The 144179-nt window shown below is 41.0% G+C and overlaps 4 protein-coding genes across 5 annotated transcripts; 2 read left to right on the plus strand and 2 right to left on the minus strand.

The window, feature by feature from the left end:
• The first annotated feature begins 17139 nt into the window (after nucleotides 1–17139).
• On the plus strand, nucleotides 17140–86704 carry LOC111229761 (cGMP-inhibited 3',5'-cyclic phosphodiesterase A-like). Its single transcript, XM_022756231.1, has 14 exons — nucleotides 17140–18069; nucleotides 55486–55536; nucleotides 64860–65120; nucleotides 67563–67720; nucleotides 75698–75771; nucleotides 76558–76709; nucleotides 76850–76987; nucleotides 77269–77380; nucleotides 77626–77739; nucleotides 78376–78575; nucleotides 79508–79711; nucleotides 80968–81129; nucleotides 84595–84853; nucleotides 85658–86704. The coding sequence occupies exons 1-14, from the start codon at nucleotides 17140–17142 to the stop codon at nucleotides 85969–85971; spliced, it is 3129 nt and encodes a 1042-aa protein (XP_022611952.1). The 3' UTR covers nucleotides 85972–86704.
• A 10906-nt stretch (nucleotides 86705–97610) lies between these two features.
• Nucleotides 97611–108021, plus strand: LOC111229711 (solute carrier organic anion transporter family member 1C1-like). The gene is made up of 13 exons (XM_022756158.1): nucleotides 97611–97706; nucleotides 101754–101895; nucleotides 102588–102720; nucleotides 102947–103068; nucleotides 103219–103365; nucleotides 104209–104307; nucleotides 104886–105134; nucleotides 105577–105741; nucleotides 106375–106570; nucleotides 106792–106957; nucleotides 107151–107335; nucleotides 107682–107746; nucleotides 107900–108021. Exons 1-13 carry the CDS (start codon nucleotides 97611–97613, stop codon nucleotides 108019–108021), a joined length of 1887 nt encoding a protein of 628 aa, XP_022611879.1.
• Nucleotides 108022–110408: 2387 nt separating this feature from the next.
• LOC111229873 (B-cell receptor-associated protein 29-like) lies at nucleotides 110409–112260 on the minus strand. Its single transcript, XM_022756371.1, has 7 exons — nucleotides 112169–112260; nucleotides 111827–111927; nucleotides 111571–111718; nucleotides 111229–111364; nucleotides 110888–110984; nucleotides 110577–110677; nucleotides 110409–110450 (listed from the first exon to the last, which is right to left on the minus strand). Exons 1-7 carry the CDS (start codon nucleotides 112258–112260, stop codon nucleotides 110415–110417), a joined length of 711 nt encoding a protein of 236 aa, XP_022612092.1. The 3' UTR covers nucleotides 110409–110414.
• Nucleotides 112261–122541: 10281 nt separating this feature from the next.
• LOC111229713 (probable G-protein coupled receptor 22) lies at nucleotides 122542–128098 on the minus strand. 2 transcript variants are annotated; one of them, XM_022756162.1, is made up of 4 exons: nucleotides 127869–128098; nucleotides 127687–127763; nucleotides 125375–126539; nucleotides 122542–124404 (listed from the first exon to the last, which is right to left on the minus strand). In XM_022756162.1, the coding sequence occupies exon 4, from the start codon at nucleotides 124398–124400 to the stop codon at nucleotides 123084–123086; it is 1317 nt and encodes a 438-aa protein (XP_022611883.1). In that variant the 5' UTR covers nucleotides 124401–124404; nucleotides 125375–126539; nucleotides 127687–127763; nucleotides 127869–128098; the 3' UTR covers nucleotides 122542–123083. The 2 variants fall into 2 exon arrangements, with proteins under 2 accessions (XP_022611883.1, XP_022611882.1); XM_022756161.1 differs by having other exon boundaries at nucleotides 127687–128098.
• Nucleotides 128099–144179: the final 16081 nt, after the last annotated feature.

A 144179-nucleotide genomic window follows, 5' to 3' on the forward strand; every position in this document is an offset into this window, starting at 1 on the left:
GGACAGATGGTTGGACAAAACTGATTGATCAATAATGAAAATAATTGTTAGTTGCAGACCTAATTTTGTCATATTTGTACGTGACCAATGTTGTTTAAGTTAAAACTAGCGAATGTCCAAGGTGTTTGCAGCACAGTATCTGTTTTCATGCTCTGTGGCCAGTGAGACACGCTCCTCTTTCCCTTAACAAATGAATTGCACTTGAGTATTTAATGGATTTTCAAACAAAGCCACACTGGCATTTCCTGACATCACTGACTGGCCACTAACAAAGCCTCTCTTCAGGCCCGTTGTTTTTAATGTGAAGTGGTTTGTTTTCACACAGTTAAAAGTATGGGGAAGAAAAATAACAGTTTTATACAGAAGTATATTTCATAATGTTCAAAGAGATTATCCTCCCATATTAATCGTCATCCATCAGTTGCTTTCATCTTCACTTTTCATCATTGCCTTATGCACTGTAGTATTGTTTCCTCTTAAGGCACTGGTTTGTCACATTCGTCCAGCCGCTCTGCTGATGATGGGGGTGACACTGGGTGCCAAGACTCTGGTAGCTCCATCCAAGTCCCTCACTGGATAAAACTTGGACTCCCTGTTTGTTTCATGTCTGAGCTCTGTTATCTGGACCAAGAACAGACACTTTGATGAAGTGGACTCTTGAAAAACGGTGGAGGTTGACCAAAACACATCTGTCTCTCTTGTCATGAAAATAAACCAAACAAGTATATAATTAACACACAGTCGAGGGTGATCCTTGCTGAACTGGGCTGAGCAGTAAACACTGTTGGTTTTGTTTAATTCTGAGTAAAGTTACAATAAAGGAAAAAAAAAATTTTTATAAGATACCACATCCCTTACCAGTAATTCAGAGCCATGTCCTTCATGCGTAGATAACCAAGTTTCTTGATTTGATTAGTGATATTTTTTCAACTCAAGCTTCATCTGCAGCTGTTGTGATTGGGTTTTTTTCAACAGATTTTTGGCCACTTTGGGACAGAGGCAGAGGAAACAATTTGTCAACTATTGAAGTTAATATTGAATTTGTTAACAAACAGTTGCTTATTTACACTCAAACAGCAGTTGCAGAGCAACTGTAGACATAAATATATATAAAGAAATATCTATCTCTTAAGCTGCTAAATCCTCCACTGTGTTCACCAGTCAGCCTCTAACTGTGTCAGTTTGCTGTTAGGTGCTGTGCAGGTAGTCTACTGTGGGTTTTATTTAGAACTTTTTTGCTAAAAACAGAGGCCTGCTGTGCTGCTACCTCCATAAACAACACTGTGAGGGTGGCAAGCATGTCAGTCAGTAAAGTTGTGGGGCAAACAACTAAAACAATGAGCTGAAACTTGCTATAAAGATCTGTAAAGCTGAGGGGAGCTATGAGGACGAGGTTTAGCTTGTCCAAGCTGACAAGCTAAACCTTGTCTGAGCTGACAGTTTAAAGCTCTGACAAGGTTTAGGGGAGTTGTTGTGTGAATATTATATTTTTTGATGTCATCATCCACCAACAGCTAAGAGCTCAGTTGTAATCAGTTATGTGATCTTTGGAAACTGAACTGGTCCTTTTCATCCCTGGACTTTATCTTCTCCGCTTTCAATGTTAGGCATTTTCCCAGTCATAAATCCAGTCTCTTACAAAATGCTCTGAAAACCATCTAATTGTACATTTCTAACCAAACAGATTCCTCCGTTGATTACAGCACAGACACACAGCCCAGCTGGAAAGTTTCCCTTGTAGATTTGGTCCTGAGGACAGAAGAATCATTGGTGTGATGGCAGGGTGGCAGGGTGGCAGGGTAGCTTAGTGTTCAGAGATATCCTTCCCAAACTGAAGGGTGAAGGATTTCATCTCCACTCCAGCAAAAGCAGGAGCATGTAAAACGTTCTTTACAAAAGTAAGAATAATTTTAAATTTTTTTAATTCTCCTTTTGGATCCTGATGATAACCATGGAGATATTAGGCCGCATGGAGACACCTACAAAGTGCTAATAGGCAGATAGAATAGTGGTCTTATATTGGTCAGGCTAACACATTTGTGTATTATTTCTCTTATCTTTTATAGATTATTCCTACACAAATTTTTCTTTTCTGCTGTACGTGTATCACACTGTGGGTATCCTGCAGTGTTAGTATGACTATATCTCTCAGATTCTTCCTTGTCAGATAGACTGTCTTCTAGTGTGGTCTGAAAGGTAAACAAGACCCAGGGGGGTCTGGGAGCTCCAGTCTGCATTCACTGCTCAGTGTCAGAGTCAAGTGTTGGCTAATGGAGCCTGTCAAAATCCCTGTAGCCTAAAACCACCTGCCTTGAGAGGCCCTGTGTGTGGATGTCAACTCACTATAGTAATACCCACCAGCCATGCAGCTAGACTCAATACTGTGCTGTCACACTTGATTTATACAGCAAGTGGAGAGAAATAAATGCTACAATTAATCTTAATTAAGCCTTAGTAATCCTGACAGAACTCTATTAGCTGTGACTTGTGTGACCTCTAAATTGAAAATGCCTCTGTGTGGACTCGGTCAATATGCTAACAGGGCTGCCATAATGTGAGAGGCAACTGTGTTGTAGTATTTTCCTGTTTTTTGTAAATGTTTTTTTCAAAATATTTGATATTTGATTTCCTGTCGTGTGCAGGGCTGTACTTGTGTCTCAGTGGATGGGAGAAAGAGAATGGGAGGGAGCAACTGAGTAGACTAATTACAGTGTTTACTGTGCCAGCCAACATCACTCTAGTGTAGCACCACTCTATAGCAGTGTGTACTGTAAATCAGTGTATGTCATTTGTATATATTGTATTTGTTCTAACTTTCTTTGTGGAATTAGCTTATGAGACTAGAGCTATTTACCATACTCCTCAAGATAAAGAACCACAGTTCTCTGCTCCTGGTTTGCACTAAGCACTGTTCATTCATGCTGCAGACACTGCCGGTGGATTGACTGAACCAGGCTCTCTCAACTTGCATTACCACCAGCTATTAGCTTGTATGAGCTGGAGAACCACAGCACATGTAGGAAAGTAGATTCTGCCTGCACAAAAAGTCTTGTATTTGTCCCTGCAGAGTTTACCATTTCCTGTATTGTATTTTCTTTTGTTTCTCTTTTATTTCTACAGACAAGGTTAGCTGAGCATACATTCTCTTTTACAGCAGTGATCTGAATGATAGATAAAACAATGTCAAAAGCACAGTCACAAACAGAATTCATAAACAATCAGAATGCAGGCTTTGTTGTATAGTTAACTACGGAGAGATTATTTCACAGCCTAAAAGTTAGATCTTAGTGTGTTTTGATATTTATGTGGTTTTGCAGATTATTCCATGAGATCAGTTTGCTTACAGTAAAGCACTCTTTTGGAGCGAGTTAAGTATGGACCAGAGTTCCAAAAATGAGATATAAGATTGCAATTTTCCAACGGGAGCTTTGTAGATAAATAAATTCCAGTGTTTATTACGTCTCTTAGTCAGGAAAGACCAACCAACCTTATCATATAAAATGCAGTGGTGAGTGTTGCAATTATGTCCAGTAATGAACCTGAGAGCAGAATGTTAGACCGGATCTCAGGGCCTGAATGTGGAGGCAGCATCGTCTCTATAAAATTAGATCCCCTGATACAGAGAGGAAAACTTCAGTAATCTTCTTCCTACAGCTTAGGCTGCTTCTATTTCTTTAAAAGAAGTCTTTTGTTTATCGAGTTTATCCACAAAGTTGTCTATATGGTATCTAAATGTAAAATTCTCATTCTCATTAACACAGGGTATTTTGTGAGACCATCTCAGTATAGACACAAGAAAAAGCAGATATAATAACAAGACGGAGCAGTATGAAAATTACTGTATTCTGTATTTCTGGATGTGGTTAACTGAACAAATTTGGTCTTATTTGAAATTATTACCAATTAGAAATTTAAACATGCATCTTTGGTTGCATTAAACAACAACTGTAGTTACTCACTGGCTAACTAAACAGAATAGCAGCACAGTAATAAATAGTATCATCTGCATAAAGATGGATTTTCATAGATATTTTATGTTGGCTGTGAACAAGACAGGACTGAGTACTTTTAAATTTACAAGCCACATCCCAGTTGACAGGTTGTGACAGTGTGTGCTTAGCAGTGATTGGTGGATTTAAGGAAAGAGGCAGTGCTTGGGAAGTTTGTTAGGTATTTGTTAGTCAAAGCCTCGTGGGATCTGTAGTTATTGAATGTTGAAATCTTTACCAAAATTTACACAAAATGTTCCTTGACACTGCCTGGTGTGAATATTTATGCAGCATGCGGCCAAACGTATCACTAAAAAATCCTGGCACACAACGGTATCCTCTTGGCATCATTGTGACTACACACTACTTGTCTGACAATTGTTCTTTCTGATAAAAATTGCAATACATAAAGGGATGTTCTAGTTCTAGTTCTCATGATTGGACAAATATGAAATCACGTCTCTCCGAGTTAAATCAAATGGATTGCTCAATGTATTTGCCAATGTGTTGCTCAATCAAGCACGCACAATGAAGAGCTGGAAAGCAACATCATTTCATCGGCCTTAGTCAAACTTTCCTTTGATTAATGGACACTGACATTGACCTCTGGCTATTTTTTGGTGTGTGTAATAAATTAAGGGTGAATATATGCTAACTCTCTGTGTATATGCTTTGTACACCAGGGACTGTGTATTCTTTTTAAAAGCTTACCTTGGGTCATCCTAAGGTTTCTGAAAGAAATCACATGATGTCAATGTCTCCTACAGAGCACACTACACAGCAAGTGTTTCTCCTTCTTAGTGCAATGGAAACTCCATACAGCTTCTTTGCCAGTCATCATGGATCAGCAAAATATCCAGCCAAGGAAACTTGAAAATACTGAGTATGTTCTTCCCAGATGGTGTGCCTGCTGTATCAGCCAAACATGATGTGCATGTGTCCTCAGCTGCACGCACAAACAAATATGAAATGCTCTCGTACACATGCAAATGTAGCCACAGGCTCGGTTTGTCACACACACTCAGCCATGGTTACATGCTCATACATCTATCCATGGGCATACGTTCCCTCAACAGACTTTATCTTTGGATTGCTGAGTGGAAGGCTTATCTGGCCACTGAGACCAAAATCAGAGTGCACGTGTAGAGGAAGGAGCACTTTCCTTGTGCACTAGAGGAATAACAAGCCCTGCTGGGTTTTCTTGCCCAGCACAGATTAGATCAGAGCCAGGGCCTGATGGTTTGTTCTGTCTGAGAGCTCCAAGTCTTTGGCTTTTACCACTTGGACTACGTGGAGGCCCATCCCCAGGGAACAGTCCAGTTGAGGCCAAGCGGAGTGGAGTGCTGCAGGGAAAGTCCAAGTCCAACACACATTGGTCTGAGCACCAGGAAGTACAGACAGGAAATGACCTGGGCCTTTGGAAGTCATTAAACCCTTAATCTGATACCACAGGGATAGGACACACTTCAGCAGCTCCCATCGCCGCTCCTGTGGATGTTTTATTCAGTTTTTCCAGTGAATTTTTCAGTTTGTAATTGTAGTGTTTTTGCTGCTGGAGGCCATATTTGCTTGATTTGATTTCTGATGATGGCTTAGCTAAATTATTAAATGCATTAAAGTGTTTTATTGTAAATATTTTAAAATCAAACATATTATCACAAAATCTGATAAAAAGTATTTTGTCACCAAAATACCTCCAACAGAGATATCATTATAGATTATTATACAGTCAAATAATGATCAAGTACAAATTTTGAAATTTAGATTTGATTGGGGTTAGGGTTAGGGTTAGGGTTTTATTGTCCTGTTGTGATGTTTTCCATTTCTTTATCTTTTCTTTTCACCTCTTTTTGGTTGTTCTGTGTAACAGCAGTGTTATTAGTGTCCTCTTTAAGTTGCTGTATGACACATCCCCCATGAACATCAAACTGGTGGGATAGTGATAGGAACAGTGCAATGCACAAGTCCGGCAAAAGGGGGTGTTTAAATTTTTTAACATATGCCATTTTAGTGCTTTAATTATTGAACGTTGCCAGTGAGCCGTGAATAACTTGTGCATAATGCAGAGCCAGTGAAATGTTTCAGCACCATATATTCTGAAAAATTTGGCTCATGCTTGTACTCAGTGTAGTACTCATTACAGTTTTCTGAAAGAGGAAAAAGGAAATAGTCAGGGGTTTGTTGCATCACAGCACTCAACAGTCAGCAAAATGTATTGTCAACATGAAAACAAATTTATAGAGAAAATGGCCTGGACTTAAAACTTACTGACTTATTCATTAGGGCTCCTGTAGTCGGGTGAACCTTTGTAAATGTATCGGCGCTGACACAAAAACATGGTAGCACAGATTATAGATGACACAGGGGAGAATCCAGATGCCATTAATGTCCTTTGCCTCACCCTGGACCTACAGATGCAAGCAAAATACTAACTGACTGTGATGTTTAGAGCTATAACGTTTTCTTGTTCACAATGTTTTACTTCAAATATGGTTACAACATTGGTGCAGGTTAGGGCAACTCAGATCACATCTCAAAACATCTGTACCTCTCATTCTCAATCATTATTTCAGCAATAACATTTATCTCCACTGGCTTTGCCTTTAAAGGATAACAGGGATCTGCTGGTACAGAGTGTCTGTGCATGCACCAGGCTCTTATAAACACTCCTGACACGGGGTAATGTTCAGTGTATCCTGGGGCACACACACCTTCTGTAAATTGAACCAAATCTCTTTTGCTCTAAACAAAAGAGGAGTTAGACAAAGCTTAACATCCTGTAACAAAGGAAGACAAATATTACAGCTTTCAATTTAATTTTTGCTTTTTTATGCCTTAAATTACAATGATGAAATCTAGGGTTTCATGGTAAATTAAACACACGCTCTCTCCCTGTGCCAACACTGAATCTCTGTTTAAACAACGTCACTCAGTGAAATCTCTATTACCAACAAAGCTCTGCATGTACAGATTAATCCAGTCAAATACTTTTGCTGAGCCGCTGTTAACTGACGGCGTTATATTTGTGTCAATTTCCATGACAATCTAGTAAACATATTTAGGAGGTGAGTGCTTGACCAGCTGAGGGAAAGGGACTTGACACGTGAACATTAAGAAAACAAATGTAGGAAAACGTGGGGAGGATAACGTGCTTCGACAAACACGAGAAGTGTTTGCGTTGTCACCGCCATCAGTTTGGCATTTTGGCAACGTTCAGCACCTTGTGGGTGTTGGGCCTGGTAAGGCTTAGACTGCAGAAAATATGAATATGGGATAAATGAATTATCAAAAGAAGCAAGTTTGCTGTTTTTCTCTTGGAAGCAGTATGAACTAAAACTACAAAAGTATACAGGCCCTAGCTCTTTGTCCTCCTTCAGTCCAGTTCTATGGCACACCTGGAGGTTTTTCACTGCTGGGGTTAGGCTTTCACTTATCAATGTTGTGATATTTTTTGTCATGCTAGATACAGTATATCTGCTTGGATCTCTGTGACTGTAACACTGTGTTAGGGTATTTTTTCATTCCAGTCTTACGAGGAAAATAACTCATAGCATTTGAAACTCTGCTTAACTTATAGTACATATTGTACTTGGCAGAAGCTCGTGAGCGGCAAGGATCATGCACGATTTTTCCCTGATGTTTACAATGCTCAGGCTTAACCAAATGACAAGTGTAAGCTGTTAGAGAGGTTTCTCATTTTTGTCAGTTTACTTAAGACAGACTTTCCTCCATTAAATGACGTCAAACAGCCACTGGGAAGACAAAATAGGGCTTTTTAAAGTCTGTTGCCGTCTACACAACTGTCCTCACACTGTTCTTAATGGGAGATTTTAAGTCCCTCCTACTCAGCTGATGAAGGGGGAAAAGTGAAGGGGTGGAGATGCTTGATATTCTCAAATTAAGAGCTAAAAACGTTGCCTTAAAAGTCTCTGTTTAGGCTATCAACTGTGTAGGTGTTTCTCATAAAATGTTATTGATAGAGGAGGGATTGAGAGTGGAGAGTTTGGAAATAGAGTCCTGAATCTGCCTGTTTCCTCTTGAGGGACCACACACTTTATGGATAACTTCCTCCTGGTCTCTGGTCCAAGAACGGCCTGACGTGTGCCGGCGCCATGCTCTGTGATGGCAACCAGGATAAACGGTGCAAACGGCAGGGGATACATGGCAGCTTAAAAGCCTCTGTCCCAAATAAAAGTTACAAAGAAACAGAAAGGGAGAGGGGCTGTCACAATCTAAAGATGAAGACCAGCCATGTGAGATGGAAGCTCTTTGGACAAAGCCGGGATGAGGCTGAGCCTGCTGCTGCTGCTTTGTTGGGGACAGGAAGTCTGCTGTGTCCTGTCTTCTCTCTGCCTCTCCTTCTGTATAGGTGCCAGTTTGGCTGCTTGCTGTCTTTGTCTGTCCGCTGTCTTGAGCGCCAAAGCTCCATAGGTCAGCCAACATCAAGCTGAATTCTCATTCTTCCCCTTTCATCACAGAGCAGAGTCATGTTTTACAGTAAATCACCTGACAAGTTATTCAGAAAAACTGACTTTTATGAAGCTCTGCTAATGTTTGAAGGATTTGGCCTGGGGAGAGGAAAGTTGACTTGCATGCTTCACTGAAAGCCCACAGCTGTTGGCTGATTCTGAGTGGTACCCTAAATTGTTCCGTAGGTTTTCATCCTTGATGATTGTTTGTGTCTGGCATTTGAAAGACCAATAGCATGTACTTCAGATTCCTCTGTGTATGAAGCCCTCCCTAAGCAGCCAGACACATTCTCCAATAGCATATTTACACACCAGGAGAATTAAGTGGCCAGCCAGCCTAGGCAATGTCACTAAATTATTACTTACAGCTTGGAATCTGACCTTTTCTCCTCTGATACTGATTCGGATACATAAACTCAGGGTATCTGCCAATGCAGAGTGCCAATACCAGTGCTCTCTTTTTCCCAGCTTTAAAATATGTAAACCTCATTGCCTGGAATTTATGAGCATAAGTCATATGTAAGGTAACATGAGGCTGTAACATCAAAAGACATCACTTCTCAACTAGAAAGAGAGACATTCATACACCATACATTGTCCTTTTAGCCTGGTGAAAAAATTTAACTTGCATTAACTAATTTCTTTTTGGCCTGTTGGGCGCAGCAGAAATAGGCAGAATCATAGAGTCATAGATTGTATATAAAGATGGACGTAGCCACTGTAACGTCACTCGTAGGTTTCTGAAGCCAGAGTGGGCTGTCCTGCTGTCACCATCTTGGCAGTGTCTGACTCCGTCTAACTGCCAGCTAATACAAAAATGTTCAAAGAGGTGGCACATGTGTGGAGCCGAGACCTTGATGCATGTTTACTTGTGGCAAGCATACGCTCGCCCACCTGTCACTCAAAGCAGCACGCCTTCAATTATGCATAATGTTAAGATTTAATAAAATTTAAATGAGTGAGTAATATAAAATTCATGCTCCCTTACAGTTGTCATGAATAGAACAGTTTTTTGTACTTGCCTGTAAACATGTTTATTTCTGCTGTTAAGTTTAAGTTGGGCATTTTAACATGGTAGTCTATGGGGATTGACTTGCTTTTGGAGGCAGCCTCAAGTGGCCATTCGAAGAGCTGCAGTTTTTGGCACTTGCACGTTGGCTTCATTTTTCAGCCCCAAAGGATGCTGCTTGCTGAGAATACAACACGTGATGATATGTGATGATAAATTGATATGGCAAAGTCTTTGTCTCCTGATGAGAGCAGTGAGAGTGAACCAAAGCAGTAGCTGTTGTGCGGTCCATTGTTAATGTAGAATTATTGATTAAAAGTAAGCTTTCTTAGGGTAGAAAACATGTTCATCTTTCTCCTTCTTTCTTTCTCTTCCATCAAGCATTTTGTTAATGAAATGAAATGTCCGTCCTCGTTGTCTTCTGTGCTATTCTTCTGCATGGAGCTTGTTAAACATACAGTAAAACAGATTTGTCCATGCAGTGCGTCATAATGACCTCTGGACAAAGAGGTTTTTGGTAACATTAGCTAACCCTGAATGGCATTGTCAGCATGTCTGGTGTCACAGTAAAGGCCGACTAAGCCCTCATATAATGCCTTTATTGTGACGCACAAGCAGAAAGGAATGATTAGAAGCAGCTTTACTACTTTACTGAGTCGGCTGCCAGCCAGAGCTACATGAATGCAAGTGGCAGTAGAAACACTGAATTTTATGTTGACTTATATATGGATCATGATATACATGTATGGTCGATGCTCAATCTGCTCAGTATGGAGAGTTTCAGATTGGTGCCCACTTTTATTACCACATGTCCATCCACAGAGCTTTGAGAATATTATTGATTGATCAAATAGAGATGCTACCGCAAAGCATCAATAAAGGTCATATTTCCTAACTTCAACTGGGAACTGGGAAAAATTCATTTAGAAATTTACATTTGTGTGTTCAACACGTTTCAGATAATCTATCAATCGCATTTTGTTGCTGCAAAGTGAAAATGCCGGTCTCCAAAATGTCAGTTGCTCAAGGGCTGACAAAGCAGGCTTGTTTTTAGCTTGACAGTCGTGCATTTTTGAGTTCATCCAGTTGGCTTGGAAAGAGTTTCATCAGCACAAGTGTTATGGGATTTTGTCATCCCATAAAGGTCCTTGTGATCCTTCAGCTGAAGAAAATCAACAAAACTGGAGTTGTACACTTTCTCCCAGCAGTGATGAATCCTTCTGAGGGTTGTTCCAGGTAATTAGTTATTTAAATACACAGAACAAGGCAGAAGTATGTTGCAGTCAATAAGAATTTGTTTGATTGTGTTTGTGATTACGCTTTTGGAAAAGGTTGTCCATTACCCTCATCCTTTTTCCCGACTGGAAAGATGCCGTGAAGCACTTTACCCATGACCCCCTGTTTCCCTGACAAGTGAATAGAGCCTAAGGATCTGTTTCTGGGCCTGAGCTCCCAACAGCATTCCTCATGTTTAGGAAAACATGTAAACTGACGTCAAAAAAATAAAAGTGAGCAGTCAGCTCCCTTGGCCTTTCTCGCATGGCCCAGATGCCCATATGAAAGCTGACTTTTGTGTGCTGGACAACTCTCATACAAGGTGGACGGCCGGTGTTTTTCCTGGCATGTCTTGAACAAACACAGACCAATTACACTGGGCTGCCTGGTGTGTCAAACCATGATCTACGGTTTTATTTTGCATTATTTGAGAAGGCTTAGGAAGTAAATCTGTACTCTGCAGAACAAGAGAGACGGAGATATAGTATAATACAAGTTCCTGCAGTTTCCCTGGGTTAGCATAAATCTCAGGTTCAAGCAGATATCTAGTGTTGAAGACAAGCACCACGTCCCACGCCAGCTAACTGCCACATGGTCTGAGCGAGCTGCGGTGGCAGAACAGCTCTGAAAACTTTGATCTGAAATGTTCAAAACTCATACATGCAACTTTCCTAACTTCTCTGAATATATATGCAATAAAATGTGTGACTCCTTCCCCACTCAAACCTTGGAATTGCATTATTCATCTGAGGCAGTGTTTCAACTTTCTCTCCTTCTCTGCCCGCAGCGCTCCCACCCACACCAGTGAATTAAGTACCCGTCTTCTAATTCGATTCCAATATTCTTCCCCATCGTTCTCCAAAAACTGAGCCCCCTTAGTGCGTTCATATTCTGTGTATAGGTGCATGATGGAGACAAAAAAAACAATTTTACCTCAACATTATACCAGAGGGTTTAAGCAGATGAAGGTTATATGATGAATTTTCCCATAACTACTGTATAATTGTGTATTATACATAGTGTTTGAGGAAATATTCAGATCCATTACTTCACTAAAAGTAGAAATATCACACTGAAAACTGCTGCTGTACAAGTAAAAGCCCTGCATCCCTGTTGTATATTATATTATTGGATTAGTATTACCAATGCATTAATATGTAAACGCATTTTACTGCTTGAGTTGGTAAACGTGGAGCTAATTTTAAATATTTTGTAAACTGTTGGGTGGTTAAACTGTGAAAATCATATTTAATGAGCATTTCATGGGTTTTCGTATGTAAAATTCAAATTTTTAAAATAACTAGTTAATATAGCTTTCAAATAATTGTAGTGGAGTAAAATATTCCCCACTGCAATGTAATGTATAAGTCTAAAATAGGTTGAAATGGAAATACTCAGGTAAAGTTTGAGTACTGCACTGACATACAGCACCTGAGTAAATTGGTTAAATTCCACCACTGACTATTTGCATATGCTATGATTAGACTTGCAGCCAATTTGACCTTTTATATGATATAATATAGTATCTAGCATCAATATTATAGATATTTGCCTGAAGCAGTTTTGTGCATATTTCATTGATTTGTTTGGTTGTTCAATATTGTTTTCTATAAATATAAATTTAATTTAAAGTCAGTAAAAATGTAGTCTATGTTACATTTTACAAAGTAAACTGCCCCACTGGTTAAATTTAATTTCAGAGGAAATCTTAAGGTGATGACACAAGGCTATGACATTTGGCGAAAATCCACATGATATCAGAACAAAAATAGCTATTGGAATTGTGAGTACAAACTTATTTTTACTGGCATCAGCTTTCAAAAACTATCATCTACTTTATATGAGCATATATGTTTGCATATGTTTGTATATGTGTCGTATATATGGACTCCTGTATTGGTGTGACATTTTATAACCCTTATTCTGGATACAGTATGTTACCGTCTGATATGAGTGGAGACTCAGCAGTGCTATTTACCAACAAGTACAGAACGAAGGTGGCAGTCAGAGCCTGTCCTCATATACAGCAAACTGTGGAGAACTGTAAGCAGTGGATTATTTTCATCATTTGTTAATCTGCAGATTATTTTCTCTATTAATCAAGCCACTGTTTGGTCTATAAAACATTAGAAAAGTGTGAAAAATGCCTGTTACACTTTCCTCAAGCCCAAGGTAATGATTTCCAGTGGTCTTGTTTGGTACGACCAACAAGCCAAAGATATTCAGTTTCCTGTAAAGTAAAACAAGGAGAAGTAAATCCTGTCTGTTTGAGAAGCTGGGACTAACAAATGTTTGGCAGGTTTGCTTGAAAAATTGATTATCTAAATTGCTGCCAACTAGTCTTCAGTCGATTTATGCTTCAACTGTTGCCCCTGTAGATCACATATTTTTGTAATTCTCTATTACAGTATGCATTGATAGTATTGTCTCATCAGCTTTGACCTAAGCATGTATGTCAGTATATATATAGGCTTTTTTTAAATTGTATCTAGACATTTAAATCCTATAGCTCTCTCCTGCCTGTGAATCCCTCGGTTGTACACGATTTCAAGTGGAATATTGAGGAAGAGTTTGGCAGATGTTAAAATCATTGACCCAGACTCATACATAATGCAGTTGGCTCTGCTGTAGGTTCCTGCTCCATTTTGGCTCTGATTGTATATACAGCATAGTACAACGTCATGTCAGATGCATGTTTCTACAGAAAGAGGAAGCTTTTGATTCCTCGGGTGCCCAGCCAAGGAGATCCCTGTTCTGTGGGCACTGTGTGTACACACACATGGGCAGATAAATGACTGTGTCAGGAAGTGTGTGCACATCCAATTTTGTGTATATGATGGCGGTGGCATTTGTATGTATGTGTGTGTGTTCGTGTGTGTGTATGTGTGGAGACGGGTGTCCACAGCACCTCAGTGGAAACTTGGCCATGAGCCGACCGTTGCCCATGAGGGCTGGTAAACACGCTGCAGTGGATCTCACTCTGTGAACACAAGTGCCAAACACAATGTAAACTTGTTTCCATCACTCCATTCAGCTGCTTGCTCCTCTTTTTTCCTTCTGTCCCTTAGTCTTTCAAATCTGAATTACACTGTATTCGATGTATAAACTATAATAACAATCTTGAAGAAGTCTAGCACTTGATAGCTCAATCTGCTTTTTGTGTCTTATTACACTTCTTGTCAGTGTGATCAAACAGACAGCTGCTCTTGATTTGAAAGGTTTTTGAAAGGTATTTAAAACCAGACTTCCATGTGTAAATCAAGCGAGAGGTATATCATCAGTTCGTTTCATATTGATATGAGCAGGGTATAGGGGGCTGTAGGGTGACAGGGTCTAATAGTAAACAGCTCTGTAGGAAACCAGCCTTTGGACATTCACACTTCCTGGGTATACATCAGATCAGTCATCTGCAGCCCCAGAGGCCAGCACAGGTCTAAGCGAGGTTACAACAGATGACCGCCCCCCATGCAACATCCAAACCAGATGTCTGATGAATTGCTTCTCATAAAAGATTCCTCTTTTACAATGGACCATGGCATTGCCAAATAGGGTAAGTCTGTTACGTGTGCATTCCCGAGTCATTAAAATTCTTCCGGGTAATTCAGAATGGCCTGTAGACATGTTTGTAGAGACAACTGAAAGAAAATATTGCAATGGTCTTGTCTTTAGATGCTGGGTGTAGTAGTTGCTGTGGACTGAAGTGGTTTATCTTCATCTGCCACAAACTACAAATGAAGCAGGAAGTGATGCTTTCCATAGGGGAAGGATGCAGGTTATGACAAGTATCATTCTTCCTGGCAATTGACAGTTTGCAGGAAAACAAGGCCAGCTGCTGGCTTCCACTTTTGATAGCACAGGAGTTCTTCCAGCTATTTCACATCTGTCATAACTATAGTTTTTCTCATGTTCTCCAGCCTATAATCTGAGTCATTTTATATTTTTTATGTAACATATATTTGGACAACCTTTTGCTCCTTGCATGATGGATTTGCCCCTGAAATGTAAAAGAGGACCAACAATGTCACAACATGAGTGCGGCAACATATCCCACAAGTAAAATGGATCCTTGTATATTCCTGTTTTCTGGCCAATGTCAACTCCTCTCTCTTTTGTCTTGCTCTTATCTACAGTTTGTGAGGAGGAAATGTTTCTGTTCCTGTCAACCATGAAATAAACCATTCGGATGAAGCTGTATTGTTTCAACTCTCCCAAAGAGAAAGTTACCTATGGGCACTGATAAGGTGAAAAAACAGATGTTGTTGAAGAAATCTGCACACACTTGGAGCCAGCAGCTGTCCTGTGTGATGCACCGCATTGAAAGGACTGTCTGGCACTCAGTGAGCATGTGCTGAGAGATGATGGACAGGACCTGGCCTCCTCCTGCTCCTATCGCTCCCTGTTAGCTCGTCTTCTCCCTTGCTTTCCGCTAATCACAGCTGACAAGGGATACACAGGACTCTGTCTACACCGATGGATGGAAAAAAGTTGTGCCAACCTGTGTGGGAATGAGCACAGGTAGAGAAAGGATTGAGGGGATCAAACAAAGAAGCCAAAATTTCAAGAACATCAGCATCACAGCCATGAGTCCTGCTCAATGGCTGCAGGATTCCCATGAATTAATGAAGGACATGGGGCTGCAAAAACAAGAGCATGGCATGACAGAGCCTTTTAAAAGACAACACTTTGTCTTCATTTAGATGCTGTGAGAAGACCAGATGTTGAAAAGCTTCAGGGTTAAATGTAGAGGATAAAGGTGTGTGTGTGTGTGTGTGTGTGTGTGTGTGTGTGTGTGTGTGTGTGTGTGTGTGTGTGTGTGTGTGTGATAGAGAGAGAGAGAGAAGAAAGAGCGAAAGCAAAGTTGCAGAGTTAAGAAGGAGGCAGAGACTGGCTACATGCAGTTTGTGCGTCAGCTTCTTTGTATGTGCATCAGCAAACGTGGGCGAGATACCATGTGTTTGCTTAGCTGTGGATGTCTATATATTTGCATATGGTGCACATATCCAACCTTATGTGAGAGGGTGAGATCCCATGAGAGCATTACATGCACATCTAAGGGAACACACGTGTGCCTCCTGAACTGTGAACACATGTACTCATGCACACAGAAGGTCTCCTGTGCTGAAACATTGATGGAGAGCTTCCACTGTGACGCAACACATCATCAGTGACACTTAAAGTAGGATGAATATTTCAATGACCTGGTGGAGTGGGGACAGGGAGTCAAGCTGTAGGGCAACCACAGGACTATTCTGGGAATTTCACTGCAAAACAGTTTGCCTGCAGAGCTCCCATTTGTCTCGTCAGCATCTAGACACTTCTCCTCAATTAAAAATGAATTCATTTGAAGGCATTTTGAAGCCCTCAACTTGGCTTGGTAACCTTAGAGAAATGTTACACCAAAACCACAAATCAGAATGCACCAACTGAGATAAAACATGGCCTGAAATGTTTGTTCCTAAATACACCATGTTTATTCCATTCAGAAACTCACTAGGAAAATATAGGTCAGCCTCAATATATACAAAAGGAATTGTTACAGCTTAAATAAGATTTTTATATTTTTTTTAAAAAAGCATTAGAATAAATTCATATTTAAAAATTTTAATGAGAGAAAAGATCTAAACACAAGTCAGATCTGGAGAGGACAACGCCTGCTGGGCTGGCTGAGGAAGGATTTGGGGGTTTCACTGCTGCTGCAATATCTTGCTCCCTGTGTGGAGTCGGAACTCGGGGGTGTGAATGAGCGGAGGACTCACGGCTGGTTGGAGAGCTGGTGACAAACACTCTGGATTTGTCCCTCCAACAAGCCGATCAATAACCTGCCGGACACTCACTCCAACATCTTAACATTCCTCAGCAGCGTTTATCCTCGAAAGTAACGGGATCCGCTGCCGTTTCAGGAGAGATCGGGAAGTGGCCGGACAAAGGACACAGAGAGCACGGTTCATCGCTGAATGTTCACGGAACGGGGCTGGTGTTTTGCGAACACTGCTGTTGCTGCTGCACGGACCGGGCCGTGGAGCCACAAAGCGAAGAGGATGACAGCACAAGTCAAAGAGTCCGCGCGCCACAAAGGAGGGCAAAGCAGGACGCGTGTGTGCAGAGAAGCAAATGCCCTAGATCTGTATGATATCTGAGTTACTCTGTCACTCAGGCTCTTTTCACGCTGTTTCGGGTAACAGTGTCTGAACCCACACCTGGAAAAACAAAGAGAATGCGTTCAGTGGCAGCACATCTCCATGCGTAAATGGAGACGCATCTGTGCGTATTCACTGTGCTTTTTCATTATGCCTACAATAAATGATGTTTGTTTTGTCACTAACTCATGTCCTGTCCCATGACCACACTGGTATAGATGCATTATAGACTTCCTCATACTTCATATCTGCCATGAGTGATGGCGATGACTGCAGAATCTGACAGTACCTGTGCGCAGAGCAGCACTCGTGAAAAAAGCCTCGGCGCACTGGATCGCAATGGTTATGTGAAAACATGTGTCATCCCACTGTGCCGTGACCGAGACTACGAGTCGTGGGTGAGGCTAATGTTCACAAAAATATGGAGTTCCCAGAGACTCCGGAGTGCGGTGTGTGTGGGGTCGCTTTCGGTTTTTCTCGCTCTGTTGGTCAAATGTGCAGACTGGAGAGCTGAAGCCAGCAGCAGCAGCAGCAGCAGCAGCGCTGACAACACACTCTCGCATTCATCGTCTCCCTTTCACTTCGTTACAGGCTGCGCGGCGGAGCTGTTACAAACTTGCTGGAGTGTGGTTTCGCCATTGTTCACCCTCCTATGTGCCTTCTTTTGGGTCGGTGTGTACTTAATCCGCTGTGGGGTTCTAATCCAGACCGCCCTATCCCTCCTAACCGTGTGCCACCTGGGCGAAGCAGCGGCGTGGTCTCTCCTGGACGGGACAGATGAGCAGCTGTTTTCATTCACGACAGCGGCAGTGGTCGTGCTCGTATGCGTGGCCACCGGCGCACTCATGGTAGCACGGCTGAATCAGGGCATATCTGTGATCGTTTTCATCAGCATAATCAGGACTATTTCACTCTTCTCACTACACAAAGTCAGGGCCACTTGGAGACCGTACGTAGCGTACCTGGTTGGAGTGCTGGGCATCCTGCTGGCGAGGTATGCTGACAAGCTCCTTCCCAACCAAGGGAGACACAAGGAGGGCTGCACCCCCGTGACTGGAGCCAGGGAAGAGATCCCTGTATTTAAAAGGCGCAGGAGGTCCAGTTCTGTGATAGCGTCAGACATGGCACACAGTCAGTCCAACAGTAAGTCACATCGCCGGACCTCTCTGCCATGCATCCAGAGGGACCAGGTAAGAAGTTTCTGTCCCATTCAACTTTTCTATTTCTGGCTTGTTTTCTTCTTCCAATGACGAGTTTTATGTTTGAGACGAGAAAGGAGGGCGCAGTGCAATGTCAATGAAGTGAGGACCGTTGGACTCTTATTAGAATAGAGTATTATTTTAGTATTATTATTAAGCTATTATTATTATTATTACTGTTTAGATATGCTATTAATATTGCAGGCTACATAGCTTTTAGAAATGTCCTGTAAGTGATATGTATAGTGAGTCACCTACACATTATTGTTATTATTGTTATTATTGTTATTATTAGGTCTATTGTTATTATTATTATTATTATTACGTCTATTATTATTATTATTATTATTATTGTTATTATTATGTCTATTATTATTATTATGTGTTTACTTGTGGTGATTGTGTTTTAGGTTGCAGTGTGTGTATTACACTTTGCTTGGTTGTGTTTTGATCTTGATCAGTTGTTATTGCTCTGATCTGCACAGATCATTTTTGGACTCATATCTGGAGCCATTTGTAGCTATTGGCTGGAAAATATGCAATTATAACAATTTACAATATTTTTTTCTAATTTATCGTCACAGTGACATTGTTTATATAATGCCTCAAGATTTCTTTTTTCTTAAATAAAATTGATACCCATTCAAGTGAATGGGAAAGTGGTTTTGGACCCCACTCTATGTTATCCTCGTCTAAAATGATCAGTTTCACCACATTTTCCCTTGAAGACCTTGCATCCATCAGATCAAGGTGATGCTTTATTATACAGTATAGATGCAGTTGTAACTGTCTTTTGTCATTTGAAAATGAAGAACCAGATTTGGTATTTTGGTGCTAAACGGATGCTATTTCAGAAACAGTGCTTTCAAGTGCTGATGAGAAAGGGAAGCTGAGGATACAATGACAGTGATTCATCTCATCACTAGTTATTTATGTCAAACATTTTCCCCTAGATGATCTCTGAGCCTGTGCCACAAAACTGACAAATGCATTTTATCTTTCTGTTCTGGGCTTTAATGCCACTTGTTTCACATTGCTCATCGGGGCTTGTTGTCCTTAAACCCCGGGAATGTAGCAGCCCTGGCTGTTAAACCTCCTCTGATAGTGCAACACATGCATACCTGTGTTAAGAGGAGATGGGAGGCTTCACTCAACCAAAGTCATCTCAGCTCCTCAGCCCTCCTTATGGAAAATCAATGAGCATGCTGAGCATGTGAATGGGAAACAGATTTTTGCAGTGATCAAAGCTCTCGTTGTGACCTGTGAGTGCGGTTAGGTTGGGAGATGAGAGGCTGCACTGTCGGCCCAGCCACTTGAAAGATGCCCTGAGCTCTCAGGGCTAGTTAGCGTTGTCGTGTGCTTGTTTGTTTTTCTTTGTGGTCACACACACACCTACACACACACACACACACACACACACACACACACACACACACACACACACACACACACACACACACACACACACACACAGTTATGCACATGCACAAATTGGATATGAAAAGACTCTTATATTTTACAGTTTACACTGATTTAGGTTTGATGTCTCAGCTGAAGCTTATTCAAGTGTCAATCTTTATTAATTTGATATTCAGCCATTGCTTTGCTGCAGTAATGGAGTGAGAATGTATCTGTGTTTTTGAATGAGTGATGAGCTGGAAAATGACTGGCTCTATAGTTTACACTTAATAATAACTGTATGGCTACAAACAAGCATGTGTACATGTAATTTCACACTTCTGTGTCTTAAAGAGAAATGTTGTAATCATGGAAAGAAAAAGATACTTTTTCAGTCATACAAATATATATATATATATATATATATATAAAGAAAACAGTACATTCAGTATACATTGTTGTTTATATATATTTTTGCATTAAATAATGAAGTTATACCTTCCATCTATGATCTCACACTATGATCAAGCATTAAAAACAAGAGGGAAACAGTATATTGGTGAAAGTAAAAAAACAAACAAAAACAAATTCTGATATTTTTCCCACTTCACACAGTCGTATTTTCATTATAGTAAGAGTGAACATAGGCATTACACAACCAAGCTGTAATAAAATCACTTCTTTTCAGCAAAAGCAGTTCACTATTTCAAAGACAGCAAATGTGTAAAAGACAGAAGAGGGCGGACACCATTACATTTAGATTCAGACTCCATTACTATACGAGATTCAAGATGGAGTTAGTTAGAGAACAATAAAAACAGCCCTAAAATCAAGACATTAGTCGTTAACAGCTTGATGGAACTATGGCAATAAACACGTCGTGGTCTGCTTCAGAAATTTTTTTCTTGCACTGATGTCCCAATAAAAGCCGAGCTGAATGGAAGGACCAGACCAAACAGACAATATCATGCAAAGATGCAAACATTTCCCACATCTCTGACTCTCCTGTGCCCTCACACCTCGACCAGGCTGGAGCCCTCTGCTGAGAGATGATCTCTATTACATGTTTTTGTTGTGGTATATTAAGACAGCAGTGCTCACACTGTCCTGATAGTGTATGAAAGTAACATTGAACATATAATAGATTTTTTGCAACAAAGCCTGAGTCTATCTTTCCCGCACGGCTGGTGGCTGTGCTAAGCAGTTGACCAGTCACGGCTTGCCTGTAATTGAGACACACATGGCGTACATATGCTGTCTTAACCGTGTCTTGTCTGTGTGGTCTGTAATGTGTAAACAAGCCCATGCTGACCCACACTAGTCATCACCTCGCTCACAAGGGGCTCTGGTCTCCCTAAGGGGGGTCAAACACTCGTTTGGGAGGGGCCACAATGAAACCATCACACGGTGACAGGAACAGGGGAGATGCCAGACAGCATGAAGTGTCCAACTGACTCTGCCTGGAGGAGCAAACATAGGTTTCTTGCACGGAAGCGTCGAGGGCCACAATTTTCCAGGTAGCGCTTCTTAACTAGATGACCTGAAGAGTCAGAGTGATGTTTTAACAATCCTGTGTAATAGAGTTACGACATTTGAAAGAAGCAGTAAGAGAGGCGTGACAAAGAGTAGATCTGCACTTTGTTGACCTGATGATGTTTGCATTAGTGCTGTGCGTCTGAAGTGTTTGATGGATAGTGTCAGGTTGGATGGAGGATTACAGTTGATGCTGAACTTAGAGTCTTATATAAAGGACCTTCAGAATGATAGTCACTGTGTAAAAACTGTTTATTCGGAAAATAAATAGAGCAAAGAGAAATCCCTCCGTCTCTTTGTCCTCACAAGCTTTAAAGCTGCCATGTTGCCCCTTGCCGCTCTGCCAAAGCCACGCTCCTAGGCTATGCTTCAGTCTGCACAACTGTAGATTTAATAAACAGCCATTTGCCCTCCTTTTGATTACAAATTGGCTGCCAGCATCTATCAGTTCACTAAGTAGGTGGATTTCGCAACGCTGGGGTCATCCTCCCCATCATGGGCGTAATAAAAGAAAGTCATTATCAGCTGATCTGATAGCGGTTAGCAGGGGCCTCTGTGGGATAGCTCTGCTTCTCGGGTTAATACAAAATGACAGGCCGGTCTTCTGTATTTCAGCTGGGATATTGAACTGGAGGAAGAGGTGTGGACTTGTGGTGTGGATCGCTTTTCACAGCGTGTAAGGAAATTTGAGTCCAAGGCTCTCCTGCTGCAGACATCAGCACTGTCATGGAACTTTCTCTCCTCACAAGAAGAGGAAAGCAGTCTGCCATGTTGCCACCAGACATGGAGTCTTTTCAACTAAACCTCTACCTGAGCTGCAAAGTTTGACCGGAAGCCGATTGCTGATTGGGCAGGGAGGGGAGTGGACATTAGCGAGTCGCTTCTGCTTTTCAGACGATTCTCTTTGCGAGGTGTTGGAAGCACCTCCCTCTTCTGTCGGTGACTCCACCCCTCTCCACAGCGCTCTGCTCTCTGTCCTTTCACTGACACCAACACAAATATTATCCCAACCAGAGGAGGAAATTCTTTCTTAACTTGGATGATAAAGATATTCTTGAAATCTATGATAATGACTTCCTGTGGAATGGGATCCAAACACAATTACTGTTGCTGTTGTAAATGTTTCCTGGTACTCTATTTTTGCTACACCGTCCATAATTGAATTGTGTTTTGCATGGTGGAGGTTGTTGATAGCCTGTAGGGCAGTGATTTACCAGTGGGCCACTGCGCACTCTCATCCCAAACAGCTTGTTTGTATTCTAAACACATAGCCTCGTGGGATATGATGTTTTTTTTTTTTTTTGCTGTTGTTTTTTTTTTTTTACTTTTATTTTTTTACTTTTTTTTTTCTTTTGACTGGACTGGCCTCTGGGTTAGAAACGGTCTGATTGAAAGCCTCCCGCTGCATTTGGAAAGGAAGCTGATATCAGCATGGGGTTGTGTGTCTTGTGATTGGGTGATCCACTTCACACTTTCAATCCTCATTCAGTCCCAGTGTATTAGCTGCGCTGTTCGTGTGTGAGGAGGCGAGGGGTGGAGGAATTGGGGTAGGAATGAAAGTAGGTCATTCGAGGTTTTGTTTAGTAGCCAGGCAAAACAGCAGGCTTACTCTTACCCCCCTGAACGGTGGAAGAGTCTTGCATTTGACTGATGCAGTGTAGCAACGTTTAGCGTCCTTGTGCTCCAGATTTGTATGTGTTACCTCTGCCATGTTGGCTACCCAGCGTGAAGCCACATTACACCGAGTTTTGTCCTGTGGCGGCATAAACAGGAGTTCCTTGCCCACATTTTTTTTTGTCTCACCAAACTGACAAGTTCTGCACTGTTCTGCGATAACCAGCTACCAGCTGTGTACAGCATAATTTGGGTTCATTACAACCTGGGTTTTATTTTCATAGTTTTGGCAATGGTTTCAATCTGTTATGATAACATTGTACTCGCCAAAATAATTGTTAAGATTTTGAAACAGCAACAACGCTACACAAAGTCTGAGGGAGGAGGCAAGAAATCAGACAGTTCGAGACATTGTAAACAAACCGACAGTTTAGCCAAATTCTGTAAAACCACTTCATTTAGGGTTAAAACCAAAAGTGTGAGCTGCTAATAATCCTTCATTGAAAAATGTAATGCCTTTACATTGACTCCAAGAGCCACAAAGATTATTCAAAAAGATGTTTTGATCCCAGTTGCATCTTTATCAGGTGTTTTTTTTTTTTCTTTGACCTGTTGAAGAGCCGACTGGGATCTAAATGTAAACCCTGATGCGTGTGTATAATTACACCTCTTCATTAATCCCTCGTTGCACAGTATGTCAAAGTTGAACCAAAAAGTCATCTATAAACTGTGATTGTTTACAACAGACAATATGGGTCATAATTTTACCATTTACCTTTGTGACTAACTAAAGGAAGAGTTCAACATTTTGGGAAATGCATTTATTGATATTCTGATTGATTAGCTTAGTTTATCATAAAGACTGGCTACAGCCTGACTCTGCTCTGATTTCTGCCCCTGCTGGTTGGTAGATTTTTTTGGACAGGACCTGGTTAGGTCTTTCCCACAGCTTTCAGTCCTTATGCTAAGCTAAGCTACTTGGCTGCTGGCCGTAGCCTTATATTCAGCATCCAGTCATGAGAATGGTATCAAACTGAAACTGAAAAGGCGCAATTCCCAAAAAGTACTACAACTGTTCCTCTTAAACCTTTATGACCACTTGCTGCTTATTGCCGCACCTATGCTCTTTCTGGTGATGTTACCGTTTTCTCAGAAATTCATTGGGTGAGAACAATGTTACTATTACCAACAGCAATGATAGCCAAACTAAGAAAATAAGACCCCAGTTGTAATAAAGTGGAATTATCCTTTAAACTCTACATTACATGGCTCATGCATCTGTGTCCAATTCTCTCATTACCTTCAGTTACAGCAACAAGAGTAGCTCATATCCTGATTCTTGCCCCGCGTCTCTGATCACCTAAGCCAACCAAACCAGAGGTCCAGGACTAAGTGTAGTACCCCTCATCCTCCTCTTCCCTTCCCCTGGCACGACCACGATCTGGCTCCCTACTGATTACCATGGAAATTATGGAAGGACGTCTGTGTGAGCATGTGTGTGCATGTAAGCGAGTGTGTGTGTGTGTTGCCAGCAGCTTGATGGCTGCCAGCTGCTGCAGGCTGAGAGGTTGAATCCGCTCGGAGAAACACGGAGGGGCCTCAAACCACAGACACAACCCAACGCAGCTGGAACTGCTAGACAGGCACAGGCCTTCAGTCCTGACACACAGCACACATATTAACACCTCAGGATCCTAATAACGGCCTCTTATTTGAATAGAATGGTAGAATCTGAAGTGAATTATGGATTTTTTATTTTTTTTGTGCGTGTTGAAGGGTAGATTACACGCTGTACTTTCTTCTGCTGTCTGTTCTAGACTAAGGCAATTATGTCACTCAAGTTTTCTGTGTTACCATAAGAGACCGACTATTTCAGTGATGGAGGTGAACAGAATGTTCCTGGCACAAATGTGTGTATGCGTACAGTATGTGTGCGTGTGCACGAGTGTGTTTGTGTGTGTGAGGAAAAGATAGAGAAAGAGAGCGAGACAGGAGTGTGTGTGTGTGTGTGTGTGTGTGTGTGTGTGTGTGTGTGTGTGTGTGTGTGTGTGTGTGTGTGTGTGTGAAGAACTGGATGCTCTTGCATATGCGCATATGTTAGGTGTATGTAGGTGTATGTTAGGTGTATGGGTGAATCGGGCTGGGTACTGTTTGAAATGTATGTAGCCAATATGATACCTGAGTTTATGGACTGTTATTATAGGAATACATTTGTTGATAATCTCTGTTTTTCTACAGAACCCTTTTTTTGTTTTGCAGAAGCCAAACTTCTGAAGTTGTCAAAACACAATCGGCTATATAGGCAGTGTCAGAGATGGTTTTTTTTGTTGGGGCAGGTTGGGGGGGCTTCATTAGGGGCTATAGGTGCAGATGTGTGGCATTTTAAGGTCAATTTCAAGTATCTTATGTGTACTACAAACAATTCTGACTACTATTAACACTTGTAACGTATTATTTATTAATGATAACAATCGCAGTTTTATCAAAGAACATTTGTAAATCAATAATAATACTCAGCACTCCGATAGGGATAGACAGAATAACACAGAAACATCATCTCAACAACCAAACAACACAAACAGTAAATGGCTACAAAACGTTGCAACTTTAGTGGCCTTGAGTGCTTATTCCAGCTCCAAATGATGTCTGTGCTGGTTGTGAAATTCTTACAGTGGATACTTCTTCTGGACTGATCACTAAGGTCCTCCCCTTGGCTGCTGAAATCACTAACAGTGACTGTTTCCAGGAGCGAGCAGCACCAGAAGAAGTACTGTAGCCTGTCACAGGCAGTACCAGCATCCAAATAAAGTGTATGTCAAACTCCACCTCCTCATTAGTGCTAGCTGCTGTTAGTGCTTCCTATTAGCAGTAATTGAGATTTGACTAAATGAAATATCTGATTGAAGAATTCAGTCTGAAGAAAACAGTCACATCACCTTTGGTTTTGGCTTTCATTTCTATTTAACCTCTTGAAGGGCGTTTTCAATCACACGACAACCCCACCTTTTATAAGAGAGTTCTAGTACTGATACCAATATACTTTTGTTGATAATTTACTTACTTTACTAGAAATATGAACTTTGTTTTCTGCCAAACCCTTTTTTTTAATTTGCAAAAGAAGCCAAACCCCCCAATGTCTAAATACAAGTAATCATACAAGAGATTCCCCTGAATATAATACAGTCTAAATTTGGTAAAATTAAAAAAATCATTTGAATCAGAAATATATGATCAAAGAAAAAAGAATTTTGCCAAGTATCCATTGCTAACTTTCAGTACACGACAGTTTTTGATATCTACGGTAACAACACATTTCGGTCAGTACCAAAAAGGACTGAAGTTCGATTCCCAGCTCTATGCACGAAACAAGCACTTATGTGTGTGCACTGCTGAAGCAATGTTTTCTCTCTTTAAAGGATGGGCAGGTTGATAGGTACCAGTTACATATCCGGTACGGCAGCACATCACTTTGGGGAACTGAACGCAACACGTTTGGCTTTCATCTCTATTTATCCTCTTAAAGGCCCTTTTCAATCACACGAGGAGCCCACATTTAAGACAGTGATCCCTTACATGAGGGGACATTCCTGCTCTTGCCCCGCTGCTGAATGAACTGGAATGTGCAGGTTGAGCAGACCCTGAAGGACAGGCCTGTGGGTTCATTCACCCAGCCCTCCCCTTCCTGGCCCTCCTCTCCCCGTACACCCTGACCTGAGCCAACACCACCATCCTGGGCTGTCACCAGGTGTGCAGCTGGCCTCTGCCGAATGAATAGACACTCTCACATCGCCCCGGGAAGTGTGTGCTAGAGTGTGTATGTGTGCATGTTTGTGAGAGAGAGAGGTAGAAGCGGAGAGTTGGGGGGAGTGTGGCCCTAGATGTAAATAGCTGCAGTCAGTAGAATGTGTGAAAAACAAATGGAAGAAACAACTGTTAATTTCCCCCCTCAGAGTGTGCATGTGCACATTTGGGACAGCGGGGTCCCAAAAATTGATCTCATGGCTTTTGATGGGTGTCCGGGTTCAGAGAGGAAGTGCAGCTAATCCCTCAGGTCCAGTCTGGCCATGTTAGAAACAGAGCAGGCCACAGTCGCTGCTGCTGCTGCCATGATTCATTTAACAAGCAGGAACATTTTGAACCCTTCTGACTGAGGCTGTCCTATAAATCCAAACATAGTCAGCTATTAATTGATTATACATTTCAGGAGCATGACAAAGGAGGCTGTTTTTACTGATGGTTTACTTATTGTTTATAGTAATCCTCTGCCTGGTTGGACACATATGGCTACAACTGGACAGGCTACTGCATATTTTTTATTTGATTCAATATGTTCATGCAGTACAAATTTTCTCCGAAACATCACAACCTCATAATTTCACCACAGGACTGTTGCACATTATTTCCTTCACTTAAGAAACAGAAGTAATGTAAAAATACTCCATTAAAGGTCATGCATTCAAAATATTATTAAAGTGAAAGTACAGATGTTTTGTCGGCGAACTATACTTGTTACGTAGCATAATGGCCCCTGTCAGAGTTTTATAGTATATACAATATACTATATTATATTATACAATAATTATAACTAATTCATAAACATTTAAGAAGCATTTTTATGTTATATCTTGTCAAGGTTGAGCTCATTTTACAATTTATTATTTACTCTAAGGCAGTTTAATCTGTCACAACACGTTATACTTTATAAACTGATCCCATTTTTTTGTATGCAAATCTTTATCAGCAAAGTAACTATAAGGCTTTCAATTAAATGCAGTGGAGTGAAAAGTATAATAATCCCCTCTGAAATGTAAAATGGAAGGACTCAAGTACAGTAAGTACAGTATTTGAGTGTATTTAGTTATGTTCCACCGCTGCAAAGTACAAGCAGTTATATTCTTTTAACCGTTTTAGAAGACAATCCTTCTGAGCCCAGATTTCCTTGTATTTCCTTGTCACATCTTATCCATAAACTTTGCTTTACTGATCGAATTCCTGGCATAAACGTAGGTATCACGGGTAGAGATCTAACTTTGGAATAATATCCTTTGCACTTTAATGTTATGAGGTTCAGTCAGTGAGCTGCATGTCTGTCTAGCTCCATGGCGTGGTGCGAGGAAATGTGTTATTGTAACCTCTGCCTGGTGAGCCCTCCCCGTCCGTCCAGCCCGCTGCCTCACTGGCTCGCCATGAGCCTGTCTGTCCCTGCAGCCAACAAGGCCTCTGCTGTTCCCTGCTCAATGCTATGTTTTACTCTCTAAATATGTTAGAGAAAAAAAAAAATCTGTCTGTACATCTGTCTGTCAGTCGGGTTATTTCACCCCTTTCAGGGGCGAGAGTCTTAGGGTTTGGGTTAAGGGCTGTTTTCACACAGTCACTTTCAATTAGTCAAATATTAAAAGCGCAATGTATAGGTGTAGTCCTGTGCTGAATTTGCATGATGGTATACAGTGTCTATATGATTTACATTTTTATTGACACACCGTATATGAACAAATACCAATGCTGGAATTCTGGTAATGACGCTGAGTTTAACAGCGTGGATCCATTTTTGCACCACTTTGGTCACATTTCTGAATCCACTCTGCAAACAGAAACCGCTAATGGTCAGCTCAAGGAAATGAGTTATTTTTATCAATTAAAAATAGCAATAACTGGGAAAAGAAGTCAACAAGCAGCCAGCCGTTTTTATTTTTTAAAGACTTTTTTGCTCTGTGATTCTAGTGTTTACCATTTATCTGGATTTGTCAGCCTTATTCCTGGTATACAGATTAGAATTTTGTTGAAGTTTGTGCCTGATTACTTATTAATGTAGGACATTAGAAAAAGTTTAGAGGAACTTTTTTCCTTTCAGTGTGTTAGTGTGCGTGGTAAATATTTAATTTTATTTTTAAAGTGAATGTCGTCTGAAGTTGACAGTCATTTGTTAGGTACATTGTGAGGACAAGACATTCAAAAGACCCAGAGATATGCAGCTAGAGTTCAGCTAGATGCTATATTTCAGTCTGAAAGAGTGACTCTCTGCTCAGTTGTTAGATGAAGGCAGCAGCTACGGTTTGCCCTCAGTCCATTCTCCCAAATCTCTGCTAAGGCCCTTGGCTTTTTGTCCATGAGGCGGTTCATAAAATGGTGATCCCTTCCACTGCTACACTACTACTTCTCCATACACTGTAACCACCTGCTAACACACACACACACACACACACGCACTGTTCAGCAAACTGGCTAAGCAAGGTCTCATTGATTTGTTGCTGCTATGCTCTGCATTGCCTGGAGACACTAAACGATGTCAGGGTTGACGTGTTTGTGTGTAGGTGACTTCCGTTTATACTAGGCCACAATCGATGGCTATGAACAGCAGGCTCTTCCGTGTGTGCGTGTGTGTGTGTGTGTTTGTGGTCAGACAAGTCCTTTGTCGTGGAAATAGTGCGCTGTTGGGTCCAAGCACCCCTTCCTGCCCACGATAGCCTAGCTAACGGGCTAATTGCTTTATGGAGCACAAGCCAACCCTGATCCATGGACGCTGGTTCACGTCATGTCTTTGCCTGGAAAACAAGAAGTGAGAAAGGACACGCCATGACAACATGTGAGCCACGTTGATAAGACGCATGGCATTGTTCCAGAAAACTTCAAATGAATCCCCATCCGCAGCCCTTCATCTGCACAGATAACACATAGCCACATGCCATGTGTATTTCTGGGAAGTCTCTCTGTGTAGTAAAGTGAAAATGGGACTCACAACAATGTGATCAGGGCTAGAACAGGCATACTGGGCCTTTATTTTAACGGTTATGTGCCTGGGGCTGCCTCAGGTTTCTCTCTCCACACTCTCTCTCTCCATAATGTTTTCCATTAGCCGCTGTTCCATTCATAGTCTCGCTGATCCCTGTGTTGTCTCCTTCGGGACTGGACAGCTTAAATGAAATCTCCATATCTACTGTAGCAGACACCTCCTCTCTTCTCTTCTCTTCTCTTCTCTTCTCTTCTCTTCTCTTCTCTTCTCTTCTCTTCTCTTCTCACTTTTGACACTTGAAAGAGTCTAGTCAGATCCTCAGACTTGAGGCAGTTCAGCCTCAGATCCTGGATCACAATGATGACTCTTAGACCACATTGCAGGTCCGTTCCTTTATAAAGCAGAACTACTGACATTGTCTGTAATACTATTCCTTACTGGTCTCCTGTTTGAGCTAATATGAAAACGCGTGTTGACATTTTTTATTGTGTGTTTTTTCCTCCGAGGATAATCAACCCTTCACCTTGTGTCTTGCTGTCATGGTCAGGCCCACTTCAGTGTTGAGATTTAAGAATTGTGAGAGGTTTGGCAGGTGATTCATCAAGGCTTTGGAGAGAGCGTTTCCATTGTAAGGACGAGGAATGGCATGTGGTGGTTTTGGCAAAACTCCACAAACTGGAGAGGCAGAAGGACTTTTGACGTCATCGGGAAACGTGACCCACTTCTCAAGAGGCGAGGAGCCTTGGGCTGGTTGAGCAGATGTTCCACAGATGAGCCTGTGTGCAGGCACACACACACACACACACGCACACACATACGAACCATTTCTGTACACTTTCTACTCTGCCTTTATTTTCCAATAAAATACCCGCAGAAAAAGATTTGACGGCAGAGGAACTTTAGCCGGATCTCATTTGGGTTTGTGGTTGCGCACAGGCGTGAACTGATGTGGTTGCCAGCTCGTGCGCCGGCAGGAGAGGTAAAGCATGACAAAAGGGAGGGTGTCAGCGGGTCATTCAGGTCATACACCCACCAAGCACTTTATTAGGAACACCTGTGCACCTGCTTATTCATGCAGTTATCCAATCAGCCAGTCATGCAGCAGCAGTGAAATGCATAAAATCATTCAGACACAGGTCAGGAGCTTCAGTTAATGTTCACATCAAACATCAGAGTGAGGAAAAAAATGTGATCTCAGTGACTATGGCATGATTGTTGGTGCCAGACGGGCTGAGATTTGAGTATTTCTGAAACTGCTGATCTCCTGGGATTTTCAAAAACAACAGTCTTTATAGTTTACCCAGTTTACCCGGAATGGTGCAAAAAACAAAACAACATTCAGTGAGCAGCAGTTCCGTTGATGAGAGAGGTCAGAGGAGAACAGCCAGACTTGTTGGAGCTGAGAGAAAGACTATGGTAACTCAGATAACCACTCTTTACAACTGTGGTGAGCAGAAAAGCATGTCAGAATGCACAACACGTCGAGGCTTGAGCTACAGCAGCAGAAGACCACGTTGGGTTTCCAGGCCAAGGACAGAAATCTGAGGCTGCAGTGGGCACAGGCTCAACAGAACTGGACAGTTGAAGACTGGAAAAATGTAGCCTGGTCTGATGAATCTGGATTTCTGCTGAGACAAGCAGATGGTAGGGTCAGAATTGGATATCAAGAGCATGAATCCACGGATCCATCCTGCCTTGTGTCAACAGCCCAGGCTCGTGTTGGAGGTGTAATGGTGTGGGGAATCTTTTTTTTTAATGCTTTGAATGCCACTGTCTAAGTATTGTTGGTGTTCCTAATAAAGTGCTTCATGAGTTTTCTCTAAGCCGGTCTGAAAAGTGTCGAGAGCAGCTTCTACAGTATGTCTGTCAGCTACATTGCTTCTGTTATGTAAGGCAGATGTAGGGAAGACAAGGTGATGTTAGGCCTAAGAGAACCGCTAGTTCAGTTCTCCATCCTGCCCATCAGCCAGAGGCAATCTCCTCTTCCTCCTCTCTGCCATCACTCTGGCACTTTCAGACATTACATAAAAGCGTTTCTTTCTGCTCTGTCAGTTCGTTAGACGTGTTACAGTGCAATAGGCTCTCTTTATCCCTCTGCTATTTGTGATTTTAAAGCGGCTATATATAATCACTATTCAATTATAGGATGAAAGATGTTGCTCATAGTTACAGTATGAACGCAGAATTATCACTTGGTCTACAGAGCATTTAGCATCTTTCAGTTTATCGTTTTGGTTTCTAGTCACAGCAGACAGCTGCTCAGCATAAAGCTCTGATAAACCCCCTTTACACTGTCCAGCACCAAACAGCAGACTTTTGGGTCATTTAAAGACCCCCTCCGATTAATCAAGTGTTTTTTTTAATAATACAAGACATATCGTGAGCGAAATAAGCAGTCAACGCCATAACTGAGTATTTCCACCTTGGAACTGCAGTGAACCAATGACAGTGTCATAAAAACTGATTCAGACAGCCAGAGTTTCATATGTCATATAACCTAAGGAACTGACAGCTTGGAGGGACGGGGGGTTGGCAAAACAAACCCAAAACCTTGTTAGTACCAGAGCTGGAGTTCGTATTAGCACAACCACTGACACTGCGTCAGCCACTGCCAGTTACATGCTAAGAAACAACATAAAAAATTAAAGATACTAACTGTGCTAACCATTCTGATACATCTGCTAATCATGAATTTTGGTCACAACACACTCTTCTGAGTCTGGGTGTGATTGAGACTCAGACATGTGGCTCAGACTCTCTGATGTTTCCTCCGCTAACTATCTTGATAGGCATTGCTCCTTCACTGCTCAACCTAGCGCAAGCAGCGATGGTGGGCGGGGCACAAGGCCTGATCCAGAATTTCTCAATGAGGAAGTAAGCGGAGGTGTGTTTCCAGTCCCAGTTTTCTTTTTTTCTTTTTTCACTTTTTATGCAGGAAAACCACATTAAACAAAAACATTCATCATAAGCAGAGTATTTTTTACATACTTCAAAACATGTCTGGAGAGGAACTTTAATTGCCAAAGAGCCAGATATGTTTCCCAGTTGAGGGAGAGCAAAACAGAGGTAAAAGGAGAGTGAATATTGAAATTATAATTGTAACATAAATATGACTCCAATTGAACAATAACGTTACTCTGTGTCTGATTGATGTGTAAATGCCATTTGCTAGCAAGTTTGCCATATCAATATAACGTTGATGTCACTATTGTATTCATTCATTCATCTTATTTTTGCAGCCACCAAGTGGCCAAAAACTCTGCTGCTACAGCTATTTAGCAGCTATTTATTCTTCTGCTTTCTTATCACTTTTTCAGTCAGTCCATCAGTTTGTCATATGCCACCATGTGAATCTGAACTCAGTCCGCTATGTGATTTGATAATGTTTCACTTAATCTGATTTCAGCCTCTAAATCTCATACACACATCACGATTTGTGGTGTAACTGATCTTCTACGTAATTTGTGGTAATGAGGGAAAAAAACTCAGGCATTTCACAATTTCATACTGATTAAATCAAATCCTGTCCGAGCTGCAATCTGAGAGTATTTGTGATTTATGTTTTAACATCACAGGTCTGACTCATTCTCCATATAGATACCTAATTCCAGGGCATTTTCCCTGGAATATTTCTTTGTGATTATTTGGATAACTTTCAAGAGACATTTTTGGATTTCATCTATGTTGCATTTAAGTATATCTGTTCATAATGGGGTCAGAGTATTTCTCCATTTCAAAAAATTGCATTGCTTCACCACCTGCCAAAGCCGCAGCTGGCAGTCAGTTTCCAATTTTTGACAAAAATCTGCCAAACATCCCAGATCTATGGGAAACATCAGCTCATATTGATCTCAGTCATAAGCTTGGGTCTGTGCTATTGATATGTCGATATTGTTTAGTTTATAATCTAGCTCTGTTTTGGCAGCAGCATCCCCTTCATTTGTTGTTTTCCCCTCAGGGAAAAGTCAGAGTCTAATATAGTTTCAGGCAGATGTTGGGGGTCAGGCCTCTTTGTCTCTGTGTTCAGAATTCAGACAAAGTCCAGAAAACAAAATGGTGGCCCCTGCAGTGAGAAGCTTCTCGCACTGTCTATGATGAGCTCATTATTTCTGAAATGTCAGTGGTAATGAAGATTGGTCACCTTCAAGAAGCAACTCAATTTACTGTGATTGAGGTCTTAACGTTTCTCGTCACGCCCAGATCCTTGTGGTTGTGTACTCTGTAGCTGAGGGGCAGTGAGCTGAGAGCAGACCTGACAACATTACATGCTTATAAAGATTATCTCTGCTTCGTTTCACATGCGCCCATATTGTTGTTTGACAGAATGAATGCACTTGGATGTCGAAGAAAATACAAACAGACAACACTTGCACGCACAGCACAGCACAGCACACACACACAAACGCACAGCACACACACACACACACACACACACACACACACACACACACACACACACACCTGTGTAAAGGGGGCCAGAGCCTGTGATGTGATGTTGCCACAGATGTAATAAGCACTCATTCATTTCCACGTTGGCAGAATGTTAAGACTGATTCAGGGGCCGGTAGATGAAAAGGTCAGTGGGCTTGTTTTGAGTGAGTGTAAGATTTCCATCATCACGCCGCACGTTCTACCAGGCCCAGTCCAAACTACACAAACAGTGTCTCTGAAGCCCTTGACAGCCTCCATTCTGCCATTAAGTCAATAATCTGCCCTCTCTCCTCCTCTCTCCTCCCCTCACGACTGACCTGCTGTTAGTTTACGTACTTCCCTTTTTACTTACCCTCAACAACGCTTGTCCAAACAGCAGCATAACTTTCCCCCTTATGTGTTTCCCTTTCTCCCGCCGTGCCATTTTCCACAATTCTTCCACTTTTTCTCAGCTCCCCACTTCCCACCCAGCACCTTTCATTGTTTCCAGACAGTGGTGAAACATATTGAGGGAAATGTGTGGAACGTTAGAGTCTGTTTGCATGGAGCAAGACAGACAGACACACACACACACATACACACACACAGGCACACGCACACTGGCACGCACGCACACACACACACCTGCGCGCGCACACGCACACACACACACACACGCAGTAGGAATTGTTCCAGGAAAGTGGCATCTGTGCAGCCCATTAGACAGGGATTCAGTGGACCTGTGCGGGCCTTTTACATATGGTGGTCAGCTGCTGGAAAGGAACTGGAACGAGAGGTCACTTTTGAGAGAAAACATTAGGGGAGATGATGCATGTTGGACACACACACACACACACACACACAGACGCACACACGCTTTTTCTCTCTTCAAAGTCCTGTAGTGCCCTTCACTGCTGTCCTGGTAGCGTTGCACTGGCCAAGTCGATCATATCCACAGGGCCTGGCTGCAGGTTGCAGCACTACTCTGTGGGCTGCAAATAAACCCCCACTCTCTCTCATATTTGGAGGCTCAACACATTCTTACACTCGTCTCCTCCTGGGTCACTCCTTGAATCATAGGCCCTAAAAAGTTTTACATTTGTTCCAAAGAAGTCTGAGGATCATAAGTAAAGGTTTGTGGGCGTGAGTGAACTCTGAAAGGCCTCTCATCAGTAGCAACACGGTTATTATTGCAGGAAAAAAGTCCAACCTACTGTAGTGATGGCTGAAATGGTTCTCTTGAGTGCAGATCTACCCCCTTGACTTCAGTGAGAGGAGAGGAGCAAGTGAGGAAGGAGAGGGGTGGTAGAGTGAGGGAGTGTTTTGCAAAGGGTTTTGGGAAGTCAAGTATATGGGGGGGGGGGGGGGGGCTTCTCTTCAGACCATGCAGCTGTGATTCATTAGTATATTTGTGTTGCTAGGTCTGAGTTGACTGGACTAAGAATGGACCTAGTCCAGGCCAGGCCAGGCCAGGATACTTCCTACTGGGCCAACCACATATCTTTGAACTTTTCTCACTGTTTTTATTCCAGTGCGCACAGAGACATTCCTATTACATGTGTAAGGCATAAAACATGCTTGTATTGTAATGTATTTATAGCATTTTTTTTTGTTAGAGTCTAGAGAAAAAAACAAATTTTTCTCAATATTCATTTTGAATATTAAAATATGAAGGAAAAAGTACACAAAGCAAAGGAAAACAATCAGGGTTAATTATAAGGACGGCATTTTTAGCATTGAGATTCTGCAGTTTTGGGGCTTTTTCCTTTTCGTTCTACAGTATAATCATCTGTTTGTATATGTTTTCTCAGTCTTTTCTTCAGTCCTCGAACACTGCAGCAGGGATCCAAACAGCTTTATGATGATTCCTCACAAATATTATATGTATGTCTTTATTATTTATTAGATTAGAATAGACATTTTAATTCAACTAGTGAAAATGAGGAAGTTTTTACCACTGTGTGGCTCAGTCTTGTTGAGGCGATCTGGTGTAGTGTCATTGTTTTTATTGTGAGGCAGTGAGTTACTGACAATGGTGATATTACAGTATTTACCTGCACTTCCTCGATTTCTTACACCGGTTAATCAGGGTAGTGATATTATCATCATCATCATATCGCTGACTGATGTAGTTCAGGGAGTAACTTTTTTTTCAACTGTAGTTGATCATGTTCTGCACATGTCCTGTTATTTTTTATGAAAGACATTTGTGCATTATTGTTGAGGAGAAAACTGACTGTTAAATAATCTTAAAAAAGCGAGCGCTCAGAACATGTATTCAAACGTAAAGGCACGGATTAAAACACACAACATTTAACATAACGTCACAGTTTGTAAAGTAAGGTTAGTAGAAGTAGTTCAAGTACCATACATCATTTTACTTCCATGAAATGGGAGTGGATTGCCAATTTAAAACAATATACTACATTCATACATGCAGTAGAAAGCAACATGATTATGTGTAGTGTAATTGTATTTTTCAGAAGTTAGTCAGTAATGAATTACATTTGGAAAGTAACTCAATCACACTATTTCAGATCATGTTCAGAGAGTCTCCCCCGCATTTAAAAGTTAGTCAGAGTCAGGTAATGTTATTAGGGAGAAGTTTTAAAGGAAAATGTTCCTTCTGGGTGGTATGTTGTTGGTCACGGTGATGTTACGAGAGGCTCGGCCCTCTGGGAGGATCCTGCTCGAGCTCTTTTGAATATGTGTTGTGTCAGAGCACCTGGTCAGAGCCTCAGGCAGCGGATATGGCTGCACATGCTGCATGAATATGAGTCTCATTAAGCTCACTGGCCTGCCAGGTGGACTGCAGCTTACTTCAGCACACACACACACACACACACACACACACACACACACACACACACACACACACACACACACACACGGCGCACACACTCACACTGTGATGCATGAATGTATGCATGTGCGCTTGCTAATAAGTGCACAAGTAAGACCCTTTCACACCCTTCACAGGGACGGGCAGAAGGAGGGAGAGCTGTTGGGCTTGTAAGCCTCTAATCACATCAACTCAGATATAGTATCATTGTAACCACATTAGTGATGATGTTGCGTATTGTATATCAGGTTTTGGCCAGAGCTCAGTCACATTTGTGGCAGAGAAGTGACATGGAGCACTTGTCCCAAATGCAATAACTGAACTTGCGTCATGCACATTAAGGACAGTTGAAAACACAGACACTGCAGAGGAAGATGGACTGACGCTGGATAAGGCTTGCGCATGTAATGTTTTCTATGAACAGAGGGAGTGACGGATACATCTGACTGGAGCCCTGCTGCAGTTACAATGTGTCTTCTCTTCAGTGCTCATCTGGCTAAAGTAAAAAAAAAATGTACTTTAAAGATGGGTGAAATAAATTTAAAAAATAATGTGACAATCTGATGGTAAAAATCCCATGTGAGGGGCAACATGAGTGTTTAACCTTTTTTTATTTAATCATTATTACTATTATTTTTACTCACTTAATTAGAGGGAATCTGGTGAATAATTAACAGCTTATTTGCTATTTCTTCCTGTTTTCCTCTTCACTTCCTTTGACCGGAAAATATTCTTAGCTGTGCTCATTGAAAGAAGCTGTCATTCACTGTCTGTAGTGATCAGTGCCTTTTTGTGGCAGTGTGTGGAAACATGAAATTTCAGTGAAAATTTAACCTATTTTCTGCCTTTTTCAGACATGAACCTTGTTATATAAATGTGATGGTAGAGCTCGTGTTACTTTTACATACAAGTTGTGACAGCGGTCTTACAGCACAAGTCTGAATTTAAGGCCTTCACATTAACATGAAGGACACAGCAGTGAAATGTTAAATACACATCTTGTTCGCCTTATTAAGAGCTCTGTGATGCATTGATAACTTCCTGTGTCAGAAATATCAGTTTAGTAACCCCCCCCCCCCCTTTAAAAGTAAGTTTTAAAATCCATCCAGCCACGTGAGGAAACAGCAGTGGCACTGCTCCACTCCCTCCTGCTCACATGAATACTGTGGCTCTTTCCGTAAAGATCCTGTATGAATAAACGTGAACATAAAGGGCTCCCATGTCTGAATGACAAAAACATAGATGTTTATCAAAATAGCATATGTTACAGCTGTCTTATTTGTTTTAATTTTGTGCTCTGTGTATCAGAGAACATTAATTTTCTTGACACCAGAGATTCACAGTTGATGTTATAGGTGAAAACACAGTTAATATGATCACAGCTGAAACTACTGGAGCCAGTCTGGGCTTTTGGGGTTCTGGTGACTCTCACCGTCTGTCTGGACTCACCTAATGGTCTTTGTGATGGGAATGCATACGGCCTTAGTAATGGAGTCTGGATCACATGTTTGTCTCGGCATACTCTTCTCTGATAGGCCAGTGGTTCTTAATTACCAGAGTGACTGTTTATCCACACTGTTTGCCTGGATCCTTATCAGCCCTAACAGTGTTTTAACTCCCAGTGGAGAATGTGTGGGAGACGGCGAGAGGAAGTGTGCGTGTGTATGTGTGTGTGTGTGTGTGTGTGTGTGTGTGTGTGTGTGTGTGTGTGTGTGTGTGTGTGTGTGATGTGACGCACAATAGTGTACATGTCAGTGTGCATGTTTGATGTACTTTGTCAGACATGGGTCAGAGTGTGTGGAATGCAGAACACGCAGATTATGCCAGTGATATCCTGGCCCCTCGTTGTGACGACGTAGAGCTGGACTTGTGGGCTGCAGTCACCGAGGCGACGCTCATGTTGAGGTTTTAGTGCTGAGCGATGAGTGTTCAAGTAATTGCCTCATTCCTCAGCACCGAGGTTATCTAGCAAACGTTGAGTTTGCACGTTTTATATTCCAAATCAGGAGCCCTTGTAAAATTGTGCTGATTTTACTGAGTCTGGATTGTAAAAATGTTCGTACAGTGTATCATCAGTCTGCATTTTATTTAAGGTGGCGCTACTCGAATGAGTTGGCACTGTGTGTGTATATACAAGTGTGTATCCATATGCTTTTGTTTGTACATCTAGTGAGTATGTGTGTGTGTGAGTGCGCGTGCATATGCAAGCATGTGTGTAACCTGAGCTCTGGCCATCTCCCTGCATGTGAGTAATGGTCCCTGTTTTATTGGCCCGCTCCTCAACAGACTCTATGAGTAATCACATAATGCCTGCTCTGACGTCAGAGCTGTTACCATGGTAACACAGTGCTCCCCACTCTGGGGAGGTGCATTCATTTTTTTTCCTTTCCCCCACATCTTGTCCTATGTGCGCTCAAAGCTCTGGCTCCGGATGGAGACATTACTCCTCGAGCTAAAATCTCCTCCCCCTAATCTATAGTTTCACAATGGGCTCGTATGATTAGAGCCCCGGACTTTGCTCTCTTTTACCTTCCACTTCTTTTTTTTTCATTACATCCCCATCTCTCTACGTCTCACTCTGAGCCTCTCTCTCTCTTACTTCACTGTCCCTATTTTAGTCATCCTCTGCCTCTTCTTGCCCCCTGGCTCCATCTCTTTCATGATTAGCCCCCATTTTATTCTCTGTCCTCTCCCTTCCCCTCTCCTTTCTTCTCATCTCCAAACTCTGTAATGCCCGAAAAACCACCTCTCCTATTTCCATGCCAGATGTATTCATTTTTCTCCCTGCCTTTCATGCACTGTTGAATTCCACTGAACAGCCGACCCCTCTCTTCTCTACAGGTTCTCCCTCTGTACCGTTTTGCCTTTTCCTCTCTGTTTCCTTGCTCTGTTGAGAGGACAGGCATGGATGAAACGGAAACATACTCTCTTCTGTATCTGCGTCTACATAAGATTCATACAGCTCCAGCCTTCCCGAGGGAGCCAGAGGAAGCTCAGGTTTAGTTTCTAACTAAATTGATAAAGAAATATCATGAAAAATGACCTTTTTTTTTACTGTTGCACAAGTGTACAGATAGTGAGCTTCACTTTAAGTCAGTTACATTTGGATGTGCCTCTGCAATAACCAGTGTACTGTATGTGTAATTCAGAATAACACAAAAGCTTTTTAAGCACGATATCCAAAATCTATCAGAGTTCCGCAAAGTCTGACTTTTTCCAAGCCTGAAAACCATCAAAATGTCAATAATCAGGCCAGCCTCAGTCTCTAGCTAGCAGCGGCCAGTCTGTCTGGCTAGCCAAACACTCACATAGTGAAGCTCACATAATGGCTCTGTGTTATGTCTGTTGTCATTGCTCAGAGAGGCCGGGGCTGAAAGCATTACACTGCCTATTTCCAACCCATTTCCTCCCCCTATTCAAAGTGGTGTATCGCTGCTAAGGGAAGGGGTATTGCTGTTTCCCAAACCGAGCAGTGATCCACCACCGCCCCTCCATCACTCACCCAGTCACGAGTGTGATTGGTGGGTAGCAATGAAGACTGACTGCTTGTCTGGGTGACGTGTTTGGGTCGGGAGCAGGACCGCTGTAATAGACTCTGTGTCTCTGGCTAATCAACAGGGCTCGGCTCGCACAGGCGTCCGTCTTCATTTTCCAATCAATTAGACCCCAGTGGAAAACAGGCCGTGTGACACAGGTGCATGTGTGTGTGTGTGTGTGTGTGTGTGTGTGTGTGTGTGTGTGTGTGTGTGTGTGTGTGTGTGTGTGTGTTTGTGTGTGTGTTTCTCTGTAGATGTGGGGCCGTGTGTGTGAGAGAGGAAAAAGAGGCAGACAGAGGAAGCATGAGGGGTTGTTCATGAGTGTGTGTGATTCTGTGCGGTTTGCCAGAACTGCAGCCCTACCAGATGATGGCCATAAAAAAAACAAAAAAAAAATGCCGCCTTACAGCTCAGCCTCGAGTTACGGCTGGGTTTCTGGCTGACTTGGCCTTGCCTTTCAGAGGCCCAGGGACAGACACAGCCATGCACATTAGTGCGTTGTTGCATGTGACTGGAGTTTTGACCCGAGACCCTGGGAGCATTATCGAACCATAACCCAATGAGCCACAGTTGAGGGCGTAATTGCCTGAGGCCTGGCCCATCCTGCCAACACAGGTCCCCTGGTTGCTCACATTTTAGCGTGGCACTGCCAGCTCAGCAGAGGGATCGAACCTAGTCAAGGACAAGGACAAGGTGAGCGCTGGAGCCAAAGGGGCTGGATTTACACTCACCCTTGCTTTGCAAAGAGGATGTTCAAAATACGACTTCAAGCAAGAACGTTTGGAAACATTCGGCACAGGGGGAAACTGCTGGCCCGACTCTGTCTGCCCAGCAGCTTCTCTAAACTCACTAATTAACACATTACATCTCATTTGTTTAATCCATACAAAAACCAGACTGGGGGCTAGTTCCAGTCTGTATGCTAAGCTAAGCTAGCCTTCCCTTGGCTGTAGCTTTAACAGCCATTTACAGTACGAGAGCGGTATTGATCAACTACTTTATCCCTCAGAAAGAAAGCAAATAAAGTATTTATCCCAAAATATCAAACTGAATCCTGTAGGTGAATCCCTCTCATCAGCAGTGCTGACATGCTACAGTCCATCAGTGTTAATCCACCAGTTGGTATCACAGAGAATAAAAGACGGGAATGAAATGTGACACATGGAAAATGCACTGTTCCACAAAAACAATCTTCCTTCGACCTGACAGGCGTCATTTAGCCATTGGCTTCCAACTTCTGACAGCTCATTATTGTTGCTGTGATTAGTTCTGTTATGTCGTAATAATCACTGACAGTGAATGTTTTGGATGTGGATGCAGGTTGGGTGAGGTCTGTCTGCGGATTCTTGCTCCACTATTGTCTTCAGGGTTTTTACAGTGTGACAGATCTGTGAGCTATCCATTCACACCCCTCTTCTTTTTTTTTCACCCCTGCTAGTCGTCTGCACCAAATCCATTTGGTCCAGGCTGGTGCATCTGTGCTAATCAGGTTATATAGGGAGAACTAATTTGTCTTGGGGTCTGTTTTCCATTAGATTAATGCGCACATGTAGAGAATAAATGTGCAGATTTTTCGGATGGAAAAAAATTACTATTTGCCCAAATTTCCACAGTTTCTAACTCCAGGGTGGCCATTTTGTATTTACAAGTCTTACATAGTACAGCCTTATCAATGGTGCAGTTGAAGCTGTTTATAGCTCAGTTTTATGATACCTCTCTTCTGCTCTACCTCCCTAATTAATTGAACTACTTCCCATTATACTGGATTATCCTTTCCAATTGGGCATTTTTCGAGCCAGGGTTGTTTTCACAATCCTGGCTGATGGTCGTCATTTATTCAGAGCTGCAGCAGACGTTATTTGTTTCTGCTTTTACATGGTCTACGGAAAGTGCAATTACAGCAATTACAGATGAGAAGTCACACTAGCTTCAGGGTACAGACCCACTTTGTCGGACATATATACGGGACGTGAACCCCTGCTGAACACGATCTTAAAACCATGATAAATCTTTCTTTTCATTGTTTGATGAATTATCCTGCCATCGTTACTGATTAGCCAATTAAGAGAATAATAAATGAGGGTTTGGACAGTGCAATGACTGAGCGTGGTTGAACATGTTCTCTCCTCTCATATGGTAGCAAGATGAGCCTGCTGTTCTGTGGTGTCTTTGGAGCGTGGCGTGGGGAGCAGAATGTTAAAGGCAAAGGTCTCAGCAAACTGTTTCGTCAGCTGTGCTGCACAGAGGACTGGTCAGGATGGGCTAAGAGTTTAGAAGCCCCTTTGTTTTGTTGTCTTGCATTTTCCTTGTTGTGAGAGTTTTGCTTTTTTTTTTTGGTTTTCAGGAAGAGAATGCAAAGTATGAAGCCACCATTTTGTCAAGGGGAAAATGTGGACAGTTAATCTGTCAACAAATCAAAGAAGCCCTTATATGTTACTTATTTGTTATCCCATTAATGTTTTGAAGGAGATGTAATTGCCGCCTGGATTATGTTCACTTGCGAAGTTTTTCAAAGTTTAGGAATGGAAGACCACAGACTGGGGTTTGCATCCTGAGTCAGCTCTTGGCAAAGACAGCTCTTTGGTTAAGGTTAGGTGTGGTCAGCAAATAGATTTTCTATTGTGCTTCAACTCACTGTTGTGACTTTGTCAGTGTTAAACAAAGACCACAATCTTTCTCTTATTCCTTAAACAAGTGCTATGAATGCCTAACACAGTTTAACCAAGCAGTAGGTGCCACAAGCAGATACTGTACTGCAAGAGCAGATATTGTAAGAGAACAAACAAAATACAATGTAGGGGGGCATCTTGCTAATATGTTGAGTGTCAACATTTTGTGACTTGCCAGGTTGAAAATCGGTCCTGTCAGCAAATTTGTTGTATGTACATTTTTAGGCGACGGGGTTGTTACAAATGCATGGAGCAAAGCCGGCACAGTGTCACATTCTTTGACTAATAAATGCTGTTCTGTGACTACAAAATTATTCACATTAGGCCTACATACCACATGCTCTGAACAACAGTGTTTTTGGCTTCAGATAGAAAATACTGTAGTCCAGCAGCAGCAGCCTCCCTGTCATGTAAACCATGTTGTCTGGTCAGTGAAAAGCTGCAACTTCAACTGTTGGTTTAATGTCCTGCTTGCTTAGGTAGTTGGTACCTTCAGTCCGTGCCTTTTCAGACCAGATTACATTCAAACACACGGCCAATACACTGTTCTTCTTTCACATCATAACTTCTCACACCATAAATTAATCTAGTGTGAGTAATAACTTTGTGCTGCAACACTAGTACAGATTCAGATGATTCATCCAGTCACTGTACATTATCTTATGTGCATTATACTGTAGGATCCTTGTTGCTGCTCTTGTCCTCCATAATATAAGAGAGAAAATGCACTAATTTAACAATAACCTCCCAACACGATGAGCGAAAGCACCAAACAAAACATAAAACATAGTTTAAAACTGAAGTATTCATGCATATTTATGGAGTGAGTTGTTTGTTCCCTGTATCCATCTCTTGACAGCAGTTTTGCAATTATTTATGGATTCCATGTTTCAAGTGGAACAGGAAGACTATTTCAGGCAATAGCTGTTCATGAGCACACAACTGTTTATGAAAACAGATGGCAAATACAAAGTAGAGCTTATATAACAAACGCAGTCCCAGTGAATGATTGATGCTTTTATAATGTATGATCTCTGCTCCCTGTGTTCCTCAGCATCTGAGACAGTATCAGTGAGAACTGAGACTGATGAATGTGAGGAATGCAAGCTGACGTCACTGGACGTACTGTAGCTTCAGTCACATGGCTAGGTAAACACAAGTAGCTGTTTGGCCTGGTGTGTGTGGGAGGGACCAGTGGCTCTGATCAAGAGGATTCAGGAGCAAAATGTTCCTTCAAGGGAGCTTTACTTCATGTTGTCGAGTGTGAAAAAAGAAACAAATATTTCATGTATTTTTTACTAGGATTCCTTCATGTTTAAACAGTAGCTAACAAAGTTTTTAAAAAATGTTTCCCCTGGCTTGTGGTCAGCCTTAATGCTGTTCCAGATCCTAAGCATACATACGTGCACACTATTACACAACTATGTATACACAGACATGAAAACGGAGCCATGCACAAGCATATACTGTATGCCGTATGGGAATATACTAAACACCTACCCATGGAAAAACTCAGATATATGTTGTATACACACAAACAAACTTCTTATATATACAGACGTGTGTGTTTACACCAGTTGTGGGATGTAACTAAGTACATTTACTTGAGTGTTTCCATTTTATGCTAATTGATACTTCTACTCCATCACATTTCACAGAGAGGCACTTTTTACTCCACCTGACACCAACTATGAAGATCAAGATTTTACGTACAAAACCTGTAGTGAAATAATAAAGTATGATACAAATAATAATCCAATAAGATTACGTATACTGACAGGAGGTACTGTGCTCACTAATAAGTAAATTTACCTTTGGTACTTCGAGGGGACATTCAGACTGAAGACAGCGCTGCGTTAAAAACAGCGTAAGGGTCATTGAGAGTGAGTTGCTTCAGCCACACATGAGACATGATATATTATCCAGGAAGTCCAGTTGGATTGACAGCCTTCCATATACTGGACTTCTTCTAATGTTGCTCTGTATCTGCTGAATGTATAAATTAGCTTGAACAGCTTGATGATAAAGTTCAAAATATCAATTTATAAGGTGATAATATGTCAGTGATGGGTATTTCAACAAAACAAATAATGCTGCTTTAAGCAAAACTTTGAGTGCAGGACTTTTTTAAATACTCTTACACTGTGGCGTTACTACTTTTACTTATGTAAAGGATCTCAATACTTGTTCCTCCACCACTGGCTTACACACATATAAACACATAGAAAGAACGTATGTGCTCAGCAATTCACAGTTTAAAATAAACGTGTGTCTCTGCGATGGGCCTGTGAACAATCACTGTGGGTGGTCCGGTCATAGAGCTGTTGTCACTTTCCAGCAGAGCTCTTCTAAAACCATACATCATGATATACCTTTGCCAAAGGCATACCCACTGCACGACACAGTGACAGCATATTATTACTACTCTATCTTGGTTATTATCACATCATATATCATTTAGGTGAATGGGGCAGGGCGCTTTGTGAATGTATATATTGTTTATTGCATGCGTAACCCCAGTGAGCCCAAGTGAGGATGTGATAGAAGACGATGGCTTTCTGTCACTCATGGAGCCTGCAGCCTATTTCCCCAGAGGACGCCCAGCATCACCTGTATCTTATCCCCCTGTTTGCTTTGCTTTAAGCCAGGTTTCCAAGATGGCTATCAGCATGATGGCTGTATCTTAATGGCGCTGTCCGTTTCCTCATTGAGAGAAGCCCACCAGAGTGTGTCAGGGAGGGCCGTCTCTTGTTCCTCTGTACCTCCATGGTCCCTGCAGACCCCTGCATTCCTTCTGCATGGGGAACCAGAGCCCTCTGGGAATTTCACTGACAAAGCAAGCATTTTACAAGCTAATGGTGGAAAACCTGCCCATGGGGCTGACCTGAGCCTCTTCTAAGGGAACAAGCTCTGTAATGCAAATCCTTCCACCTGCAAAAAGAGGAAGCAGAGATTTATGCCCCCACACAGGTACACATGCTGTTTATTAGAGGCTAGCATTCACACACTTTCGTGCACGCACACGCGCTTTGAGTGCATCAGTCAGAACATACTGTCGGTGCTGTCCTGACTTTACGTGTATGCTTCTACATCAGTGATTTATAAAGGACGGAGGGATGTGATTTAAAGGCATATGCTTGAGCGGAGAGTCGCTGTCTGTTTGTTTACTGGAGTCCTGTGGGAATCTTGATGGGACTGTAAATGTTCTATGTGCAGCTGAAATAGTGGGGGAGATGTGTGTGTGTGGTCCTCTCTCTGATGAGCACAGACAAAACACAGAACACAGACCTTGCTGAGTCAGGCCTGTGAATAAAAGGTGAAATAATGTATGCAACGGAGGCAGCATGCATGCGCAAATTCCCATGCTGCTTTCGTAACGTTGCCTTTGACTGAACTCTGCGTTCTCAGCTTTTCATTCCCTATTCACTGAATTATCTTATAGCAGCGCCTAAGATGGATACTCAAGCTGAATCAGTGTACTCTCCAAAAGTATCTTTCCCCACGTCATTATTTAGTCAAAATTAGCACAAATCAAAAGTTGAGTGCATTTGCTTCAGTTCCCATGTCAAGCTCAGGTCCAAATTGTTTTGTTATTCAACCAGTCATTAACTTTGAAAACCTCTCTTGACGTAGATCACCTCCTCCAAAAGAAATATTGCCTTCTGTCCCAGTCAGACTTATGGCTTCATAAAAACATTTTATAGTGGAACTGTAACACCCAGCCCTGTTGTCTGAGACCTGGGACTGTGCACGCAACCAGCACAAATCCATCCATTTTTTTGTAGCTTAAATAAGAGCTACAAGCAGCAAAATAGGGAAACTGTACCTTAACCCCTTTTTTTTTTTTTTTATCAGCCTACACTCCTAATCCTCTGCGCTTTCATAATGTTATTCATAAACGCTACAGAAAGTCTTTAAGAAGACACATAAATCAATATTACCATTTCCATTTTGTAATGAAAGCTCAGCTGGAAAATACCCAAGTGGCTGAAGGGCTGAATCACCGCGTTGATGGATGATGGGGAAATGCACTCTTTATCTCACTGCTGTCCATCCTTTTTGATGAACATGAAACCGGGCCAATAACACATGAAAAGCACGTAAGAGGGAGTTGACCCTTGATGTGTATCTAATTAGCCGAGCAGGTGCAGTCACCTTTGGGAACTGTATCGACCTCCGAGTGAGTGACAGCCACGGCTTAATCTCTCTGTGTTTCAGAAGAGGAAAAGTTTGCTTAGCTTTATTAAATGAATTGCACTGTCACAACCAATTTGTTCGGACATAACTCTTCCAAACAAGTGTCCTGCGGCCAGAGAGTATCCACTGGCCTATTGTTGACACACTGTACGCTGTTTGAATCAACTGTGAATTAAACCACACAAAGCCCACTGGCACCTTGCAGACTGAACAGGGCAGAGGCTTGTAAAACAAACAAACAAGTGAGTGCTGTGTTCCCTTCTCAGCTCTCTAGGCCCCAGCAGTAATCCTGACTGGACCATTATACACTAATGGCTTTGGCATGCTGTTTTGAGGTGGGATGCCAGGTCTGTCCAGCCAGATCCCCTCTTTTTCACCCAGCTAAAAGTGCAGAGCTGGGAACCTAGCTGCTTGAGAAGGAGCCAGCCAGGACGCATGAGCAAAGAAAAACAGTATGTACACAAAAATAAAAGAGGATCCTTTCTATTCATGATACCACATGGATGTGGTTTTAAAATATATTTTCATGCTATCCATATCAGCTTTCATGAGGAGGTTTTCGCTTTGTCAGTGACTTATTTTATGCCACCGTGTTAGCTTTTGAGGTCAGAATGTGGGGTACTCCCATTGAGGTTTTTTCTCTAGGCCACGGCATCCTTGTGGCCCAGGCTTTCACCCTGGGAGACTGACAGCTCTATCTCTGGTAGAGACTCATACACTGGGTTTCTTCTAGGATCAGGCTAAGTCTCTCCCAGGAAACGTAAAGACGATAAATCCCATTAGTCACACTTCAGAAATTAGAAGAGTCTGAGTAAGAAAGTGTGAAGAGCAAGGGAGGGATAAACAGAAGCCTCAGTGCAAACACAGCGCTGGTGTGAGAAATATATCATGGGCTCATATTTGTGCATGTGAGTGTTTTTATTGCACGTGCGTGTGTGGTTTTGTTCATGAAGTCATTGTGTGTGCCTCACAGGCCGCCGCATGAGACAGAAAATGTGAAAGGGTGCAGATGCCAAACAGCTTGTAGGTGTGTGTGTGCTAATCTTTGCGTACACACAAGTGTTCCTCATTCTCTTCACCCCCCCACCCCCCCACATCCCACACCCCCCTCCCTCTTTGGCAGCCCACCTCAATAGTTCCCTTCCCTCCAGCGATGACGCAAATGACCCACGATGACTGACCCCCACGGTAAAACCTGTAAAACATTAGCCAGCATGAATAGGAATGACTCTCCGTCCTCTCCCCTCAGCGACAGGCAGGGAAGGATTTATAGGTGTCTCCCCCAGCGGAGAGCGGCTGCTGTGCTCGGGGGGGTGGATGTGGCAGAGGAGAAGGTGGGGGTGAAGCTTTCGAAGTCACCTGGACAAAGAGCCAGACAGTTTGGGTCAGAAATTTGTGTCTGCCTGGACCCAAGCCTTTCCACACTCTATTCCTGCAGTTTTACTGTACACCCTGTTAATTCTTAGCATTTTAATAGGCTATCTGTTTTCCTCTGCCTTCTCGTAGTACTGTTGCCCAGTGTCCAATTAACTCTACTTTATGAAGAGATTTTCCAAGGAGGATGGTGTTTATTTAATGAAAATGTAAGAGAGTTGAAAACAGTGAGAAAGTAAACACATTATGGATAGAAGAAATAGAAACACTCACACCTCTGTACTTCTCATTTCCATCTGTTATATCTGTTTTTTAATCATGTGAAGATCTACCCCCTTTAGTTTTTTTAGCCTTTCATAATGTTAGTGATGATGTTAATTTACATAGCCGGTATGGGCTCATTCTGCAGTCCAATGCTAAATTTAGAAATCTCTTAGGCTGACAGTTATAAAGTAACACAAGCTAATCTCTCTTGCGTGGGTGGCCTGTATCTGTCTACACTTCAGAGTGAGAAAGAGATAAAGAGCACCAGGTAGACCAGGGTGCTCATTTATCAAAGCTCCCTGCGCTCAAAGCTTAGGTAGCAATTAATGAAGATGTTCAAATTTATGCTAAGAATTACAGTTTTCTTCAAAATATGTATTTCATTCCAACTGGTGCAACAAAATCCTCCCATTATCCGAGCAGCGAATACTGTAAATAAATATCGTCATGATTCCTTAAAAAACTATCACAAATCAAAAGGCACAATTTCACAAAGAAGGTCCCAGGAGAAAACGGTTCTGTGACACTAATCATGAGAATACCTCCATCTGCAGGTGCAAAACAAGATTACACCTCATTTTCAAAGCCATGACGAGCGATACAGAGTTTACTGTGTCTGTGACACCCATGAAAGTGAGAACAAGGATATTTGATTGTTGCCTCGACGGCGTCCTTACGGCTAAGCCGCTGTCATTTCTGAAGCCTACATATAGTGAGACTTAGTAGAATCTGACCTACTTTCTTTCTGTGAGCTGAAGTGAAAGTGAGTGCAGGGATGTCTGAGTCAAGCTCTGCAGACGTCAGAGTATCTTTGACAGAGAGCAGTGATGAAAGAACAAAGGAGGAATAAGCAAGAAAATATTCGGAGACCCTGAGGCAGTGGGTGTGAGACTGAGTGCATGTGTATGTGTGTGTGTGTGTGCCTTTATGTAAGGAAGCATATGTGAATTCATGACTTTGCAGACCTTACTGTAAGTGAGAGCATAGTGAGTTTAATTGGACAGAGAGGTGGTGCATAAAACCCTTGGGTCAAGCTGATTGGAAATCCTGCAGACTGATCTCGTGGCTCTTCAATAGCGCTTTAATGAACCCAACCATGCTGAAAGATCAGCACTCTCTCTTTTCTGCCTCTCTCCTCTCCAACCAGGAGATCTCTATAGTCGGCACTTCCTGCAACTGTGACCTCAATGGACACTGAATGCTGGTCCCAGTAAATCCAGTGCACTAACAAGCTAACACAGCCACTAAAGATCCAAGTAGACACACATCAACTCCTCTCATATCAAGCCAGTAATGAGGGACAAAATAGGACGCGGGAGGCAGCGGAAGAAAAAGAATGAAGGTCTGATCATGAATGAATGATTAAGAAACACTGCTCGCAGTTATCTTGCACTGAGCTATATTAGGACAAGGCTGTTTCCGGTTCCTTTTCCAGACAGATTTAGAAAAGTGATCTGTAGTAAGTCGATGACAGTGGGGTCGAGGCTCATTGCAAGGCTTCAGGTCGATCCGTGTGAAAGTGGAGCGTCACTATGGGTGCTGCTGTTGTAGCTCCCACCACTTCACACCCGCAGGGAAGTGGTTCTCAACTGGTTATTGGCTGGAGCAAGTTAAACAACAAGCATATTCCAGTAGTTTGTTTGTGCTTTGACACCATGGTGTTTACCCAGCACCTCAGAGGCATGGCAGCTTGCTGTGGGCTGTGGCTCGGAGCCACGGTGGTGGACAGGGCATGGCTGCATACTGGCATCCACACTGCTGCCCTCTTAACACTCTGGGTGAGAGGAAGGCTGGGAGTTTACTTGGCTGGCACTATTTTGAGTCATGAGAGAGCAGTTCATTTACAGAGGGCGGCGGGCATATTATGTCTGACATTTTCATATCATCTACTTATGAGTATTCTTCCCAGTATTTACCTTTATGACTATAAATGTTTCTAAGCAAACTCTCACTGAGCTGGACAGGTCTACAGACACTGACTTAGGACTTCTTGTACCGACACACAAATCTAAATCTGTAAACATCCCTGTTCTCCATATTGGCTCTGAAGCGATTCCTTCTTCGAGTGACTACACTGCAAGAAATGTGGGACAAGATCCACGTTTCCTGGTTTTGGGCAAAAAGACAAAACTGCTGTTCAGCCGAAGCTAATTTGAAGTTTTATCAGTTTGAGTTAACTGTATCAAGTCAGTATCTTGGTAGTCGTGTGAAGGTTAATAGCCTGTGTTTTGATCCGGCAACACCTACAGTAAATGCAACTACTAGGAATTATCACCAAGGAAACATAAAGAGGGAATTTTATACTAAAAAGACTGTAACATCTGACTCTAACACTTGGCTAACTAAGACTGGAGCCTCCTTCAAAGGGTCACATGATCCACGTTACTAAAAAAAAGGCATTCTCTCACTTATTTCGAGTGATATCTAGCTATACAGATCAGTCTGGTTTGTTCAAGTTTTATTGACAGCGAAAGGAATTTTGTTTTCAGCGCTCACAGCATTGAAGAGCAGCATCTCTTTCCAGGAACAATGTCTCGCTTTCTCTTGATATTCCAGACTGCACTGTGACCTCACCGTGCACAGGCTTCATAGGTAGAAAATGGTTCCAGAGAAAACTGTTGACAGTGAGGTCTGTGGGTTATCCACAGCAACCGGGACATTGTTCCTGGAAAGACACATCGCTGTTGAAGATTTTAAATAAAGTTCCTCATTGCTGCGAGCACCGCAAACTAAATTCCATTCGTGGCAGCAGAAATCAAACGGATGCCTAAAAACCTGGATAAATTAAACCACAATCCCAGGGTGTACCTCATCAGCTGCCATGGGATCTGTGGAAAGCTTTTGTAATTTGAAAAAATAAAACTAATGATATGGCAAAAGTAAAACTAATTCAGGTCAGGATGATCTTTTATATTAATTTCATAACATCTGATAAACTATGACAACTCCACCCTGCCTGAGTCAGTTGTACCACCACATGCTGTGATTGACACTGTGCAAAAACTAGATAGCAAGTAGAAAGCGTAATGGAAAAATAGTTCAGACTTCCAGCCTCAGCTTCAGCCTCTCCAAGTGATAGTAGCACGATTGCAAAAAAAAAAAAAAAGATACAGACCAAGTCTAAACATTGACAATGCCAGAATCATCATGTCTTATATAAAAAAGAATAAATGATCAGGGCTCAAAAGCATCCAGTGTAAAAAAAAAAAAAAAAAATGAAAGTGACACATTTGGAACATGAAGAGTTGTGTAGATTTATTTTGTGGAAAGATCCCTTTGCTTGTCTGCGTCTTCTCTTGTCACGCAGCTGCCACACTGACGACTGCCACTGCCAACTACGCTCTTACCACTCCTTTCTCTTCTTGTTTGTTTCTTGACAGCATCACTCTGGATCATGGAAGTACAGTAAATCTCCAGAATGCATTCACAATGGAGCCAAAGTCCCATAAAAATGCCTCAGACCTCATTGAGTGTATCGTGTTACTCTGGTAGATAGAGCGCCGTGATTGAAAGACATACTTCCATTTTCAAAGACACAAAGCATTTTTTTTTTCCCGAGGACTGGTTTCAGTCTCTTATAAATCACGAGTATTGCTCTAAGTGATGGAAAGCCACTGCTCAACCTGGCTTATTCTGAGTTATGGGGCGACATAATGAATCTAGCAGAGGGTGAAACAAAGGGCATAACTTCTACAAAGTTGTTATTTTTCCCGGTAGGTGCACTGCAGCTTCAGGACAAAAACAAATCCATTTGGAAATTTTACTGCTTTGACTGTGTTATAGTGCTTGGAGGGTGTCCATGAAAAACCAGGAGATATCTAAGAAATCATTCACGTGTGGTTTTACCTCTTCAGACATAATATTGGCAGTGAGCTGTCACGTGTTTTAAGTATAATCTTCGACCGCTCTTCTCTTTCCTGCTGGAGCAAAAACAAGGTAATAAAGATTGAACAAGACGTTTTGTTTTTGTTTTTCTTGTTTTTTGTCATCATCGTTTGTGCTTTTGTGTCTCTGAAAAACAGATGATGTTTGTGTTACAGTCATTTCTTGTTTATTCTAACACATGGCGGTTTGAAGTTTGAAAGCACTGAAACCAAACTTTGAAATTTTGTTTACTGATTTTCCAACACTGGTTAAAAAAAACATTTGAACACAGTGGCACCAGACTGTATCCACTGTTTGACTTAGTAAGTGAGCAGTACATCATCTACATGTATTTGTTGATCACATTTTTGAGCCAGTCTCAGAGGAAATGAACTCCTCTGTGGCCTGTAAAGTCACTCTGTGCGAGAGGCTATCTGCGCCTGAGCTCAAATGTTCTGCTCAGCTTTGATTTTGTGTGGATTTTTTTTTTTTTTTGTTTTGGCACATCAAAGGGCCCATGTAGACTTCTGTGTAGTCTGGGTCTGTCACTCAGAGCAAAGAGATGAAAGGTTGGGTTACATAAGACCGTAAGACCGAGAGGCTGTTTATGTGTGTGTGCGCCTGGAGAACCTCACTGATTCTAGGACCTTCTAATGGAGCAGGACTGCGCTGCGACCACGGAGGAGTCCGCTGCCAGGTCCTATACTGTAAAAGCAAAAACCCCGTCATCGGAGCCGTGAAGGATAAGACAAACAGCTCACTGGCTGGCTAATACTATCATTTACAGTGATTTACATCCCGTACGTGAGCATTTTACACAGCTGATTGCTTGTTGACTTCCTTTTCCATCTTGTATGGTTATTTTAATGCTTGAGGAGGTACGTGCACGCTTGACGGGGCTTTAAAGTGACCAGATATTATCATGCTGACGGTTGGAGCGTGCAGGCTTCTCATAGCTGTGGTGCTCGGGCTAGAAAATGGAGGATGAGAGAATGAAGCTGTTTGTTGAGAAAGGGCAAACCCCTCACATTGCATTTTTTTTTACAACCTCCTAAATGTCAAACTATGGAAAGGCCGTTGTATTTTATGAATGGGTGTGCACCGCATTGTGTGTGATTGTTCCGTTAGTGAACTTGTTTGCTCACTGTCAAGGTTACCATTTTCTGTGGAGCAGTACCCATTGTTGCCAGAACCTTGACCAAAGGATGAGGTGTACAATAACTGTCTCACAAAGTAGCCAACACATCAGACCTTGTGTCTTGCCCTGCTAAATATGTCGAAGACACACTTGGTGATCAAAATGTAAACTAACAAGCGCTCACCAAAATTCAAAACACAGGATTTAAACCTGCTATAAATCCCAGCTCGATTTACAGTAGAGGACTTTACAGGCCTCTCAGTCGAGCGATGGGACCCTACATGAATCATCAAAGTTGTAACAGTTTCAGTTGAAAGATTTCTGTCTGTGCTTTTCTCACTGGTTTGGAGAGAGGGTGGGGCTCAGTTAGAAAGAAGGGATTTTCAGGATTTAGCAACATTACAGCAATATTTGAGTCAAAACGTGACGACAGCAGGGGGGTTGTTTGTCAATATTGGTCAGTCAAATGTGATCAAACCTTGCCCACACAGCGCGGATGAAGCAGATTAGCTGAGACTTTGCATGTTAGACTGTTCATGAATAACACCTAAGCTTCAACTTTGACTGTTGCTCGTTGAGTCTTTAACATTTCATGTTATAGTTGAAGTTTTCAGGGACGTTAAACACAGAGACAATCACCAGAAAACACCTTAACATAAGTTTAATATACAAGTCTGTTTTATTTAACACATAATTTAATAAACAGCAAAATAGTCCTTTATTTCCCATTATATTAAGTTAATAAACATTAAAAAACATTTTTAACAGGAACAACTTTCTGCTGAAGAAATGTGGCCTGTGTATTATCGTCATTACTCAGGACTTTATATCTACTAACTAATTCTACTGTTGCTGAATTTTTTAGATTTTAATGCAAGTAATTTTCCATGCACCTCCACTGCATATCCACAGATAACCTAAACACCTCAGCACATGAAACTAGTGAGTGGGGGGGGGCAGTCAAAATTTTACAGACTAAACTCCCTTATAAAAAGGCGACAGGAGCAGTAACTCCACTGTTGTGTTTGTTTAGACCTAAGCAGCACTGTGGGAAAACACTCCGCAAAACAACACTGCTGTCCAGACAGGCCCATAGCACTGGCGTCTGAAACCCACTGTTTTCCTAATGTCTTCACTCACAGCGTGACACAACTCAATGACCTCCACTGACACAGTAAATTACACCTGAATTATCAATTTGGCTCTTATACTGAGCCCCTTGCCTCAGTTTGTGCGGCAGCAATTTGTCACAGCGACACGCTGGGTTTCTCTGGGCTCCTCAGTCCTGGGGCAGAGAGCCCTAACAGAGGCAGAGGGAACGTGTGTGTGTGTGTGTGTGTGTGTGTGTGTGTGTGTGGGGGGGGGCTGGGGGGGGGGTGTTGTTGACTTGGCTCTCCTGCAATGTGTTCACCAAAAATCAGTGACAGAGCTGCGCTGATGTATTTGGTGACTCCCAAGAAAGTGGAAAACGGGTTTACAAGGCCTGTGGGAGGACACAGTGGCTGGTAATTAGACAGCGTAAAAATCCTCAGCCTCTACCAGCCCCTTAGGCAGTGAATAGGAGCTAAAGTAAACCAAACCTGACTGTGAAATTGCATTAGACGTCTGTGCTTAATGGAAAGTGAAAAAAATAGACAAAACCCATTTTTTGCAATTATGAGCGTTTCCATTCCCCCCACACTTCCTCAGCTCTTTGCATCGCCACTCCTGCTCCTCCTCTTTTCCGCTACAGCGCAGTATATCTCCATTATGGTGTTGCCTCTGTTTTAGGACACTAACAGAAACAGGATGTGCAGGACTGCGGTTTGAACATGTTTCTGTCTCTTGTTTTCCCACAGATGCTCCCCCGCTCAGAATGGGACCACAAGAGAGGCTCCCGAGGATCACAGGTTAGCACCGTCCACAGAAAAAGAGACACACCAGTAATAACAATAATGATAAACAGCTGACAGGAAAACACACACACTCACAGCTAGGATCTCTGTCAATCGCCTACACACACCTTATAAATGACGCAAATAGCAAAAATCCCACCACTAATAGGGCCTGCTCACCCACTCATTTTAGCCGTGGTTAAACAGCATGTCCAGAGGTGTCACTTCCCACCACAATCCTCGTTGTCCTCTGTTAGTGTAAAGGACGCAGGCCTGTGAGATGGCTGTAAGGCGCTGCACAAGCCATTAAAGGCTGGGGAATTGCAACTAGAAGGACTCGTCACAGGAGATGCAGCTTGTAGACACATACAGCCACAAACCCAGAGATTACCTGTGTGTGTGTGTGTGTGTGTGTGTGTGTGTGTGTGTGTGTGTGTGTGTGTGTGTGTGTGTGTGTGTGTGTGTGTGTGTTTGGGAATTGATGTATTGAGCAGCTACAGAGCCACAGGGCAGGACAATGCCCTTGGCTTTGCAATGACCATATACAGTATGTGTGTGTTCTGGTCTGCATGCTCTCCTATCAGGAGGATATCCTTTAGAAATGAATAGACTGTGTGTCTGTGCTGACAATGTACAGTATGCTTGGGTAGCAACGAATACACCGCAAAGTTGTGTTTGGAGGGAAAATTAGGGGATTTTTCATGAATAGTGAGCATAACTGTGCAGTTCAGGATTGGGCTTGAAATCAAATTATACACTGTATAATTTCATATAGTTGTGTATCTGTTCCTCACAGTATCATCCCCTCAGAGTGGAGAAATGTTCAAATAGCATGTTAATCTTTTGAAATATTGTCTCAGTCTCAAATCAATTTGTTATGTGGGGTTAGTAGGCAAGCACATATTTTTTGATTGATGCATTCCCTAAGCTGCCATTTAAACTCAGTGGTCAGTTCAGTCTTTTTTTATTTGGACTGGTGCTATGCATTCGTCAGTGGAATCCTGTAACAGTCCAGAGACTGACAGGACGTGTAAGAAGTCGAGGCTTATATTGGCATCTCTCTCCATCTCGTGGCTGTTTTCCCTCGGCTCGGCTCTCCCCCGCTCTCAGGTTGACGGTCAGAGAGGCTGGTAGCGCTTCCCTGAGCCATGGCACCTCGTAGCGTGCGTAAATCACACACTGGGCTCTTTAGCCAGTGACCAGAGCGCTTGATTGATCTCCACTGTGTTGCGTTCGCCAACATGCGCACATTAGCAGGCTCAATTTCCAAACCGCATTTTTTTTTTTTTTTTTTTCCTGTCCAAAGCTTGTGGTGGATGTTTTAGCTTAGGAATTGACAGTGAAGTTATGTATGGAAAGAGCTATTTAAATATTTGTATTCGACTTGAAAACACATTGGTTTTGGAACATTACCCGTGGAGATTATCGGAGAAAAGAGTGTTTGTAGGCCCGGATCTTGTGACTGTTATTCTAAATTACAGAAAGGCTGGAGGAGTGGCGTGTCAAGCAGACAAGTCCAGACACTGCAGTCATGTTGAAGATTTCTCAAAATCACTGTAGCACTTCAAACATTTCAGATTTGTGTTTCTTAAACTGCGGGTTTGGTAGTTGAAAAAGGTCATTGCCCTTTCTCTGGTTGGTCCTATCATGACAGTGAAGTAATGGGTCCTGTGACAAGACTAAATTTAAAACATTTTACTACCTGCACTTTTGACTGTCATCTGCCCAGATCATAATTGGATTTGCCACAAATGATACAGAGACCATAGCAATTTTCAAGCTGTTACTTTTTCTGACATGGAACAGTAACATGCCTCTGAGCTGGTGCCATTGCTCTGAGAGAAACTGAGGAACTTGGTTTTATTTATAGTATGCATATTCAGTTTGCAAGATTTTTAAAAACTCATGACTGTGTCCGCTGCACTGCTGATGATGGATATATGTTTAACCACTTGCATCATGTGGTAAATCATCGCTCACTCGTCGCTCAGCATAAGCCATCTGTTTTACCTCATGCATCTCTTTTGTTTGCTCTGTTCTTCATTTCTTGCTTCTGCCTCTACCAGTCTGTGTGTCTGTTCCTCTACCTCTGTTTTTTTTTTTTTTTTTTTTAATCTTCATTGGCTCCTTTGCTGGAATCAAACACCCTGAAATATGTGGAAGGAAAAACAAGCCTCTGCTTGGAGATGAGATGGCTGCATGTTAGGGGTCAATTGGCCTGACCTTTTCCAGTAAATCTTTAATGAGGCAGTTATTCTTTTTTGTTTTGTTTTGACCACCCCCCCACCCCCCACATCCTATGTCCCCCACATCCCTCAACACACCCCCCCTCTTTTAATAAAATATGTAATAGCATGTAATTGTATCCTGGCTGCAGCTGAGGACCTGGCTCAGCACAGCTTCAGTCTTAGCTGACGGAGGGGTTGAGAGGAGAGTTGGGTCGCGGTGGGGGTGAGGGCTGGTTTGGAAGTGCGAAGTGTAACACTGCTGGGCGTAGTTTTGGCTGCAGGAGCTGAGGCAGAGAGCGAGGAGTGTCTCAGTGGAGTTTTGAGTTACGGTTCTGCTGTGATTCACACTGTATCACTGCTCTGTTATTCTAAGTAGAGAACATCACCATCTCCCAGGCTCCTCTTCAACTAATCCATCTCGACAGATGTAATCAGGGCCATTAAACTAACTGCGCTGCCACTGAAATAGAAAACTGCACGGTAATGATTTTTCAAACATGCTGAGAGTTCTGTGTAAATGAAATCAACCTGAGAAAAAATAATGGTTTTAAAAAAATAGTTTCTTGCTCAGCATTTCTCAGAGTGTGAGGCTTTGTGCGTGGGGTTAATTGCAAAGCCAGCACCACAGTGTGTGTATCTCTGTGCCTTAAGTAGAGCCAGAGTTGCTTACATTATTGAAATGTGTTTACTAAGAGAATCAAATACCTTTCTTTCTCTAGTAGGCCCCTGAGGCATCCCAGCTCTCCTCTGGGATACATTATATTCTCACCATTGCACAATTTCAAGAAGCTCACATATCACTGTCATTTTACTAGAGGCTTAGGGGACTGTATGTTTATATGAGGGAGTCAAGGGTTAAAAGTGCATGAAGACAACCGTCTCAGAAATCACAAATATGTGACCCTGCTCTCTGTGTATCCCATTAATAATCGTCATTTGACAGAGGGATCTGTCTGTTGTTGTTTGTTGCACCAAATGCACTTCATCTGTCTTCAGCAGAGTTATTGGAAAAAACAAAAAAACATGGACACAGCAAGAACATCAACAATCATATTTCCATCGCTCAGCGTTGTTGCAACCATTGATGGCGTTGCTTGAAGTAAACGATGTTTCATATGAGAAATGGAAATTTTGCACATGTATCTGATGTTTAAAGAGACAGGTCTAAAAATAGTGGATGCATGTATAAGCACTAGCATTTAGCAAATATTTTTCAACATTATTTATTTTGAACTTTAGGGATGAGTGCAGTTTGATTTAGTCATTCATCAAAAAACACATTGAAAATAAGCTTTTATATAAAATGTTTCAAGTCAAATCTCCATCTAGCTCGTAAAATATCCAGATTAATGCAGCACTAAGAATTATTTCTAGATATTATCTGGTCCATTTTTGGTGCACATTACTGCAGCTAAAGCTTCAGACACAGCTGAGTCGGACCTTGAGTACAGAGAGGGACAAACAGCTTTTCACTCTTCAGGAGCGGTCGCTGGTTTGTTTTGACTGGCCCTCGGTTGAGTTTACATGAACTGCTGCGCGGGTGTTAATCTATGGCATGTCTATTGACGTACTCTTCCAAACTGTGTTCACACAGGCAATTAAGAACATTGATCATGTGCACTGTTGTTAGTCATAGTAAAATGTCATAACAGAACGTCCGTGCATGGTTTAGTATGTGAATTGGCTTGTTGAGGAGTCATAAAAACTGTTTATTGATGCTTGTATTCACTTTTATCAAATGCAGCAACAAAAGCTGGAGGCTTGTGAACAGATGTCGCACAGGTTCGTGGTAGTTTTGTGACCGAAGGTGCTGGCACGGGGGCCTGGTTAGGAGTGTGCCTCCTGCCAGTTAAATGCAAAACAATTGGCCACAAAAACACCAAAGGGTGCAAGCAGGAAAAAAATCCACACGTTCCAAAAAATACTACAAGATCACTACAGTAAATCTGTAGCAAAAACAGGCTTCTGCGTTTTAAAAATGGAATACATATATTACCCAGCTGTTGAGGTGGCTTTGAGCAAGGTATTAAACTGCTATGAAACTATAGTTTACATTCACTTGTACTTCCCCAAAAGCACCAGTGCTGATGCTAAAATGCAACATATGTAGTGTAGTGTTGTTTTATGACTGTTTCATTTATTTAAAGCACTAATTTTGCTTTTTTTTTTAATTATTTGGTTTGCTGCTGAGAGTTGAGAGATGAAAAGATCAATATCACAGGTAAAAATGAAAGTGCTCCAGCCATCTAAAGGTTTTCACAAACAAGATACAGTGTGTTAATTAGTGCGCTTTCAAGGTGCTGTTGGGTGGATTTTGTTACAGAGCCAGCCCAGATGTTTTCCCCTGTCTTCAGTCTGTGTGCTAAGTTAACTGGTTGCGAGTGGTAGCCTCATATTTACCATAAAGACATGTGTGGTATTTCCTTATCTAACTCTCGGCAAGAAAGCAAATAAACATATTTCCTAACATGTCAAAGTATTGCTTCAACACCTTCTCTGTGTTCCTGGGTCAAGATGATAGTTTAGACATCTTTTCAGTGTCCAAAAAGTTTTATAGTTGTGTCCAGCATTTGTAAGAATTATCTACCTATAACCTAAATTTTTGCAAAACATGCTCAAAAATATAACTTAAAAAGAAAAACCTCACAGTCATCCAAAATCAAACATCAAAAGGCAGCATAAATTCAGCAGAGCAGCTCATCCAGTGTGCCAGTCATTCATCTGGCTGAATGAAGACTTGTCAGTTTGTCACTCTCCCAACATGCAGGCCTGCTGCTGCCAGCTGTTTTCATGGCCGCCGTCTGTGTGTATGTTGCCTAGAAAACCAAAGATCGATCCATCTTACTTGGAGACGGAGAAATGATGAATCATTTTCAAAACAAGAAAGTTGTTGTTTGGACGATCAAAGAGACAACTTTTTCTTTTTGCTCTGTAATTTTAGAAAGAAGTAGTTACTCACATATCTCCTCCACGCAGCACTCTGAGGTGCTGGATCCTAGACTAACTCTGAAGAGCGTATTTCTCAGAAAAGTTTCTACAGAGAGGAGGGTGAGCCAGTGGCAGACAGTTGTTGACAGTTCCCAGATGTGAATGTGTGTTAATATGATTGTGGTGTAGGGCAGCAGTAAAAAGAGCTTGTTGAGGAACCATTTGTAATTAAACACATATACAGCCTCTCTGGAAAGTTGAAATACATTGATTTTGATCACAGTGTTTAATGGACTTTACAAACGCTACAGATGCATCCAAGGTAGGAAAATCCGCCATCATACTTCCAGAGAAATATTAAGAATTTTGAAACACACCATCATAACATCTGTCCAACAGCTCTTTCCTGCGATACTCACAGCGCTGTTTCCCAGACAGGGGTCACTGTGTGAGGCTCGTGTGAGAAGATGAAGCCTGCTGCTACAGAGGTGGCCATGGCTGATGAATGAAACTGATCATCTAACCTGACAGGAAGTGCTTATATAACCTAATGATATTACGTAACTTATTCTCAGTATGATCCATTAGAGGATGTCCATTGATGATTCTTAAGTTTTCAGGAACACCAGGAGGTAACTTGCAGCCAAGACTCAGTCTTTAAGGGACACATAAAACCTTGAGCCAGGGATGGTCATTGTTCAGCGCTTTACATTCTTTATCTTTCCCTGTTGTCAGCTTTGTTTAACAGCTCAACGCTCTAACTCTTCATCACACAAAAACCCTGTAGAGAAGTTCAGAGACACGATTTTTAAAGGTAGATACTTTAACAGCACATTCTTTCTAATGCAGGATGTAATGGCTTGTATATTGTAGCAAACAGGTATTGCTACTTTTTCAACAAGAATAGGACGCACTCAGCAGAAGCAAGAGCCCCACTGTGTCCAGAAGCGCACATCTCAATTGCTACCCATGCACCTGGAGCCTTTCACCACTCTTTATTTTTCAAGTCAGGTTTTGGGCATTAAGTGGATTGTTGGCGGTGCAAAATCCAACCCAACACATTCATCATTCCCTCCCCTTTTACGGCCACCTAGGACCTGTTTTCGAGTTAGTTAAGCTTAGTGACACAATTCTCATCCTCAGCAAAGTGTGTTTGAATGCTCAGGATGATGCCGTTTGTATTTGTTTATGCGCCAGTGTCACTGTCTATTTTCGTGTCAGCCTTATGTTTTTACTTGGCTGTGTGAGAACTAGGGCTAAGGTTTTTTGAAGTTGAAGATGACGTTGTGTGTGCACGCACATGTACTTGGAGATGCTCAGACACACTGAGCATCACTCTCGTGTCTGTCCAGCCAGATGTTCTCCAGCAGCCATATTCTCCTTTAACCTCTGTTTAGCAAACTCCTAAATCAGCCTGTAAATGAGCTGAGAGACAGGTGTTTACATCTCATCCTCCCAGCATGCATTAGAGCAAAGTATAGGAAAGAGGGGAGGGGGAAGTAGAGGAGATGATGCAGAGGAGGGGAGCACAATAGTCATCTGTCCAGTAATGTTCCATTAGACGTCCCACAGGATGTCTTCAATAGGAAAATTATATAAATACAGTGACTTATCTGATATGACTGGGAAAATAAAATACAAAAACCTTCATTGTTTGCCCCAAGTGAAAGGTGAGGTGTTCACACGTGCTGTTCAAGTCACCCTCTCGCCACTTAGCCAGTGTAAACAGAATAATTCTGGGTGCCTGGCAGCTGGTGTCAAAGTGAATGGGACATTGGGGGAGAAAAATCTGATAACATTCTTTGGGGAAAACAGGGAATCCGTGGGCTTATTAGATAAATTTTGCTGGCAGCCAAGACTGACCTGTGTTTAGTTGTGGTTGCTCAACTGCTCTAGGCACAGCAATTAGGGGTGGGTTGTGAACTTTTCACTTTACCCTGTGAAAACAAGGCCGGCTCACACTACATCGGTGCCTTCAAAGCTGCAGGGCAGATGCTCAGGAACAGACGAGGGCTTTTGGCCATCTGAGAGGTCAGGAGTGAGGAAGTCAAAGGTCGGATTCTTGCTGAGACATTGCTAATGAGTCCATTCATTAAGCATCAAGTAATCACAGCTGTGCTGAACATGTTTCAGCCTGATGTTGTTGTTGAGATCTTTACAAGGCTGCTAGTATGTCAACTCCTACTACTGTGGAGAACCACTCCCTGCTCCTCCTCGTGCGTTTGCTTTCTCTGAGCGAAAAGCAGCCATATAAGGTATAGAATAAAACCTTTGATGTGCTGTAAGGGTTGTAAGTGTGCATGTTTGTGTGTGCGTAGCTTGGTGTGATACCACAACTATAATAGACTTTATGAAGCTCGGCAGAATCCCAGTCTGACAATATGATTAAATAGATCTCCTGTAATAGTGGTCCAAAATCAATTGTCTATTGTTTTATTTTCATATTGTTGTTATTGTTGTTTGGGTATTGTCTACCGTTATCATTTGTTTAATTTTGCGTCATGTGAGCTAAGTGCACTTTTGAAACATGATTTGGTTATGGCTGTGAGCGCTGCCAGTGTCCTCATATAAAACATTCTCTATTATCATGGGACAAAGCCCCTGTCCAATGTTAATTTTTGTGCTCTACAATTGACCCCCCACATTATATTTGCATGCAAACTGCGGCAGCTTTCAAATCAGTCTTTGTTGTATCTGTTGTAGTTGTTGCTGTGATATTTTATGAGTGAAGAAAGAACAGTGGTGAAAGAAGGATCCAGGTTACATATGGCAAAGTGATGATAATCAATGACAAGTACAAATCCTGCCTCAAGAATTCTTTATAAAGTGCATTAGAATTATCAACAAAATGTAAATACACTCATCTCAAAAGTAAAAGGCAGAATCGTCCCCATCAGTGTTATGATTTCATTTATTATGATATCTGACCATTTTATATTACTGATACATTAATGTGTAATTTGCATTTAAAGAGAAAAGCTGTCCCACTCCACCTGTTTCCTGTGCACATCTGATCATAGTCAGTATCACCGAAGAGTGCAGTTAGTTTTGGTGAGAAATGTGTTCTGTTGCACCTGTAATCACAGCTGACAATGACGTCACCCTGGAGTATACGTCTATATCACTGCAGCAAGTTGAGAGGTTAAACCAGTGGAAGTCAGCAAAAACAAGATTTGAGCTGCTGTTAAGTTGCTCTTTAGTGCTGAAGCTAGTCGGTTAACCCAGTGTTAACTATTTTGTACATTGTTGTGTAATTGAATGTACTGAATAGACATGTGTCATGTTTTAGTGCTGTAGAGAAATAAGCCATATAAAGTAGCATTAGATTAAAATACGTGCATCTTGCATCTTTCTGTCTGCCTTTGCGAAGAGGAATAATCTTGGCAAATGAAATACTCTTGGCGATGAGATGTCTCTCCAAAATGTTGACATTACACAGTTCAGGTGGAATCTCAACTCTTTTTTTTTTTTGACCACTCTGGTGCAGCGCAACATGCTGTAAATACTACACTGATATATTATCATCTTAAAAACTGTGATGGCAAATGTGTTAACTAAAAAGCTGCCTGTTTACACATCGAATAGACACAGAATAACATTTGTATTCATTTGAAATTGCGTTTTGGTGATTTTGATTTAAATCCAATATTGATTCCACCCAACTCCTGAGGATAATATGTGGCTCTCAAGCTGCTAAATGCTCCACTGTGTTCACTAGCTAATCACTAACTTTGACAAACTGAGGTTTTGGTGCTGGGCAGGTATGAGTTTATCAGAGATTTCAGTCACTGAAAACAGCTGCAGCCACAATTAACACTGATGAGAGCAGTGACACTAATACTAGTATGACCCATTGTTTACATTAAAATATTGGTTGGTGCAACTTTAACTTGAGAACAAACACCTCAGAACTGCACTTAACAGTAGTATTCGAGTGCATTTAATAAGTTGATTTCAACCAATGAGAAAAATAAAGTTGTTAATGCAAAAACATAAACTACTGTATAACTTCAGCGTAGTTGGACTCTGTAGGATAAACAACACAAGTTATGCCAATGTTACCAATGTCACAGGAGAGCTGCTGACATAGTTCAGACCTAGCCATTAGCATCAAGCCACATTAGCCGCAGCAGCAGCAGTGATGTTTAATTCTTGTTTCTCTGTCTCCCTCTCACCCCACAGTCATCAGGCACCACTGTCATGGTGGACATAGCAGTGATGGGAGAAGCTCATGGACTAATCACAGACCTGCTGGCTGACCCCTCCCTGCCCCCCAACACCTGCACCTCACTGCGGGCCGTCAGCAACCTCCTAACCACCCAGCTCACCTTCCAGCCGCTGCACCGGCCACGCCCTGCTCCCCTGCTTAACCCCGGCGATGCCTACACCTGCTCCGACTCAGAGGAGGGACCTGAGAAAGGAGAGAAGACATCCATCCACAAGGTAAAGAGATGAATGAAGCCCAGGTGTCATGATTTACACTGTACTGGTCAGATGTGCAGCACAAGGAAGCCTACATGAAAGTGGGGATGTTTCACTCAAATATCAAAAGTCAGGATAGTTAATCAAAAGTAGTCAAGGCCCAGACACAAAACAATTTTATTTGGAAACGGCTGAAGTAATCCTTAGATGGAAATGCTGCCCACCTTATTAAGGCCAAATGATTTATACACCACACAACGCTCCTCACACATGTTAATCTTTTAGCCCATGTTTCAGCTAATGAGTGTTTCCTGCTCTCAGAGCTTTTAGCATCAAATGAAGGAGAGTATTTTCATAGAGTTGAGCGAAGAAAAATAGAGCACGTCTACTGCTCGGAGCACTGTTCTCTCTTTCATAGCCACAGCTGTGTCAACATGACAGATGTGCAGAGCCAGACAGTGTATGTGTGTGTGTGTGTGTGTGTGTGTGTGTGTGTGTGTGTGTGTGTGTGTGTGTGTGTGTGTGTGTGTGTGTATGTATGTGTGTGAATCGAGTAGAAGAGAAGAGGCAACATGAAGGTGAACACATCTTTCAAAGGGTAACAAAGAGGGGATGAAACTGGCCCCCCACAGCTGTGGATACAGCTATTCATCTGAGGAGGATACCTATTCCTGGCTGAGTTGGAAGTTGGTGTGTGGTCGACGGCTGCCATGCCATCTCTGCCAGTCTGACAGGTGTATTTTTACTTCGGCTGAACTTTTGTAAAAGTAGCTAAGACAAACTGGGCCTGTGGAGTGGCCAGCGAGGCTGCACTCATTACAACTCCCCGGAGACGACGTGCCCAGCTCTAACTGCCCGTGAGGAGAATAGCAGTGGGAGTGAAGGCGGTTAGTGGAGGAGTGGAAAGTCCTGTGCTTGCTTTTCTGCCTGCTGGCTAAGAGTTTGATGTCCATCGTGGTGCATACTGATGCCTTTCAAGCACTTCTCCAAAACTCATTCATTGTCCAGCACAGGGCACGTTCTCTGTGCTGCAGAAATGACATTGCTGTACAAACATGCAATGCTGTACGATCAAAAAACATGAATGAGAAAACACACAAGTATCTGTAAAGTGTTTGAAGTTACATTGAGCTCACTTTCCTCATTTAAACAGTTATAGAAATAAATTAAATATTTCTACTTTAAATTTGAATCAACATTGGCAGCAGCAGGCAGCAGCTGTAATTTTTTATTTATTTCATTTTTTTGTGAGGATGGCCTGGTTTTGCCAGGCAACTGCCGATGGTGATGTGTGTGTGTTTCTGTGTCACGGTTGCTTCTGCTTTTGGTGTGTGTCTCCAGGGCTTTTATTAAAGAATGGAACAATGGAGCTGCAAAGTCATACTACAGTACAAATATTCACATATATACACCCAGTTTTAGCATACTCTGAACAAAACATATTGTAATACATTTTTTATCGCACCATCATATGCAGGATTTTTTTTGGGGGGAGAACCTTGCTCTGTGGATCTGCATATATCCAGCTTTGTGGTGCATAAATGTGTAATTGCTTGGTCTGTGTGTGTTCATATGCACTGATTGTGGGGGGCTTTTTTGTATGTGTGTTAATCTGCAACTGAATTCAGCACATTTTAATATCAAAATCATTTTCTGTCTTTATTGGGTTTAAATAAAAGGTCATGGTTATGGAGCCAAAGTGAATGTAAGTCAGTGAAATGTCCCCCAGAGTGACCTAAACCAACACCCTTGTTGTGTGAGTACGAGTGTGTGTGCATGCACTCAGTATATGACGCCTCTCTGTGAATGGGCTCATTCAGGATTCTGAGGCGATCTTTACTAGGTCACCCTGCAGAAGACTGAGCGAGAGAGAGAGCCTGCCATGTTTATAGCGCTGCTGTGCCAAGCTGCTGCATGGCACCGAACAGATGGAGGCATCACGAGGGCACAGGCCACTGGGAATCCCAGAGAAAGAGCAAAGAAAAGACAGATATGAATCTGTGCAATGCAATACTGACATTGCATCTAATATTGTAGCATTCCCGGCACAGCTGCCTGCCAATGTCCTCCAGTCAGTGATGGCCGCAGTGTTGATTCTCTGTGAATGAAGTGAAAAAAAAAAATGTCCAATCAAGAAAGATTTTCCAAGTTATATCATCTGCATCATTTGTTTCATCTCGGGCAGATGCAGGAAAAACAACTGTCCCATCTAGATGATCCATTTGACTGGAGACAAAGTGAATAAGCGTTTACTTTATCTTACAGGTGGGAGTGCTCTTAGAGCTTTTATCTAAATGCAAACACAATTACAGCCATGTTTTTTTTTTGACTCCCGCACTTAACCATGGGTGAAGATTGTCTTCATTTCCAATACAGTGATGAGAAGGGTTTTCCAGTAGTGGTAACTGTGTGTGTATATATTTTCTTGTGTCTGTGTGTGTGTGTGTGTGTGTGTGTGTGCAGCGTGTGAGGCGGAGTCTCCACCCTGGTCTTCTGAGGAGGATCTCTTCCACGTGGACCACCACCACCTCTGCCACAGGCCTGCCCACCATCGAGCCCGGGCCTGTCCGAAGAGACCGCAGCGCCAGCATCAAACCGTACCATGAAACACTCACCTGCAGGTACCTGAGCAACAGCCCAGCACATATCTCCTCTTTCCTCAGCCCCTTACTTTTGTTCAAGTTGTAGATTTAGCAAAAGCAGCCCCAGCTTCACTTTATTGTTTGCTTGCTGTATAATTTCTATGTTTGAAGCAAAGCCCTAGATTTTCAATGTTTCACTACTAATTATTATGAATGTGTTACAAACGCTTACAATCGATGCCACAGCATGACACATCTCTCTGAATGTCATGAGATGTAGTCCCAGCAGTGTGGCTGTAGTTCTACCAAAGACAGCAGTGTGAGTGAACAGTAATGGCACAGCAGATTGGAGAAGGATGTGTGTGCAAAGGAAGCCAGAATGGAAATATGCCCCACAGGCAAAAGCATTAACCTGAATAACTAAGACACACATCAACTCTGAACACATTAGTGCTGAAGATGAGGCATGAGGCCTACACAGAAGGATCATGGTTGTAGCATGGTTTTATGTAGATGTTTTGAAGATTTTTGAGCATTTTTGAAGGGAAAGGTGTTGTGGGATAGAGAGGGTTGCAGGTTATGTGCGAGTGCTAATGAGTGTCTATGTGCATGTGAGCGTGTATGTATGTGGTGGGGTTTGTGCCTGGATGAATTTGGTTTAGTAAAAACTGTTTAGAAAAGCTGATAGTTGCACTGTGTTCAGACAGGATTGAAACAGATGCAGTGAGTAAGTAGAAATATAAAGACATGACGGTCACACATTCTTGAAAACACAACAAATAACTGTGTTTGTTTCTGCTGTTTTTTTTTTTATTTTGCTAGTAAATCACACTGATGGATTAAATCTTGAATAAACACAGAGACTTAATTTATTAGAGTTGCTGTGATTACTAAGTGAACTATTTCAGCATAATTTACTGCGATCAGTCCAGAGATTGTATTCTTTACAATTACTTTATGATTACTGTGACGTTATGTTTTCATAATCCCAGAGCAGCTCAGGGGAAATAATGTTTTTTATGAATTTCAAAGAGGTAGAAACTGGAGATTCAGCTTGGAAATTTTCAGCTGTGCATGTTTGCGTGTACTTCAGTATGAGTTATCATGCATGCAATGTTTTTGTGATGCGGATGCACAAACAGTCCAGGCAGCACGTGCTCCCTGACTTTAAAATATTAACTATGCCTCAACAAGAAAGAGTCTCTTCATGTTTCATCTACTTTATTCAGCTTCTCCCCTGTTGAGTTAGTGTCATGGGCACAAAAGGCAAGGTAGATGTGTGTGGTGTGCCAAACCAACGGGTGCAGTTAGGAAATAGTGTGTGTGTGTGTGTGGGTGTGTGTGTGTGTGTGGGTGTGTGTGTGTGTGTGGGTGTGTGTGTGTGTGTGGGTGTGTGTGTGTGTGTGGGTGTGTGTGTGTGTGTGGGTGTGTGTGTGTGTGTGTGTGTGTGTGTGGTTGTTTTTCAAAGTTAATTTCATTTTCAAATGTTGCATAAGAACATTTGTCTGATCTCTAAACTGAAGCTTAATTATTCATGTGTAGAAGAACTTAAGAAAATATGTCTGGTGTCTGACTGAAAGATGCAGTGAAAACAACCGGCTTGGATTCAAATCATACAGTTTGAACCGACGATAACCTTTGTGTTGCTCAGTGGCATTTGTTTGTGACTTTGTGTGCACACATACAAAAGAACAACAGATGTGTCTGATTTCTTCCTCTCTGTATTTTCACTATAAGCTTTATGTCTGGAGCTTGAGATTTGAATCAGCTTGCTCATGTATTTACTGGACCAGTCAGCAAACGTTTAGATAAAAACTTTTACATCTAAAACGCAAGGTGTTTTAGATGTAAAATGAGGCGTGACTCTGCAGCTGCATGGCCTATTTCCCACCTCAGATTAATATGGAAACTAATTTTGGTGGTTAGGTTTGGAGAAATTCAATGTTTCCAAAAGAGTTGCCATGTTTTTCTGTTATTTTTATCTTTTTTGTTTAGAAATTAGAAGCGAATACCAGTCACAGGGCACCAAGTGGTACGTTTGTCCAATCAGGTGTACAGAGGGTTTATGTCATGAAGGCTACTGTTTTAATGTCCTGAGTATAGTTGGTACAGTTGATATATCTATACAGTTTATTTGAAATGCCTCAAGTTCTGAATCTGTGAATTTTAGTTGTGTGTAAGTAGACTATTTTTGGGAAGATTTGTTTCATGAAGCTATTCATTTATTATGGCTTTACTGTAAAACTGAACTGTTCCCATAAAAACATGTGGCTCTTGTCTAAGGTAATGGTTTAAGCCAAGCCGCCTGGACAAACTAAGTAGCCAGCCAGACATTGTCTGCAGCTCGTGTTATAGACACACCTACAGTATCTGCTCAGATTAAAGGTGCAGTCATTCTTCCGTTGGTTTTTACCTTATTGGCACGTCTAAGGGTTTCTTTCTAAATACTCATTAAAAAGGGCAGATCAGTGAGCTGCTGCATCCATCAGAACAGATCATGTAACACAGGAGCAAAACCAGCTTCAGTATCTGCACAATGTAATAATCTCAGCTTCTGTTAAAGTAATGTGCATGAAATATGAACGGACCCTTCTGCAGAAATCTGACCGGCCAAAAGTATGTGGACACATCTGTCCCCTCCTTTTTGTGCACTTTTGGCCTGGTGCTGTTTTTCATGGTTTCACCCTGATGTTTCAATTACAGCAAATCCTAATTTCACTACATGTAGTGATAATTTACACACTACTTTGCATCCAACTTTGTGGTAAACATTTGTCGAAGCATGACGCTGCCCAAACTGCACAAAGTGAGGTCCATAAAGATATTGTTGTAGAGTGTGAGGGGTTCTGGGTTTCCCTGAGCAGAAACCTGACCTTAACCGCATCAAACACCATTTGGATGAATTTGAATGCTGACTTATCGCGCAACACAGTGCCCAAACTCACTAATGCTCCTGTGGCTGAATGGGAGAATATCCCAGTAGTGTGGAAAGCTAAGCCAGAAGAGTGGTGGCTCATACAGTAGCGGATTCATGCTCATGGTTTTTTTGAATGAGATGTTTAACAATCACATGCTTGTCATGTTCAGGTGTTTGATCATCTACCCTTATGAAATCAGAAACTAAATATTTCTGTGAGACTGTGTACATGTGACCTGCTGTAGAGGACGAACTTCTCAGTCTTGCATAGCAAATTGTGAAAAAATTTGCATATTATCAATATGTGCATGGAGTACATTCTTTGTTGACCACTAAGAAAACACACCACTTGTGGATTCTGGTTCCCAAAACTTCCTTGAAGGGTAGACATGCTTTTGAAAGAGCTCTGTGTGACATGAACACACTCATACAAATGATATATGTAGGTAAAATTCTAAGATAAAATTGTGTTTTTGATTATTTATTAAATTCTGAACAATTAAATATAGATAACATGTGTAACTCATAAACTTGTTGCAAATTTTTGTTCAGAGAGTGGTCTGCAACACACTCTGTGGACAATGCAACTGTTACACTGTGTATCTGCTGGTTGATAAAAAAATCGGTTTGGTTTGGTTCGGTTGTCCAAATACTCACACAACAAAAAGACACATTTAATAGACCATGGGACCTGGACAGAACCTGGACATGTAGAGACAAACATTTAAAAAAGATGAAATAAAACAAATTATAAATTGCATTTTGCACAAACTGAGGCATGATACAGGATAAAAATACTAAAAGTTAATATAATTTATCTCCGTAGTGGTCCGAATCATGATGACAAAACAAAGACTTCTGCTTAAGTGAAAGTTGTGACATGCAGATTTAATCACAGTCGGTCTTTTTCTCATTATACAAATAATGCTAAAGTATTCCATAAATGAGTTTGTTTGTTTAACAGATTCCATATTACAGTTTGTTCATATTTTAATATTGACCAAATACACTGATCTACAACTAATGTCTTAATCCAGCCCTGAGTTATAAATTATATTGTTTACTTCACCGAGTGAGGCACTCAGGCACAAAAAAAAAAATCCCACACACAGTTTTGTTTTGTGTTGAGTCCTTTGAGGAACTGTTTGTGCTGCGTCTGTCAGTGGCTTGTTTGGGTCTGTTTCAGACAGTGTGATACTTGAACAAGTTCTGTAAATGTAAGCACACTGAGCAGCTTCTGTACACAAAGCCATGTCGCCTGGTCTTCAAGCTCAGCCCAGCCCAGCGGGAGGCCCCAGCTATGGCCACTTATGGTGGTGTGAGTATAAACAAACACCTGGGCCTCTCCCCAGTCACCAGAACCCCACAATTAACACACACATAGACACACACACACACACACGCTTAGACACACTGTCACAGCTGCTTCTTCTGGCACGGATAATACAGAAACAATTGGAGAGAACAGAGAGTCTCTGGGTTTAGTTTACTGCAGCTGAGAGGGCTCTCTTCTGTCTAACACTTCATTTAAATGTTGTTTTTCTGAAATGAGAAAGAGAGCTGCTGAGGCCTTAAACAGGGCCCATGCCTAAAGACTACTACTCACTGTTGTTGGGCTCAAACCTGTGATGATCCCTTAGCAAATGGCAATGTGCCAACACATTATCTCTCCAGTAGGCCTTAACAGAGCAATCATAAGTTTTAGGGGAGTAGAAGTGTGCTTTGTAATTTATGTACTGTAACCTGCATTTGTCTGTGTTATCCCTGTTGAGTCCCAGCCAAGACAGCAGGAACATACAAATTTATTTACAGATCAAACAAAACACCAATAACCATTCCTGCTATGTAATGAGTCCTCTCAGAAAAGTGAGAGACAGAGATTTTTGGGGAAGAGGGGAAGGAGGGAGAGAACACATGAAGGGGAGGTTGGGAGAAAATGAACACATGGCTTCAATTGCCTTCTCTCTGCTCCATCATCAAATCTGTACAATCTTAATTAGGACATTAGGCTTCTCTTTTTTCTCCCTCCTTTTTCCATCATGTCAGCTCTCAGTGACGTACAGTGTTAAGAAGGAATAACACCAACTTCAAAGCTACAATATCGGATTTTTATCGGACAGACCCTGTAAAAAAAGGGGCCGATTGAATACCTTCCATTTCCCTCGGCCCCAGCCACTGTGCTGTTATCTTCTTCACGTCATCTGGCTCGAGACTAGGTAGATTACTGGAAGCAGAAATAATGGCTGCTGTGTTTATCGTGGCTTGGACACTGTCCGTTTGGGCTCTGAACCAAAGGTAATCTGTCAACCTGCTGTGAGTGGTTGAGTATAAAATCTGGGAGTAAACTGCAGCAGAGGGGGAAGCAGGCAGAAACCAGTCCAGAGATTATTACATGGCTCGAAACATTAAGATAAGCAGCATAGGTGGAGGAGAGGCGGCGGGGCTGTTCTCAGAAAAAGCAGACAATGTGGCAATTTATACAGTATTTTCCTATTGAGGGATAATTAACTTGATTAAGGTTCATACTTAGGGGAAGAATGCCAAGGTGCGTTTGTTTTAGAGTTTGTGAGAACAGGAGAGATTTTCCACTCCAGAGACAGACTCGCAACCGACTGTTGTGCAACACTTGGACTATTCTTTTTTGAATTATGTATAACCAGGAAACCTATTTTGACCTTTGGCTTTTGCGATTTTAGTTTAGTAAAAAGTCACACAAAGCTACCCTGACCCATGAAATTATGTTCACTTACCACTAATTCACAACAAATTTTACAGCAGCAATACATTCAGAAAAAAAAGCTGATTTCATTTTACATCAACATAATGAGGAAACATTTATTTACTTAATACAAGTATCAAAGAACTTTTCTGGAGCTGAAAAGATTAGTCGATTAATCAACTAATTAATTAATTAAACAAAGAATTTCTGACTATTAATCGACCAAATGATTAATTGATTAATTGAGAAAATATTTTGCTAATAATTTATTCATCCATGATGAAATAACCATTAGTTACAACTCTAAATTTAAAAAATGTACTCTAAATTAAAAGAAACACGGTATCTGCTTGTAGCCACTAAAGTATAGTTAGTGTTATCATGGTTGCACTCACAGCACTTGGTTAAAGCTGAGTTTTGGTTATATGATGATAATAATAATTTAAAAAAACTCCACACTGACCACTATTTTTTCCTAATCTTAACCCAAGTGTTTTTGTTGCCTAAACCTAACCACACTTCTGGATGCAGGATGTTTCCCTCACAAACATATTTGCAGGCAGCAGTTACCTTCTTCCCAAAGGTATCATGCAAAACAAATGATGATGTCATCTCTAGGAGACAGGGTTGAAACAAAAACATACAGAAATGTGTATTTCGCCCTCATACTGTTGGTATAGCACAGTGTCACAGTTAAACTACAGTAACTACACTTCAGAAGTTTTTTTGTGATAAAAGCAGAGTCACTTTCTACCTGACTGACAGATTCCTCAAGTGAAAATGGTCGCCCTTCTTATTTACATTCTGTGCTGAAGCCTCAATGTTAGTAGCTGAGGTTATTCTGCTGCATTAGCAAGAATAGGAAGAATGTCTGCCAGTTCTTCAACTTTCATTAAAAGTAAACCTTTTAAGCCAAGTACTTCTGCCTGCCCAGACCCCCCTGACAATAATGTAGTAACTGTTCGCCCGCCAAACTATCAAACTATTTTATATTCCACACCTGCTAGGCATTACACACAGTGGTCCGACCTGGCCGTGCAAACACAACAGAACTTCCTTTGTTGGGGCCTCAGGTCCATTAGGTAGGGTGGGTACAGCTCGAAAGTGTTCAAGAAACAATTTATCAGAAGGAGATAGACACACTACAGGCCTTTGTGCTCCCTGTGACACCATGCTCTAACGGCAGGCATTTCCTGCTCCGAGAAGGCAGGTTTTACAACATTTAGGGAGAGGTATTTTAATTGGAACCACCTACAGCCTGACAGTGGCCTCAGTGGAGAAACATGGAAAAGCTGTTGAGAGCAGCTCGGGAGGCTCCCCGTGGTGTCACACAGCTAACTAACCGGCACAGGCCAGCTCAAGGCTCTTTCTGTAAAAGATAATATTTGTTGTTTGATTTATAAGCCAGTCAGTTAATGTGAATATTTTCATCTGTCTCTGAGGTTGTGGTGAGCAGCACGCTGTTCCTGTGGCTGACACTCGCCTGTCATAAATCTCAAAGAGGGTGGGCTCAATTGCTAATGAGTCATTTATAACAGCGCCAGTACCAGCAACTGTTTCACATTTGTTTGGTTGTGTATTCCCATTGCATTGTGTTAATGTTTGCATCCATTAAGTCCATTAATGTGAATTTTTCTTAAAGCATCTGTAGAACGTCTGCCTCATGTGGGGACAGCGCAGTAGGAATCCCATTAAGGTTTTTTGTTTTTTTCTTGACAACTTTGGCCGACTGGTTAGACATCAAAGACAGATGTAGTGAATGGCATTAGTCCCAATTCTTCAGTGCAGTGACAGACACCAGGGGCTTGCACATTTTGTTTTCTCCAAGCAAACATACATGTACTGGTCTGCATTTTTTCCCCCCAGTGTTTTCATTTAAACATTTTGTGTTGATTTTGAGGTATGGACTGGTTTTTAACTCCCTGCTCTGCCAACCAAAACCAGCTTTGTAGAATATGACATGACAAACACAAAACTTACTCACAAAATATTTCATTTCATATTATTCTACAATAACTAGAAAACATATTCTTGCATTGACAGTATATGTTGGGATACACATTTGGATCCAAATCTCACAGCAGAAGATAAAATCGATCCTGATAGGATGTTGTTTTTTGACATTTAACTGACTCTTTCAGTGTGGAGCCTGTAGCATAAGATTGAACATTTAATTCTTTAAAAATCATTGAAATTGATTAATTCTGACATATATATATATATATATATATATGCGGTAGTTGTAGAATCAACACAGCACCAGCTGCAAATATCACAGTATGACAACAGGGAATGTCATATGCTGTGGAGTTGAAGCATATAAGAAACATATCCTCCTTTGTGCTTTATCTTTAACTTCTAAAACTCCTCTTCTCTACAGCTGTGGGAGACCATACATCAAACTGAGCCATGGGGAGGGCTCTATAGACAAGGGAGACAGGATACCACGGTCAGGTATGCTCTCAGTCATTCTAACACTACCACCACTGTCTCCATGCAGCATGGGAAGAGTGGTTTTGGGCATACATACTGTATCACAGTGTTTTCTTTCCCCTCTGACCCTGCATCCATTACAACGTGCTGATATTGGAGCCTAATATATACAGTATATATATATATATATATATACAGAATTCTGTCTGTACTATACTGTATATGTGCATAAAACCCCAAACAAAGAAATGACTGTCCCAAGTTTTGTCTGTTTTGTTTTGGTGCTGTAGTGCAAATACAAGCAGGTATTTCCAATGTAGCTTGCATGTCTGGATCTCTTCTTTTCTTTGGTTCTCCATTCATACTTCAGGATAATAATCCTTTTCAGCTAAAGGTTCATCAGATTTTGGTGTCAGTAACTTAAAGCCAAGAATTTCTTAACACATTCACCAATTTGCAACAACCAATCAGTAAGAAATCCAGATGTTCCAGTTTCTCTGACGATACAGGCTCACAGACTATAATGCAATGCAGCCACCACCAGACATGTGTTCAGTAGGGGGGCGTGGCCGCAATTTACAGAGATGCACCAAGTGTTAATGAACAAGAGCGCTCACCATCTCTGGGACATTCATTTGAGAATTGCAGAAATAACCAGCTATAATAAACTGGGATTAGGGGAAGTGGATATACCAGAGAACTGAGTTCACCAGCCCCAAAAAACTTGGTGATATGAATTAGGAGATTAACAGTGGATTTTCCCTTAGGCAGCAGCGTGACATACTCTTTGCTTTTTTCTTTTACTAGCAGAGGACCAAGTGGTTGTGTCATCAGACTATGACAGCACCCACGAAGCCAACCACAGTGACAGCAGTGATGTAGCACATACAGAGGAGGACACAGAGGAAGGAAAAAACCCTGCCCAGAACGTCATCCTCCACCCACTAATACCTCCTGAGGTAGCGTGAGGCCAGGCAGACTGCCTTCAGTCACATTAGTGCCCTCTGATAACTCTGTTAATGAAGCACAACAAAAGGTCATACTGGAACATACATTATTTACACTGCATTTCTGTCTCTTTTACATGTCATTTGTACAGGACAAACCAATTCTGGCTCCAGAGCCGTTAATAATGGAGGACGTGGAGCCTCTGATGAGTCAGCTTAACAATTGGAACTTCCCCATCTTCTGCTTGATGGAGAAGACCAATGGGAAATGTGGACGGATCCTCAGTCAGGTGAGCATCAGTGACAGAGAATGACTATTTATTATACACTTAAGAGCAACACAAACTGCTGAGATACTTAGTAACATTATGTTTTATTGCATTCATAAATGAACAGACAAAGATATATTATACAATGTGTGTTTATTCAACTAGAGTACTACAGTCATATTTTTTTTGAATGCAGTTTTCAGTTTTATAAAATTATTGAAACATTCTTACTTGTCACATGTTAAACACCCACCCCTGGTGATGTCCACAGACTCTCTGACAATGTGATGTTTGTGTTTCAGGTCTCCTACAGGCTCTTTGAAGACACTGGCCTGTTTGAGACCTTTAAGATCCCTGTAAAAGAATTCATGAACTACTTCCATGCCCTTGAGAATGGTTATAGAGACATACCATGTAAGCTTCAACATCTCTCTCCTGTTGTCTTTCATTACACTTCAGTTTATTCATCCGTTGTTTGCAGCTGTAACAATGAAACCAGCCACTAGAGGGAAATATCAGACAGTTTTCTTTTCCTGTGTTAGTCATATATGATGCATGGCAGCCTTTATGTTGTTACAAGAAGCATAAACAGCTCAACAGTGCACCCTGGTGGAGAACGTTGCACACACTGAACAGACTTGTTTTCTTTCCTGACCCAGATCACAACAGGGTCCACGCCACAGATGTGCTCCATGCAGTCTGGTACCTCACCACACAGGCTGTGCCTGGTCTGCCCAGCCTCATCACTGACCACGGCTCTGCCAGTGACTCAGGTGTGATGACTAGTGCATGCATGCAGACCTTTGAATGACCTGGTGGGGGTGCTGATGTGTGTGTGAATCCATCAGGTCCATAAAAGTGTATAAAATAAAAGTTAAGATGCCTCATACGAACAATTGAGCTGCCATATTGTTCAGTTTTTCTAAGTTTTGTTAAGCCATTTATGACTGTAAAGATTTTCTATAAGTAGGCCAGACGTTTATATTTAGATTTTTCCATCTGCCTGCAGCTTCACTGTGAGCCACCTCATTAATGTCAGAGCATCAAACCTGCAGGAGTGTGTGTTCTTATCCTACTCACAGTTTGTCTTATCTTACTCAGGCTTTTGGCACTTGCATTTACGTATCAAACACTATTTGAAGTCTAGAACAGCATGAAATTAAAGGCAGATTAGAGTTCCCTCTCACCCATATTTCCATAACCTCATTTGTATGCCTTACTGGGGCCATCCCTTTGATCCACATATAAGTGGATTTGAATGCTCAAGTGTGCTTTTGTGTGTGTGTATGTGCTCTAGAGTGCATATGTGTGTATTTATGCATAGGCACATGAAAGTACAGTATGTGTGTTTTTGTAAATTCTGCCACCCTGCTCCTCACCCTCCTCACTGTCTGTTTCCCTGCGGCTAGACTCCGACAGTGGAATAACACACAGTCATATGGGCTTCCTGGTTTCAAAGACCTACACTGTGTCAGAAGATGGTTATGGCTGCCTGTCAGGCCTCATACCTGCTCTGGAGCTCATGGCCCTCTATGTGGCCGCCGCAATGCACGACTACGATCATCCTGGGCGGACCAACGCTTTCCTTGTGGCCACCAGCGCCCCGCAGGTACTCATGCTAATCAGTCTATAGTATAGATCAATGGCTAAATTGGCTCAAAGTACACACAACTTCATTTGCCCAATTTACTGTTACACATTCAGTTTTTCTTTGGAATCAACATCATGATCATTTGATTTTCCTCCACTGTCTATTTCACTGCCAAACTGCACTGCCAAGGCTGAAACGTGTCATCAGTCTTTGACAGTGTAATCAGACAATTACAGCAACTCCTCAACGCTTGTCAGATGTTGACAAGTCATGAGCTTGGAATTGTACAGTTTTGTCTGGTTGAGATTGTATTTTCTGTCTTATCAAATCTCTTAAAATTGAGGGAAGAGGGTGTCATGATACTGAAGTATAGCCAATATCAGAGAGCAGCAATTTTATTGACAATACCTTGGAAGCATTATGTTTTTTGTTGTGTATTCTGTTACAAGTAGAGGTGCAAGTTTTAGTAATAGTAACACCTAAATACACTTGAAGTACCAAAAGTAAAAGTACTCATTATGCAGAATAGCCCAGTTTAGAATGATGTATATTATTAGATCATAAGTATTGACGCATTAGTTTGTACATCATTTTTATGGTTGGTTTACTTTATGTCTTATCTTCTCTTATCTTTTCTGCAATTTACCTAGTATCTAAAGTTATTAAATAAATGTAGGAGCATGAGTAGAGTAAAAAGTACAATCTTTGCTTCTGAAATGTGGTGGAGAAGAAATATAAAACAGGGGAAAATCAAAATACATGTCCCTCAAAATTGTGCTTTAGTACAGCAGTTGAGTAAATACACTTACTATAATTAATTTCCATCACTGGTTCTTGCAACATTTGAATCATCTACATTATCTAGTTTCACTTTTTATACATATTTTTTTTAGCACTGTCTGTGCAGGATTGTCAGATTCACATAAAGACATGTATGTGTGTGTTCGCAGGCAGTGCTCTACAATGATCGATCCGTCTTGGAAAACCACCACGCTGCCTCAGCCTGGAACCTCTTCATGTCGCGGCCAGAGTTCAACTTCCTCGTCAACCTCGACCACGTGGAGTTCAAGCGCTTCCGTTTCCTGGTCATTGAGGCCATACTGGCCACTGATCTGAAGAAACACTTTGACTTCCTAGCTGAGTTCAATGCCAAGGTAGTTCTAAAAACATGTTTGTTCTATATTAAGTATTGAAATGATATGACCCGTAGATCTGGAGAGTTTATGGATATGGTGGTTAAATCCCTTGAAAATCATTAACTTAAAAATTGATCATTTTATTTACCTTAACTTACCTATCCTCAGATATAAAGTGAAAAGTTTGTGTATGAATAGTCCTTTTCTTTTGTCATCTTGGGAAACTAGATTGGCTGAAGACTCTGGGAGACTTTAAATGGTCGGAGTATTATTCAGTTTTTTTAGTGTATGTTGGTTGTTGACTTTGGTTGAGTAAGTGTATTGTGTAGGGGTGCCTCCCTCATACAGTCATACCATAGCTCTTAATATTGAACTTTATTGAAAGAGAAATGTCCAAGGAACGGGTCTGTTTGTGCATAACACTTGCAATATGTCCAGCTCGAGTCAACAACACAAAGCGCCCTGCAGCTTTTCAAGAACTCGTGTAAGTGCAGACAGAATGTTGGCTTTAGGTTTGAGGGTCTTGGGTTTTTCCATTGTGAATATTAGTACAGTGGTGGTGCTCAAGGGCCAGGGCCTGTCAGCTAGTATTGAGCTTGCTGGCCTGGCAACAAAAGTAATAGCACTGTTTCTCACTGTAGTGCACCCTGCCTTGTTCTTCCTGGAAGCAAATTAGCTTTCTGTGAAGTACCCATCAAGTTTTGCGCTTGATCTCCTCAGTTTCCTAGATTATTAAGTTAGAATGATAAAAACCCTGGGAGACAGTGGACATCCTTCCCCAGCTCTTAAGCTCTTTTAGCATAACTACAAATAATGAATTTGTTTGAACTTTGTTTAGATTAGTGCAAGCTTTACCTTCTTGTGTGAGAGTGCTGCCATGTCCCTTGAAATGAGTTGATAATCAGTGAATCCAGACAACTTCACATATATTACATCTTACAGAAACTGTAAGTGGTGATAACTTATTAAGAGCACAGTGATTGTTACCTCTACATGTTTAAATAAAGCACTTTTCACCTCTTTTCTATGGTCTAGGTCTATGTGTTTCATAATAGAGGAAGAAGCTACATGTGAAGAGGGTTAACTTGCTTTTGTCTCATTCACAGTGCATTCCAGTGTTGCTGTGTGATTAGTGAACCCTCTAGACAAACACACAATCTTTGAACAGCAGATTAATGGCAACACATTTACATAATATCTACAAACCACATGCTGTGTCCGCCACCATGTTTGAATGTGTTAAATGTCAACATGTCCATTTGTTGGTCCTCTAGGTCGGTGACGATCCATCCACAGGCATCGATTGGTCCAACGAGAATGACAGGTTGCTGGTGTGCCAGATGTGTATTAAACTGGCTGACATCAATGGGCCTCTGAAGTGCAAGGACCTGCATCTGCAGTGGACAGAGGGCATCGTCAACGAGTTCTATGAGCAGGTGTGTGAATCAGCTCTGATGGGAGCTGAGACCTTGTTTGTATTCGCTACGGTGACGATCAATGTGCTGTCATGTTTGTATGCGGGGGGGACAGCAACACAACCACCTGCACAGTTTAATGCACTATAGCTCAATACAGTATCTCTGAAATCGTAAATCATCCCTTAGTGAGAATGTGAGTGTTTTTGAAGCCAAAACTGAAGCCATCATTTTATCATGTTGATTTTATTTACACATTCATATAAAATATATATTAGTTCTTCTTCCAGTGGCCCCCACCCCCATCATCACTGATGATGGCAAGAAGAATTTAACGCTTGTATGCATATATAAATAAACAATAATATTCCATCCATCTAAATAATTCAAGCCTGTATCTGCACGTGTTGTTCCCCTAACAATCGGTATTTAAACAACCTGTCTTCTGGGCAGAACTCACTGCTGACCTGTGGCCTGAAATCTTATTGGTTCAGTAAAGATTTTCAACAGCTTTAAACAGAACACAATATGAAGGCCTGACAGCTGCAGCATAGAGGTACCATATGATCCAAAATCTAAAACATATAGTTGTCATAGACAAAACTTAATCCAAGACACACAGTCCAAGACATAATGTGACCACAACTACATGCCTAAATTTAACATTAACATCTCTATCCTAACCCTAACCATAACCTAAACATAAGTCTAACTTAAACCCCAAAACGAATCTCTGAACCTTCACCTTAATCAGACCCCTGAGTAAGTGAGAACCAGCCAGAATGTCCAATCCTCATTCTTCGGATCGAAAAATGACACTGATCTCACACACACACACACACACACACACACACAGAGGTAGTAAATACATTTCAACTCCTTGAAATAGAGAGTAGAGAGCAGACAAACAGGACAGAATGACTCCTGATGGCATGCTGTTTGTTTCAAACAGTCGCTCTATTTTGTCTCAAAACCCATAAGAGTAAGTCCAGAAGCTGAAATACAGTCTTCCCCCCCCCTCTTTATTTTTTCCTCCACATAGACTTAGTCCTTTGAGCTTAAGTGATTTTACCCCCCTCAATTCAGTTTTCATTCAATCTCTCTGACATATTGAGGTAGTAATGGCTGTGCTCCCTCTGAGCTGCGTTTGTGTGTGGAGCTGTCATAATAAATGAAAAAGATTTGTGTATCTGTTCAGTTATGTGTTCTGCTTTTACATTATACATTTACATGGTATTGACACATAAGCCAAAAGAACAGTAGAGACAGTGAAGATATCTGGTAGTTTTTGCATAATAATAGTGATCAGGATTCAAGTGTATTAATTTATTGTCAGTGATTAAAATCATGAGTGATTGTCGCTTCACTTTCAATATACAGTGCTGCCGTAACAAATACAATCTAGTAATGCCTTGAGCCTAATGCCACCCGCAGTGACCTTTGTGTCTCTTGGCACTGAATGGCAGCTAATTGCTTCTGGGTAAAGCACAAAATCCTCATGCCCTTATGTACCCTGCTACTTCAGCTAGGTGACACAACCAGCTTGTTAGAAGCCACTCCAAGGCCTATGAGGGGAGACACAGATAGTGTCACAAGAGAAATGCTCTTCAATGACAATGGTTTTAGTGCTGCTGGATGTGGTGACGCAAACAGGGTGCCCAGGCAACTGTCATTCAGGTGGAGCATCCTCTGATTACACTGACAACCTCGGGAGTCCAACAACCTTGAAAAAAGCAAGCACAAAGACTTTGTTTTGGAGCACAAGGAAACAAGCTGAGAACTTTCTGAAACTGATTATGATGTGTGACCCTGGCTCTATATGTATTGATTCGGGTTTGTAATACTAGATAAATCTCTGGTCCTACAGGTGCTGACATGTAATAAAAATACTGTAATCCAGAGATGAAGAGTTACATGTGTTCATTTGGATAGCTGAGTTAGAATACGTGAGACATTCATTTGGGAAAGCTAACCTTATAATGCTTCTGAACTCAGTTTAGGATGTAGTCATGGTGACAGCTGGGTCTCTGAGCCCCTCTTCCTCTAGTTTTTTTCCCCACCCATTTATATTTGTTTGCCTATCAGGAAATTCCCTCAAATTACAACTCCATCTGAAATCCCATCTTTAGATGAATCTCTTTATGCTTTACATTAGCAGCTCAATAAACGAACAGAGGCACTGAACACTCTATAGTGTAGGAGATGACATTTGGGGCCAGTCACCAAGGCAACCAGGAAACCTTGCTATAAGCTGTTGTTCATTTTAAACCATACGGACGTCATTGACAGCTTACATGCTACTGTCCCTCATTCTTGTGTAAACGACTCTCATCGACGATGCTTTTGACTCATTTCAAATGTTAGTGTGTGTTTTATATTCAACCTGACAGTTTTTTTTTTAATAATTTCCTGGGAAATCACTGACATGTAACTTTGAATTCGTAGGAAGGTTCCAGGAAATGACTTAGTAATCATATACTAAGTATAGGGAACACAGAGACTCTGTTCAGCTCTTACATTTCCAGTCATTTCCAATTAATATCTAGCTTCAGCTGCAGTATTGAGTCAGTGTACAGCATGTACAACAACACACACTACAGGTAAGTATACAATTTAACAGATCTAGAGAATTGGAAAGTTTCCTCAAAAAAAAGATGAATAGATATATGGGCAATGATACTTCCATTTAAATGTGACAGTCCTTTCAAGGAAATACCTCTGGAAATCAACACCAGCTTATAAACCAAACACAACTTATTATTACTTATTACCTGTATTTTTTTTCTATCATGTTTCTTTCTATACTTATTAGGAAATTACAGACAGATGTCAGATAAAGTGTTACCAAGGTTTTATGTAAAATAAATGTTGTCTGACATTATGTGAATGTCAGTGGGGTTATTGTGTGTTACAAGCGGGCAGTTCCTCTCCTTGCTTTCATTCATTTACAGTTTAGCCTCTCTCGGGGCAGGTAGGTAAGGGCTTGGAGCAAGGGCTCAGCAATCAGGTGTATGCTAATAGCTTCTCATCCTGGTCTTCAGGACCCAGAGTGATGCTGGCTTAAGTGTATTCACTTGGCATCCCAGGTGTAAAATAGTCATTAACTAGCTGGCTGGAATGAAAATCAATATGGCTTAAGAATTGGTATGACTTTTATTCCTTTTGTTCCACCTGTTGCACTAAATAATTTTCATTGGTTTCTTTTTTCTTTTATGCAGTCAACACCAAACTTCAAATTCTATTCACTATGAAGACTCAAAATTAATTATAAACCAAATAATTTAGTGAATTATTAATTGTAATTTTGAAACAAATAATTTAGGCCTTGACAGACTTCAACTTGACATCAATCCCAACTGTTCAGTCTGGCCTGAATTACTCAGTTCTTTTGGAATAGTAAGTGTAGTGAAATGTGAATGATGCCATGTCTTGGCATTCATTCAGCTGGTGATGATTTTGCACTAATATGGGTAATGCTTTATGTAGGGCGATGAGGAGTCCAGCCTGGGCCTTCCCATCAGCCCCTTCATGGACAGAGCAGCACCGCAGTTGGCCAAACTCCAGGAATCGTTCATCACACACATCGTGGGGCCGCTGTGCAACTCCTATGACTCAGCCGGCCTGATACCTGGACGATGGGTGGAGCCCAACCCAGAGGCAGAGGAGCCAGAGATCACGGAGAATGAGGACGAGGATGAGGAAGATACTGCAGAAGAGGACACATCCACGAGCTCAGAGGCATCACGTAAGCACTTTGGTCCAAAACAGAGCTGAAGCATAAAATGGAAAAAATCAGAAACATAGCCTAGAATGCCTTATGGATTTGATTATACAATATGATGTACACTACTGCAGGACACATTAACCAGTGGCTATAAAAAGATTTACCAGATTTTGTTAGATTGGTAAAGTCTCTGATCAGAATATAATATGATTGCTGTTGACAATTCATTATAAAGCCAAAGGGAAGACCTTCTATAGTAAATAGATGAATAAATACCTGTGAAATATGTATATATAAATATATATTATATGCAATATATTAATAACTCATCCAACATATTCACACATCAGGTTTAATCTTTTTTTAACAATGAATGAGCTATTAGATATGCTGTATTACAGCAATTATTTTTAAACAGCACAACTAGTGACAGTCAGTAATGGTAATGTGATTACAGAAAAGTTATTTGACAATAATGAATTATGCTACATGTCATTAGGTAATCTAAAGTGGCCCTAATAATCAACACTACTGATTAGCCAAAGTCTTGCTATTGGGGTAGATAACTGCAGAGAAGACTTGTAAAACACAGATGTTTTGAAGATGTTTGAGGCTGCTTTGTTACAGATGTGTGTACATCCGTTTAGAAAGGCCAGAGGTGACAACAGTTTCTGACACAAAAACTATTTGCTTTACAGCAGCTAGATGCTGCTAGGTGTTGATCATATGTCTTTACTGATAAATGACTGCATTCTTTTTAATTTCAGGTGTGAATGTATAAAATCATCAAAAATGTTTTAATGATGATATTTCTTTATCTTCCAGAGAAAGCAGCCCCCAAGAAGAGAAGGAAAGTGTTCTGTCAGATCACCCAGCACCTGCTGGAGAACCACGAGATGTGGAAGAAGGTGATCGGAGAGGAGGCCCAGAAACAGGGCCAAGGATCAGAGTCTGTCCATTTAAACAATGTAGCTGAGCCTATTCTGGCTATTCATGAGGAAGACGAGGAGCCAGGCAGCAGAGAGGAGCTGGTAGAAGGAGAGGATCCGGAGGAGGGAGTGGAGGAACCAGAGTGGCCTGTGTCCCCGCAGGAAGAATCTAAACCTCCAGAGGAACTAGAGGAGGGGGACCCACAGTGAAAGAGCCCATGGGAAATATGGCGTCAGTCAGGGCAAGGACGTGAAAAAGTATTTCTTTGTTTCTTATCCTATCAACTGACTCCTTTTTTTGCCAGCACATCACTTAGACACAACACTGTAGATGTTTGGGAAATGTGTGCCTATACAGAAAAAAACAGGGTGGGAAAATTTGTGCTTTACACATTTTATCTGAATATCTGGTTTCACCAAACATTTAAAGGAGCTTTCCATATTGCAATACGGGATTATTCGTGTACTTTGGGATACAGACTCTTTTGCTACTGTCAAGAGAAGAGGAAGACTGGTTGCACAGACCTCAACCCAATGTGGTAACACAGGACTGCAGAAATTTGCTGCCAATTTATACATAATTATTTTCAGAATGCAATTATATATAGACATCACAGTTACTTGTACTTGTGTTTCAATTTAAGCAAGAGTTTCTGAGGTCACATGGGCCATAATATGTTTTTTTTTTCTATATATGGATTGTAAAGGGAGTCAATCAAATGAGGAACATTGGTGTATCTTTCTTCCTTTCAACTTCTGCCAAAATTAATCACTCACCCATGGGCTTTAGCATAAAAACACAAACCTTCATGCATTTTAAGTTTTGTATTTGTTTTGCCAAATTAAGTACTTTATACCAATCAGTGTAGCCATATTAGTTTAAGGAGGGGAACTTGAGGCTCTTCACACTCTGTATGTGTGTGTGTGTGTGTGTGTGTGTGTGTGTGTGTGTTGTGTGTGTGCGTGTGTGTGGTGTGTGTGTGCGTGTGCGTGTGTGCGTGTGTTCGCGCGTCTGTGTGTCTGTGTGTGTCTGTGTGTGTGTTTAAACTAATGCGCTCATATGCACAATTATTTTGCAGAGGACATAGACAAAGTCAGCAGATTACCTCTTATTTGTGCCATCTCTGGTCTCCAGTCCCAAAGTGAATATAGAGCCCACCGAAGGCTTCATTGCCCCAAATGCTTTTGTGCAGAGACCTGACACTGACACTACAACAGTGGGTTGTTGGAAATGAATCTGTGCTGAAAAAAAGAGTGTTAGGGAAATAAAAGGGAATAACAACAAAACAGTTAACCATGCATTCAAACATTGAATAGAACCAGAAAGCTTAAAAATCCCCTAAATAGATTAATTGTTTAATCTTTGGAAGTTCTTTTAAAATGGCCATAGGTAGATGAACCAATGCAGTGTCCTTTTGTCTTTTCTACTAATTCTTGACTCGCTGACTATGTATTTTCGCTCAGTCTGCTGTAGTATACTCTGCACATACTGGTCCTCATGAAATAAACACCTGAAAATTATGCTGACCTTTAACCCTCAGGAAACTCAACTGTTGAATTTCAAAGTTAACATCTGTATCACCTGTGAAGACAGTAAGTTGAAAACATGGCAGGGATATTGAGCTATTTAAGAATATGTTCATAAAATGCTTAGAACAAGGATGAAGTTTATCTTGCCATACCCACTTTTCTGCCTTGACTGTTGTAACATCTTTGCAGATAATCTCTCTGGATTCCTCTCCTGGCACCTCAGGGAGATTTTCATTCTGTCAGCATCAAGAGCAGACAGGACTTCAGAGTGCATCATACAGTGATGATATACAGGGGAATTATTGCGGTGAAATGTTTTTTCACATCAGAAAAATCTAGTTAAGGTTGATAAAAGAGCAAGCTGTGCTGGCGAGTTTTCAACATCAGCCAGTCATATGGCAGGTGACATGTCCAATGGCAGTGCAAGGTGATCGGGGGCAAAACAAGTCTCTGAAGCCAACTACTATAGCTGTTTGTTTATTAAGTATTGACCAAGATAAGAGTGATGGCTGGTAGATGTGTGATTTTATCATTATTACACATTGAAATGTCAAAGTTGTCATTTGGAATTTCCCATAACCTGATGTTTTGTTGATCATGTTCAGTCGATGTGTATTTTTCCTCACAATGGCTCAAAAATGTTGGTGACAGTCATTTTTTTATGGTGGAAAATAACTGCATCAACAGCACAGTGTGATTATATTCAGTCACATTGTCTATCTATATTGTACATGTTTGGGTCATCATTGCTTCATAATCATTAAGAAAAAAAGTGGTGAGAATGTTAATTCTAGTCACATTTAACTGTTGAAATGATTGAGACCAAATAGCAAAGAGAAGCTGCTTTCTAAGAATTTCCATAAGACATGGAAAATGTTTCTACATGTGACGAGAATAAATGTGACTTGATAAAATAACACTCACCTGAATAACATGATAACAATGTAAAGTTCAGGATCTGATGCTTGATGAACGGTAAAATGTTTCAGTGTTTTGTAAAACTCAAAGTCACATGACAGCCCTTACTTTGAAATGAGACAAAGCCTTTAGGTAAACCAGATACATATAAATGTCTCAGATGAATATCCGACTTTCCTTTAATAATTCACATTTACATAGAAAACGTGTTTGAGAGACCAAAAGTAGATCTTGAGTTTAATTAGTGAAGTGTTCGACATTGAGTTGTCGAGTCAACTTACGGTCACATACGAGTGCAGTGAGGCAATCTGTAATGAATTATCCACTGCTAATCTTCTCAAATTCTCATGACCTACATGCACATCTGAGTCTCATATGGGTTGGTATCTCATACTGTACCACTGCTTTCTTTCATTATCTTATATCTTTGAACTGATTTTAAAAAGGCAGAACAGCAAACGGCAACCCGTAGATAGGATATGACAGAACTTTCCTTTCCATTGAAATTACATTGTAAGATACAGGTGTGGAACATCATGTTCTTGTATCCTTGCGGATCCTGAATTAACATACTCTATTATCACACAATGTTCCTGTCTGTGGTGAATAGCATACTCCATCGATAATGGCCTGTTTACAGCTGCCCTGACTCTGCTACAGTCAGTGTTAGAGGGGAGGAGGAACTCAGCCTTCTCTAGCTTACTCCACATGGGTTGAAGGTAATTGGTTGACCCACTGATTAGAAAGGCATTAGACAGAGAGTCATTCACAATCAAACACTGTATCAGATCAGAATTGTCAGAAGCCACTGAATCAGAACAAAATGTGTTGCCTCACTCATTGTATCTTGTATACAACATAGCATCTGTTTTCTGTATGTTGCCTGCAATTCATCTCTTATGAGCTATAATCATCATTATGGACACAGTAGATACATTTTCTTCAGCTTTTGAAAAATCTGATATGACCAGTGTTTTATAGGAAAACTACTGGATTCAACACAGACATCTCTACTGAAGTGGCCCAGAATTAGAAAAAACACTTTTGTTTGGTATCATTCACTGAGATAATATAACTTCCATTAGCATCTAGTTTCCATTTAAGCCCCTGCTTCGTGAATGAAAACACATAAAGTGTGTGAGAGTAAGAGAATGTGTGTTTGTGTCTGTGTCTATTTGAATTCTTCCACTGGCCTCTCTAATGTGACTCTGTCCTGTATTTGACTAATTGTACTGTTGAGAGGAGGGGGATACTACTTCAACTCACAAGTAGAGATGGTGATGCAGTTAGTAGTTCTTCAATTCTTCTCAGATACTTTGATGAAATTGTTATTCACAGAATGCCCTATAGCACATTTCTCCTTGCGCTTCCTCTTTGATCTACGCACTGCTTTGCCTGCAGATCTGAGATCCTCACTGGCAAAAGTAGTAGAGCAGTCATCACAAAACATTCCTCATCTTTGAAGGTGATGGGATCCTGTCCACTGTGTTCATTTTAATTGATGATCACATTTTTTTTTTTGTTTGGACGATGCATGCATTTTTCCCCAGTCACATCAGTCTCAAGTCAATACTTGCATTTGGGCTGATACAGTATATCAGTTTTGATTGTGTATTTTTATGTGTTAATTGGTTTTATTTGATTGTCATACTTATTCACACATGTAGCATAATTGTAACCATGGGAACCAAACAAGCTTTACAATTATGTAAACAAAAATGAGATGAGTATTTTTATATAGTTGACACATGATTAAATAATTAATTGCTTTCTTCTCACTAGTACCTTGCACTTACCACATGTACTAATACTTACACAAGGAAGAATATGTCCAAATACACAGTATTTGTGAAAGTAAAGTCATGAATTTCCTTGCAGGTTGATGCTCCATTTTGTACAATACACATATATGCTGTACAGTAAAGAAATTTTAAAACTACAAAAACTCTTTTAGATATACATTATTTATTTTTACCATTTTGTAATTTAGACACTATACTGTAGCTGCAATATTGCCAGACTTACTGGAAGTGCCTATATTGGTATTATGTATCATACAGTGAATATATTTGAAGATCATTAGAAGTTGTCACAAACTGAACCATGTGGATGTTGTAATGTGAATACATTGAATTACAAGACTATAATTTCTGTGGTATCCCTGTGTCTATGTTGTGTTTATTTTTCATCTGTTGATTTTCTATCTAGAATGTGTTTTATATTAAAATCTGCAAGGTAATGGTTCATCAGGTTCTAGATGCCATGCTTCCTCAAGATGTCCTTAAGTTAAAGTGTTAAACCAAGACAGTTTTGCTCACACCGAGGCTATGTGAACATTTCACATCTCTGCCAACTATTTGCTGGCTACTTGGTTTTCTGTAATCCTTTTAATTGTCTCAAATAGCTAGTAGTGCATAATTATCTTTAGTTAAATCTTGGAAAACCTTTACATTCATTTCAGGGTTGTTGAGACCCAAACAATGGAAGTAAACACCTAATCATTTTAAAGTGGTAGAAAGTGGTAGAAAATGCAATTATCAAACATTTAAATATACTAAATCGGCTACACACAAGTCTCTGTCTGAGCACAGATGCCGTATGTCTGCTCGTGTTACATTAAAATTGAAGGTATAGCTTTTCTAAGGTCTAAACCACAGTCTCGTGTGGATTTTGTTTTTATGACAGTTATAGGTTTCACAACATTACAACACAGCAACAAAAATGCAATAATTTATTGATAAATAATAATCATTCTTTCCGCCAAGCAATACAGTTCTTCAGCAAAATTTGGCAGACTGGTTGCCAAGCAACACACGGACGCCTCAACACAGACACATTGTGACAGGGGTGATAATTAACATTTATATGGATACCACCATTAATTTGGCAATTGTTGAAGCACTTGCTTTGCTGGTACAGGGGTGTTTGACTTTGGACAGCTGCGCTTTAATTGTGCGGTGCCAGAAGCAAGGATATTTCTCCAGCATCTCTCTTGTAGTTTTGATGCCAGTAAGATTGCAGGGACTGTCTCACAATTACGCCCTGTCACTGCCGCAGTAGTCGTGCTTCGCCAGACCTCCATCTCCACTGTATCAGCTGCGCCCATTATCATTCTGCTATAGGGGAAACAAGACTAGGTCAAAACCTAGTATATAGCAACAATCCCAATATAGATAGATTACTACTATAGTTAAATTGTTGAACTGTCTGCTCTGTTGATTAAATTATTTTATTTTTCGTGACCGTTATATTCATATATCTTATTACCTTATTTTGTTTACAATCATTTTACATTCTACATGTAGATCAGTGATGGAAGGAGTATTCAAATCTTCTACATAAATAGTAAGTGAAACAAGTAAAAAAAGTAAAAAAAACCCAAAACAATTTAGTAACGTACAACGCTACTATACACTGAAGTATACTGAAAGTATATCAGTAAATTATGCTGTCAGCGTTAGATTGTATGTCACTTCCGGTTGCCATCTTTGTTTACTTTAACGGTCAAATCGCTACTTGGAAAGTATTGAAAATGAGTCAAAAAGTCGTTTTTATTTTTCAGCAAAGGACGTTTTTTTAAAAAGAGGTAGGTTCTGTCACTTGACCAACAGGGTTTAGCTTGTAAACTACCTTTCGGAAAAAGCTTTGTAACGTCAGTAATTTCTGTTTTACATGAGAGGGACAAACGCTACTGTTTTATCAGACCAACAGTGTTGAACGTTAGCCTGTCTGTAAAGTACAACCTAATACATCGTATAACATAAGCTGATACGTAGATAGCAATTTAAGCTAATATAAAGCTACAGGCACACACAAAGCGACCTCACCGAGATGAATGGCTGTAGCTGGTTGGTTAAAAAACTAACTAAAAGCTGCATTTTCAGACCCTTCATTCAGACGAGTGACCATTAATCATTCAAATCAAAGGTTATGCACACTATCGATCACTTACACACAACACAGAGGGTTGACATATTGTTTAACAGCTAAACTTCGCTAACTGTCTGGTACAGTTACAGATGCTGCTTAGCCACAGGAAATGTTTCCCATCTGCATTAACAGTAGTCACTTGTATATTCTCACAACTAGAAAATATAAAGTTTAGATTAGACTTTCATCCTAAAAAGAGAACATAGATCATTTACAAGGCAGATATGGTGGTGTCACAATTAGGCCTGGGAAAAATGATAATATGATATTATTGTCTAACATCAGAGATTTTGCCATGTCTTTGGTACTGTGGTAGCTACCACCAACATAGACTGGACGTGGACTGTTTCAGACAAATAGAAATGATTTTTGTATCAATGTAACAAAGTGTCTTGATTATTTAGAACTAAATGAATTGCTTTAATGCAGGACAGTTATGTAAGCTTATCAATTTAATTTCACACTGACTGAATAGTTTCAAGCCCTCTGTGCAGTACATTAGACTGTAACGAAGTTGGTAGTAAAGACATAAACATGAAGTGGTTCAAATATTCTGATCATATTTTCTCAATTTACGTGCATCCTCATTGTGTGTGTGTGTAGGACATGGTTTGCATTATTTTATTTTTTTTTCATTTTTTTATTATCAGAGCCATCCTTGAAAGCTGTACACACCACACACTGAGGGAGGCCCAGGGGAACAGTTTGTACCTGCATGTGTTTCAGCAGAATGATCTTCAAATTCATGCCATAACATGTCTTAGGTCCTATAGATCAGTTATTCATTGCGGAAATGTAAGTGGAGGCTTTGTGATGTAGTTTTACAGACACACTGAAGATGTTTGCAAAAACAGTTCACTGCTTTCAGCCTATTAGAGCTGAATGAAAAGATGGGGTTTGCTAGGCATTTCATTAGCTCGATTTGCCAAAAACACAATTGCTGTGTGGTTGTTTTATCCATTAACACTTGATTTTCTTGAAAATGCACTATATGTACCAATGTTTGCTATCTAGAATTACATGTAAGATTTAATTGATATTGCACATCATTCCCAATATAACAATTAAAATTTAATCAGTACTAGAAGATAACAGTTTTGAAAGTAGGCCTGCAAGTTTGGCTCCAGCTCAAATATTACTGTCCAGTACAATAGCAGATTCTCATTTATGTTAAAATATGGACAAAAAACACTAATATCATGATTGTTCATTTTGTGCATACCATACTTAGAAAGCAGTTATCAAGCAGAAAGTATAGAAATGTCATCCCTCCATGGCTGCAGCTGTAGGCCCTGGAAACAGTAAAATGTATCAGAAGCAGATTATTAATACAGCGCATTTTAACACCTTAGCCAATTCTGCATCTCACTTTGGGTGATTAATAGGTCATGTTAACCTGCCCCTGAAGCCACAGAGAGAGGCGTGGACATGTTCAAAACAAGTGGGCCTGCTGTATATAGACCAGTTATCCCCATGGCAACAGAGAAACTTGAGAAATGAGATCTGACCACCTGGTGTGTCAGTAGGCTCAACAGGGGAATTATGACCTTATCTAATGATGCATTTTTATTATGGGGGCGCAAGTATTGAAGGTGCATTGGTTTCCTTCTTGTTTATGTAGGTTTTTAAAAAATATATATTTTTCTGTCTTTTTATATGTCATACTTATCAAAATTGCTTTGAAGTTAGTTGAGAAAATGCACACATGAATTTCTCTCATTAATAGAACCGTCAATCCAAACTTCAAATCACATTTTGTCCTGTAATGCACACTTTCATTTGTCAGCTTCTCTCTGTGACTTTCATTGCTCAAAACAAGTTCAGTGACTTGTAATTGTAATTGAATCTTTACTATTTGTGAGCCCATTTTTTTTGACTAATTTTAATGAAGCTGTCTGCAGGTGTACTTGAGCCTGCAGACACATTTTAGATTCCATTGTATTCCACCAAGCAGAGTTTTGTGACTTGTTATAAAGCAAATAAAAGTTGGACTTAATCTTGTGGCAATCCCATACATCCTAGTTGACCATGAACATTACTGCTTTTAAGACACAGATTGTCACTATATTTGAGGAACACAGTTTATTCCTACAGATGAGCAAGACATGTTCAATGAAAATATGATGCATAATCATCTGCTTTATTTAGAAGTAAATGAATTGCTTTGATGCAGGACATTTGAATAAGCTTATCGATTCAATTCCATAGTGACTGAATAGTTTAAAGCCCTCTGTGCACTACACGACACTGTAACAAAGTTGGTAGTAAAGACGCAAACATGAGGTCGTTCAAATTTTCTGATCATATTTTCTCAGTTGACCTGTGTCCTCATGGTGTGTGTGCATGACATGGTTTTGCTCAGCGTATATTTTATCATCTGAGCCATGCTTGAAAGCTGTAAACACCACACACCGAGGGAGGTACAGGGGAACAGTTCGTCCATGCATGTTGTTTCAGCAGACTGATCTTCAAATGCATGCCATAGCATGTCTCAGGTCCAATCGATCGGTGCGGAAATATGAGTGTAGTTTTACCGACACACTGCAGGTGTTTGCGACAACAGTTCACCGCTTACAGTTTATTAAAGCTGAGTGAAAAGGTGGGATATGGTTTGGACAGTACAAATCGCAGCTCTCTCTCTTGCGCGTCACGTGTGGCTCACAGTGAACACGGTGCTCGTATCCACCCTGTCGTTGCCAGTCAAACACTCTGCTCTCCGCTGCCGAGGAGCGTGCTCAGTATGAGGAGGTGACTTGATGAGAACAAGAGTCATATATGCAGCTGAAGCCTTTCAAACAACAAGATTTTTTTTATTTTATTTTAAATAAGTAGTCAGAGACACTGTGAAGGGAAAGGTTTGAAGCTCCGAGTTTGGGTAAGTGTCATGATGTTCTTTTCGGTAAAGCTTTACTGTCGTTAAAATCATGCGGGTATTGTGGAGTTTGGTTATTTTGAAGACTACAATTTAGTGAAGTAACTGCGATTTGAGTTCAGACACTCGCAGATTTAAGGGATATAAAAACATCCCAGTGTCAGTGAAGCATCAACTCTGCATCACTTAACCGGTGCAGTGCGCAGAGCTGTCCGCGGAAACAGAATGGGCTTTGCAGAAACCAGAGAAAATTGATCTTATCATTGTGAGCATGTGTTATCACCAACAATTCAACCAAGATCACGTGATCGTTGCCACGTTTAATCCTAGATAGAGAATCTTACTTAGAACTCAGCACAAGTGTACTCCTGTTTTTTGGTGTCAGTGGGTTTCAGAGTGACTGTTCTCCTAGAAAATTCTGACTTGTTTTTATGCACCTCTGTGATTTTTAAGCTTAAAGGTCATTCTCTACAGCAGCCAAGAACTTGTAGATTACTGTCAGGAATCCTGATCAGGAATCCAACCACTGCCTTCAGAGGACAGGACAGAGGATCATTATAAAAGGCTATTTATTAAATATGTATAGAGAGTACCTTACATCAGTTTGTCAGCAAAAAAGAAATGAAGGCCCTGCTCAAGAGCTCTTGTCTTGAAGAGACAGGAAGTTTTAGAGGATACTAAAGCTGCATATCAGTGCTATTTAGCATGGCAGATATTATCTTATATAGGTTGATTGCTATACTGATCATTGGGTACACACGAGAGCTATTATCAGATAAGAGTGACAAAATAACTTAGATTTGTGAAGTACTTCACTTACCTTTGGGGAAACCCCTCCCTTCCTCCCTCCTGTCTGCATAGACAGGAATGGACAGTCTTGTATAAATTCCATAGCGACTGTGACATAATTGGACACAGCAACTGAAGCCCATTAAAAGCCTCTGTTAGTCAGACACAAGCTTCAAAACATATGCATTTAAACTGGAATATTTTGACCGTTGAATGTGAAATGCTTGTTTGTGTGTGGTGCAGTTCAGAAGATTGTTGACAATAATAAAGTGATTGTTATCATTACAAGATGATTAGTTGAGATGAATAGCTCCTTCTTCTGCTCTATGTGCAGCCTTAATTGGTAGGTCATATTTAAAATAAAGGCAGCCTAGCTCATGCAATACATAAACAAGGAGATCAGTATAGTTTACAGTCTTGCTGTGCCAAAATACTGTTCTACTCAATGTCTATTAATGTAACATGAGCACGAAAGCCTTATGTCGACAGCTCCAGTTACATTTTTTTCTTGCATAGTTCAAAGCCATTCTTTGGTTTGGTGCAAGGAGGAGGGATCCATAGGGACTTGTCATGCCACTGAATAAGCTCTGCCTCTTAAACAGTGTCACAGCTCTGCTCTTTGCACTGCTCTACTCTGTGTTTCTATGTCTTTCTCAACAATAATCTAAACACACATAATACAAATATCAGCTGTCTTTTGGTTAATGAGACAGCGCCCTTTTAGCATATGTGCACTCAAACCAGTATTCCTTGCTCTTCCAGAATAGTTCAGGCATAGGAACACTTGATGACTTGGTTTTGTTTTTCTATAAGCTCTGATCTTCAAAGAGCTTCTTCCAATTGAGAGTTTCTCTCTCTGAGTGTTTTAAGGCACAAAAGTTCACCAAATCCACCCTTACTCCCATCATGCCTTCACTTGCTTATTCTGAAAACAGTTGCCCGTTTTCTCTTATTTTCATATTTCTGTCAGTCTTTATCACTTGGATTCTACAGGATCAGTTGTAATAAGTTTTCGCTCGAGTATGAAGCAGTGTTTACTGGTGATGTGAAGTCTGCTTTATGCATGTTTCCCTTGTTTCATTTCCCATTAGGTTCTTGAGTGAGTTGTGTATTGTTAATGTGGGCATAACTGACCTGGATGTTAAATTTGGTGTGAATACAGTCAAGAGTCAGAGAATATATGTCCTGACATCTACTGGACCTCTAGAAAAACACTGTGCATTGCTCACATGGTGGAATCATAATGTGCAACCATATCACTGATGTTGAAGATAATGCAAAGTTTTGCTCTCTCTTTGCTCTTCTGTTTGGCCTTGCATTACATTATATATGCACTCTATTTTAGCTCAAAGATTGAAAGCAAGGGGAAACTGCTAATGGGTGACTTAAGTTTTTAGAGTAAAATGTGCCGTCCAACAGCTGTCAAACTGTCTTTATCTACATGTTGAACAACTATCATGCTAGTTAATAGCACAGCCAAGAATTAACAGGGTTTTGTTCAGAGGTTTAATATTGTGCAAAATAATCCAGCAACTTCATAATAAGGACAAGACTTCTTAGATGCTGTGTGAAGAATGATCTGATATGATGATGATATGATGATATGATATGTACGCTGTTTAATCTTATATTAGCCAAAGGAGCATACCATTCCTAAAACATAGACCTATAATGAGTTGCTGTCTTGTTGTGCAACAGAAGAGTTCACAGAATTTTCCCCAATTTCTCCCAACAGATGTGAGGGAGGACATTCATAGTAAACCATCTGAAGAGAAGCCACAGCCTAGATAATACACAACAGGAGACTGCCATGAAGAAAATGGACAACACAGTCGCAGGCAGCTGGACTCTAGACAGCAACCCTATCTCCTCTGCAGTGAAGAACTCCTGCCACCCCAATCTGAAGGTATTGTGCTCTACTGAAAAAAACAGATCCCTACTGACAAGCCCTTTGACCTTTAGCCAATCCATGTAAAATCGTGTGAGACAGATCCTGAATGTGAGAGATCACAATAGTCCTCAGTGAACTGAGATGCATGTGTTGAATTCGGGGTCAACTTTGTTAAGTATCAGTATATTCAAAATTTTGGCATAATGTGAGTTAGGTAAGGTTTTCCTGAGGCTATGGTGAAAAATTTGACCATGAACTCCTTTTTTCATGGCTTGTATAAAGAAGGTACAAATGATCAACATTTCAGAAAATTTTGTGTATATCAAACTTGGTAATGATTCAAAATCTAGTTTTGAAATGGCAGAGAGGGGAAAAACTACAGAAATACAGATACACAGGCCAATGGGGACAGCATATACCAGAGATGATCTTAAGACCATATATGAAGTGTTTGAGCCTGAAACAACAGAGAGCCCACATGTCTGTCATTTCACAGTCATTGGACTGGCCTAGAGGGGACACACAAATATGACTAGAATCACATGTGCATAACAAACTGAGACACAGAGTGCACGTGTTGGGGAGTGCACCCTCAGGGTGTGTGTTTCCTGTACAATATGTAGAGAATATGTAAAAGCCACATATGACTGTAAGCACCTCTGCTGTACCATAATTTTTTCAGCCTGGTCATTTAAAAAGCAAATTTTCTATGGACAACTAGCTGAATAAAAACACCTAAGGCATCTTCTGTGTATATTGATGTAAATTCATAAATGCTTGAACACCCACAGAAAGTTTGAGCGGAGTGTGCTGCATGTTTCTGGTAGGCCTAGTTCATCTCCATGCAAGGTGTTGAGTACAGCAGCTCTCTGTGCCCTTTGGACTGGGTATTAAGTCGCTGTGAAAAATTCCTTTGACAAAGTTTGTGCTTCAGTAAAAGAGGTTAGGACGGAGGGTCTGTACCACTTTACTGGATTAAGAAGCACATTGAACATTAATTAAAAAGCTGCTTAGTGAAATGCTTCAGCTTCAACCAACAATAATTAGGAATTCCAGTCATGCTGCCTTTCTGTCCATGTGTGTTTCCCTCTGTGCAGTAATCCTGCTGTGAACCTCTCAGGGTGTGATGCTTTTGATACAACATTCACTTGTTTATCTAGAGAAAGGGTTTTTGTCTGCTGCTGCTGTATGTTTGTTTAGCCCAGCTTTGGGTTATTCTACATGCTGGGTGTAAAGGTGTTTAATAGCTCTAGCACTGGTCTGAAAAATCAGAAAGAATTACACTTAAATAACAAGACTCAGGACAAGTTTTTACCACGGTGAAAATCAGTATTATATATTTTACAATAAGAAATGTTGCAGAACCTTATGTTTCAGAATGTAAGAAGTAAAATATTATCTTTCAAATCAGTGAAATTTCCAAGGTGATGGCCACTCCAGCTGCTGCATTCAAGTGACTTTATCGATTGTGATCAAAATTTAGTATGTTAGTTCCTAATATTCCTCACACTTCAATGTTTCAAAGAGTAGTGAAGTTTCCTTTAAATTATGGCAAAATACTGATGCAAAATCAACATTATTAATGCAGTCATATGAGAACCATTGTGCAGAGGCATTATATCCAGTTGTATTATGTGGTGTGAATGCTAAGTATGCACTTGACATTAGAGCAAAGCCTGGACCACCCTGATGGTTGCCATAGCTCCACTGGTCCCTCTTAGCTCCTCCCAAATTTTTCATTTATTTGCCATCATTGACAGAGCTTGTAGTAAAGTCTGTCTCCACTCTGGCCTTTATCTTTGTTCATCTTTCACTCAGCAGTCTTCATGTTAATGCAGACTACAGCTGCAGAGGAAGTGAGACAGAGCGAAAACATGAAGATAACTGTTTATCTAGTGTGGAAATCTTCTGACGAAATATCTCACCTGGTCTCCTAGGCAGTAGACACATGACAAGAAGTGTAAGCTGTCCTTGCCTTTGGGTTGGGCACATAATGCAGAGAGCTTGGCTCTACACTGGTACATCATCATTTACATAATCTATAAATGATAAATATTAAATTGATACTGAGAAAAGGTCATACCACACACAGGAAACTCAGAGGCCTCTCTGTTTTTAAGCTTCTTGCTCAGCAGTATTCTGATTGGACGAGTTTTGAAAGGTCAGTGACAAATGGGGTTACAGTTCACATATCTTAAAGTGAGGGCAACGTCGAGGTGTAAAATCCAAGGTGTGTGTCGCAGCACTACTGTAAGTTTTGGCGTCACTTGCATTTCCAAAAGCAGATTTTTGAGCCAGGAATAATGAGCCTGGTTCAAGTTGTCAGGTTATTACTCATGTTTCTCAGGACCTTCTGATCAGGGATCTCTCTGTTTCTTTGGGCTACCAGTATTAGAGCAGATATTATGTGTGATATGCCAAAAGGCCTAATAACTCACCACATACTATGTCATTCGTGCTTACACTTGGAGCCACAATCTGGAAAGATAACATCAATTTTCAATATTACGTGGATGATACCAAACTATCTACTGTTATGTATCTCTGTTACTCCAGCAGATTTTTGCATATTATAGAGTCCCTCACCAGAGAGGGTTGGATGTCTAATTGATATTTCACTACCAGGTTAGATTACAGTAATGATGTAAAAAATACTTTAATAAGACTAGACTACACATCAGCAATATTGTAAAGTAACTTAATTTATACTTTTGAAGAGCTTCATGTGAGTCGTTGGGGTGACATGAGTCATGAGCTGCCTGGGGAGGGATCTCAAGACTGCATTGTAAGTGGCTGATTAAGTGTTGTCGTAGACCACCTCCGATGTTTTGTTATGGTTATTCCAGTTTAACTCCTCTTTCAAACCATCAGTCTTCTCTGGTCAAATTGCTGTCCTCCAGTCCCTTGTCCCTTAGATGTAGGTGGACCACTGAGTCCTGACCTGAGGAGTTGGCAGTTTTAATAAACAAACAAAAAATGTCTAAAACTCACTGGCTCCAGTTTCTCAAAGGTGAAAATTTACGAGTGTCTTAGTACTCTATGATATGAAGTTGAATATCTGTGTGTTTTTGACTATTGGCCTGACAAATGAATATGATATCTGGCCCTCTGGACCACAACAGAAATTGTATTCACTGTTTATTGGGCACATTGCACAGCCAATGTAAGGTGCCATATACTGTAAACAGATTAAATAAAAAAAGATAAAATCCCAATTCTTAACAATTTTGCAATTTCAGAGTGGTAGCAGTGATATATCTTTAAAATATATTTTTATTAATAATAATGTCATTGTCATAAACCAGGTGTATGTGAATTCATAGTTTCTTTCAAATGACAGAATAAATGCTGTTGACTGAAAAAGAGTATGCATGTGTGTTGGTCGGTGGCGCGTGCATGTCTTCTGAGCACGGGCTATTTTCATTCCTAAGAGTGCAGATTATGGTTACCTCTCACCTGTTTCCAATTATGCTGTGTGTCGGTTGGTCTGTCAGCTCTACAGTACATTGGATGTGTCTATGTCCTGGAGAGATTGGCTTCACTAATCCTCCCTTTGTTAGTGACTGTCAGTGTCCACAGGTGGCTGAGCAAAAGGAGGAGGGAGCTCAATACACCCTCTGGCCCAAGCTTTAACAGCACATTGCCGCTTTTTTTTTTTTTTTTTCCACGAAGATGTATCTGCACTGAAAATTAGTCATACATACACACATTTACTAAATTACAAGCTGGTGCCCAGCTAAATTAGTGCACTTTTGGTGCACTTCATTGTTTTGTTTTATTTGCTAAAAATGTTTTCTTGCATTTTAGTCCAACCTTTAGAAACGTATTAAATCACTTTTCATATTTCCTTTCCACTGTGGGGTTCAGCTTACTGTTGACTCTGACTTATAAAAGTTAAGGAAAAATTGTGAGTTTGATCTACTACTTAACCTTTCCAAAAATTATATAATAATGATAATAATAGAGGTTAATATATTATTTTGAAATTACAATGAAGAGAAGAATCACTTCAGGACCGTTTTGTTTGACACAGTGCTCTGGCGTCTTTCTCTATCTCTGCAGATGTTCCTTGCAGCCTTGTCCTTTGCCTACTTTGCCAAGGCTTTATCTGGCAGCTACATGAAGAGCACAATTACACAACTAGAAAGGCGATTTGACATATCCAGTTATCTGATCGGCATTATAGACGGGAGCTTTGAAGTAGGTGAGTTTCTCCATTTTTGTCTGCATGTCTCTCTATTTACTCTGGCTATTCATGCACATGTTTTGAAGCATTTAGATGCTAATGCAAGTAAGCTAAGAATATGTCCTCAGCCGGTTTGACACCATAGTGTATATACATCCCTTTTGAGCTTTGAATAGTCACTGGTCGCATACCTAATCAACTCTTAATGATCAAAAAATCCTTTGAAGCTACAGTATGTAGGCTTGAATAGAGAATATTTTGCAATGATTTGTGTAGTTGCACAGTGATCAATGAATGAAGAATGTGTTATATTGCATGTTTGCTGACAAATATGATTATCCACACTGACTTTGATCAAAACCTGTATAGTTCTCTGGTTGAGCTGAGGCACATCTGTCCCTTATATCTTGTGAACAACCAGTTTGCAGTGACCAAGATAGTGTGTATGACATGCAGACACATACAGTGAACAGAAATTATCGAAGCCCCCTTAGTTCAGTCAATGTCATTTTTCAAAATGACCAAACGGAGCAAATACACACAGCATCCCTCAAGGTTTTTGCATTGAAAGACAGATAATTAGACAAGTGTCATGGTGGAGGGCAAATACATGTCATGAAAAAGCTGTGGACTGTTCAGCACTCCAAAGTCTCATATTTAATGCCTTTGACTCGTCTCCATCTCCTCTTCTGATCATCTCAAACCGGTAGGGAATTTGTTGGTGATTGCCTTTGTGAGCTATTTTGGTGCCAAACTCCACCGACCCAAGATCATAGCAATCGGATGTATCTTGATGTCTTTTGGGACCTTCTTGATCGCCATGCCGCATTTCATCATTGGCCGGTAGGCAGAGTGTCTGTATGCATGCATTGCAGTTCAGAAATTCTATCTATGTGTGTTTGATTTAAGGCTTCAAGCACTGTGAACACAATGTAGTGACAGTATTTCTTGGACTTTGAAAATGTGCTCTCTGATGTATGTATTTGTGCTTCACATTGTGAGTATCTAACGATACCTGATGCTTTCTCCCTTCCCTTGTTTAACAGTCACATTGGTATTTTGTACGCAGCTATAAGATCGAAACATCAGTTAGATCTTCAGTGAATTCAACCAATAACCTCTCTCCATGTCCAGCAAGTTCACCTGAGTCCATCGGGGCAGGTGACAGACCCTCCATACTGCCCTCTAGAGGTAAGATAGGTAGTAGAATCCTTACTGTGCTAGTCAAGAGATTTGTCTGGATTCATCATGACATGTTTGGAACAAGGAAGTTTTGTCAGTTTCTGAGACTTTAAATTATAAACCCTCAGCTCATTTTTCCTATGTCATTTTGAACTCCAGGCTGTGAGCGAGAGTCCAGTGTTTCGATGTGGATCTATGTGTTTCTGGGAAATGTCCTGCGTGGGATTGGAGAGACTCCAGTACAGCCGTTAGGAATCTCCTACATTGATGATTATGCACAGTCCGAGAATGCTGCCCTTTATATTGGTAATACACCCCATTCACTGTGTATGTTTGATTTGGACTGTAGGTACCAAAATTAATGTCACTTAATTTTCAAAGCAATTCATTTCGGAAGTGGATTTTCTTTACAGTTACATATCGGAATGAAAATGCTTTACATCTAGGCAACCAGGAAATAATTATTTTATTTACATAATCTCATTACTAGAACGTATTGCCAAGGTAATGTCTGTTGTGCCTAGAATATATTAAATATATATTGTGCTTTATATATATTGTAATTTATTGTACATCACATGTATAAAACTGATCACCAGTGTCACGTTCACCTATGTTTATTTTGACTCGACACAATAAATAACATCATGATGCTTCACCCTTCAAGCAGATTAACAGTCAATTAATTTCAGTTTTATTATTGTCCCACCATACTCAAGTGTACAGTTAAAATCTTCAAATTGTTTATGTCCCAGGTGCACACCAAAAAAGGGTAAAAATTTGAAAATATAAAATACAATGCAATGGTGGCAGTATGAATAACTTATGCAAAATGGACTGTGTTTCAGCCAGAGTCACAGTATCTGAATGCAGTATTGCATTGGCAGGATAGTTGATGTACTAGGGGGTTCATTTGGTCTAAGTGAAACTCACCTCCTACATGTTCTACATGTTCAGTACATTCCTGCTTTTGTTAAAAGAAGATGCTTTAATATTTTCTTATTTGACTGTACCACATAATGTGATGTGTTACAGTAGCAAATTAATATTGAAAAATAAATTGTTGCAGAATAGTGCACAAACACAATAGGTATTAGTAGGTGTTGATTGTGGCTAAATAAATATCCCTTTTTTTGTTGTGTATTACAGGTTGTGTCCAAACAATATCAATCATTGGTCCTGTCTTTGGCTACCTGCTGGGGTCCCTTTGTGCCAAAATCTATGTTGACATTGGCTATGTGGACATGGGTGAGTAAGCTCAGGCAACTGTCATCTGATAAACTATGACTCATTCATAAACCGTGACTGACAGAATAACTATATTGAGCTTGATAGGATTTTATTTGTGGATTATCATCTTTTCACAATAGCACAATGCACCAACACTCCACTGTGGATAGCTGGATTTAGAAAATGGTTGTTGCACATGACAATGTTGAAGCTGTGCAAGACACACCTGCCAAGAGGCATTGAATCAGGACAGGGTAAATCCTGTGACACAGTATAATCTGACTGGAAAGCAAACAATTTGAAGCTGTTGTAAACCTGTCTGTTGAACAATACAAGTCAGGAGGCATCTCCCTGTTATAAAATGTTTCCTTTGAACATGTACCATAGCCCTAAGGTTGAAGTGTATGTAAAGCACTTTGAAACTGACTCTGTATGTAAACTGTACTTTATATAACTGTACTACAAATTGCCTTGGTTTGCCTGAATGAAATGAATACATCTGTAAAGAAAATGCATCTATAGGAAATAACTCTGAGAAGCTGATAAAACAACATGAATGCACATACTGTGCTGAGAAGGTTTTCATCTCTTTGCAGAGACTCTGACTATCACCCCCGGTGATGCCCGCTGGGTGGGGGCATGGTGGCTGGGCTACCTCATCGCTGGTGTCATCACTCTCATGTCTGCTGTTCCTTTCTGGTTCCTGCCCAAATCACTGCCGATGCCTGTGGATAAACACGATACCAGCTGCACTCCAGAGCAAACCAGGTTCATCAAAGACTCCCCAAACATGGAGCACAAGTTCAGACCTGAGGAGCCAGCAAATTTACATCAGATGGCCAAGGGTACGAAAAACGTTAATGCCTGCAATGAATATTGAGTACTTGCATCGTAATTTGTATTAAGTTAGTGGACTCTTTGTGAGATGTAATAAATTTGCCTTTTATTGCTATTGCAACATTTCTCAACTGACTCTCTTTTGTGATTAATTTCTCAAAAGATCTACAGTATTCTCACATTTTTACCACAGCCACAAGCGGATTTTTTTAAGAACTTCATTTCCTTTCATGAATTTCAATTTTTTCAGTTCCAAGAACACTTTGTCTGCAGGAAGTCCATTATACTGAGTGTAGGTTCTAACATATTAAACACATTTGTGGGTCTAGTTCTAAACATCACCTGCTGGTTATAAATGCAATTGTGCTCCATGAATTATTACTACTGCATGGCCCTTTGTTGCTCTCTTTTCCATTTCAACATCTCATTCATTTAAGCTTCCCCACACAGAATTTGTGCCCACATTGAAGAGTCTCCTGGGAAATCCTGTGTACATCATCTACTTATGTGTGACCATCATACAGTTCAACTCTCTCATCGGGATGGTCACCTACAAACCCAAATACATTGAGCAACACTATGGCCAGTCAGCATCAAAAGCCAATTTTCTCATGGGTAAGCAGACTATTTTGATAATTCATAATGTTTACCTTGTTTCGTGATTTTTTAACTTAGTTGTAAGCTTGTTCAAAACCTGTGTTTCTTTGCTGAAAGAAAAGTATTTAGCTATGCAAAGTGATGTGAGCTGGACGGTCATCATAACTGTTTCATGAGCTAGCTTGTGATGAATTTTTTATGCTCCAACTCCCACATCCCTCTTCAGTAAACGCTGCAGCTTCAAGATGACAACCAGGTTTACTGCAATTGTTGGACATTCTGAAATGACATTCAGACATTGATTTAAAAAGCAGACATTAATGAAACCAGGTCGACAAACCGGTCGACATAATGGAAATGAAGACATTGTAATAACATGGCTCTTTTATCCACCGAAGTGAATGAGTGAATAGGGTGATAGATGATGAGAAATGCATTCCATATCCTCTCAACCATCAAAAGTCATTTTCATCTTTTGAGACACGGCTTCAGTTCACTTTACATGAAATATGAATTAAAACTACTTTGATATGAATGAGTGTTCTGACTTTGATCCTTTTTGGGGAGCATTAATGGTGCCTGATGTTGCTTGTACAAGTTGCTTCCTCCTGGAGCCTCTATTCATTTAAAAATGCATTGTATTCTTGCTAGGCATGATCAACATCCCAGCTGTGGCCCTTGGGATGTTCTCTGGAGGGGTTGTCATGAAGAAGTACAAGCTGGGCATCATGGGAGCAGCTAAATTTGCCTTTGGGACCTCCCTGCTGGGCTACTTCCTGTCGCTCTTTTTCTTAGCCATGGGCTGTGAGAACTCCAAGGTGGCAGGCATCACTGTTTTATATACCGGGTATATGATGTTTGTATATACTTATGTCAATTCTACAATTATCAATTATCATTACAGCTAACACACTTCCTAGGGTTCCTTTTGTGTTGTGTTGCCTTTCTGTGTCTGTTTTCATATTGCATGCACGGTAATAGCCATGTTTTTTTTGTTTTTTTTATTTGATCTATTTTTCATATGAGCTGTCAATAATATATGCATTTTCTTCATGTTGTCACATGCAGAGTGGAAGGATTGTCTTACCAGGAACGCTCTCTCTTCTCCAACTGTAACTCGGGTTGCTTGTGCTCAGGAAGAGAGTGGGATCCAGTGTGCGGAGAGAATGGGATCACCTACGTGTCCCCATGCTTGGCTGGATGCACCTCCTCCTCTGGCTCTGGGAGGAACACGGTCAGACACACACCGTTGTCTTCGTCATTACACATTTATATGTCTTAGTGCTGGCTGACAAACACAGTATGAAGGTTGAACTGCTGCTTTATTCATATATATATATTGATATATACCGATGCCCAAAGAGTAGTACATCTATCACTGATATCACATTCATAATATACATTACTTCTCATTTCTTCTTTGTTAGGTATTTGAAAACTGTAGGTGTTTGGCGCTGGCTGACACCCAACCAGGCAACCTGACAGTCACTCTAGGCCAGTGTCCACGCAGAGAGAGCTGTGACAAAATCTTTCCATACTTCCTGGCTCTGTCTGTCCTCAGCTCATTCATTATTTCTCTTGGGGGAACACCTGGCTTTGTGCTGCTCGTCAGGTCTGTCGACATCCCCCTTGTGGGCTTGTGTGAAAAAGGAATCACTTGACATATTTTCATGTCATTCTTGGACAGATTATACTTCCTGCCATTATAAAAAAAAAAAAAAAAAAAAAAAGATCACTTCTGTATGATTCAGTGTCATTGATGGAGATGTTGAGTGAATGAGTAAAGCTTTCAGAAGAATTTCTTCTTCTTTAGTACCTTAAAGCATTTTATCAATATAATGCTCATTCGTAGCGTTTTGAGTCTTCCAGTAAATCAAAATGTAAATAATTGTCCTTCTTTAAGTGTTGTGAGGTTGAAAAGTTGAGTCCTCTTTAACGCCTCAGTCTTGTCTCTATAGGTGCATTAAACCTGAGCTGAAATCCCTCGCACTTGGAATCCACACGTTGGCCACTCGCACACTCGGTTAGAACTGTCTTTGGTATTATTGTCCACTTAGTTTGAATGACAGACACACAGAAATCCCTTAAGGACTCATTGAATATTTATGAAAATGTAACCTTGTATTTGCTGTTTATTTGTTTAACAAGTAACAAGTTATTTTAAATTGTACAACAGCTGGAATACCTGCCCCTATATACTTTGGAGCCATAATCGACACAACCTGCCTCAAATGGGGATACAAGATGTGTGGAGGAAGAGGAGCGTGCAGAATATACAACACCTCAGCTTACAGGTAACTATGACTGTATACAGTATCCACTAGTCTTTTCAGCTCTTGAGTTCACAGAATAAAACGTCTGTAACCACACTAGGTGCACTGTGAGGCTCTGCACTGAAGGAAAACACTAGTTAAACAGCTTGGACTTATTTGACTTGACTTGTGACTTGCCCTCTGTGATTTGTAGCTTCACCCTGATATACCCTGATAATCATATAAATCAATCAAATAAATTCCCCAACTTGTACCCTAACAGTACCACATCATGTTGTTTTGCAGGATAGTGTACCTGGGCCTGACACTGGGCTTGAGGACAGTCTCCTTCTTCTTATGTATTTTGGGTTTTGCTCTACTCAAACGACATATTAAGAGGGAGGAGAAAAACGCTCTGACTAACGGGAGTGCAGAGCTGGAGTCACTAAGGAAAGAGGAGAATAACTCTATACACTGTGAGCAGTTCATACTGGCCTTAGACCGCAGTCCTGACAGAGAAACTGGCTTGTGAGCTTCAGCACAACCTCTTCTCTTCTGACTCAGATGTATAGAGGAACACACTGTGGACACTTTTCATAGCACACAGAGTATATATTTGTACAGGTTTTGTGCAGACCTACAATCTCAACAAAAGAGTCATTTTTATAAACAAAACATGCTATTTCAGGAATGTATAAATTTGTGTGTTTGTATTTTTCATGAAGACTTTCATAGAAAAAAAATGTAATTGTGCTGTATTTTCTATGTTGGTCTTTGTTTTTATGATTAAACTTGATAAAAATCTGTGTGAATAAGATGGTTGAACTGCTTCATCTCAGTCTTGTTTTCATGGCTTTGATTTCATTTCAGAAGAGAAACGTACATTAAACAGTCTGTAGACTGTTTCTGTGGCACACTTGCTGGAAGAACTGTGAATATAGCTACACTGAGGCAGAGTAAGTGTTTCAGCCTACAAACGAATGAGGTCAATAACCAGATCAAAGCTAGAGGCAACAAAGGAACAGCTGCCCACTGAAAGATTATCCCGTTGGCATACAAAGGGGAAACTATCACTTCCTGCCCAGACGTAACAGAAATCATTCCAGCAGTAGGACCACTATTTCATCACTTTGTGGTTCCAGTCAAACTTCTCTCAGTGTGAAGCCCTAGAGGTGCTCAGAATCATCAATCATGGAAAGTTTGAACATCTACAGTTCCAACCTCAGACTGCTGGCGAGGACTGTGCGATATGGTCAACAGCTCCAGAACAAGTGCGTAAGTAGACCTTAAGCTGAGAGTTCTGCACCCGTTGGTTTACAAACCCTACCACATCTACTGTACATGTCACGACTCCTGCCCCAGTCCTGTTCATTTTGGCCATTCTGCCCCCGTCTCCTGCCATTCTTCCATCGGCCACCAGAGGTCACCTGACGTCTCTGCACATCTACACACATGTTCCCACTTATCTTCAGCCCTGCAGTCACCTGAGCACTCCCCACCTGCACCTCGTTAACTAATCAACCCTGTATGTTCCAGTTCACACTGTTTGTTCTCTGTCGGATCATCCGATCATGTTTGTGCTTATGGTCCTGTTCGTGCTCCTGTTCGTGCTGTGGTCCTGCCTGCCTGCCTTTGTTTTCACCATTACAGCTACTCCGTTGCATGTGCCTTTATGTGAGACTGCATTTTGGTCCATCCTGCCTGTGCTGACGACAGCACACCATAACAGTACCTGATTGTATATGTAGGCAGCAGTCTGCCTTGTCAATATGAAGCTTATATCGTGTCAGTGTGGTGTCAAGATGTGTGGAGTGACTCCATGATTTATCTCAGCATGAACGTAAGGAACATACCATATATCATCATACTTTCAAGATTTTTAACATTTTTCAAAAAGATGTTGATAATCAAGTCTAGTGCATAACTCATAAAACAATGAAACACCTTTTTTTCTAAATTAAAGGTTTATAATAAATCCAAAAAAATGTGAGACTCCTGTGACAGACATTCAGTTAGCGTTCATGATCACCATAAAAACTGTCAATAAGTTATTTCCATACTGCATTGGTCATTATGTGCTGACAGGAGGATACTATTGTGGTGGTCTGATGTACCTGTCAGAAATGAATCATTACTAAATATTTGCCTCCACAATAAGAATGAGCTCGAGGTAAAATAAAGATTTTTTTATTTTTCACAATTTAAAAACAACTAGTGTTCATCCTATGAACTGTAGCATTGTTTGTTTAATCCTATCAATTCAAACATACGCCTCGGTTCAGACTTAAAGGAAAATTAAAGTTGTAAAAGATAATACAAATATGACCTCTGGCGGTCTATTGCACATAGCACTCAGTTCCAGTGTAATGAGAAGAAAAGGCATCCACAGTCAGAGAGGAGAAGCAACACCTGAAAACACCTGTCAGTGTATTCCTGTGGTTATTGATCCTTTTTGTCTTGATCACTCTGGAGATTCTGTGGATCAATTAAAGGATTAAAAAATGAATCACCCCAGTATTAGTACACTCAGTATACACTATGTATGTTGTGTTTGTGTATTTGCATGCACATATACAGTATGTTTTTGTGTGTTTGTGTTACCTGGAGCTGATGGTGTTCCCTCAATAGTCTGTCATACTCTTGTGCCAGACCTTTCGCCTGCCTTTTCATGGCTTCCACTTCAGTGTGAGACTTGCGCACAGCTGCACAGACAAACAGTCCTGCATCTTTAAACTGCTCTATATCATTAATGCCCCTTTAAAATGAACTTCTTTCATAATGCAACAGCTGTATGCAAGAAACGATCTACTGTGGTCCATGCTCCTTAGGAATAATCTTTGTACACACAGCTCTTTGCTTTTGAAATGTAAAACTGCAGAGCATCCTGTCTGAAGGCAGTGATGATGACTCACCCTCCTCTGCAGCCTTCAGTTGACCTGCCAGCTTCTCAGCCTCCAGCTTCAGTTGTTCGTTTTTTGCTGACATAGATTTTTCATCATCTAGGAGAGCCTGAGCGCAAAGGATTACCTCTAATTACCAAGCTTAAATGGTTTATTTTAACAGCTGACAAGAGAGTTCATACAAAATAGAAACAATACTGTCTGAAAACACTTTAAAATGCAACATAATGTTATACTGGGAGAATATATGATATTAAAGAAGATGGTGCCTATTGGGGGAGAAAAGGGAATAAACAGGCTTTATAAGACAAAGGTTTAGTTTTGTAATCAGGCTCTAATTAACTGTTTCTCACTCGTTTGAGCTTCAGGTTGTCCTCCTGGTGCTGCTTGGCTGCTTTGACAGCACTGCCCATCTGCGTCCGAAGGCCTGCACTGTCCTCCAGCGTGACAGCAACCTGGTTTAGCAAGGTGACAACCCGACGCATGATACTGTGATGAGTTCACAGGACAGGAAAAGACAAGAACCGGAGGAAATAAAGGCAGGACAAAACAAAACAGGACAGGACCTCAGGAAGTGAACTGTAAAAGGTGAATAAGCAAGAGGGCAGTGGTATAGTAATGTTTGTTCTCGAGTGAGGTCCCAAACACATTTGTTTCTGCCATTCTGAATGAATGTGGAAAGAAATAACACTAACAGCCAGAGGAAGAGAGAGAAGCCAGATATGTAGAGGTTCCTCTGGGCTCTGAACAGCTTCATGTGGACGTGGTCGTATACATTGGGGTTCACCTTGGCGTCTTGCATGGGCTCAGGACCCGAGTACTTCTGCACTTCACGGAGAGCATCTGAGAGTGAGGAGGAGGACAGAAGCGTGACTGTTGTTGCCGGGGCTGGACACACAACATGACAGCCTTCTTAGTATTACTCAGTGTCTGACACAGTAGATGGCTTACCAAGGAAGAGAACAATGAGGACCATGATCATTGTAAAGAAGCCCTTGTTCTGATATGGTGATAACCAGTTCCATATTCTCCAGCTGAAAACCAAACGCCATCTACAAAGTAGGTCAGAAGGACACTGTGAGTGTAGCTGTCATAACAAACACTGTGTCTACCTAGAAGGGGTGTGGATGCACTCTGCTGGTGATTTGTGTGAACTGCCTCTTTCACTTTTCCTCTTGACAACTAAACTCTTGCACATTAATTCAAAGAACAGGCTGCTGTGCAAGATGCTGACCATGAGTTGCTGGATGGACTTTAGATTGTGCTTTGGGTTTGTATATTAAATCGCATTACCTCTGTGCTGATATGAAGGGTATACACAAGATGAGGTTGACTGCTATCTCTCCATAGAGGAAGAGAGCCACAGCCGTCCACTGGAGAGTCATTGCGACTGGGATTTCCTGAGGAGATTCACAAATTTTATCCCTATGACTAACAAACCAGAACTGAAATAATGTAAAGCTTTACATTTTGAGACATATACTTCCTTTATCATACGTAGTATATTGTTCCATTAAGTCAAAATAATTACATATTATTATCAACACCAAACAAGAGGCAGTGGAAGTCTATGAAAATGCAAAAAATCTTACTACATTCTTATTTAATCTTTGCCTATTGAACTATACAGTATATTGTATATACTAGTGTACTGTAAGCTACTTCTTTACATTGTGGATCCTTTTTGAGTATACACCCACACATATTTCTGTAGGCCTACTTCATACAGGAAATCTGCATTATCATTCATAGCCTTTTGTTATTTATAGATTTTTACCTCTAAATCTAGTCTAATTCCTCAGCACAAGAATCACCTGCTGTACTTTTGTTTAAGAGCAGGAGGTAGTCACTCTGTTCCAAGCAATAAATAGAGTTGTTGGCTTACCAGACAAAGTTGAACGATCAGAAGAATGGGAAAGTTCAGACATGCACGCACATGCGCTCACACACACTCACACAACAGCTGCTGGGGAGCATCAGAGGCCCTACAGCCCTAAATAAAACTGCTGGCTGGTTGACCTCATTGGTCAGCCCCTTTGGATTCATTAAAGACCACAACATTCAAACTAACCACATGCTTTATGATCAGTCTACGGAATAACTACAAAATTTATCTTTTTACTTTTAGACCAGTCTTTCTCCCTGGTGTATGTGTCTTTGTGTGTGTGACTGTGTTTGTTGGTGACGTCTCACATTTCATGTCAGTGTACAAAAATAGTCATGTAAGGAGAGACGATCTCTTTCTTTTTAAATAGTGATTAATTAAGACTTAATGTTTTATATTTATCTCAAAACTTCTGAAATAAACAATCAGACCTAAACTTACAATATCTCTTTGGATATGCTTTCCTGACTGAGCGTTTCCTGCACAAAACAAGCCAAACTCATGTCCACAAGGGGGCGATGTTATCTAATGATATAATATACCATAGCTTTTGCACAGGGCAGGGAGTAGGTGGTTCTGTATGTTTTGCTATTATTGCAATAAATTTATTACAAATATACCTTATGTTTCAAGCTGATATACAGACAAGCAACAGTGTTAATAAAGGGCTCAGTTTACAGTTGTCACTATAATAGAAAGCTTATTCCAAAAGCTCATTCATTACAAAAAGACTAAATTGGATTGCTCTATTTGGATGTTTGCGTGCCTTTTAAAAGGGAACATAAACAGCTGTTGGCTTGCTCACAAACCTAAATTGCATGAGTGTTGCACATCAACAACAGAGACTAAGGGAGTCTTGAGCATAGCTTTCAGTACACTCTTCCTTTTGAATAATGAGTTTATTTTGACCTACTTCAGCTCCCTGGACTATTCTATGTATTTTGCCCTCTCCGCTGTATTCAGCTTGCAAAGTGTATTCACCCGGGTTTCCTCTGTGAAAGAGACTGATAGCTGCTATCCTCTCTGACTGCATGTCTCAGGAGTGCTGAGGAGCAAAATGTTTACAGCTGCACCCTGTGATAGCTTTTTGAGAGCAGGCAAATGACTATGGCAGAACTGAATGTGCTTTGATTGCTCTCCTCTCCTCACCATCTCAGAGGTCGCAACTCAGGAGGCTGAACAGTCATTATAGTAAAATGCCTGCAATGAGCAGATGGCCAGGCTATGGTGATAGTGTGCTTGTTGGAGTCTTGTAACCTGAGAACTCCATCCATTTTATTTATTGTCTGTCTATATACATCTCTATCATGTCCGGTACAGGAGTCAATGTTGCAATGCATATAGACCTCATAAATGCTATCTTAAAGGTAATATAAGATATTACAGTTGTGCTTAGCCTGCAAGCTGAACACATTTCAGCTGCTTGTGTCCATGTTCTTATCGTACAGTCCCTGCAAGCTCCTGGCCAAAGCTGAATGTTGGAACATAAATTGTCTTGTCTCCAGGCTCTGGTTGTTTTTTTTTCTCATTATTTGTTCCAGCACCCAACACCTACATGTTATTTGGTCCATCTATCCACCTGTTTTATGTTGATTTATGGTGATTTGTGAAAAACTTAGTCAAGTGTGCAGGTGGACACACGTGGTGGTGCACGATATGTGTCGACCCATGTGGGTCACTAATGGTTAGAAAAGAGGAGCCATCTTCTCTCTAGAGGAGGAGGGTAGCTGAGTTTACATCCGTTTTTTTTGTTGTTGTAGGAATCAGTGAATTTCTCTGACATTTCTGTGACAAATTTACAAGATCAGACAAGATTTATCTACAATAAAAGCTGAATAAAACATAAACATTTAAATAAAGTTTACTGATACAAGAGTTTAAGATGCAACAGTATATGCACATCAGCAGCTGTGAAACTTGCACTGCAATTCCTTCCCTTGACTGTTGGTGGCTCATGTCCAGAAGTGCAGATCAGAACCTGCTCTGAACTTAGCAGGTGTGTGACTGATGGATCCAACCAGGACTTGCACTATGAAGATAGCCGTGGACTCAGTGACTTTACAACAAAAACTTTGGACCAAACACAAAAACTGCTCATCTGGTAGTGCCGTCGTCATTAATGGGGAATATGCCGGGTACAGAAACCAAGTTCCTGTCAGGTTGAAGCTCCTGAAGAGTAAAGACACGCCCACAGGTAAGAGTTCTTTAGCTAGCTGAAAGGCTAATTGTAACTTCAGTTGGCTGCATGTTTGTCTGGCGTTTCCGCGTATGTTTGTTTGTTTTGCTAAGCTTTTGCATAGAAACGAAAAACACTCTCTACATATAGCATTTGATAAGTAGGAAGGCGGTTAAAAAGTTGGTTTGCCTGAATTAACGATTGAAAGATATGATGCTATCGTTGACCAACTTCCCATGATAATTTTCAATTAGCCTTAATTAATGGATAGAAACGAAATGAAAGATAAAATCTACTTTTTAGCAAAGCCAGATAATCAGGTTTTTTATTGTTGTTATATATGGCCATTATTATATGAGGATTAGGAGCATAAACAGGTGAATATTGTGTCTAGTGTTCACGTGTCTTTACCATAAAATACAACTATAGCTAATATTGTTGCCCTCAGCTGTAAACCATTTCTCAGACTTGATCGAATAATTATATCGTGATGAAGTTTCCACATCTGTCTTGCAAGATGTGGTTTTCCCTTACTTTTATTAGAGCAGTTTTTATTAGAGTCATCACAATTATTCGCATCTTGAGAAATGGGAAATAAATCATAGTGAATTTTCAGAAGTAGCCATATTATTAAATTTGAATCCCAGCTGATACTGATAAGAATATTTAGGATTGGAAAAGTCAAATAGGATTATTGGGGGATATTTGTTTTTTAATGAATTGTGACCTAGACATATACAGAGTGAAAAATTTTACAGCTTAAAACTGAACTTGTCAGAGCTCTCTGGTGGACAAACTATGTACTGCAATGGCATTTCAATACTGCAATTTCTTGGTTTTTATTGGCAAATATACCGTGTATGCTAATAATAAATCTGTGATAAGCCAATATCAACAGGTGTCATTGATTAGGCTGATGCCTAAACTACTATAGGGACCTCAAACTTGGACTTTAACTGAGTGACTGGAGGCTTGACTTGGACTACTTAAACAGAGGCTTAAGTCTCAACCCCATCCAGCGATCCAATTTGAATCTGTGTAGAATTGTGTAGAAATTCTCTTAAGATGTGGAGGATGTGGGTGATTTTCACACGGAGACTGCATCTAATTCCACACTCAGAAGCAACCCACTAACAGTGGGTGTTGCAGTTTAAACAATGCCTTGTATTTGGATTATGATATCTAAACATATGTGGCATAATAATAACTTTGTTGAATAAGGAAATATGCTCTAATTATGAACTCGCAGTATATTTACAATTCCCTTGCTGTATAGACCGTTTCACAACAGCACTATTTCAAATGCGCATTCATAAAATACAGTTTTACAGAGAGCTATAGTAAGAGGAGTTGAGGGGCAGTCGATATGTGGTCAACAAAGATGATGGGTGAAAAATATTAATCGTCAAAGAGGTTAACATCCCGTTCAGCACAGAGCACATAATTATATACATTCAGGGTTATGGTCAGATCCCTGGGTCATAATGTGGTGGATGGTTTTTGTCCAGAAAGTGGTGCAGAGAAATGCCTTGTTTAAGGTAAAGCAGCACACACTATTACTGCATGGTTATGGCTTGTTTGATTATGAGTGCAGAAGCTTATCGGTGCTTTGCTGATTGAAATATCAGCAAAGCACTAAAGTTTAGTGTGCAGCATGGTGAAATCAGGTATTTCAGGTTTTATAGCAGAGGCAGGCTGAGATCTTTGGATGAATCACTCTATGTCATGTTAATTAGAGCTTCAGTATCATCTGTCTATATGTCATGCTGTAAAAATAATGAAAAGATAAATATCCAAGTCTAATTCACTTTTTAAAGTTTTCCCACCAGTTGTGCTAATGCGAATAAGGGAACTAACAATTATTTTCATTGTCAGTTAATCTGATTTATTTTCTCAGTTTATCATTTTGTCAATGAAATATCAGGAAAAAGTAAAAAATACAAATTACTTAAACAATTAACTGACTATCAAAGTAGCTGCCAATAATTTTTAGTCAATTGACTTATCATTTCAGCTCTATTTTAAAGTGCTGAAAATGTCTATCAATAAGCTACCCAAGTAATTACCAATAGGCTACGATCATCTTTAATCCCCCAACCCTTTTTTAATTAAATAATTAAAATACCATCTGAAATCAATGTCATTATTAATTGTCACATTTACAGTGGTAATGATTAATAAAACAATATCTTATTATCTATCTTATTAATTATCTGTGCTGAACAATTAACAGAAAATTAGGAATTAAGACTGAGTAATATTTATTTAACATACTCAGTCTCAAACATGTAAATTTTGCTATTGCCGCATAGCCAACATTAGCATTAACAGCTGTTTACTTGCCAGTCTTGCTGAGAGCTTCAGCTATCTCTGCATTTACAATACAAGAGATTATAATACCTGTGTTTTTTTATGATGTGATGTAAACTGAAAATGGATTTGGACTGTTGGTCATACAAATCAAGACATCTGAAGATGTCACCTTGGTTTTCAGGAAATTGTGATGGGCACATTTTAAATCATTTTCTGACATTTCATGAACTGAACCTTTAACCGAAAAGTCCATAGATGAATCAGTGATGAAAATAACAGTTAGTTGCAGCCATACTCTTTCTCAAAGTGAACATCCACTGTTACATTCATACTTTATCTGCCTCTGCTCCTATTGCCAACTACATCTGCCTCACTTGATGCAGCCACACGGTCTAGCTCTGTCTCCTGCTCACATATTGCACTGAATGCTCCCTAAGAGACACTTCACCTTGTACCAGCTAGAGGCTCATAATGTCGGCTCTGATGACTTTGCAATTAATTGCTTAGCCATAACAAGAAGCTAGTTAAAAGTGTGAATCACAGCTATAAATGCTTCCAGGTGATACATTGATATTCATAGTGCTTTGTTGTTGCATTTTGGGAGAAAATACTTCCCCAATTAGTAGTTACTTACTTTCTCCAAAAATGACCCAGAAACTGAAAGTGAACTGATTCAAACCACTGAATGTTTCATTGGGTTTCTGTAGTCTAGCTTCAGCAAGTGCTCATCCCTTGTAATGATGATTCAACTATAATGAGTTTTAAGTACATCCAAGCCCAACATTGTCCTTGAAGAAAATTAATGGGACCTTTACTTCAGGAGCCAAATAACTTCTGCCGCTCTGCAATTCTATTGTGACACAAGGACACTTGAAGGAGAATGAATTCTATTTAAAATGTTGGAGTCTATTTTGTTTTTATTGGATACAAATGCTCACCATGTAGTCTCAGACTCAAGCTGCCAGGCTGTGTTCGTGAGCTCTGTTGTGGTGGTCCCATTCATATCTTTCCATGTGGATAGAAGAGTGGCAGTATAATCACCAGACAGTAGTCATCACTGTGAGGGGAGCTGGAGGGCAGCAATCTTCTCTCTGCTGCCTCCCCTCTCTCACACAGTGGTTGACACTCTGTCACTGCCTGATAAAACAATTGGACTGACACATGGCTGCATGCACATACTGTATGGACATAGCTGCACATGCTGGAGTATACACATTCAACTACAGGACACACAGTGCTGATTAGATGCATACACAAACACACACATACACACAAAATCACACACTGACTGACAGGTACACACAACCAGACTGGGCATGCAGCCATGTCTGCACAAAACTACTGACTTCTTTTTGTCCTTCACATTTTTGGTTTAGTACGATAAGAATATAGCAGTTGGCTCCATTCTCCGAGCCACATTTCCCAAATGATGATTGAGATTTCACAATATAATGACAAATGTCATCAAATGTAAAATTCTTACACACTAAACTATAAACTAAACTATCTATAATGCTTGATACCATAAGCATTTCTTGTGCAATGGCCAAATTCTCTTCATATAAAATCCATGGTTATATTATATATTTTTAAAATCATAATGCTACATTATTCTATTGTCTTCTCTGGCTTGCATATAAGTTGCTTATTCCTGTTTACCCCCCAGGAATAATTTGTTCTCTGATGTGGAGTGAATAATAATGGATGACACTTGATGTGTCATGTACTGTCTGCTCTCTACTGATAACGGAACAGTAATCTACACAGCATTGATTTAAAGGCAGACTCGTCTGTTATTTTCTCCAGTACCACACAATGGTGCCATTAAGGTCATAGCAGTTAGAGGTCATGCTCTATTATTTCTGTCTGCCTTTGATTCCCGGTTCCTGTCTCAGCCATGGATTTACTTGTACAGAGATTATAGGTTATATAGCAGAGTAATATATCTTCCAACTCTATAAAATGTCCTTCCATCTCTCTAAATGTGGCTTGGTGAGAGTAACATTTGGAAAATGACCACAAGCAACAATTTGTCAAGCTGTGCTGGCTGGTGTGCTCAATTTACTTTCTTCTTCTCTATGATAGCAGAATTACAGTTGAGTGTTCGCTGACCTAATGCAATAGAGGCTCCATATGGACAGAGTAATGTGATTTCCCAGGCTCTTATTCGGTGTCTGCGGCTGGATAGAGAGGGGCTCTGAAGAGATGGCATCTGAATTGGGAATGGCTGTCTAAGAGAGGCAGCCATTGAGCGAGAGAGGGAAGGACATAATGTATGTGATAGGGACAGCAGTAAGTAGCAGCCTTGATGTGGTGTATTGGGGAGAAGGAAAAGGACACCAGGGTCAAGTGATTCTAATAAGGCCCACATTGAAGCGTCATTGAACCTCTGTTTGACTGTGGTGCTCTGTTGACCTTTTTTTTTCTCTGCAGGTCATCTCAGGTCAGAGTTGTAGTTGTGGCCTGTTAACATATCCAATATGCTAACCAGCAATGCTGACCTTGGGATTTGTATCCATGGCATTTTTTTTTTTTTTTTTACACAAAAATAGAAGAAGAACGAGTTGACACTGACAGTGTTCAGCTTTGTGTAAATTTCCAGTCACATGCTAAACAGAGCCTTTTATGTATGTCACATTGATTTTGAGCTTCATTAATCTGTTTTATATTTTTATTTTCATTTCACAACATTTAAGCACCCAGTCCCTGTTATAGACTTGTCTAGGCTCTGGTGCCTTTTCCTTGCCTCGGGTGGTTAAAAATTGCTTAATGCAGCTTTAAAATTAAATTATATTTCATCATAATAATGAGATTGAGCCAAAATTGGAGTCATGGGTCACAGTCTAATGTCCACCAAAAACATTTTACAATATGCCCAAAGGCTCTGGATAGTATTTTGGTCAAAGTGAGATGCTGCCTGGCTACAGGCGTCTGAATTGCTGCTCACATGTAAACATTTTTCTGAGAGTTACCAAAGCTCTGTTGTTGCTCTTGTGAATGGCTTTTCATCCAGTTGGAGAAACTAGTGAGCCAGTTGGTATTTTTTTTTATTGGTGGGGCCAAGGTTATAAATGTGATATAACTGTTCCAGAGCCAGAATCCAAACAGATATAGCAACAAACGTCGATAGAAAAGGTCGAGCCATCAAGGCTCTAAATAAAGGTGACCAAAAACAGCTCTTCAGTCAGAACACCACCATGCATTAAAGGCATTTCTTAAAAGGTGATTTAGAAACTTTTTTGTTTCACAACATTGCTATGTACAAATAGTTCATTTCATATGAACTACAGAACAATACATGAAGCTAACTGCTCCTAGTACTCACACAGCTTCTGAGTTGGCTGAAAATGACATCAAGGGAACAGATACATCAGTCTCAGTGATTAGTGAGAGCAAAATGACTAATGAGAAGCAAATGTCAGACTTAACAATGTAATGTTGACAAAGTGGCAATTCAACTCAGAACATCAGCCTGTTGTTTGTGCTCGAAAAAGCCTTTTTGACTTGTTCAGTGTGGCTGCACCTCAGGATGGAAAGCAAACTGTGACCTCAAAGTCTAGTTGGTGCAAATAGTATTGGCCTTTGAGAGGTAATTTTAGAAGGTAATCAATACAAATGATTTTTTTTTCAGTAGCAGAAGCTGATGAAGTTTAGAATAGTACCTGACATTTGAGCAGGGGTCTAATTTATGTATTCACCAGGAGCGGGACACAGCTGGCAGTTGTGTATCATTGTTATAGTGGTAACAAAAATATGTCTATACATTTGTATATTGATATCCCACCTTTGATGTTTGCCTTCAAAAATTTGGACTTGTATACATTAGGCATTTATTCTTTGGCTCAATGTTTCATCTCATAAGTCATTTTCCTTCCCCTGTCGGCTAATCTGTCGCTGGCTGTGATCCCATCTCCACTCTCAATCACAGACGTGCCCTCAAGGCACCGTGACATCCACACTGCCTGTTTACAGCAGGGCCATAAAGAACCTTGCCTGCATCAATATTCCCATATCAGCGCTCTCTGTTGTGCTACAAACCACACACTGACAGCCAGAGAAGCCTCCGATTGGGTTTGTGCAACCTCTCTGGTAGCCAACAGCCCTCTGCTCTCAGGATCTAAAGGGCTCTTCAATTTTCTACTGTACCTGTGACAGCAAAGGCATAATAAGCTCATTACTGAGATATACTGAGGAGTACAGTGTACGCACGCATTTGTGTGTGTGTGTACCTTTATGCATGCATGTGAACGGACTGCATATATCCACATCTTAGACTGAATGTAATCCTTGACCTGGGGATTGTTATGAAGTGAGCCACCGGGCTAGCTGAGCCTGGCTTTATATGCTAATAGATAATGTAACTGTGCATCTAGATTCAGTGTTAGAGTGCAGACTGAATGTAATAAGCTGACAGTTGTTTTTTTTCTTTTTTTTTTTTGTAGATTCTTACTAGTGAAATTCTTCTGCAGCTGTATGAATAAATTATTCCTAATTATTTAGGCCAAACTCAGATACAAGTTGAGCCAAAAATACAAGGTTGGCTGCATTATAATCTAACAGCAGCAGCAGCCACTTGGGAAATACAGTTTCACTGCCTTATTCCTTGACAAACAAAAGAAGACACGCACTATTGGTGGACATACACAGGCAGATAAGAAGAACTTCATTGTCTATTATTGTGTGTTGTAAACAGAATCTTTTATTAAGCTTCAATATTTTCGCAGTAGGCTGTTATTGCAGTTATGGATGTGCTTATTTGGAGAGCATTGACGTTGGGCTAGTGTTATTAAAAACAAACAATTTGATAGTACAACCAGTTTCAACATTTTCCTTTAGTTTGATTTAATAATTTCTTTCTGAGAACGTATCATCAGAGGATTCTATCCACTTTAGGAATTAAAACAAAATATTTGTTCCAATTTTTTCATTGTGTCGAATATGTGCTTTCCCTGTCACATATCCTGTCCCACCATAAAGTCACGCTCAATTCATCATACCAAAATAAGGCAACTGTAGATTTTCCATTTGGCTCAAAGTGGTGGCTGTTATGAAACAGACTAGGTTTTGATTACATCTGGTTTATGTCAAATGAGATGATGGGAACCATGGTGTTCTGTTGTGTTTCAGGAATGCGAGTGTTCTTCAACTCTAAAAGCAATGATTGTGAACAGTACGCCCATAGCTTTTCTGCTGTAGGAACATAACATACACTATTTCACTACTTCCTTTCCAGTCCTATCTCTCCATGTTGCACCTGTCCGCCTTTATTGTATCCCCATACCTACAGTCTCAACTTGAGGGCCTTGCCTGCCGAGGGCTCCCAGGCAATAATGTCAGTGGTCACAGAGGACTGCAGGGTCTGGTGTCGGAGCAAGTGGCATGGTGGTGATGAATGGGAGTAATCTCACAGCTGTTACAGAATCACAAACACTTTACTTGGGGGGAGAATAGGAAGCCTTTGGCAGCGTTAGGTGAGTGAACACAAAATTTATTATAAATATACATATACATAACAATTCCTACTTCTCTCTCTCTATTTATATACCTTGTTTACCCTATGCTGTACATGTATCATGTATGTACACAATGTACTTTATGTTGTTACTGTTACAAAAAGCCATGCAATATCTACAGTACAGTATATGGTATATCTATGAAACCTACTTTTATTCTCAATAAATAGTAATAAATTATCCACCTCTTGTTTTTGTACATTCTATTACACAAAGTACTTACATTACTGCTTTGGATTAATATTTTCCCTTTTTCATCATGACCTGATGTCAGTTTTAGCTGCTTTTATTGACCGTATACCCTAAAGATAATGAGTTGCTTCACTCCACATCCTCAGAAGACAGACATTTCTGTCGGGTGTCTTTGTCCTCAAATGTCACCTTTTTGTTTCTCTTCGGGTCGATCCAGGAGTTGTGGATGATGGCATTATTAGGTGTGGGATCTGCCTCAATAATGGACACCACTCTCTTCTTCATCTTGCTTTTCAAGACTTTCTGGAACTTCTGTCTAGTGAAAGCGTAGAGTAGAGGGTGAAAGATAGTGGTCCCATAAGCCATGACCAGAAAGCCCAGTCTCAACTTGACCATTAGGTCACTGGGGCCCACACTCAGGATGACTGTGTTGAGTACCGTGATGGGTGTCCAGCACAGAAGGAATGTAGACACAATAAGGAGGGACATCCTGAAAACTCTTTTCTGGCGCTCTCGCCTCTCTCTGTGGCGTTTAACAGCCCTGCGCAAGGCAATGATTACAGAGACAGAGGTACGCATGCCCAGCGTGGGGTTGCGGCTGCCACTGCTCTGGGATCCATCTGTTGCCTCTTGCTGCGTTGTCATGGCCGTCATGGATGGACGCTTTTTCCTGCGAGCCTTCTTCTTCTGTGAAGCGTGGAAACGTGTGCCAATGCGAATATTGAGTGCTTGCAGGATCTTTGAGTAGGTGATGAGCATGACAACGGCAGTGAAGAAGAAAATAGGGATCTGAGCAAGCAAATGGTAATAGAGCCCAAGTTCTGTGTAGTACTGGTTAGTGTGAACCACATTCTCCACCACTGTCTGGTTCAGCTCAGCATGGCCCTGGGCGAAGAAGCCCACCTCAATAAAGGGTACGAGGAAACTAGCAAAGGATAGCACCCAAATGGCAGCCAGCAGGGCCAGGGCACGGCCCATGGTCAGCACCCGGTTGGCTGGTTTGACTGAGATGTCGTAGCGATCGAGGGTGATGGCAAGCACATTAGCAGCAGTGGCAACACTAGCGAAGGAGACGCAGGCTTCATGGAAGCAGCAGACGAGGGCAGTGTCGCCCTCCAGGGACAGCAGCACCACCACAATGGTGAGCGGGATACAGCACACACAAACCAGCACATCCAACACATGGAGGTTCATTGTGACTATGTTACTGACAGAACTAATGAGGTTCGACTTCATACAGTAGAGAGCAAGCACAGTGAGGTTTGAGCTCAGGCCCAGGAGGATTTCCAGCATGAGGAAGCCAGTCAGGGAGACCTGAAAACTGACTGGGTAGGGATACGGGCTGGGGGTTGCCGGACTCATGGTACGGCTGACAGGTTCAGTGTTATCGGTGACTGTGACGTTGCTCATGGTGGCTTCTTGTTCCAGGTAGGGAAGGATATGCATTATCCTGCATGTAGGGAGAAGAGAGAGAGAATTTATGAAGAGGAAAAATGAAGAGTTTCTCTGTGCGTGCATCTCTAGAAAGCTATAATTAACACACATTTGAGAAATCTTGTCAGACGCAATGCTGCCAGTTATCAAATAATAAGGAAGCCTTTTGAGTTCAAACGAGGAATTCTGAGAGTAGAAACTTTAATAGTGCTGGAACTTTTTTCCTTTCATACCCTCCAGATTGTCTCACTATGCACCTGGCATGACTAACTAGCAACTATCTCACCTCGATCAGCTTCTACTTTCCTTATCACCATCCTTCATCAGACAGTTGCATCCAAAGCAGGGTCACATCATATAACAGAAACCCTTTGGAACAAATTAAAGTCTTTAAACACGTAGTCCTAATGGCTTGGTATGTTTTGGCTTTGTAGCAGCTTACTTGTGGCTTAGAGTACTTTTGAGCCTCTATTGAACACATTCAAGCTGAGATAGTAATAATGTTTGGGCCTTTATAGTTTACATAATGAATATAGACCAGAGGTCATGAAAAGGGGAGGAGGAAGGCAACAATGAAGGAAGTAGATTTTAGCACCATTCAAACTGGATTAATATTACACTAAGCTAAGTGAACCCATAATTTCTGACAGCATTTTAGACATTGCCAAGTGAAAGCAACTGGAAGTGGTTTATGACTGACAAGAATATTCTGCCAGAACACCATGTTTATCTCATCACCAGCGGGCTTCCAACTCTCAGAGAAGCACTTTAAAATACAGGATGTTTGTTCAGACAAGACTCAAATAATAGAAGGACTAATGAGATCACCAAAAAAAAAAAAAACAGTTGGTAATTGGGACTGTAATTAATGTTGGAAGAGAAAAATGTAATACACATGCACTGGACCCCTCCCACCCTAGAGAAATGAATCAAATCTTAATGGCATTATAGATGATGGAGAAAAAAATTGTTTTTGCAATATTTACCCTTCCCTCCAGCACTATCTGAATACCAGGGCTGTGTAATCAGGCCATAGAGTCCATGTTAGATCCACAGAGACAAGCATCACATCCAAACATAGCCCGTGGAAAAGTGTTTCCGCTCCAGCAGAGCCCCCCAGCGAGGCTTTTCCTATCACTAGTTGCCCCTCCCAGAGAGGCTGACAGCCAGAAAAGCACCTGTCTGTCTCACCAAAGGCTGTCTGTGGGCTGCCAGCGTTTTCTTCCTGACCACAATGGCAAGGCAGCTAAGGAATCAGCCACCTGCGCCCAGTGGATGTCTGAGAATATGGGCTAATGTCCTCTATGGGCCTTTTCTCAGATCTCCGGTCCGTTTGCTTTGGTGATGGTGGGAGCACTGATGGATGAGTGGAACAGGGATAAGATGTCGGAGCCACCTCCTGTTTATAATCTCATGATATTCCCAGGCAGGAGAAACACAGCCAACCAAGAACACAAAGAAATACAGGCTCTTTCCTCTGCAGAGGGCTGGAATGTACTGCTCATAGTACGATCCAAATCCTTGCTTTTTGCTTTTTTTGTCCTCAGTGAGAAGATAGTAGTCAGATGTGTCAATATAGAAAAATAGTTATATCCATTAGCTTGTACTCCAAGAGTTTGTCAGACAACCATGCAGATTCTCCAGTGTACAGCATAGTAATGTCCAGAATCGGTCCAGGAGAGGTCAGTGCGTCCGGGCAGCGTCCAGGCCCATGTCTCTCCTGGGATCACTAATGGAACAGGCCTTCACTCTCCACCATTCTCATCAGTCTCTGTACGGCTGGCTCCAGCCGCCATTGACTTGTAAATCGAGCACAGGCCTCCAGTTTGACCCTTGACATGCTGAACCCTCAATCACTGGAGATGGCGCGAGTGGAGCAGATTATTAGAGTGCATATGTGTCCAATCACCATGACATGCGTGATCACTGTGACATTTGTGGTCACTCTAATTTATATGTGTTTAGAAAGGAGGTTGAATCAGCAATTGGGGAGAAGGTCATCTTCATGAGGTAGTGGAAGTGAGTTCATCAGGCAGAGAGCCTGCCTTGTAGGTTTGCAAAAAGATCCCAGACAATACTTGGACTTTAGGAAGTAGTGCACATAGCATCATCTGTCTGTCCTTCAGTTTCACATCTTTCTCTCACAGTGACCTAAAGAGAGAGAGAGTAATGGATGATACAGAGAGAGTGATAAGGAGAGAGGAAGAGTAGGAGGAGTAAGAGAGGGAAGTGTGGGGGATGCGTTAGTTAAAATAAACATATCCTCAGTAGAGAGGCGACAAGGAAACTCTTATTAGCATAGCAACAAGCCTCTGATATCTTATCATGTTCCTGTGCATCGCCTGATGCACTTAACATCTTTGCTAACGCATTAACATAACAGTAGCACCAATACAGGGCTTGTAGAAAAAGCAAGTGGTATTTTACATCTCAGCTTCTCATTTTCAGATGGAATATTAATCATAGTAGTGTTTTGCTGTTCTTGTTGTTTATAGTATAAATTACCACAGGAAAAAGCTTAGTGTAAATTATTGTTTGCCATTTGTGCAGCCACAGTGGTGCTGAAACGGTCATACAATTTTCATGATAGGGCAGACTTGCTCAGAGCTGAAGCGCAGTGTGATTCCTTGGGGAACTTGTCATAAAGACATGTATGCCTCGTCGTATGTCACTATATGTGATCCATGTGATCCATGTAATCTCTTCAGAGGAACATGTCGGTCACTGTTCAAGGTTGTCTCAGTGATGGATGCGATACTTTACTATGCCACAATGTCAGCAGAAATGAGCGAGGAGCACCAGGCAAGAGAGACGATCATGCATGTTGTAGATGCACAGTTTGAAAGTGCACAATTGAATATGAAGTTTCTCGTATCATAAGAGCCTGACACTTTGGATTATATGTGTGTGTAGCAGAAAAACACAAACGGAAGCGCTCACAGTATGGGAATAAACAGCCATCCTCATGCATAAACAAATTAGCAAAAGCCTTTTAGGATGTGATGTTTACAGTAGCAACTACTTGGAATTACAAATTTTAGACTGAATGCCTTTTAATGAGTAGCTCATATAGGTTTCACTTTAACCAGAATCATATTTCTAAATTAAAGTCTTTCAACAAAATTTATAGCTGAAGATTTTCAGGAAATTATACTGTTGGTTTCAAATCGTGTGCATGTGTTTTGTTGTGACAGATATTTAGCATTGAGTTTTCTGCTGTCACATATGCTCTACTCAGCTAAGTGCTGTAAATCATACCCATAAGTAGAGTGCCCCATCAAAACACAGCAAAGCTCACCATGCAGGGTAAACACAGATGCTCCGGGGCTGGTCCATACACCACGCTGTCCCCTCTCCATCCACGTCTGCAACGATCTAGGTCGACATATACAAATTGCTGGTTTATCTTCTGCTCCTTTCAGCAGTAATCCAAGAATTAGGATTGAATATTCATGAACATTCAAGGGTCACACTACTGACAGATGTTCTTTCCTTCCTGAGTCCCAGACAGAGAAAAACAAGTCCACAGAGATTAGTTCTGACAGGGATGTTGGTGGGATTCTTCTTTTTCTCCCGTTGTCCCCCCTGTTCTTCTTTTATCCATCCATGTGGACTGGTGTGTGAATACTCCTCATCTCACCAACTCTCTGTTGTGCTCCCTCCCTGTCTGAGTGTCTGAATAGGAGTGCAAACCATTACACTCCTGGTATCTCTATATCTCCTGCTCTGCTCTCTTCTCTCTCCCTCACTCCCTCGTTCCCTCTCTCTCCCTCTCTCTCTTACTGCGGAGGTTTGCAGTGCTCCCCCAGTCCTGATTGGTCTTCTGTAATAGGCTTAACCCTTTCCTCTCCAGCGAGGGGAGGTATTTCCTTTTGTTCTGACTCTATCCTCTCTTCCCTGCCAGTGACTGTGACATCCCGTGTGGGGCTGTAGTGATTTGGAAAAAAGCTGCTACTACGCTTTTGCTCAGGGACTTTAGATGCCACTGCACTAAACACACAACCTGCTGCAGAGTTAGATAGGCAGACTGTTGAAAGAAAGACAGCAGAAAATGCTGGGATGATGTATTAATTAGCTCTGTCACGATGTAATGATCAAGTAATGTGCCTGCGTGCTGTAGGGGGAATGATGAGGATGGAGAGCCAGCAGAGGAAAGCAATATTTTTTTGTATTGATTTTGTGCACATACATAGGTCTTCATATGCGTGTGCAAGTGAGCATGAGAGGCAGGGAGACTGACAGAGAGGAGATAAATTCTTTCAGCTGTGAGGAGGAGAAATGGATTATGCAGGAACGAGTGAAAGTCAGAAAAGAAGAGATAGAGGATAGTGGCTCTGATTGATAGTTTCAATTAAGTCGCTCTGTCAGATCAGTAAGAGGTTGAACACCCTCCATTCCTTTGTCAAGGCTTATTTGTCAGGTGCAATTATTGCCAGAGGGCATCGTGGTACCTGACAGCCTCCAGTAAAGAAGAGGGGGGCATCTGTCGCTCTGGCATGGCAACCTGATAATCTGACGATTAAAGTCCACAGAAGATACATCAGGTGTTGTTATTCTGATGGTGACAGTTTCATAATTGCACTTTGCCGGGCAGATGTTTCACTTAGTTCTTGGGGCATTTCAAGTCGACTTACTGCACTTTGGGACAGAGTTCAAAGGTCTAGAAGAGATTCAAAGCTGTAACTTTGGTAGTGAGGAATCAATTTGTCAATTAATCCGTCAATCAATGTAGTTGAAACTTTAACTAGTTATATCCTCTCAAATGTGAGGATTTGCTGCCTTTCTTAATTTTATATTGTACATTGAGCTTTGGCTTTCGGAGTGTTGTTTATAAAAACAAACCTCAGAAAACCTCAGTTCCAATCTGGTATTATCAAAAGGACTGGATACCTCCCGATCATACTGAGATACGTGTTTCCCTTCCACTTGACACACTGAGGCCACCACTTATTGGAGGATTAAGAAGAGCAAATAATTGCATGTTTTTAAGCCTGTCATCAACTCTAAGTCTCACTGGATCTTCACATTGCATGATATGGAGCATGGCATGTGTGTGGAGAGGAGTTGCGTGTGTGCGCGCGTGTGGGGAGAAGAAAGAGCTTTCACTATCCATGGTTGTTGGTGTGTAGTTGTTTGGTAGTACGTGTAGATCTTTTGTACATATCTGCTTATCAGTACGGTTGGGTGTACGTGCGTCCTTAGGATTACATGTAGGATTGTATGTGTGTAATAACTGTACCATGATGTATGCAAGCACTCCACAAGTACCTGTCCTACATGGGATCCATCTACAAGCCTCTGACTGTCAGACTATAATTACACAGCACATCAGTGCAAAACAGCTTCTCCGCCTTCAACTCAACACACTGTATGTTTCATCAGAAGCATCCTGAAGAGAGTGAAAAGTGGATGTGTGTATGAGATAAGACTTGACCGATCACTTGACAGCCTTCTGACGGCTCTTCAGGAATCCTCCCAGTTGAAAGAGTAGTAAACATGCTGCTGCAAAAACACAGCATTCCCAAAACTTGAGAATTCAATAGAAGAATGATGTTAATATTTCATACCCATTAATATTTCATCCAGCTTCTTCTCTCTGTCCCCACACTCTGTCTGATATTCACTACAGTTTTTCTCCCCTTTCACTCTGAGTGCCTGTAGACGTCCATTGATGTGCTGTACACATGTGCCTGTTGATACTCAAGCTTGTGCATTTCCTTGCCTTTACCACACTTATTGCATGTGCACAACCTCCTTGGCACAGTGTGTGTGGTGTGTCTGTGAAGAGGATCCTCTCTGGCCTGAGCTCATCGGCTAAAGAAGATGCAGATGGGCCGTCAGTGGCTGTCTTATTTCAAGTTCACACTTTGCATGTCATACATCAGTAGGCAATCGTGCTAGTGGGATGGAAGCCGGCGGACCCAGAGGACCCAGCACACAGACTTTTATCTTCTCTCTGCAGCAGGCATCCTACACTTGCATTTGGCGCCACTGTGATTTGCTCCAGATTGCTCCAGAACAGAGCTGGCTCAGCGCTAGTGGAGTGGCTAGTTTCAAATGTTGTAGTGGTCTGTTGTTGTCTGATCTATTTAAATTGCCCTTTTCACAAACTCGGGGGCTCCTGGTCCAACCTCACAGGGACCTGGGCAGTCATACTGAAGTGGAGAAAAATTATGTTTACTAAGCTGCTCCTATTATTTTTCCCCAGTTTGTTTTTGTTTGTTTTGTTTTTTTAAGAAATCCATTTTTCTTCCAATATTTTGCTTTTTCATCCAGCACATAAAAGGATGTTGGACAGACTGTAGAAATAAGGGAGGACCGCATTCCGAGGTCTTCTGGGGTTTGCCTGTGGTTTGACCACAGGGCAGTCTTCTTTGGCCTCAGTCCCAGTGTCCCTTTGGATTCATGTTCAGTTGGTGAGAGATGAAAGTGCCTCAATCAAAGGAGAAGAGAGAGAGGAAGAAAAGAAGCCAATGTTCACCTCCTCCTACATTAAACACTCCTTGAGATCGATGAGCAGCAGTTGAAGATAAAATGCAACCTTTGTCGTAGAGGAAATGTTAATGTATCCTCTTCATCCCCGTACAGGCCCATTGGTGATGAAGGGTTTTAGTTACACAATAGTTTGCAGACCTCAAATTAATGTGTAATTACATTTCAATTAAATTTTAATTACTGTAGACTTGTAAAATAATTGAGGTACAATGTGATTAAAAAAGGGAACAGAACAGGAAAATACAACAAAGATATAAAGATTCATAAAGAGCAAATATTGCATAGGAGAAATTATGTAATTATTTACTTTCTTATAATAAGATTTACTTGGTTATCATATATCACATAGTTATTAAAGGTTCTATATCTAAGTCTTCTCTGCCACTGATTGTGGTTTCCTGCTGGGAACAGGTGGTGGTGGTGGTGGTGGTAATGGTTGCTTGCCAAGAGCTTCAGCCATCATTGCATTGAACAAGAGGTTAGAATGTGGCTTCTGGGCAGCGCTACTTCTTCATCCTCTCATGCTGAACTGAGGGCAGACTGGAGGCTAAAGTGACACACTATCGCAAAGTAACAGCATGGACCAGGGCTAGCAGGTTAGTTTAGATAAACCTTAGAAGAAGAAAAGAAGTGATAGAAATAGAAGCAAAACAAGAGTTGACACCAAGAGCACTAGCAAAAACTTACATATAGCACCTTTAAAGACTAGAGAGGGCCCAGGTGTGATAGGTTTTATATTTTGATTCCCTCTGATCATCTGTTATTGTCTAATGCAGCTGCAACCTGTTAAACTCTGTCTAATGTAGGTATTAGATAACATAGCATCAGCTTGATAATGCCCTGACCTGAAAGACATTGAGGATTACGAACAAAAATAAGCATCAGATGAGATTGTTGCACGTTTTATTCCGAGTATCACTGTGTCAGAGAACCAACACAGAATCTAGGATGCTTTGTGACCTCTTGACAAAAAGACTAGCTGGTCAGTATTTTTTAGCTTTCTCTCACCTAGCTTGATGACTATGATTGTTTCTATATGTTGTAGAGGTACGGAGTGCTCTTCCACACACAACTGTAAACATGGTGAAGCAAAACAAAAAGATGATGTTGGTGTTACTAGGTGGCATCCCCTATTAATCATGTATGTACATCATATAAGACATGAAAGATTGCAAGCCATGATTGGACTGTGTCCATGTCTGCCATGTCACTTGAAAGGTAGTAATATTGTGACCTTAAGTGTTTCAGCATCAGGGAATCTGTCTATCCTGGAAATAGGTCGCATCGTGTGAATTGACATCTGCTGCTTTTGATCTAAAGATGATCTGATACCATTTTTCATTAATTATCTAATCTGACTGTCATTCATGAAAAAATAAATAACACTTCCTACACTAAGTGTCCTAACACTAGTGCCACACGTCAAAATTAAAGCCTTGCATACTGTATACGTTGCCTTTTTACTGGTGAGACTTTCCAGTGTAACATATTGCCAAATTGCTGGCATTTTGCTAATGGCTAATGTTACATTATTTACCAGAGTTCTTCGCTGCTCTATAGCAGTAGTTAACAGTGGCTGCACAGCATAACTTCCTGCTACAGCTACTGTTTTTGAGCAGCGAAGAATAATTGATTTTCTTGGAAAAGTTAATTTAAATCCAGGTGTGAAACTATAAAGTTTAATAATACATTATGTTTTATTGGATTGGTGCATAGACTTGTGTACTCGCTGATACCCGATACCTTCTTTAGGCAGTATCAGAGGCATTTCTGATACTAAAACTGGTCACCTTGCAACTACATTTTAGAAATATCTGATCAGTTATAAAAACTAACAACATACAGGACTGCCTGTGCTGGGAGAAAATGAGACTTCTACTGTAGTCTGACAAATGTCGGCCGTTGCATACATAGCAGCTCTAATTAGATGAGCTCTCCGCCCACACACAGCACCAGAATCATCTGGCCAAAGATTGGCTTATTATACCGATATCTGTGATAGATGTGATGTCAGGTCATATGACCTCTTCAAGAATATGGGAGTGTGTTCCCAACTTTTAGAAATGTGTAGTTGGCTGTGTGAACAGATTAGAACTGCAACTTTCTTGTTTTTACTATAGCCAGCAATAGCAACCAGAAGTAAAAAGCGTTACTGAGATATCACGTTCACGAGAATGGGACAGACGGACAACCGAAAAACATGAACCATAAAAATGGGCAGGCCACATAATGTCAAAAGGTACTGATTTGTGTGCGTTTGGTTGTCAGGAGTTTGATTTGAGGCCTTGATTTTGTTAAAATTGAGAATAATATTGTGTCGTTCATTTAAAGAGTGACTTCACTCTTCACTTCAATTTTCTGGTTTTCCCTTCCCACTAATTGTGACAACTTTGTCCACACTGTGCACCAGTGATGTAGCAAGGGGCAAGACTACCAAGCTACATTGCAGGTGGGTGTGGTCACAAGGGGAACAGCACATCGGACCACACCCAGCTGTGGTGTGGGGTGTGGTCAGAGCTGCAACAGATTTATGCCTTTCAACCCATAGAGGCCAGTGCAGCTGGGTTTTTCTTCCTTCTAGTGTGGACTTAATCTTTAAAAATATTACTGGAATTGAATTGCTGTTTTTACTTGTGTTGTGGTGCTGAATGGAGAGCTCCAATACTGTCCATGAGTATGAGCACTCTTTTTACTCAATCAATCATCCTTCCCTCTGGTTAGATATGAGCTCTATATTGTGCCAGTGATTTACAGCCTCAGTGGTATTGTAGGTCAGAAAGGTTAGAGTCATAAAGCCAAACTAGGTGAAGCCAGCTGTTTAACCCTGACCATGAGGTTAGAGACTGCCCATGCAGTTTCTTCAATCCCCAACACCCCCCACACACATGCTCAGCTGGGACATAGTCTTTGCTGTTTCCTGCTGTACTGTGACCTCCTCACTGTTCCTCTGTCATGGAGAGGAACAGCTTCTTTTCCATCAGGCCCTCAAAAGTCGGCCACTTCCTGTCACGGTGCAACATCTGTTTACGTTAGCCATGTCAAAGAGCATCGGCCAAGGCGTGGGAACGTAAGGGAGTGCACAGAGGACCCCACACTCATCCATAGGGGGGTGTGTGTGCAGTGGAAGGCTGAATCTTGAGGGAAGCACGTAGAGGACAACCACACACACTCTGCAGATAAACACACATGCACACATTCACGCTCCTCCCTACAGGCACTCAGCCATCAGAGCACTCAGTGCTTTGTCATCTCATTTCATCTGGTCATGCTGCTACCCCTGGGACTTCATCTTACTGGAAATGTGACGTTTTCTTCAACAGCCACTCTCCTTCTACCATAGTTTAAGGGCTCCAGTAACAAGTTTATTTTCACTGACTAACTTCAGGATAACTGGGTCAGCGGATTTTGAATGGGCCATGTCTTAAATGCTTATCAAGAAAAATTTATTATTTTTCATGCATGCTTTGTGCAAAGGACATATCCACCCCTGAGGCTGCATATCTGCATGTGTGCATGTGTGTTAGTGTTTGTCTTTGTGTGTTTATGTTATTAAGAGCTGAGACTGCCATGCTGTCTGTGGACTAATCCTGTCGGCCCCATTGGCTTTCCTGGCTGACTGTCTACTAATACAATGCCTTGTTCAGTAGCCCAACAGGGACTCAGCAGACAGGGAATTCCCATCTTGAAAGAAATGACCTGCCAAAGACTACAAAGACCATTATGCTCTGAAGGTCACAGCAACACAGACAAAGGACTTCTTAATGGCGCACAATGACATTTGCTCTTGTTTTATGCTATTGTCACAGAGCAGTATGCCATTGTAGAGTTAAAATGGGCTTTTCTTTCAAGTAATTGGTTAGGTTACTCCACCATTAGAAAGTTGTAAATAGAGCTAACTTTGATGTTAGCATTGTCTAGCAGGAACACGCTGTATTCTCTTAATCTGGTATTGGTTTTAATTTATCATCTGTTTTTTAAACGGACCGTATTTTGATTGTCATGTAGCATGCATGCAACATGCTTAGTGTGTAGTTTGTGTGTAGGAAGAAAATGCTAGCATCATGTACATTACATACAGTACATGTGCTGATGAGTCCTCACACACATGTAAAGAGGGCTTTGTGGTTGGAACCCTGTGGCCCTGTGGTTGCAGGCGCCAAACAATGCTTGTTTTTTCTCTTTTGTATCTCCTTTGAGTTGTGGTCTTTAGGGGGATGGAGGGATTAACCTCAAATAGATGGGCCTGTGAACACCAACAGGAGGCCCACCAATAAGCAGAGTTACTCTTCATCGTACACGTACGCATGTATTCACACACATGCCCACACACAAACAAGCCCATAAAAGTGAGAGTACATTGTGAATTCAGATTAATACATAGTCACACGTTATCCTTTTTAAGACACGCAGTAAGATACACTTTGTAAAGAAGCTCAACTCTTCCACCAAAATGAAAAAAAGCCAACTTGGGGATTCCTGCTATCTAATTTTAACACGAGAGCAGCTTCCCTGTACAGTGATTTATTTGGCTCTCGACAACTGTCCTATTTTAAATGAAATGTAATGCCTGCAGGGAAGGATTCCAATATTACAACTTGTAGACATAGATGGCATGACAAGCCTTTTGCTGTTGTTCCCTCCCTCAAACTGCCCATTTTGTCTACCTCCTCTCTTGTGCCTTCGCCTGGTTCTCTGCCTTCTCGCTTTACTTGCTAGCACCTAATGATAATTAGCCGGTGCTAGCTGTCATCTTGTGCCTGTCCCTAGTCACACCTTGTCAGCGAGGCCTCTCCTGTTGGCGGTTCACCACTAATGGGCCACTGCCTGGGCTCTGACAGCCAGGATGAGTCTATCTTCTTCAGCTGCTACCTCTTCATTAAGGCCTGCCTCCAGCTACTATGGCACAAAGCTCAGCACCTTTGTCTCTGTGTCTGTCACACCAGCTGGGGATCTCCACTGCACCCCAACTCCTCCTCCCACCCAGGTCAATGTCCATGTCCCGATCCACACAACACAACACGCACATGACGGGATGGTGGGAGCTGGATGCTACGAAATGTCAAGACCGTATCTTTTCCTGTTTCTGCTCCACTGGTTGAATGGAAAGGAAATGGATGTCATTCCTGTTCTGTATACTGTAGTGAGAATGTGAAGCAGTGAATCTTTATTGTACTTAGTTGTACATAACTCAACTTTTGACAGGTGGAGAATTAAGGATAATTTATGTTCCCATTTTCAGAATTAGTATAATGTCTGTAAAAGATGATTTGGCCTTTAAGAGCATCAGAGAGATCAGGTGCAGTTTAGTCCAGTCGCCTATGCGTCAGTGGGATGACTGTTGCTCAGGAGTGTGACGGCTGCGTGGGTGGTAGCAGTAGGGTGTTGGCCCTGCCTGTGGGTGTACCAGGCTGTTGCCCTTGATTGTCTGGCACAGGGTCAAGGTAGCACAGAGCTGGTCACTACCATCAGCACTTTTTACTGTCAAGGCACATACTGTAACACCACTGGGATTTGCTTGACTGAAATGGTGGGTAGAAGAATGTATACGGAAGATGCTATTAGTGTTGATGGTATTTGTCCTTCTCTGTATATCACTGTGAGTCATGCTAAAGTAGACTGCCAAACTATTTCTATATAATCAGTGTATCCTTGCTGATGACATAGTGGCTGACTCATACACTGCACTGTAACATGTACATCCGGTGGTGTGTGCTTACTTGTATCCTGTGATTAAACACTTCTGTCGGGTGGTGTCACAATCAATCACGCACTAGTTTTATTCTAAAGTAGGAAGAACCAAGAATAATACTCAGATCGCTCTGTGGTGTCTAGTTATTAAGTGATCATTTTCCATTAAGAGATGTTTGCCTCCTCTCTATATTAGTCTCTCTATCAGCATGGAGGATGCTGATTCTCCCAGGTGCTTACTCATCTCTGACAAATGTGAATTGATCGTACTTTCGCCAGGCAGGGTGAGACTGAATTCAGAGGGGGGCGATGTAAAATTGTGGTGGGTCAAACTGCGGTCTCTTTTTATTCCAAATTCAAGCTACTGTTTGAACATGGAAAAAATGTCATCAGTTTGAATTCATAATTTGCAATGTATAATTACAACAGCCATTTGTTCCACTTATACTTTTGCACTTATAACAGTATCACACTATCTATCTATATCTAGGCCGCTCTCTTTGTAAATGCTTAATGGAGGAAACGAGTGAGCTGGGCTGAGTGGATAATCAGGAGTAACTTGTGGTAGATTTTCAATTCGACACCATAGATGGGAAAATAAAGGAGAACGGTAAGGCTGTTGGCTTCTCTTGTAAAATTCAACTGCATCACAGTCTTCACTCAAATGTAGGAGCAACTTCTGTGAATGGGACAACTTAGTTAAGGACCAGAGTGTGTGTGTTTCACTCAATTGGAACAAATTACATGTCAGTACACATACGTTAAAGCTTGAAAACTGACAGTTAATGAACAGTTAATGAACAGTAAATGAACGATACACAAAAAATCTTATGTAGCATTTTAATTACTTTTATTGTGTTATCACGATACATGATGATATAGTAAATTTTACAGAAAACCAGTGGTGAAACTGTCACATGGGAATGTTTTTTTTTTTTTTGGCTCATCCAAAAATAAATTAAATTAGATAATCAAGCAAATCCAATATTTCACAAAGCAATCCTGTTCATTGATTTGCAGCGTTGCCCACAAAGGCCGAAAACAAGCAAAAACATTAAAAGGATAATTAATACGGAATATAAATGGTATAGAAAAATCAATGAAGGTTGACAAATTTAGATCGCCTCACAGTGTGATGTAATGTCACCCTCACCTAATGTGAAATTACATGGGACACCTTTAATAAATGAACTGTACTTTTTCTTGTTGTAGAATAATATACCCTGAAGCTATAATTGATATTCTAAGGCCATATCAACGACAGCTCTGAAACTGATAGATATGTTCTCGGGGGTGTTTAAATGTTGGATGTGATAAGCCATGAAGGCACAGGGACTTATAAACAAGCTCTTTAGTTGGTCTCTAGAAAGGAGCCTCGTATCATTAAACCAACAGATTAGATTTTGGTTCCACTTGACAAATTGACTGTAATTTCTTTTGCTGGCTGGATGATCGTTAGAGATTGGATTTCTGCTGGGCTCTGTAAGAAATTCACTGGGAAGCATTAGCAAAACAAACATATAACAACTGCTCGGTCTCGATTCAAACTATTTTTTTGTATTACGCAGAGACTGAGAGTCACTTCTGCGTGAAATAAAATAATTTGGGGGCAACTTCAAAATGAAACGATTGAGCAGCAAAGTTGTTTTTCTTAGCAATTTGAAATGTCAAGACTGATTAACTATAGAGGTAAGAATATATAACAAAGATGTGAATAAGATGTTGAACTGATTAGATTGATTGAGTGATAAGCTGTCTTCATGACAGCAGTGTCAGAGTGAGTAATCAATGGTGTACCCAACAGGAGATATCTCAAACAGGAAATACATGCTCTGGTGCCAAACATGGCAAGCAGATGGCAAACAACAGGGCCCTGTCAGTCCAGTGTAGGGTTGTGCATTTGGAAGAAAAGGGAAAAAACTGGTCAGGATGGACGATATCAGGCCATCTGTCTGCATTATAACAAGGTGTCATTTTTAAGAGGGTGGAAAACTCGCTCCCACACTCAACTCGGATCTGGTCTTATAGCACATTACAACTGTGCTTTATTCCTCCTCTGTCTTTGACTTTTTATGCAACCAAATCCCACAATGGCAGTTGCATAATGATATTTGTTTTAACATTTCTCAATTTTTTTAAGGATACTGCAGTAGCACCGAAGTTCTCTCCCAATCTCTTTGTTGCACCGTTTCGCTGCCCTCCCATTGGGTCTCTGTTTTTCTTTCTTTCCCGCTTTGTTTGTCTCCCTCTCCACCTGTGATCTTGCATTGCGTTGGGTTGGAAATGTGGTTCGTGGTTGGAGGCCAGAAGTGATGCAGATATATGCCCCTCTCTTTCAGAAGATGATTGCGACATACATAGGAAGGAAGCTGCCTGAAGGAGAAGGCACTGAAGTTCACACACATGTAGGGAGACATTCCGGCTGATACCAAGTGGAAAGGAGTTTGTCCGCCTACACACTCAGAAGACCAGGAGATGTGTGTCTGGGCCTGGCTTAGAGACTGCTGGCTTGCTCTTCTGTAGCAGGTGGTGCACATTTTCCATTTACAAGAAAAACACTATGTGTAGGCAGCAAAGAGGAGGTGCTGTCATCTATTCCTGTATCGAACACAGCCAATCTGAACCACTTTGTGGCAGCATGGATGGTCACATTGTAGTGATGCAGCTTATTCTGGAACAATATTTGGACTCAATAAAATTTCTAAAATTACACAATATAAAGTAGGGCTTCAGAATCACAATTCATATCTTCCCAGATTGATTCACAAATTCCAAAAATTTTTGTTCTTTGTTAATAAAGTCATGTTGATTGTAGGTGCATGTTTGATTTCATAACTCAGTGAAAATACTGTGGCTTTGCCCGGAGACTAACATCAGCAAAGTGGAGTGGCCAACTCCAGCCCTAGCAAACAATCCGACTAATGAACACACACAGCAACACTTCAGCTCTGATCAGGCAGAGAAAATAATTTGTCTACAGTCTACAATCTGTTTAATTTTGTTCTCCACTGCTGGAGAGATAACATGAGTAACAACATAGCGGAGCACTGTGGTTTTTATCCCGTTTACCCCAGAACATGGAGACTGACTTCTGTTTTACAAAAGACATTTAGCCACTGATTCAGGTCAGTAAATTTCACTATTGAACTTCATTATTCTCATACAGGCAGAAGACTGCAGCATGCTTCCAAATGATTCAAATGAAGAAACTGCAAAGTCCCAGACACATGTCTGTCCTTTATTTTTTCAGAAAGTGACCTTGATGCACCAGATAGTTAAACCGCCATATTGAAATTTGGTGCACTAAAAAACAAGTAAACTAGGACACAGGACACTGAACTAAGAGACTGAAAATTGTCCTTTTTCTGTCTTTTTTAAATTGGGAATTGAAGAATTGAGAATCGGAATTTAATCAAAATGTTTCCATTCATTCTCATTCCTACAATAAAAAAAAATGGATTGCATCCAGTTACTCCAAGTACCTTTTGACTAGTTGTTTTAGTGTTGTTATAATGATCTTGTCACCGGATAATAACCTTGGCTGAGGAGCAAATAGACTCTTAAAAGTGAATGTTTTGTGGCCAGTGTAAGACGAATTAGAATTTCTTTTGATGGAGAACAGGCTGAGACCTCTAATACATCCACATGTGCACCTTTTCTTCATTTTACAAGTCACTCTCAGTGGAAGCCAAAATGTCATGCAAGACATTTTCAACTCTAGATAAGAAACACAGGCTCAGTGTTGGCTCTTATCATCATGACCCAGAAAAGTCAAAGAGAACTCAGGGGGGAATTGCTGTGATTTAGGTGTATTCCACATGTAGGACTGATAGGGGGTGGGGGGGTGAAGGGCGAGTAAAAATGAGGAAGAGAAAAATGCATGGAGATGATCCTTCGGGCGTTCATCCAGCAACTGCAGTAGTGGAGATATTATGCAAATTATTGAGATTATTCAGACAACCATTGGTTTCTGCAATTAGGATTAAAGGTGGGAATTGTAGCGATTCATAGTCTCTGAGCTCTGCTCTCATGGGTCCCCGATTGGCTAAACAGAAGTCAGAGTTAAAACTGTTGCACATTATTCAGTGGTATTATCAATGCTCTGAGCCAAACTGTATGTGAAGAAGCCATATATCCTTGCGAAGTAGAGATGGAGTCTGTGTCAAACGAATTTATGCCAATATGTGCCATCTGTAAGTCTTCTATCCCAGTGTGCAGCTCATATACAGGAACACACCTAATCTGCCAGAGGTATGCAATATGCTCAATGGCATGAGCTGCATGCTTTCTGAATACGGATTACAGAGGCTGTACCATCCACAGTGTTCATACATGTACTGTACTGAGTGTACATACTGTATGTACACTGTGGGCAGAGTTAGAATCTGATTTATTACATTTTTTCTTTTTTTTATACATGTATACTTTTAAACTTCCATAACTTGGTCTACAACCGACTTCACCATCATCGCCCCTGTCACAATAATATTTCAGTGTTACATTGTATAAATGCAAATGAGGCAGCACTAGCAGGATGGCACTGGCTTTTCTGTGTGCCCCCGTGGTTGATATTTACACTAAACTGAACACTGATGCTGAGTAATGTTTGATGATGGGCCAAGCTTGTCCAATTCCCAAAATGTGATACGCTCCAGTGGCTCAGGTCATTATACTCAGAGGCAGCATCCTTTAGAAAGCACTTTTAATGATAAGAGTTCTGTAATAAACCGCTACAGCTGGACGTTGCATTACCGTCACGTGGAGTTGTTACCACCAGCTGTTTTTCTTACCGAAAATATCATTTAGTTGTTTGTGTCACCACTGTATAGCTTTGTTGAATCAAGCCAAAGCCATACTACTCATGTCATCATGGACATAATTTAAATACATCAGCATTTGTGTCAGTGTTTTAGTGTGACAGTTGTTCAGGGATAAAGAGAGCAATGTGTTAGTTGACAGCTCTTTATTCAGAGGTGCAGTTGGATAGTGAAGCAGGAAAGAGATACATCTTTGATCCAGAAATAATTTCACCTCAGAATTTCTTTTGACCCTGACACACTGTTTGATGAAGACATTTGATTTCTTGCTATTTCTGGAGTCTCTCCTTCCTGTTGATGTTGATGTGTGAAGTGTCAGTGTGGTTTACATTCACCTCACACATTGCTCAAAATGACATATTTTTCTGCTTTGCATTTCCTTTTTTTTTCTTTTTTTTTTTTTTTTTTTTACCTTCTAACACCCCCGCCCGCCCCGCGCCCGTGTGTTCCGGGATTTGCGTGAACTTCAGAGGGCTCTCTTATTACTCCCACTCCCACCACCTCCCCTTGGGCAATGAGAGCTGAGATGGAAGGAGAGATGGATGATGTTGTTTTGAACTGTGACATGTCTCCATGCAAGTCATTCCATTATTATTCATAAATAATTGGCCAGGACCGTCTGTGGGAGCTATTTATAGAGCTGATTGCTGATTTGCCAAGGAGCACAAACTCTTACAGCTTTATCTCTTTCCCCTTTCTTGTTTACCCAAATGAAAACCTAACAGAAGGTTTAGTTTTCATGAATCTCCTTACAAAGCACTTGACCTCTGGTTGATTTCGTTCACACCAAAACCCTGGTCCAACGCTACCACTGTGCCTGTGTGGTAAACAGAGATAGATGTGTTAAGGGATTGATTCAATTTCTGTCATCTCACCTCTTCCAGCTGAAGTCTCTCTAACAGTTTAGAGCAAATGCTTAAAAATGCTTAATTCTCTCTCACTGGCAGGTACAGATATTCATACCGTCTCTCTTCTGAGGATCTATCTTCCACTTAAGTTGAAAATCAATACGGACCGGTGAGGCCGGTCAGTTATACTGGATTAGACAGGAGCGCTGATCCTGCTCAGACAAATGGCGTCCAAACACACGAGCCACTGTTCATTTGTTCACCCTGAACACAACGTTACGAGATCCATTAGTTATATCTGTGCATGTGTGTGTGTGTATTTGGAGGTACATGTAGTGCTTGGCATGCACTGTTAAATCTTGAACAGTGCCCTTGGAAGGTTGAATATGTGAATGACAAAGAGAGAGCGCAGGAAATCTAAGCGGAGAGAAAAAATGAGGAAGTAATCAGATTGGGAACAAAAGAGTGGATTATTTAGCCCTCATGGTTCATTAGGATAAGCCCAGAGCCTTCTGGTGAATATTACATGGGAGAGTTAGATTAGAACAGATGAAAGGGAGAACACTAGCCCAGCCAAGATGTGCATAAACATGCTGTAGACGTGAGTGCACCTTGTGTGGTGGATGCCGTTAACATTAGAATATGCAGGTGGAGAGAGAGCAGGAGGTGAAATTAGATTTTTTGGAAGAGCACCTGGCATTAATGCCCCTTGCACATGCATGTGGGATTAAACAGGTGGAAGTGCAGGCAGTGCCGGAAGGCTTTCACAATCATCAGCCCCTGTCAGGTCATCGTTTCTGCTGAATCAGGATATTGAGATGTGGTATGTTGGACTTGCTGAAAAAAAAAACTAAACAAACAACAACAAAAAAAACGCAGGTTGAATCTGAGCCTATCTTCATGACAATAAAGAATTCAATTTCAAACACAAGTCGGGGCTCTGCATGTGCCGTAGCAAAGCAGACGGCGCTGCATCGCCTCATAAAGCGCTCCATCTCCACCGCAGTGTGACAGCATGAGAACATGGCTGGAATGCAGGATGACAAGGCTGTGTGGTAGAAACAGTCGGCTGTCATTAGTATGCAGCACAGACCCGTCTTGTCTAGGTGGACCTTTGCAGAAACTCTCTCCCCCCAGAACAGCAGATGAATTGTCTGTAGTGAATAGAGCAGCTGAGGCAAATCTGTGCCCCTTTCTACACAAGGAGATTTCTCCTGTGTCATTGGATGCGGCCCATACACAGCAGTCACATCAGTCTCAAATAGAGGAGGTGTATGAAGAACAGGGTCAAAGTTTAACTTCGGAGTAGTATTGCCATGAGAAAGAGAAGCAAAGAGACAAAGAGAGAACCTTATTAAGACCTGTGCTCCAGTGGCTTAGCTCTCAACTCCTGAGTGAGTTTTATCAGAGAAGGCCCTTCAAGCATGACCACAGTAATGAACCTATTAGCCATGAAATTGACTTCTCTGATAAATAGTGAACAGATGAGAGTTTAGGGGACCAAGTCCGTATTTCAACTCTTTTGTTTGAAATTCATAATTACATTTGAGCATTAACACTTTTTTTAACAACTGGATTTGCACATGAACACTCCAATTTTCTACTTAGCTTCTTCTGTTAAGTATGCTGCAGAATATTAATTGGACTCGTTTTCTAGGTAAAAGCATTACTCCCGCACCATAGCCCACTGTTTAGGGTCCAACCTGTGTAAATAATGGAATGCTTGTCTTCAAGGCAGCACATCAGCAAATGACTCAATCGGCAAATGCAAACTTAAGGAAAATGTGACCTCAGAGTGCAAAACTCTTCTGTCTGCTGTTCATTACTGCCTAGGGATAAAGATGATTTGTCTTCTTGCTGATCTGTATTCTGCTATGGGCTTTCAACACATGACTAACTCAGGGAGAATACTTAAGTCAGACAAGTAGTAACAATGAGTCTCA

The sequence above is a fragment of the Seriola dumerili genome, unplaced genomic scaffold, assembly GCF_002260705.1.
Source record: "Seriola dumerili isolate Sdu_G_001 unplaced genomic scaffold, Sdu_1.0 BDQW01000242.1, whole genome shotgun sequence".
Taxonomy (NCBI): domain Eukaryota; kingdom Metazoa; phylum Chordata; class Actinopteri; order Carangiformes; family Carangidae; genus Seriola; species Seriola dumerili.

Bases quoted from the DNA above. Each gene is read 5' to 3' on its own strand.
- LOC111229761 (XM_022756231.1), top strand. From the start codon at position 17,140: ATGGCGATGACTGCAGAATCTGACAGTACCTGTGCGCAGAGCAGCACT. The intron at 79,712-80,967 runs GTAGTTCTAAAA...TTGGTCCTCTAG, and splicing joins TAGCTGAGTTCAATGCCAAG to GTCGGTGACGATCCATCCAC. The intron at 84,854-85,657 runs GTAAGCACTTTG...TTTATCTTCCAG, and splicing joins CACGAGCTCAGAGGCATCAC to AGAAAGCAGCCCCCAAGAAG.
- LOC111229711 (XM_022756158.1), top strand. From the start codon at position 97,611: ATGAAGAAAATGGACAACACAGTCGCAGGCAGCTGGACTCTAGACAGC. The intron at 101,896-102,587 runs GTGAGTTTCTCC...TCAAACCGGTAG, and splicing joins AGACGGGAGCTTTGAAGTAG to GGAATTTGTTGGTGATTGCC. The intron at 106,571-106,791 runs GTATATGATGTT...TGTCACATGCAG, and splicing joins ATCACTGTTTTATATACCGG to AGTGGAAGGATTGTCTTACC.
- LOC111229873 (XM_022756371.1), bottom strand. From the start codon at position 112,260: ATGACTCTCCAGTGGACGGCTGTGGCTCTCTTCCTCTATGGAGAGATA. The intron at 111,719-111,826 runs GTAAGCCATCTA...CCTCACTCTCAG, and splicing joins CCTCATTGTTCTCTTCCTTG to ATGCTCTCCGTGAAGTGCAG. The intron at 111,365-111,570 runs GTTAGTGTTATT...AACTCATCACAG, and splicing joins TTCTCTCTCTTCCTCTGGCT to TATCATGCGTCGGGTTGTCA.
- LOC111229713 (XM_022756162.1), bottom strand. From the start codon at position 124,400: ATGCATATCCTTCCCTACCTGGAACAAGAAGCCACCATGAGCAACGTC.